The sequence below is a fragment of the Ixodes scapularis genome, unplaced genomic scaffold, assembly GCF_016920785.2.
Source record: "Ixodes scapularis isolate PalLabHiFi unplaced genomic scaffold, ASM1692078v2 PGA_scaffold2__306_contigs__length_199485367, whole genome shotgun sequence".
NCBI lineage: Eukaryota > Metazoa > Arthropoda > Arachnida > Ixodida > Ixodidae > Ixodes > Ixodes scapularis.
The window spans coordinates 172,210,324-172,332,946 of record NW_024609857.1 but is presented as its reverse complement, the minus strand read 5'-3'; the positions used below and the strand labels follow the sequence as shown (position 1 = coordinate 172,332,946).

The following is a 122,623-nucleotide window of genomic DNA, read 5'->3' as shown; positions in this document are numbered from 1 at the left end:
AAATTGAGCACGTGGTGGCAAGTTAATGTGGCTATCCTTTCTCTCAGTGTTAACTTTTTCGGAAATGCTTACTTTTTAGAGCCTGCGCCACCTCGAACTTTGGATACTCCTAAAGGGTGACTCGCTGGGTTGACAATCTTTGAACATCTATGCCTGTTAAAAACACCGATAAAACATACATTCTTCAGCCGAGTGACAGCTTAAGATGTTACTCCAAATTTTACATCCCAGACAGAAGTTTAAGGCACCGTCAGCTGAATTTCGTTACAGAAGGGCGGTGTATAGTACCCGTCCAGATTATGTAGCTGAGATAAATTCGAATCCTAAAGCACATTGCTGTTTAGCACTGAACTTTTTTATATTCACCGAACTTTCTGTATCTGCCTGTGAATGAGATTCATTAAAAAATGCAAGTAAAGAAATGGGCCGTGGACTCAACTGCGCATAACTCTAGTATGTATTACCAGGTGCGGCTGCAAGATTCCGGAAAAAGTTCGTTTCGGCCTGCATCATTTTTGTGGTGAGCAGCCCTGATTTCAACTGCCTCGCCTCATCGACCTAGTGCCAAGCACAGTGCAGCGGCGCTTGGCACTGGGTCCACGTGACATGTGAAATTATTTTCAGCAAGGAATGAATTTTCTTAACTAAGCAGGGTTGACCATATACCATTGAAAAAGCTGTGGCAGCTTGCAGTGGTATAGTTTCAAAGCATCATCGCTCAATGAAGGGTGATGAGAATGAAAGAATGGCCAAAGGTAGGCTGGTAGACCCCAGTCAGACTTTTACCTCACTGTCATTTCACTGCAAAACTACAGCACTTACCGCCAAGTACAACGGTTGGAGTTTGGTCCAGAGTGCCCTGCACGTGGCCCGAACGGCTAACATTGCTGTGGATATCCCGACACGGAAGGACAGGGCAATGCCCTGAATGAGGTCAGCAGAGGGCAAGTACTATCGGGGAAAAATGAAATGCGAACAGAGGAGCACGTGGCTCGCGGTACAGGCTGCGCCGCCTGGAAGTGAACCGAGGGGCGAGGGTGCGTGGCCTACTTTGATGTGTTCTCGCCCCTCGATTAGCGCTCCCCCAGCTTCGGCAGTGCGTCTCTCGGTGCGCTGAAAGCTGTCACCGCTATCTTTGCCTGCTCGGCGAGTGCGGCGAGCTTCTTTTGCACCGCCCGCGCTGAGCCAGCAAAGATAGCGGTGATAGCTTTCAGCGCACTAACAGGCGCACTGCTGAAGCTTGGGGAGCGCAGAGGGAGGGGCGTGAACACGTCGGAGTAGGCCACGCACCCTCGCTCCTAGGCTCATTTCCAGGCGGCGCAGCCTGTACCGCGAGCCACGCGCTCCTCTGTTCGCATTTCATTTTTCTCCGATAGTACCTGTGATGGGAGTGCACACCAATTGTGAGGTTACAGCAAATGTGGTGGGAGTCTCATTGAGAGCTGTGATTACATACAGCACTACAATAAGCAGTCAAAGGAAAACTAAGTAATGTACTATAGGCAGAGAGCTTTCAATCTGCTGGGTATTTAGGGATGCACACAAACTGTTCAGTATGTCACCTGGCTGTGCTGTGGGATAACAAACCAGTCTGCAGGTGGCAAACAAGCCGGTATTCACCCTCTTTTGTTTAGAAACTCACTGGCTCCATCTGTCGGATAGCCCTTTTAAACTTCCGGTTGACATTGTTTAATGCACATTTCCTTCACCTAATAGCAAGAAAATGTTCCCGTGACGTAAGAGATGGTCCTTTTGCTCTAAGACAACTTGATGATTTAGTCTGGCGATCGATGCAAAATAGACAATTTGCTTTGTACCGTAAGTGTTCTTGGGCTACTCCTACACTAGTGCCGCCCTCCCCCCCCCCCCCCCATTGACCCCCCTCCCCATGCTAACTCGTGCGAGAAGGAATGAAAAAAACAGAAAATGCACGGCTACCATATTTGATCTATTTTTTAGAATCCCCCACTTCCGAGTTGATGTCTGCAAAAGATGCACATAAATCTTTTGGCAAGAAGACGTTCGTGTGCCCAATCTCAGGCGTGCACATTCGAAATTTCTTTCAAAGCGTAGAAAATCTGTTGCTTCTTACCCCGAAACCTGTATATGCAACCAAAGATAATTGCATGATTGATCACGCTGTCTGGAATATTATATTACCTCAGTGGTCATAACAAGACGCTCCGCAGGACAGATAGGCTCCCTACAGAGGTGCTGCCGCCTTAGGTCTTCATCCACAAGGCTCAAGATGAGGTCGAACTGGTGTGGGGTCATCCTGTAGTATTTCTTGAAATACTCAAAATCCCCTTCCCGCATTTGTTGCATCTGGAAGAGGAAAGGAAACAATTCGCATTACCGATTAATCGATCGTTAATCTTTAAGACGTCTTATACAAAACACAAAAGGCGTTTTATCTAAATCAGGGAGAGCTAGTTTAGCTGGGCAATGACAACCAGGTAATGCTAATACAAAAATGGTTTAACTAAACTGACGTATTTTCTTTGCGCAGACGTCACCCAAAGAGCGCACTCGTTTCCACCGGCGCTACAACGAGATACCCAGATGCGAGTCAGATATACCTTCCATGTTTGTTTTTTTCTCGATAAGATAATCGCTTATCTGTGTATTTATAGGTCTATTCTGCGAAGATATAGGCTGTTATCAGATCCTTTTTGCGGTCCGAGCGCCGTTTCACGACACTCGTAATAAACAAACGGAACACCTCTTGCCGTCGTGAAAAACTCACTTTCGGAGTGACGACGCCTCCAAGCTGGTCGCACCCACCACTTGCGCGTTTCGCGTTGTTTCCGTAGAAGCAGAATCTTCTTGCGGAGAAGTTTCGTCCGGCGGTTGAGGTGCAGCATTGCCTTTCGACAAAATAGCTGGCCTTGACAGGACAAAACAACAGCGGAACGCCTCCCGCTTCAACGAGGCGTTGGTTAAACCTCGTGATTGAGACCCCAGTTGTTGTTGTTGTTTACGGGTTTTATGGCGCAAGAGCTCCGACGGCCATACTACAGGTAAGCTAAAAAACATTGGTAAAAGTACACTCACTAGACTTGAACTTGGCTAGAGTTTATGTAAGATACCTGTAGTTTTGAGGAAAGCTAAAAGACGTTCAAGTGATATGAGAGGCTCCTCCCCTAGAATTAAGACAGGGTGAAATGGGATGTTGTACTTGAAAAACTCAGAGAAATAGGTCTTGTATTGTTGTAAAAGGCCACGGCAAAGAAAAGAACATGCAGAACAGATAAAGCTTCCCCACAGTGCTCGCATATCGGCGGTTCCTCACCTATAAGCAGGTATTGATGGGTTAGGAACGAGTGGCCGATTCTCAGCCGGCACAGGAGGACTTCGTGGAAACGATTTTTATTATACGAGGTTTCCCATGCACCAAGTTCTGGCTTGATGACATGAAGCTTATTGTTATCGGCTAATTTCCACTCAGATTGCTACAGTTGCAAGAGTGAAAATTTTACGGACGCTTTAAGGTCTTGGTAAGGTTTGCAGACGTTCGATGGTAAAAGGTTCTGTGAAGAGGCAGCTAGTCTATCTGCAGCCTCGTTGCCTGCGATGCCCACATGGCTCGGGATCCAGCAAAACTCAATGTCCTTCCAACCAGCGAGTCCCTGTTGAGCTCTGGCCCGTACAAGTCGAGTCAACTTATTCGTAGTTGGTGTGACAGAACATACTGCAGTAAGAACACTTTGAGAGTCTCCAAATATAATGGCTTTCATCACTTCGCTCCTGATTATATAGTTAAGTGCTGCCAGAACATCATATAGTTCGGCAGTAAAACTTCTGGCGACATTGTGAAGTCGAGTAACATGGGTAAACGAATTAGAATAAACAGCTGAGCCGACATACATTAAGGACTTGACACCGTCAGTATAAAACTGGCGGTAATGTCTGTATTTTTCTTGCAGTGCTAAGAATTCCTGTTGTAGAATGAGTGGAGAAACATTATGTTGATTTAATTTTGTAAAATACCAATTGCAAGCTATTTGTTTCATATCCCATGGGGCAGTATGATGTGCACTTTCTAGGAAATGGACACACTCACGTGGCAGGTTAAGGAAGAGACGGAGGCTCTCAAAATGAAGGCTCAAGGGTCGAATAACAGTTGGTTTATGCTCGAAAGTACGATAAAACTTACTCTTGAATACTATTGTGGGCTGGATGGCTGGGTTCTGATAACACCTTTTAGGCATAAACCAGACTTAGATACTGCTCCTTTTTTGAAGTGGCATTTCATTGGAGTCAGCATACAAGCTTAAAATAGGAGATGTTCTCAAAGCACCCGTCGCAAGACGTAACCCGAGGTGATGCACAGGGTCAATCATTTTTAAGGCAGATGGCCGAGCAGACGCGAACACAACAGACCCATAATCAAGGCGCGATCGTACAAAAGAGAAGTACAAACGAAGTAGACACCTCCTATCAGAACCCCAAGACTTGTGTGAGAGGACTTTAAGAATGTTTAATGTCCGCATACATTTCTGCTTTAGCAATTTGAGATGGGAGACAAAACGAAGCTTACTGTCATATATCAATCCCAGAAACTTATGCTCCGTTCTAACTTCGATGGCATTTCCATTTAACATGAGAGAGGGCTCTAACCAGAGACCCCGCCGCAAAGAAAATGGAACACAAATATTTTTTTCTGGGGAGAACTTAAAACCATTCTCGTTAGCCCATATAGTCATTTTATTTACGGCTAGTTGTAGCTGCCTTTCACTGCTAGACATATTACATGATGCTACAAAAATATGAATGTCATCTACGTATAATGAATATGATACTGAGGAAGGTATGACACGACAAAGAGAGTTAATTTTCATGGCGAAGAGGGTGACACTCAGTACTCCACCCTGAGGAACACCATTTTCCCGGAGAAAGCTGTTGGATACTGTCGCGCCTAACCGTACACGAAAGAAACGTCCACTAAGATAGTTTTTTATACAATGAAGTAATCTGCCGCGTACTCCATACATCAACAAGTCACGCAGGATGCCATGCCTGCAAGTGGTATCGTAAGCCTTTTCCAAATAAAAAAAGACAGATATGCAATGCTGCCTATTCACAACCGCCTCTCGTACAACAGTCTCTAGCCGGACTAAATGGTCTATGGTGGAACGTCCTGATCGACACCGACACCCACATTGATTTACATTCAAAATATTTGTTGCTCCAGGAAATAAACCAAACGCTTATTATCATCCTTTCAAACGTTTTCCCCAAGTAACTAGTCAGTGCAATTGGTCTGTAACTTGTAGGAAGTGAAGGATCCTTTCCAGGCAGCAGAAGAGGCAGCAGGTGTGTTGGGCAGGGCACTGCCCGACTCCACCCGTTCCCGCCCCTTTGTCGATGTAGGAGCGACAGAAGAGACATGCCGCTCCTTGGAAGAGGATGCTCTCTCCGACGAGTGCGGACGAGAGCGTCGACTTCATTCCCTGGAAGGGGACCGCGGAGTGCGGACGGGTACGACAGCTGCAGTTGCCGGCCCATCCTGAGAAGGGGGGGCAGCCTGTGCACACTCTCCGCCAGAACGGAGAGGCTGCTGCCCTGAATGTGCAGGCCAGTTAGCACTCAGGCTGGAGTGGTCGGGAGACCGACCTGCTGAAAGTGCATGCCCAGGGAGCTGAATCTTCAGCTTGGGCGTGGGGGACTGCAGTGGCTTCCCATTGTCTGGGAAAGACGTCTGGGCTGCCACTGCCACTTTCAGTGGTGCAGGCCCCCGCTGCACCACCTCTGCAAAGCCGCCTTTTTGCAAGAACGCAAAGCGACGGCGTGCCTCTGGATAAGAGAGATTTACCTTCACTTTCAAAGTAAGAATAGCTTTTTCATCTTTCCACGGTTTACAAGAGCAGGAATACGCGGGATGGGGACTGTTGCAGTTGACACAGTTGGCGTCGTTAGAGCATGTATCTGCTTGATGGTTAGCCTTACCGCACTTCGCACAAGTGGCTTTGCCTCGGCAGTTCTGGGATCCATGACCAAATCTCTGACAGTTAAAACACCTGCGAGGATTTGGCACATAGGGCCGCACTCTACAGTGAATGTACCCAGCCTTCACAGCCTCTGGCAATCTAGTGGATTCAAAGGTAAGAACTATGTGCTTCGTTTTCCGTTCTTGGCCGTCGCTGCGCAAGGAGATACGCCTTGCCGCTACAACGCCTTGGTCGGAAAGTTCCTAAACTATTTCACTGTCTGAGGAGCCAAGGAGGTCATCCTTAGAAATAACCCCCTGGATGGTATTTAGGGTGCGGTGAGGTGTAACTGTGATTTTCTGGTCAGTTAGGAACTTAAAGCATCAAGGGCAGCACTCTGCTAGCTTGATTCGATTTCAACAAGCATGTCGCCAGAGGGCAATTTGTTGGCCTTGAATTTCTTTCCGACAGTAGATTCAAGTACCTTGGCTACAATGAAGGGAGAAAACTTTGATAGTGATTTTTCAGTCTCAGAGTGCAGCACCAAGAACTTTGGGAACCTAGCAGGAGTAGATGGCGTGTTGACTGTGGTTGGAACTTCGGTGCGGCCCATTTTCGGGGGCCGATCGAGGAAGGTTTTTGCACGAGAACCCATGACATGGGGAGGAACATTCAGTGCCCGGGTGCACCGCCCACCACGGAGCCCAACAAAGGGGTAGGTAATGTGCCATAGCAAGAAAGGTTTGGCTGACACAATTACACTACCAGTGCTGCCCGGGCACTAAACCCTAGTGTGGTTGCAGGGACAGGACCTGTTACCGCTCAAGGTTGGCCCTTGCCGCCTAAGAAGGTGAAAAAGGAAGGAAGAGAGTGTAGAAGAAAAGAGAAAGAGGTGAGAGGAGAAGTGAAAGACGGAAGAAGAGGGTAGAAGAGGCGACTGGCTGAATCATCCTGGTCGGGCCAAGCCAGGACACTCGTCTACGAGAAGCAGGGGTCGAAGCGGTGTATTGCCTTGCCCGGGGGGGCCCCGAAGGGTCCAAACAAACCCCGGGCTCAGCTCAACCACCAGGGTCCCCTTTTCCCCGGACACGGGTTAAGCTACGCACAGCCAGACGTGGGTGGGCGAACCCACATGGCTCGGGGTTCGTAGTGACGCCACTCACCAAGCACCTACTCTAAAGTAGGTGCCCCCTGCGTGCGGGTGTGGTGGTCCACGTGGCTGGGGTCCGTGGTGACGCTACTCACCAAGCACCTAAGGTGCAGGCGCCCCCTGCGGGGCGCGGGGTCCGTGGAGACGCCACTCTCCAAACACCTGCTTTGACAGGTGCCCCCTGCGGGGAGACCCCAGTTGCCAACACTTCAGAGCAAATTCCTCCAATTATCCAGCTTCGTTAAAATCGAGCAAGCAAATTAACCTTGGGCCATCTATAAAACAAAAAAAAAACGTTTTTTTTATAGATTTAAAAATAAAAGTATTCTAGTATTGACAATCTAGGAGAGGTGGTATAAATATTGAAAACAGTCGGACAACACTGAAGCGCTCATGCATGGTGGCGAAGTTAGTGCACAGTGATTATGGTGATGCCGGAACTGGGCGGAGCCGGACGGATCGTCGTGTCGCATGCAAGGTCGGAAGCGTGTGTCTCAAAATTTCGCGTGCGGCAATCCTTATTGGCGTTCGGACTCTCGGCTCGGACGTCGGATCGGACAGTTTTGACGCGCATGTGTCTCGCTCTTGACACCCAATCTTTCTATTTCTAAAGCCTCCAGAATTTCTCGTGTCAGCTGGTCCCGGTGGCGTTTAACAACCTCACACTGTTGAAACTGAGGCCGGCTTCTGCAGTCACGGCAATGTACGCCAAGGTGACCAGAAATCGTCGATGAGACGTGGTATGCATGTTCGCTTAGCCTGTCATTGAGACACCGACCTGTCTGGCGAACATAACGCCTGCCGCAAGACAGAGGGAGGCACAACTCCCTCAGCGCAGGTGACGTAACGTTTGCGATGCTTCGTAGTGCAGGGGCTCGCCTCCCTATCAGAGGGATTAACGGCTCTGCACAATCTTGAAAGCTTGTCACGAGCGGTGAACAACACGTCCACATTACATCTGCCTGCAATACATGCGAGGTTATGGGCCACACCGTGCATATACCGAACAGCGGCGAACTTTCTCCTTTCCCGTACTTCCTCATCCGTCTACATCATGATCAACATCCACCACGTTGCCGTCGCACTCACTTTTTTTTTTATTATTTGTATCACAATAGCATTTTGAATAATTACAACATTAAATGTTGCGCTTGAAGCGAATTAATCGAAATTAACATTTTTTTAGATATCGAAAAGTGGTACACGAAGTACAGTCCTTCACCAAGTCGTAAACTTCGAAAACCGAACACCTTCTTTCTTTCTGTCGTGTTTCTCTGCAGCGCATAAGGTAAGTGGAACAGAGTTGCATGAACACCAAGCGGAAAAAAATATTGCCGAGAACTTAACTGGAACAACATTTGAGTAAGTGGAACAGAATTAACTAAAACAGCGGATTCGTGATTCATATGCACGTATTCCACTTAAAAAGAAAAATACAGAGAGAGCGTTCCAGTTAAAACCGCCCGATCCGCTAAAAATTTGCCTCGGCGCACTCGAAATGAGGTGGAACACCGGCTTTAAGTGGAACGTGAGTGGAACGCGATTAAGAGTGTAGTCCTGCCAGGAATAGGGGGCCCACGGCACACCTATTCAAATATTTTTAAGTCTTACTCATCTTCGTCGTTGCTAGGCAAGTCGGAATCCTCTTGCTCAGATTCGTCAGCGCCACTCGACGCAATTCCGCCAGTTTCCCTTCTACTCGTGCCACCTGATGCCAGCGCGTCTTGGCTGCTGCGTGGGTCGTCAAAAAGCGCCTCATCTCCGTTCGGGTCGTCGGATTCAAGCTGTCGTCAGAAGTGACTTGGTCATCGCTGGTGACTCCCGACCTGAGTTCATCTACGTTAGAGTCTGAGCTCTAGTTGGACTCGTCGAGGTTGTAGCGCCGGCACGAACCATCTCCGTCCCCTGGCGTTTGGGAAAGGTTGAGCATTTTGAGCTCTGCTGCTCTCTTGGCCCTCGCCGCTTGGTTTGATCCTCTTTGCTTAGGTGTCACATAAGCCTGACCAGAGCTTCCTATGCAAGCGTAAAATGCTTGTCAGCTCGTAGTTCTCGCAATGCAAAGGTGGCCACGCGTGCTTCCCGCGTGGAGGCGCCAGCCAGGCGTAGATATTGTTAAACATATAAAATAGCGCAAAAAAAGACAACGACAAAAATTATACAGGACAAGAAGTAGTGTACGTTCTTTGCATACTTCTTTTGCTTGTCCTTTTTACGCTATTTTATGTGTTTAACTAAGATGAACCAACTAGCCCAACAACGTACACTACTAAACGTCCATATTATGTTGTGCGGTGAAGCCTATCACCCGCCCCGTAGGGAGCAAGAGATTCGCCGGACGTGCTCGGCGGCCAAATATCGGCGTGCTCGGCGGCGACTTGGTGAGAATCTCATGAGCCGCTGTGACTACTCCGAACCTTGGTGAGGAGCAGTATGTGGGTCACAACGGAGTCTTACCCTGTGCCCTGCACATACGGAACAGAAATTCGTCCCGTAAGTAGGGAAAGCGCTGTGGTATTATTTTCGGCCGGCATGGTTTGCGGGCTCGAAAATCATAAAAGAGCGAAAGGTTAGGCAACGCAGTGAAACGGTGGTTCAGAGTTCGGCTTTCGATATTGCGCAGTCGCGCTGGTCAAAGGCGCTTCATATAACAATATTGCATTGAGTCTAAATATCCAGCATGTTGAATTATGTAAATAATCACAGTTTTATGTGGGCAGTGATAACCACGGTTCGAGTTGTGTCTAAAGAAGGGACCGCAGTTTGGGAACTGCTGACAGAAGTTCTACAACTGAATTTTGTACCCCCTTGGTTTAAATATTCATGCGATTCAACGCGTTAAAACAACCCCAACAGCACAATTCATTACTGCAATGTTGTGCTGTTACTGGTGGAACGTGATCGAGCCATCTTGCAGTATAGAATGTTTTGTGCTACTATAGGGAACGTCTACATGCAGTGTTGGATATCCGACCAATTTTAGGGAAACACCGATTTGTAGCAGAAGCTGGAATTATTGGCGGGAGTAATGTATCCAATAAACTCATTGGAAACACACAGAATCTTTATACATGTATCATAATTTTAAGAAAGACCAACTCAGACACAAAATCACGAAATGCCAAGGCTTAGAGGACAAATGAAGTGTATGAAGATGTGAACAGATTTCAGCTTGACTAGAGGTAGAAAAAAAAAGTATACTTTAATGTACCTTTGGGTGCTCTATGCCTCACCTTCACAAAACTTCCGAGGTAGAGGCTTTCGTGCCAACATCCTAAATCAATCGTTCCTGTCTGTGTGACAGAAGGAATAGTTAATAAAGAGAGGTCTGAAGAACTTTGTGCAGACAAGATGGATCAGTTCATGGCGATGAGCCTTGTTAGTTTGGGAGAGCAGCAAGGAGAGTCATGCACTGCTGGCAGTGCGAACTTTATAAGAGTTTCGAGGGGCCGCCAAATCCTGAGGTTTATACAACACATCCGCTGCAAACATCCTGAGGACATTGAGAAAGTGGGCGAGTTCATCTGAGGGGTACAAAAGACCTCCCCGGTCCAGGTGGCTTGTGATTCCTTGCAAGGCACTGTTTGTCTTCGGCTGTGTAAGATGAATGCAGAAGAAGCATGAGAAGTGTTCGTGTACAACACGGGCAATCTAGTTCTCAGCGTGCGCTGTCGCCGACAGCTCGAGGCTTGGCAAGTATTGTACAGTGAGATCTGACATCGTGTCTAAGATTTCCTCTGCATTCTGTGGAAGTTGGAATGTCTTGGCGGCTAACACTGTTGATGATATGCACCGAAATGCCGAAGTCATACCCGATGAGGGCGAGGCAGCATGTGACATATTGCTTTGCTGGGAAGCAGTGCGAAATATCACAGCTTCCAGCCTCCAGTTTCATGAAAAAAAGGACAGCAGCGGACTTGCCAGGATAGGCTGATTGGTCTATTGAGTCAATAGTCCCAGGTCCACCTGGCCCACAAAGACATCCTGCTGCTTAATGTACTGCAAGCTCTGTTTAATCTGTATTTCATCACTAATGAGAGAGCATATCCCTGATTGAGTGTTTGCCAGGTTGTGCCCTTCTGCTTGAAGCCGAGTCTTCACCAAGTCGCCGAAGTCAGTTTGTCCTGAGGCACCTCTGATGCAGCTTTGCAAAGTATGCCTGGTAGGGAGTTTGAAGAGCTCTTCAGAGCTTATGTGCTCATAGACCTTTGTAGAAATATGTCTTAGCAACATGAAGTGACTCGTGATATTGTCACGGGTGGTGACCAAAAGAAACAATAAATACACAGAAAGAAATAGACGTTTAATGTGGCGAACTTGTGCCAAAAATAAAAGGAAATAGAAAAATAACAACAGAGCGTCGCGGGCGTCGAAGGCGGCGAAGCAGCAAGGTCGAACGCTGAGGCGAAACTGACTCGACAAGGTCGCGGGCGGCCTCTTATCTAGAGTGCGTCGCTATCTCGAAGATTCGGCGAAAGTGGCTCGAGCGTCGCGTGATCGGGCGAGAATGAACACGCACTTTCTAGAAAACAAAAGCAGGAATAAATGAGAGAAGTTACATGCGGTACATGAATAAACGAGAACTTTCTGGAGGTCCGTGACTGAGCGTTGCTTTCTCAGCTCTGGGCGCGGCATTATCCCCCCCTTTAAAAGTGCATCGTCCCGATGCAGCACAAAAACGGAAAACAAAAAAAACAAAAGGACAGCAGAATTGCTAGCCGGAGTTCACAGTCCACAGTTCACTCGTCGACGAGAGTGGAGAGTCCTATCGTTCGTAATACGGCTTCAGCCGGACGACGTGCACTACCTCGGGTCGCGGCTGACGTCTTGCAGATGGGCGGGTTCCGTCGGGAAGGACTTCGTAGTTTAAGTCCCCGAGACGGCGAAGCACCTTGTAGGGTCCAAAGTAGCGCTTGAGAAGCTTCTCGCTGAGACCGCGGCGCCGTATTGGTGTCCACACCCATACCCGGTCTCCGGTTTGATAGTGGGCGTCACGCCGGCGAAGATTGTATCGGCCGGCGTCGACATGTTGCTGGTCTTGAATTCGTAGTCTTGCCAGTTGGCGGACCTCTTCTGCCCGTTGAGCAACCACCTGGGCGTCATCGCTTCCGTCGTCGACTGGATCGTGCGGCAACATAGAGTCTAGCATAGTCGTCACCTTCCGGCCATACACCAGCTGGAAGGGCGTCACTCTTGTGGTCTCTTGTACGGCCGTATTGTAGGCAAATGTGACGTATGGCAATACCTCGTCCCATGTCTTGTGCTCCACGTCGACGTACATGGAGATCATGTCGGCGATGGTCTTGTTGAGCCGCTCCGTCAACCCGTTTGTCTGCGGATGGTATGCAGTTGTCCGACGGTGGTCCGTCTGGCTTAGACGAAGGATCTCCTGGGTTAACTGCGCCATGAACGATGACCCTCGGTCTGTGATCAGGACTTCGGGGGCGCCATGCCGGAGGACAATGGACTCGATGAAGAACTTCGCGACTTCGACAGCAGTCCCCGAAGGAAGGGCTTTCGCCTCGGCGTAACGCGTAAGATAATCTGTGGCGACGATTATCCAGCGGTTTCCCAGGGTCGACGGTGGAAAAGGGCCCAGCAAATCCATTCCAATTTGCTGGAACGGTTTGGTTGGAGGGGGAATCGGCTGAAGGCGACCTGCTGGCTTTGACGGCGGTTTCTTGCGTCGCTGGCACTCATGGCACGATCGCGTGTAGAGATGGACGGTTTTCGGCAGCTTGGGCCAGTAGTATTTTTCACGTATTCGGGCTAGTGTTCGGCTGTAGCCGAGGTGTCCTGAAGTTGGGTCGTCGTGGCAGGCTTGAAGAATCTCTTCTCGAAGGCTGGTGGGGACTACCAGAAGCCACGACGAATTACTGGTTCCAAAATTTTTCTTATAAAGCACACCTCTTCGAATAGCGAAGGTCGGCAGGACTCGTGAAAAGACACGAGAAACGGTACTTCCTCGTCCTTCTAGATGCTCAATCAGGGCGCGGAGCTCCGGATCGTCTCGTTGAAGTCCTGCCATGTCGTTGGTGTCCACGGCACCTAGGAAACACTCGTCATCATCCACGTCGGTACAGTCTGGCGTTTCGACGGGGGCTCTGGACAAGCAGTCGGCGTCGCTATGTTTCCGTCCTGACTTGTAGACTACGGTTATGTCAAATTCTTGCAGTCGAAGACTCCATCGAGCCAGGCGTCCTGAAGGGTCTTTGAGGTTTGCAAGCCAACAGAGTGAGTGGTGGTCTGTGACCACCCGGAACGGGTTCCCGTATATGTACGGACGAAACTTTGTGATCGCCCATACAACCGCGAGACATTCTTTTTCCGTCGTGGAGTAATTTTTCTCCGCTTTTGACAGTGTTCGACTTGCGTAGGCAATAACTCGCTCCGTGCCTTCCTGTAGCTGTACCAATACCGCACCAAGGCCGGAGTTACTTGCGTCCGTGTAAATTTCGGTTTCGGCGTGCTGGTCGAAATGTCCGAGGATCGGAGGTGTCTGAAGTCTTTGTTTCAGTTCGTCGAACGCCCGTTCTTGTTCTTCTGCCCAGTGAAACTTCACGGCGTCTTTCGTAAGATGTGTGAGGGGCGCCGAAATTTTTGCGAAATCTTGAACGAAGCGCCTGTAGTACGCGCACAGCCCCAGGAATCTGCGGATGGCCTTCTTGTCCGATGGTCGAGGGAATTCGGCTACGGCGGATGTCTTCGCGGGGTCAGGGCGTACTCCTTCGCTACTAACGACATGACCAAGGAACTTAAGTTCGGCGTAGGCGAAGCGGCACTTCGTTGGCTTGAGTGTGAGCCCTGCGGTCTTGATGGCTTGGAGCACGGCCCTAAGCCGTTTCAAGTGCTCGTCGAAGTCGTGCGAAAAAACGACGACGTCATCCAGGTAAACGAGGCAGCTCTGCCACTTCAGTCCCGTTAGTACAGTATCCATGACCCGCTGGAAAGTCGCCGGCGCCGTACAGAGTCCGAAGGGCATCACCTTGAACTCGTAAAGTCCATCGGGCGTGACAAAGGCAGTCTTCTCGCGGTCCCGTTCATCGACCTCAATCTGCCAGTAGCCACTCTTCAAGTCCATCGACGAAAAGTACCGGGTGTGGCGTAAACGGTCGAGGGTGTCATCTATGCGGGGAAGCGGATAGACATCTTTCTTTGTAACAGCGTTCAGCCGCCTGTAGTCCACGCAGAACCTAAGGGTTCCGTCTTTCTTCTTCACCAGCACGACTGGAGAGGCCCACGGACTGCTTGAAGGCTGAATAATATCGTCGTCGAGCATTTCTTGAACTTGTTTCTGGATGGTTTCCCTCTCCTTCACCGAAACTCGGTACGGCGACTGATGAATAGGGGGCACGTCATCGTCAGTAACAATTCGATGCTTCGCAACCGCTGTTTGGCGTAGCCTTGACGATGTGGCGAAGCACTCACTGAACTCAGCGAGAACGTCAGTCAGCTGTCGTCGTTGTGGGCCTGGGAGGGATGGGTCGATGTCGAGCTTTGACGGCGTGGTTCCCTTGTGGTGCGTCGGAGAGGCGTCTTCTGAGATCACGGCGATGGCGGCCGAGTCCTGAATTTCCTCGACGTAGCCCACAGCTGTACCCTTTGTAAGGTGCTGCGACTCTTGCCGGAAGTTGGTGACAAGGGCTACGGTACGCCCGTCCTGGAGCTCGGTTACGCCTCTTGCAATACCAATCCCTCGTCCAAGGAGAAGTTGGACGCTTCCTTCCAACAGTGCTATCCCGCAGGTGGCTTCGTCGGTCCCGACGGGGACAAAGACACTGGACAGCGGCGGCAGGTTTACGTGGCTGGTAAGGACTCGCACTGCAGCTAACGTCGCTTTGGGATCTTCCGCCGAGGGAACAGGTTTCCGAAGCGTCAGCTTGTTCTCCCCAAGGTCGATGATGGCGCCGTATTCACACAAAAAGTCCATTCCGAGAATGACGTCTCTCGAACAGTCTTGCAGAACGACGAACTTGACAGGGCAGGTTTCACCATGGATCTCAACGCGAGCAGTGCACCTGCCGACAGGCGTGATGAGGTGTCCGCCGGCGGTTCGTATCTGTGGTCCATCCCACGACGTCGTAACTTTCCGAAGGCGACGAGAGAGTCTCCCACTCAAAACGGAGTAATCCGCTCCGGTGTCGACGAGTGCTGTCGCGTCGTGGCCGTCGATGATAACGTTGAGGTTGTTCGACACTGTTACAGAAACGTCGTTTCGGGGCGTTGCGGCGTTAGAGTGGGAGAGCTCCGACGATCTTGGAGGATCTTGGCATCGTTCGTCTTCGGCAACACCACCTCCCGGCATTGCCGCGCCTAGTTTTCCCGACGGGACGCAATGGGTGACAGGCTGTCTCGGCGAGACCGGCGGAAGGGCGATGGCGAGCGTCGGGGATATGGCAAACGGAATACTCGGCGGGGAGACGACTCAGGAGTTGAAGAGCGGCGGAGGTAGTCCTCGATGTCCCGAGGTCGCTCTCCAAGACGTGGTCGAGGGTCGTTGGGCGCGAACCCTCGTAGGCCGAGCTGGCGGTAGGGGCATCGACGGTAGATATGGTCGGCTTCCCCGCAGTGGTAGCACAACGGGCGTCGATCAGCCGTCCTCCACACGTCGGTCTTCCTTGGCGCAACTGGTTCTGGACGAACGTGTGCCCGATCTTCCTGGCGTCGGGAATGCTGCGGCTCTGGAAGCACACGTCCGGGAGGCGCCATGTACGGACGCGGTGCTGATGGTGCTCGGCGGAGCATTTCGGCGTAGCTTACGGCTGGCTCCTGCTGTGCTGCTGCGGTGACGGCAACCTCGGGATGGAAAGCTCGGTGAACTTCCTCTCGGACGACGTCGGCGAGTGAGAGTGAGGCTGGGCGATCTGCAGCAGGTAGAATCTTCCGGAGCTCTTCCCGGACGATATCCCGGACGATATCCCGAAGGCTGTCGACACCGGTGGTGCTCAGGTCCGGAAGTGTAGCTGCGACGGTTGGAGAAGTAGGCGCGCCGGCGAGTCGGTGGTAGTGGCTTGCTCGGGCCGTCAGTGCGCGCTCGATGTTCGTGGCTTCACACACAAATGCATCGACGGTCGTCGGGGGATTGCGAACCAGGCCTCCAAAAATTTCTGCCTTGACGCCTCGCATGAGGATTCGAAGTTTCTTTTCCTCAGCGGCCTCCGGGTCTGCTCGGGCACTTAGACGCAGAACATCCTCTACAAAGCTGGTCAGGCTTTCATTGGGGCCCTGCACCCTTGTTTGAAGCAGGTCCTCTGCTCGCTGGCGACGATGGTGGTTAATGAATGTTCGTTTGAGTTCGGCGAGGCAGGACTCCCATGTGGGGAAGGAGGCTTCGTGGTTTTCAAACCAGTGCCTCGCAGTGCCTTCAAGCGAGAAGTAAAGGTTGTGGAGGCACTGCTCAGTCGTCCATCCGTTGTGGCGGGCTACACGTTCGTAGTGTCGCAGCCAGTCTTCGATGTCTTCGTGGATCTCCCCGTGGAAAGGCGTCGGAGTCCGGGGTGCGACGGGCAGGACGACGACGCTGGCGGTGGACGGGTTCTGCGACGACTGGCTGTCCATCGTTGGTCTCGTTGGCTGCTTAGTCTTGGGCGGCAGAGGTCCGAATTCCGGGTGTAGGCCTTGGGTGCGACGACTGAACCGGATCTCGGAAGTGCTTTCGTTGGTTCTTCGTGGGCTAGGCGTCGGACTTGGACTGCGGGCCCTCGGAGGGGTACGCGGCAGGGGCATGCGGTACCCAGCACCTCCACCAAAATGTCACGGGTGGTGACCAAAAGAAACAATAAATACACAGAAAGAAATAGACGTTTAATGTGGCGAACTTGTGCCAAAAATAAAAGGAAATAGAAAAATAACAACAGAGCGTCGCGGGCGTCGAAGGCGGCGAAGCAGCAAGGTCGAACGCTGAGGCGAAACTGACTCGACAAGGTCGCGGGCGGCCTCTTATCTAGAGTGCGTCGCTATCTCGAAGATTCGGCGAAAGTGGCTCGAGCGTCGCGTGATCGGGCGAGAATGAACACGCACTTTCTAGAAAACAAAAGCAGGAATAAATGAGAGAAGTTACATGCGGTACATGAATAAACGAGAACTTTCTGGAGGTCCGTGACTGAGCGTTGCTTTCTCAGCTCTGGGCGCGGCAATATTTTCTGCTCATCTTGGGCTTTTCTTATAGTACTTTATTTGGTCGAATAGAAACATACCCGACATGTTCTTTGACTTTGCATCTTCACAGATGTTAAGACAATTTGTGACATCATATTCTTTTATCAGGTTTTGCAAGCCTTCCAAGTCGTTTTTGTAATACACAACAGCGTTCTTGAATGTCTCCACTTTCTTTCGCATGTCCGTGATTCGCCGGGTCCATTTACGTTTCCCGACGGCTATCTCTACTGACATCTTTCGAACGCCCGCCTGTTTTTGCTTGATGTGTGAACAGCACTGGCTGTTGGCATGGCTGCTGTCTGACAGTTTTGATGCCGGCCTGTTTTGAGGCTTCAAAGTGCTCGCTGAAAATGTCCAGATGATTTGGACTTGATAAGCACCTTCATTGCACTCGGAGGAGGTCAGTGAAGTGTCCAGTATAGAGCTTGATGTCGCATCAGTCACTTGCGGAATGCCAGTGTCCAGGCATTTCCTCTTCTTGGGGAATATTGATGAGTCTAGAGTGCTGCACCTCCTTCTGATAGCATTCTTCATATTAGTGATACCTAAAGGCTGCAAACTCCAAAAGATGTTTTGGATAGCGCCCTTCTTCAGCTTCCGCAATTTTCCCTCACCATAGTCGGATAGCACGAACTGCTGACTCATTAAGTTATAGCAAACAGCTGGAAAGACCTCAGACATGTCGTCGAATATTTCGGCGACATTGTCGTGACTGGCCAGAACCACCAAGACCACCTTGGAAACCCGGGCCCGGTGGAAAATCATCTGAAGCAAGCCGGGCTGAAGCTGAAGCTAAAGGGATGCGAGTTCTTGGTTACCCAGGTTGAAAACTTGGGTCATGTCATTATCTATAAAGGGTTCGAACCGAACCACTAGAAGACTAAAGCGGTACTGTAAGCACCAAGACCTTCGGATGTTAAGACGTTGCAGAGCTACCGGGGACTAGTCAACTTGTGTTGTAGGTTCCTGTCAAACCTTTCGGGCGTGTTACTTTCACTGAATCAGCTCATTGCAGCAAAAAGGTGTTGCAGTTAGATTTCTGACCGGGAAAATTATTTTCTTAGAAGCGAGGAGTTGCTGGTGTCTGCTGCAGTATTGATTCCTACAGATCCAGCGAAAGCGCTGGCGCATTTCTGAAATGCTTCGCCGTACAGAGTTTATGCTGTTATGGCTCACCGAGAAGACTCGGCTGCTAAACGACCAATTGCGTTTGCTTCTCGAAGTCCTGTTCCCTGCACTACAGTCAGCTCGATGAAGAAGCGTTGGGCCTAATCTTCGGTGGGATCAAGTTTCGGAAGTACCTCTGGGGACGTGATTTCAAAGCTGCTGCAGATCACAAGCACTTGCAGGGACCCGTTGCAACGGAGTCTCTGTCTGAGACGTGTTTGACGCGTGTTTGACGGTGGGCACTCACACTTGAAACATGCAGCTGCAGATTGAAGTGCACTCTTAAAACAAAAAAGTCGTTATACATACTAACCATAGGTTAGTAACTGCTTATCACATATGTTACTAACCCCTTAATAACTGCAGTTAGTAACGGAAGGGTTAGTAACATTTACCAAAGACGCTATTAACGGGAACTGACCTCATCCGCGAAACCTAGTAGAAACTACTAGCTTAACGTATACAGTACTCTAAAAACTATGGCTCGCATTCTTTAGCAAGCCATCAGCAAGAAAAAAATAGCACAGCATAATTAGTTCTTGAACGTTTAATCAGCATGCATTCAACACTGAACACTTATTCAGCAGATATATACTAGACATCATTCAACATCCTTCAAAACCTTCTCGATGGCAGAAATTGCCCGCATCACCAATAGTGTCTGCGGTGCCCGTGGAAGTCCGCAGAAGTGCTCGAGGAGCGCCAACGTGTCCTTGTTCTGGTTTGGGTGCTTGATGTTGAAGATCCAATAAATCTCTATCGCGGTTGTGACATGAGCTGTAATGTCGACGACCTCCACATTCAGGCCTTCAAACACGGGAAATATATCTTTGGCCTTGTGTGCCTTTGAGCTCTCAAGACGAAGTCCAGGGTAGATGTCCTGTTACATTTGCATTTTTGAAAATCAGTCCAGTTCCAACGACCCAAAACGCGAAAAAGTGAAGAGGGTCTTTTGGAAATCTCGGCTGTTCCTTTAGTAATGACTGTAACATGCCAACTGCAAAGCAATCCGTTGCAAGAAAATTTCAATTACGACGAGCAACAGCATGGTCACAGCACTGTTAAAACAATACTAGGCAATCCAAGGAGGAGGTTTGTAACACATACACTTCCTGGCATCTTCCAGTTTTTCGAGGTCTGCTTCCAGCTCGTGCACCGTCTCCTTCGCGCAGCAGCGAGACTTCACCAGGTAGAGGCATCTCTCCCCGTACTTGTTAATTAATGCCAGCAACTTTGATGCCAAATCTACGCCTGTGATGGCAATGAACTCCTGGTGCAGCTAAAATTATGGGATTAGCATTTGTATGGAATTATTGGACAGGAAAACATGACTGTTATAGCAATACAATTTAAATAGAAACGGACTTTATAGCATTCGTGCAAAAAGTTAATTGAGAAAGTTATAAAATTTTGTGCGCATACATTCTATGTGGAAACATTACAAGTACTAGCCTCATGCTCTGCTCACCATTTCAGCTTTCGCTAAGGCTGGGTACTTTTTCAGTAAATCAGCTGTTCATGGCTGCGTCTCCATAATCTATTTTCTTCTCGAAGAGCGAGTCTTTTTCATAGAACCTCCGAGCTTCCTTAGATCAGGAGAACGTCGTTTCATCTCTCTCGTCATGAAGTCAAAATGTCCGTTTATGACGGATTCGTCGAACTCGACATCTGTGTCTAGCGGGACATTTGCAGTCTAACAAGAAAGAAACTCCACCAATAACATTGAGAAGCTCTCGTACTAGCTGGCACTGATTTGCGCACTGAACATCAGGTGACGACCTAGTTTTGATTCTAGGAAAATGTAATTAAAATATTCCTTAAGCAGTTCACAATCAAAATGAGGCCAGTGCATGCTGCAGTGTTGCCATCCCGCTACATAAATACTTGCTTTCTTATAATAAGCCTAATGTATACCTGCAATGTTAAGCCCTTATAAATTATACTTTCAAAACAAACGTCTTGGGGCCTTGTATCGAATAAGGCTGCGGCTGGTCCAAGCAGATACCAAATTTTCAAATGCTCTGAAATGCTGAGATTGTGACTCACCTTACGACACTGTCTTTTAGTAGCCGCACTGTCCTGAACGTTTTTTCGCTTGCCAAATTTCTCCCTTGCTGCTTGTACAGCAGGCACTCTGTCCAGAGTCTTTCTCACAGTTCCCAACTTATATTGAAAACACACTTTCCATGAGTCCTGTGAATAAATATTTTCTCCTTGTTACAATTGTGTGGTAACACAAAGTTTAGGACTATGGCTAAAGTGCACGCTGCACAGAAAGGAAATCTAGGGCAAAAACAGGCATATTTTCATGTGTTTCCTTACTGTACCTGCTGCGTAACTGTAACTGTGTTTGTGCTCATCCAGCCTGTGCCAATTGTATCCCTTAGCACGGGATACCACTGCAAGAGGGCCTTTGCAGCCGTCTCGTAAAGTCCTCCTGGATATCTGTGGGCATACCACAAACTCAGCATCTGTTAAACGAGAGACATGAGAATGCAGGCGCGCACTTACCGGTTGATTGTCAGCAAATGGCTTGTTACCCAGGAAACTATTCTAGATTTCGTACGACTGGGCACTTTTCCCAGTTCAGCATTGCCAATGCAGTGATGTGATTGCTGCGCCAAGGGGCTAACCCTGCTATAACCTGCTACATTTGGCCAAAATAAGGGCAATCTGTGCCAAAAAATTAATTTTGGTCGCCTTTCAAAACCGACATTGAACTAAGTACTGTAATTGAGAATGCGTGTGTTATGTGGCGCAAGCGGCCACCCAACACAAAGTACTCTGCATCAATTGTCCATCCGGTCTTGGATGGTTTTCCTGCCGTCTCGCGTTTCGCGCTCTCGTCGTCTCGTAAGTCTCGTCTCGCGTCTTTTTATATTTTCAATTATAGACGCTGGTGTCCGCGGACGGCCCGACGCTATAGCTTGCCGGGTACCAGCCATGCCGTCATGCTGTGAAACGAAACCATGTTTTTGCGCGGCGGGTGTTACTTAGTGAGCTGAAGCCCTCGCTCCTGAAAGCAATATGGCGCTTTCTAAAATGAAACTAAGTACCGCCGCATGTTCATAAACATTCCTGTATTTGTTAAAATCATACGTTACTACAAAAATTTTTCTTTAACTCAAAGACTGCTGTGTCGAAGTATTGATTACCGTAATGGAAAAAGACAAGCGCCGAAAGACCAGGACAAAGTAAGAAGACGACAACACAAGGCGCCTTGTGTTGTCGTCTTCTTACTTTGTCCTGGTCTTTCGGCGCTTGTCTTTTTCCATTATGAACCAACTGGCCCAACTCACCATTTTATTGATTACCCAAGTAGCACGGGGAGCTCGGCCGAAGGATGGCCATATCCCCATGGCCGAGCCATTTTTCATCGGCCATTGCCCGGCCAAAGAGGTCGGTGCCGACCTCGTTATGGCCCCTCGGCATAAGAAAGGCCCACCTGCCCGGGCTTTGGGAGGGCCGGGCCCCATGGCCGAGCACCCCTGGCTCAGGCATCGGCTGGGCACCAATGGCCGGGCACTGGCAGAAGACTAAGGGCCAAGGGCGGTATTGGGTCGGCCACCGAGCTGGCATGGTGGCATTGGCAGAACACCAGTGGCCGAGGGCGGATTTGGGTCGGCCACCAACCTGAAATCGTGGCACCGGCAGAACACCAGTGGCCGAGGGTGGATTTGGGTCGGCCACCGAGATGATATCGTGGCACCGGCAGAACACCAGTGGCCGAGGGCGGATTTGGGTCGGCCACCGAGATGATATCGATGGCACTGGCAAAACACCAGTGGCCGAGGGCGGATTTGGGTCGGCCACCGAGATGATATCGATGGCACTGGCAAAACACCAGTGGCCGAGGGCGGTTTTGGGTCGGCCACCGAGATGATATCGATGGCACTGGCAAAACACCAGTGGCCGAAGGCGGATTTGGGTCGGCCACCGAGATGATATCGTGGCACTGGCAAAACACCAGTGGCCGAGGGCGGATTTGGGTCGGCCACCTACCTGAAATCCTGGCACCAGCAGGACCCCAATGGCCGATGGCGGCTTTGGGTCGGCCACCGAGATGATATCGTGGCACCGGCAGGACGCCAGTGGCTGAGGGTGGCTTTGGGTCGGCCACCGACCTGGGATCCTGGCACCGGCAGAACACCAGTGGCCGAGGGCGGCTTTGGGTCGGCGACCGACCTGAGATCCTGGCACCAGCAGGACCCCAGTGGCCGATGGCGGCTTTGGGTCGGCCACCGAGATGATATCGTGGCACCGGCAGGACGCCAGTGGCCGAGGGTGGCTTTGGGTCGGCCACCGACCTGGGATCCTGGCACCGACAGAACACCAGTGGCCGAGGGCGGCTTTGAATCGGCCACCGACCTGGGATCCTGGCACCGGCAGAACACCAGTGGCCGAGGGCGGCTTTGGGTCGGCCACCAACCTGGGATCCTGGCACCGGCAGAACACCAGTGGGCAAGGGCGGCTTTGGGTTGGCCACCGACCTGGGATCCTGGCACCGGCAGAACACCAGTGGACGAGGGCAGCAACTGGGTCGGCCACCGACCTGGGATCCTGGCACCGGCAGAACACCAGTGACCGAGGCCGGCTTCAGGTCGGCCACCGAGATGATATAGTGGCACCAGCAGAACACCAGTGGCCGAGGCAGCTTTGGGTCAGCCACTGAGATGATATAGTGGCACTGGCAGAACACCAGTGGCCTATGGCAGCTTTGGGACAACCACCGACCTGCGATCGTGGCGCCTGCAGAACACCAGTGGCCAAGGGCGGCTTTGGGTCGGCCACCGAGATGATATCGTGGCACCGGCAGAACACCAGCGGCCGGGGCAGCTTTGGGTCGGCCACCGAGATGATATAGTGGCACCAGCAGAACACCATGTGGCCGGGGCAGCTTTGGGTCGGCCACCGAGATGATATAAGGGCACCGACAGAACACCAGTGGCCTAGGGCGGCTTTGGGACAACCACCGACCTGCGATCGTGGCACCTGTAGAACACCAGTGGTCGAGGGCGGCTTTGGGGCAACCACTTACCTGAGATCGTGGCACCTGCAGAACACCAGTGGCCGAGGCGGCTTTTGGTCGGCCACCTACCCGAGATCGTAGCACCGGCAGAACACCAGCGGCCGGGGCAGCTTTGGGTCGGCCACCGAGATGATATAGTGGCACTAGCAGAACACCAGTGGCCGAGGCAGCTTCGGGTCGGCCACCGAGATGATATGGTGGCACCAGCAGAACACCAGTGGCCGAGGGCAGCTTTGGGACAACCACCGACCTGCAATCGTGGCACCTGCAGAACACCAGTGGCCGAGGGAAGCTTTGGGACAACCACCTACCCGAGATCGTGGCACCTGCAGAACACCAGCGGCCGAGAGCGGCTTTGGGTCGGCCACTTACCCGAGATCGTGGCACGGGCAGAACGCCAGCGGCCGGGGCAGCTTTGGGTCGGCCACCGAGATGATATAGTGGCACCGGCAGAACACCAGTGGCCAAGGGCGGCACAAGGCCGATCGTTGAGCTGGTATTGTGCCATCGGCAGAGCAGCAGTGGTCGAGTGTGGCACCATGTCGGTCGTTGGGCTGGTATAGTGCCATTGGCAGGGCGCCATGCAGTGGCTGACGGGTGGCACTGGTTGGCTGCTGATCTGGCGTTGGCATTGGCGGATGTTTGGCGAAAGTGGTTGGACCAATGCCTGCCATTACCCTTACAAAAATATGTATGGACACTCCTAGGACGTTCTATAGAGCAGCATCCATAGGCAGAACATAAGGCATCTATAGGCAGACCACAACTGCTGTTGCCTTCGTGAAGTCGTCCTCTGCAGGGGGTATTCGCAACTTTCAGCGATGGTGGTACCGCGGTGAGAGAATCGTGCTTCTTAGCTCCTGAATGATTGGCCTCCTAATAAAAGGGCTTGCTTACACCTTCCTCTGATACTGCTCGTATATAGAAAAACCAGAATTACTTACGCGTCGCAGACCCAGCCTAGTACCGCTGTTCTACGACGAGCATCCAGATGACCACCATTTTGATAGGCACCAGTGTGCCCCCTATGGGTCGTGAAAGTTGGAAATATCTGCGGGGGCCGCAGAGACCCACATTAGCCTACCTCCCACTGAGAAATTAAAGGAATTATTCCGGTACATACTGAACACTTCCATCTCCACAATGAATATGCTGCCCTGAGTTTGGACAGGCCTCCAGATATCAATGTAAAAAATTGATCCCTGGCGCTCAATTAACAACTCTTTAACTCTGACACCTTGCTATACGTAAAGAAAACGTCTACCCGGCATTACTTTATTAACGTACCAATATATAGCTCACACCATAGAGAGGCAATAGGATGTCCATAGACTCACCAGGACCATAGCACAGAAACGGGAAGGAATGAAAAACGTTTTGTTTGGCGGAGATCCCTATAGCATTGTTGTGGCTGTTCTATGGTAAACCAGCGGTACATAAATGGTCCAAGAACTGTTTACAGGAATCCGTAGGATGAACAAAGGGGTAATAGAACGGCAAAAGTATAGACCAGGGGTGGCCAAACCGCGGCTCGCGAACCGCATGCGGCTCTTTGCTGGTCCAAAAACGGCTCGCGGATCCCTCGTATGGGGACCCCCCCTTCCCCCCGCCCCCCCCTTCCCGCATTTCCCCAGGAAAAAAAGAAGGGAATTCAGGCAGAATGAAGTACGGCTCGCGGTTTGGCAGCCTTGTACCTCCATACGTACTGCCGTACAGCCTTGTGCACTCATACGTACAGTCAGACTCTAAACAAAAATTCAACTTGGCCGCCTCCTCCTCCTCCTCCTCCTCCTCCTCCTCCTCTCCCCCCCCCCCCCGTGGCTCTTAGAAGTTTCGTGGTTTCGTTTGCGGCTCTTAGGCCTGGTCGGCCTGGCCACCTCTGGTATAGACATAGGACGTCCACACATATTTTCGTAAAGGTAGGGCCACTAAATAAGCTACATTTAGAAAATCGACAGTCCATGGTCCAATTGTCTCATGAGTGCCACCACCTCGTTGCCTAATGCAGAGCAGACGCAATTGTCTGTAGTTATGGTTCGAAAAGTCTGAAATCCCAAGTTTTACATAGTGTGGCAGAAAGCTTAGGTGATAACACTTTGCTGTCACAAACTGTTTAAACGTTTCCAGATGATAGGAAAATATATGTCCAGTGATTTCAGACAAGGCTTCAGATAAATGACAACAATGATGTTAAACACGTTGACTAAACCAGTGGTGGAACTGCTGCGCCATTTGGGCCAAACTGCGCCAGAACAAATAACCTGCTACATGCTGCTACAAAGGCTGTATTTGGGCACAATTTGCACCATGCCTGCGCCAAGAGGGGGCTGTCCTTGAAAAGGAAACAAAGTGTGGCACGTGACATTGGTTTAATTTTATGTTAAATGTGTTGTTTACTCGCCTTCTCAATGTAGGCCTTGGGTTGCCAAAGGCATGGTAGCGCTTTTAAGACGAGGACAAAAGAAAGACAAGACAGAGAGCGCTCGTGTCTGTCTTGTCTTTCTTTCGTCGTCTAAAAAGCGCTACCATGCCTTTGGCAATCCAAGACCAATACCAACTAGCCCAGCATTCAGCACTGATAAGTCTCAATGTAGGCATTGGACTTTCTCAGGCCGCAGTCTATAAATATAGCTAGAATAAATTTAATGGAGGTCATAGGTGGACAATCAGAATCCTGGGAACAACCTTTGCGCGTTCAGCTGAAATTTTCGTTTGAGCATGGTGTAACAGTAGTGAAAGGCATGGAGAAAGGCACAGCAACTACTCATTATTTGAGTAACAAAGTACCGTCTGCTTTGTTGCTTTTTTTCTGTTAAAGCACTGCGTGTGAAGAGCAGGGTGCCGCAAATATTCAGATTTCTAAATAGTAGTTTCAAACAATATCGTATTTGATATTCGTTTAAAAATCGACTGCAATGTTCGTACTTTTCGAAGTGTCCAACGCGGCAAGTTAGCCCCCTTGAGCGCGCCTCTCCTCAAACACCAGTGCACTGCGGACAAGCAATGCCCACAGAGCTATCACCGCGATCTCGCGACTCGCTTTGCCGCAGCGCAGCCGCGCGCTTAGGCGAAAAACACTTTCAAAGCGGTATGGTGCACGCACGCGCCTGGTGTATTGAAAAAACTAAAGAGGAAACATTGGGATTGTCAATATTTACATTGTAGTAAAATCTTCAAAATTTAACTGTGACTATTATGCAAGAGTATACGTTAGGCAGCGATGTTCCAACAACTTGTGTTCGTTATTTGTGCTCTTTTTCTTCTTCTGAATCAGAAATTGAAGAAAATATTTGCCATATAGCGAGAATATTTATAAATCCCCTCAATTAGGTATGGGTGGGCCCGTTTATAGGTTTAATTTTATGTAAAATCTGTCGTTTACTTACCGTCTCAATGTAGGGATTGGACTGAGGCCGTAGTCTATAAATATAGCTAGATTAAATTTAACGGAGCTCATAGGTTGGCATTTAGAATCATGGGAACAACCTTTGAGAGCTCAGCTGAATTTTCTTTTAAGCATTGTGTAACAACAGTGAAAGGCGTGGAAAAAGGTGAAGCAACTTTTCAATATTGGATAAAAAAAATATTTGCTCAAAACCACTATACACTTTGAATCTGCTTCAAGCCAAATTATTTGCACATGCCTAACTACTACACAGCAGAGAGCAGCGTGAGACATAATTAACAAAAAAGTGTCCGTTTGATGTCAAACTCATGACAATTACGTCACCGTGATACAAACCCCCTACAAAGCAGCCAAAAAACATCTTTTTTACGTCAAACACGAACCGAAGACTCCGTTGTTATTCCTAATAGGTAAATTGAGACATCTGCAAAATTACCTGCACATGAATGTTCAATAAATAAAAAAAAAAATGACCGCCTCTCCGCGTGGTGAATGATGTTGATTGGGGCGAAGCTCGGGTGGTGCTGATGATACTGATTTTGGTAATAGGTAGTGCTGATGGTGCCGTTTTCATTCATTTCAGTAGGAGAATGTGTAATTTTCTTCTTTTTTTTTAAGAAGACAGATGAGATGGCATCTCAGAACCCTCATCTCTTTTTTTTCTTCTTTTTCTTGATACTGATTTTGGTCATAGGTAGTGCTGATGGTGCCACTTTCATTCATGTAAGTAGGAGATTATGTGGTTTTCTTAAGACAGACGGGATGGCATCTCAGAACCCCCCTACTCTTTTTCTTCTTTTTCTGTTTTCATAATTTGTTTTTCCAATTTTTCAATTTTTTTTTGCCCTACAGGAGCACCAGAGCTCACGAGCACGAGCACCCGACGCCGAACGGCGGACGGACATACGGACATGGCTAGCCCCTAAAAAGCTTCGCCCCTAATATCTCTAGCGGCCAAACCCTCTGCGGGCATGACACTTTAAATAGTCTCCCAACACTCCAGCAACTGCAGTTATTTTCCACGGGCTAACTAACTCGCAAAGAGATTGTATAAAATTTTCTGACATGAAAGCTCCAAATTGTCTGCTCCAAGAGTGGGAACCTCTGCTCCAAAACCTATTGTTCCCTGCTACAAGAGCTGCTCGAAATTGCCACTTGTCAGTTCCACTACTTAACGGTCATTACTCTAAATCACAACTTATTTAGTAGTTTTCGTTGTTATGATCCTTTGTCTGAAAGGTTGCAGGTTGCCCACTGGTCTATTTGATTTTTAGCCATGCAGTTCTTATCTGTTTTCAACCATGTTGGTTATGCCAATGGCATCCTCCGTTGGCAGTGACTGCAGAAACACATCATGATCCAGAGCAGCAGCAAACTATGCTGCAAGTTTATTTGAAGTGAAAAAAAAAAAATGTGGGTGAGCAAACGATTCTTGTTGACAAATACACCATAAACAGGAAGCTTACCGTGTTTGCCCGATTCTAACGCGTCCCCAATTCTAACGTGCAGTTAGAGTTAGCCTCAAAATAATCAAAAAGAAAATTGCTGCCGATTCTACTGCGGAGGTAAAATAACTAAGATTGACCACATAGTTCACAGGTGAAATGTTATGAAACGTACGCCAACACAAAAATAAATGTTGTGCACTAGTCGTTGAAAGAGTCCCACGACGCTTCTTCGCTATCCACAAAGGTACTACTAGATTTCTAAAGCATTTTGAGTGCCGTGCTTCTTGCGCATGTACGAGTGCGGGGCCGTCGCTTCTGCCAGGGTCGTCCTTCAAACAACATTAGTGAGCTCGTTGGGTGGCTGGGATTGCGAGGCCACGCAGTGCTGCTCCGTCGTTACCTTGTTCTGCCAGCGTGATGGCCTTTCGTTTACATAAAACCTCAGTGAATTTTTTTCTTCCCCATTTTAAGATGACAGACACGAGTCTAGATGCGAGAGAATGTGCGTGACACATATACCGAAATGGTGAACGTAAACAAACGGTCACGATGGCAATGGGGCTAGCCACCTTATGCCGAGCATCGAGTTTTTCTTGAATTTCGCTTTTTGGTTTCGAATGTAAAGGCCCGTTCACACTCTTGCGACCTCTTAAACCTGGGTTCCTTAAAACTTTTTAAACCAGAAAACACACTGGCGCCATCTATTGGAAAGCAGTGTAAACTCGGCGGTCCGGCATATTTTTTTTATTTCTCGAGAATTATCCTTTCTTTCTTGGCTCGAAAAACTTTTGACAATGTTATGAACGAGCCTTTCTATAGGTATTACGCACATTTGACCTCGAAAATCCCGCAAAACCTTCGCTCTTGTGAAATGCAGTTCCAGGGTCACCCCATAGATGGCGCCACAATGTCAGTATGTTCCCTCATTCTAAAAACATTTAAGAAGTTGTAAGAGATCTCGTGTCTCTCAGTCGTACTCGGTCGCAAGAGTGTGAACGGGCCTTAATGCACATGTAGTTTTGGGCACAGATTTTGGCGAAAAAAAAAAGTGTTTGCTGGAATGGTGCAAACACGGTAAGCACGTATAGACAAAGAACAGATACTACATAACACTCAAAACGACACTATTCTATTTTTGTCCAAGACTGTGCCAGGGGCACTCGAACGAAAAGAGTAAACAAGGAGTAAACAAGGTGAAGGGAGAATGTGAAGAGCCAGTGGAAATAAGAATAGGGATAAAGAACAGAGGCAGGCCAAGGTCAATTAGGGTCAGAAGAAAGCTGCATGGCCTTGAATAACACAAGCAAGGGAGCAGACACATTATTCTCAAAACGTATGTCACGAAAGACCACAAATTTCATATCTGTCACTATTCTTGTGCCTCCCCAGGGTCCTGGTTGCTGGAAATCGAAAGGAGCAGTCTTTCTAAATTTGGGCATTTACCGAGAATGCGATGGTAAGGGACATGAAATTTTCATATCTCTCGTGACAATGGTTTCCGAAAATAATGTGTCTGCTTCTTCGCATGTATTGTCCAAGGTAAGGCAGCTTTCCTCCGACCCTAGCTGACCTACCGTGATATCCCAAGAGGTGCCCACCCCCGAAAGATAACCCACCCCTATATTTGGCACAATTCGGTATTTGTTTTTTCAAAAACTCCAAAAGACAGCCCATTTCTAGCCATCAAGATAACCCCCCCCCCCCCCCCCCCCCCCCCCCGCCAATGGTGACCTCGGCAGAGGTGTAACTTAGCCACGGCGGGAGATAAGCGAACACTGCTGACTGGGAAGGACAGTCCTCTCTTGTTCATCGCCACTCCCTTCGATTAAAAGTTTTGCAGGTCACGAAATCTAAAACTGTCATTTTGTCAACATTTTTGTATCGCACAGCGAGAGTAGCCCACTCCTTATTTTCACCCCATTTGCTTTTAATTTAAGGTGGGCTATCTCTGGGGATATTATGATAGTTCTGTCTAAGGGACCCCTCTGTTCTTTATCCTCTTTCCTTTCTCTGCTGATTCATCAGATTCTCTTAAATGGATGCTTGGGCAAGTTGGGTATTCATCATGTAGGAAATAGCGCCAAATTAAACTCACCCACACTGAAAATACTCGCACACCAGATAAAATATCCCTCGCGTCGCAGAAACTTACAACTCAGAATCTATTTTCGTCTTCTTCCTTTTTCTTTTACCCGCGTTGAAGTTGATTATTTCTCACTTTGTTGTCATCTGTACGAACCAAATGGCAATGTCTATCACACATATAACCCTCCAGTGTCAAGATATAACTCTCTTGTAGTAAGCATTATAGACGGACTACTAACACAAGTATCCCTGATTTTCGTGACGTTAGCTGCCTCAATGATCTCATGTGTTAATAGTTGTCTCCAATTACGGTGCTATTTTTGAAGTCCGCAGTGCACCCACAGCTACGACAGTGAATGCATAAAAGTGCGGAGTTTGCTATTCGGGTGTTGTTGTTATGTTCTTTTAATCTGTCATTTCCACATCTTCGAGTTTGTCCTATGTTACTGTCTGCCGCATGAGAGGGGAAAGGAATAGATCACTCCTTCTGAGGAAGGGGTGTATGGGGTTCTATGCTTTTTAGTGCAGCCTATGATAGTTTTTTGTAAGCTGTTAATTTTTTTTACATAAACCTGAGAGTTTGATGGGGGTGGAAAAGACTACATTGGATGTTTGTACAATTCCCAATCTTCTCAAGGTTATGAGAAATTTTATGAATGTAGGGGATGGCTATTGGTCTTTGGTTAGTGTATCTGTCGCATGACTTGCGGGAAGTGGTTTCACCTTTCTTAATCTGTTTGAGGAGAGTTTCGGTGACTGAAGTTAATAGATGTGAAGTATATCTCGCACCTAGTATCCAAGATACTTGTCCTGCAAAGCTTGTAAGGCCTGAATGTGGGCAGGACTTGAAAATAGATTTTTTTAAGCACTGATGGAATGCACCGAATTAAAATTGAGGAGCGGTTTTTTCCCTCTCGGCTCATACGACCAACAGGCATGACGGGGCTGAAGAGTCAATCTTAGGTCCAGAAATCTTAAGAAGATTACACACGAGCTTTCAGAGCAAGGAATCTTAAGATTTCTGGACCTAAGATTGACTCTTCAGCCCCGTCATGCCTGTTGGTCGTATGAGCCGAGAGGGAAAAAAACGCTCCTCAATTTTAATTTGGTGCATTCCATCAGTGCTTAAAAAAATCTATTTTCAAGTCCTGCTCACATTCAGGCCTTACAAGCTTTGCAGGACAAGTATCTTGGATACTAGGTGCGGGATATACTTCACATCTATTAACTTCAGTCACCGAAACTCTCCTCAAACAGATTAAGAAAGGTGAAACCACTTCCCGCAAGTCATGCGACAGATACACTAACCAAAGACCAATAGTCATCCCCTACATTCATAAAATTTCTCATAACCTTGAGAAGATTGGGAATTGTACAAACATCCAATGTAGTCTTTTCCACCCCCATCAAACTATCAGGTTTATGTAAAAAAAATTAACAGCTTACAAAAAACTATCATAGGCTGCACTAAAAAGCATAGAACCCCATACATCCCTTCCTCAGAAGGAGTGATCTATTCCTTTCCCCTCTCATGCGGCAGACAGTAACATAGGACAAACTCGAAGATGTGGAAATGACAGATTAAAAGAACATAACAACAACACCCGAATAGCAAACTCCGCACTTTTATGCATTCACTGTCGTAGCTGTGGGTGCACTGCGGACTTCAAAAATAGCACCGTAATTGGAGACAACTATTAACACATGAGATCATTGAGGCAGCTAACGTCACGAAAATCAGGGATACTTGTGTTAGTAGTCCGTCTATAATGCTTACTACAAGAGAGTTATATCTTGACACTCGAGGGTTATATGTGTGATAGACATTGCCATTTGGTTCGTACAGATGACAACAAAGTGAGATATAATCAACTTCAACGCGGGTAAAAGAAAAACGAAGAAGACGAAAATAGATTCTGAGTTGTAAGTTTCTGCGACGTGAGGGATATTTTATCTGGTGTGCGAGTATTTTCAGTGTGGGTGAGTTTAATTTGGTGCTATTTCCTACACCACTTCAGATTCGCCTTTTATCTGTTTCACTATTTTGAGCCAGTTGTACACAGTTGGACGAAAATAAAATATAGTCACTTTGAGAGTCTTCGTTGTCTGTTCCTTGCCTCTACGTGTTTGCTTTCTATTTAGGGTGTAATTTTTACTCTTGCGGCTCACCCGCAGCACGCCGCTTGCTGCGCCCGCCGTTTCGATCCGGTGCGGCGACCAGCCACGACTTCATGGTGGTTTCAACAGAAGTCTTCGTAGCCATAGAACATGTTGACCTGACAGCATCTATAAAAAAAAAGAACATGTAACTATTTTTAACATATTTACTATTCAAAAAGCAATAAACATTATAGCCACACTATAAGGAATCTCCTCACTCCTAAGATTTTCAATCTAATGCTGCTCTAGTGCAGAAACCGTGTACAAGTTGCAATACTATCAGTTACATACAGAACAGAAAAGAGGCTGCAGAGACATGTTGGTCATTTAAAGTGCCCTTTTAAGTATGTCCCTTAAGCAAGGTCCAAACCGAGCCTCAAAACAGGAGAAAACGGGTCCCAGAGAAATCCGGAGACAGAGGAGTGACATCAATGTGACGTTTTGCAGCTCCCTCTTTGCGGTCTAGAGTTGAAAATAGCCATCTTTTCCCGGCCCCGGAGAGAACCGCAAAGCGCCACAGAGTCCTGTTGGTCAAGCAGGGGAAGGCGGACCACCCTCCTCGCAAACCTTGAGCGGGGTGGGATGGGGGCGGAGTGTGCTAATTGCTTTTTGGACACTCAACAAAACGTCAAAGGGAGGCTTACCCTAGTGAAAAATGTTATTTTTATAAGTTATTTATTGGTCCAATAAACACATATGATCCAATAAGATCATATAAGAACATATACAAACCGTATAAGAACACACAAGATGTTTCTTATAACTTTAGTTATAAGAACAGTATTTTCACAACTGAAGGAAAAAAAGTATTAAAGGGAAGCTACGGAGCTTCTTGGAAAAAATGAGTTAGAAGTGAATTCTAGTGTATTTTTACCCCGTGAACCCGAATACCCAAACCATTTGCTGCGTAAGTATTGTTAAATGCGAGAAAAACGCGAAAGACAGTCGCTGTCCGTGACGTCATCGACGGCTCTTTTGGCTGCCCAAGGCTAGGGAGGCGGGGCTTCAGTCCTATTTTGAAATTGCTCGTATGGCTCTCCGGCGGGTCGCATTGAAATACAATTTTGATATCTGTTAATCTAAAGGCCAAATGAACGCAATTCAAGCGTTTTTTCTCAAATGTAGAAGTGCCCCATCTTCCCTTTAAACAAAATTTATCAACACGCACACCCTGATATCTTGTGCTGCCCAAAAGAATAATCTGAAAATTGCGTTGCAAAAACTAAAGGGTAACCAAAAAAAAAAAGTTTTTATTAAACAACCCAATTGGGACAAGCATGTCACAAAAATAATTTCCCGCTACAAAAAAATTAATTTTTTTACAGCAATACTCATTGCGTGAGACCGATCTTAATTTGCGGCTATTTCGTCTGTTTTAAATCGCGTGCAACAAAGTTGTTAAAATATGTCACAGAGTGACGACACTTGGGGAAGTGACCATTTCCCGATCATCATCAAATGGTTCCCCACGGCATATAACCGCCTCCGGAAGCAAGTTCAGGTGACCGATTGGGATAAACTTCGATCATCTCTTAACATCACGGCGCCGAACCCAGAAACAGTTCAGAGAGCCATCAAAGAAGCCATGTTGGAGTGCACCACGACTACCACGGTGCACTGTGATCAACCAACACCTGATCCCCACCTCCTCAGCCTGTGGCAACAGCGACTTGAAGCGGTCACATTGGCCAGCCTTACACTCCGACGACCACCAACTTCAGAACATGTTGTCAGTCCGGCCTTCAGCTTGGTGAGGTCATTCCATAGCGTGAAAAGTCTGCCAGAGAGCCTCAGGGTGCCTCGGGTTACTCAACAGGGCACACAAGTCAAGCCAGCGTTGGCATGTAAGTCGTTTCTCGTGGCGGCGTGCCTTAGCTGCCACGTGGGAAGCCTCTTCCCACGTGGCAGCTAAGGCACGCTGCCACGAGAAACGACTTACACGCCAACGCTGGCTTGACTGGTGTGCCTCGTTGAGTAACCACGTGGGAAGCCTCTTCCCACGTGGCAGCTAAGGCACGCCGCCTCGAGAAAAGACTTACACGCCAACGCTGGCTTGACTGGTGTGCCTTGTTGAGTAACCCGAAGCACCCTGAGGCTCTCTGGCGGACTTTTCACGCTATGGAACGACCTCACCAAGCTGAAGGCCGGACTGGCAACATTCAGTTGCGTCTGGGGCTCACCGACGACAAGTTTGCGGCGCGCGCGGCGGATACCTTTTTCCCTCGGCATGCCAGCCCGTCGGTCCCGCGCCCTGTCACGGCTATGCCAGACACTACTGGCATCACTATGCCCCTCACTCTGGCTGAGCTCCAAGACGCCATCCAGAGTCCTAGTCGCCGCTCCAAAACATGACGGTCTCCCGTACGAGGTGTACAAGGACCTCGAGGGAGAAGCAGTCACAGACCTGCTAGCTATGATCAATAAGATCTGGGAAGCCGGCGAGCTCCCCACATCATGGAAACACTCGATTGTAGTGCCAATTCCCAAACCGGGCAAGGCACCGACCGGCCTCACAGCTCTGCGGCCTATATCACTGACTCCCACCATCTGCAAAATCTATGAGTGGATGATGGCTAAACGTATCTCTTGGTGGCTGGAGGCCCACTGTCTCTATCATTCCAACCAAATTGGATTCCGGCAACATCTTGGAACGGAAGATGGGCTCGACCGCCTTGCAAAGGAAGTCCTACATCTGTCACCCTATGGCCACTTGGTTTGCACACTTGTAGCTACTGACATAACAAAGGAATATGACAATATCGCTCACGCCCCACTGTTGAAGGCAATGGTGGTTCTCGGCCTCCCACCTCGTGTCATAAATGCTGTCCACGCCTTCATTACCGACAGAACTTTGGCCGTACGCCTATCATATGGCGAGTCGCCAAATTTCCCATCAAACTGTGGCGTGCCCCAAGGCTCAGTACTTGCATCACTCCTATTTAACATTGCATTCCTTCCCCTGGCCTGGGCTTTCGCTGATATACAACACCTTCATTTTTTATTATACGCTGATGATGTCACAATGTGGTCAGTTCCCCCATCCCTAGAGGTGCAACAAAATGCCTTACAGGCCGGGCTGAATAAACTAGACTGCCATACAAAGACCTTTGGCCTAACGGTGTTTCCCGAGAAATCGCAATTCCTTCATGTGTGCAACAACGCTGCCCGGAAGAAACTGCCATTGACTCCCATACCCCTCAGAATAGGGTCGACACAGCTTGCGATGGTTACACAAACCAAGATCTTGGGACTCCTCATCCACCAGTCCGGCTCAGCCAAGCAGTGGCTTCAAGCGGCACGCAAGACGGCGGCGTCTACAACACACCTCACCCGTCGCATCTTTAAAAGATGAGACGAAGTGGGTACTGAGGTAGCCGAACGCCTAGTTAAGTCCGTCTCTCTACGTCGCTTGATATACCAAGCTCAGTTCCAGCGTCTCACTGCATATCAGTGGAAGACTATCGAAATCGTCATTAGAGATGCCATTCGCGGGATTACTGGTCTCCCTCGGCATACACCTACCTGGCACCTTTACGAGTATGCACAACTAAACTCTAATGAACATATATTAGCACTGAACGCAGAGAAGCTCGCAATTTGAAGCATACCACCACTCCTATGTACGAGGAACCTCCCCGCTGTTTTCCGTACGTTGGGGCTCCCCCGCCGCCATGGTACTACACTACGATTATTACCAACAAGCCTGCTACCGTCCGCACACGCCCGCTCGGACGAGTTGTGTTAGATCTCTACGCCGTCGGAGCAACGTACCGACATGGCATCGCTACCACAGTCCATTGACCATCTCAGCCTTCCATTGACACATTGGCGTTCTATGCCAAACCATAGCCTCCTTTATACTGAAAATGCCTGCCCAATGGTTTCTTCGTCGTCGTCGTGCTTACTTCACAGATTTGCTACTAGGGGTGCCAAAACCCCATACAGAAATGCAGACGACGCTTGTTCGCTGCCTGCGGCTACAGTTCACTGCAGCTAGCGTAAGCTACGTTATCCGTTAAGCTACATGATAATGTAAGTTTCCTATGTTAAGTTACGCTGTAACGTGACCTTGCGTGATCAAATAGGTCACTTGATCACGTAATTTTTTTTTGTGACACGAGTAACTGCTTTCGGTCGTCGTTCGGCCGGCAGATAGAGCACTTAGCGATTGCCGGCGTAGCTCAATAGCACGAGGCTGTCTGCGGCTCGTGGCACGCACACCGCGACGCCACACGTACACGCGCGGTCATTTCATTTCATTTATTGATCGTGGGCACATCAGCACCTTGTACTTAGTCCTGACACCTTGTGCTGCATTCTAACTCGCATGATACCTTACTGTTGTGTGCCTATGTGCAACTCGGACTCGCGAGTTGCACTTCCTATTGGTCATTAAGCAGGCTTTTATGGCTCCTTGTAATTCCCTCCTTGGGCACCAGGACAGGGGAGGACTATACTATCCATCAGAGAAGCTAGCGAGGGTGTTGTGTGCGCTGGAAGAACTTCGTAGAGATTTTACAGAAAAAACGAAATATGCTGAAAAAGCCGTTGCATGCAGCTGGTGATACTGCGGTGGATACACTTATACACCATGGCGCTCTAAAATACGCAAAGGTAGAGAAAGATGTCAATCATTATAAAGATTTCCTGCAACTAGGTATTAGGTATTTCAGGTCAATTTTTACAAACTACTCGGCATCCCTGACTGACGAGCATGACCCCAAGAAGATCTTCGCCAGCAAGCCACTATGTACGAAGTCGTTAAAACTCTAGAACTGCATACGTGAAAAACAGTGCGGACCACAAGAGACCGGTCAAAAACATCAAGGGGCTGTGCGCTTAAAAAACAAATTGAAAATGTATATCAAGATCCCTGGTCAGAGTGCTGCCGACAGGTGCGCAGGTTTTCGGTCAGCGGGGACGCGTTCGCGGTCCTGAGAAAAACCACTTGACTGCCGCATGTAGTCCACGGGCCGTGTGTTTTGCGGCTCTGCTCCAGTAGCAATAAAACACTAAGTGGTCGCTGTATCAACGTTTTGGAAGTCCGCCAGCCTGTCTGTCTCCTTTTTAATTGGCATTGACTATTTCTGTTGTCGATATGACAACCACCAGAGGTCTGGTAACATTTCAGCATAGAGACAAAACCAAGACGTGAAAGCTAAAAGGAAAGTATAAGACTTCTTTTATATATGAAATTTATACTGACGGTGCCCTGCGCCTGCTATGTAGCATGGGTTACGAATGTATTCAATTCACAAATGGCATCACAGTGGACTGGCAGCAGGAAGCGAAGAGTCGTGCGCATTTTTTGTATGGGGTTTTGGCGCCTCTAGTAGCAAATATGTGAAGCAGGTGCAACGACGACGAAGCATGGGGAAGCCAACCACTGGGCAGGCATTATCAGTATAAAGGAGGCTATGGCCAAACAGTTGAACAATCCCCTCATCGCGGAGTTATATGGTATTCGGGACGCCATACAGGCACTAACGCGGATGCCCAATGTCACTCGGGTGCGTGTTCACACGGATTGTGCCTCTGACATCCGACACCTCAACTCAACGCGATCTCTGCTACATATCTGCCATGACATTCATGCCTTGCATTGTACATCTGGTAAAGAAGTACGGGATTTCTCGACCACTGGCCATCTGCACTGTACTCACCAGGACGAAACACACCAGGTCGCTCGAGCCCTGATTGAACGTCCCCCCTCCCCTTAATCCCGCCCCATACTGGAAGAGCCGGAGGCCTCACTCGTCGTGGGCAAGGCCCGCATAAGGGTCGCTACGCGTGCGCTCCTTCCCGCGTCCCCACATCCCCTCCCGGCAGGCCTGCCCCGGCGGGAGGAGGTCCTCCTCGCAAAGATCCGGACGCAAAGATCCGGACCCCAGCAGTCTTGGCCTCCTGGGGCTGAGGCCCCAATGATTCCAGCCTGGCGTGCCCCTACTGCTCTGCCAGGCCGTCCGCAGTTGGCCTCCGACACATTCTCTGGAATTGCCCAAATCTTCAGCACCGCCTCCTTCCCCTGACTCAGGCACGAGACCTCAACCTGGCCTCCCCTGAGGACTACTACAAATAGACCAGAGTGAATGCGCAAGCCGGAGCCCTTTTGGGCTTTATACGGGATGCACAAATAGCGCACCTAATCTAAACTATCAAGCTATGCTTGTTGCACGAATAAATACAAAAAAAACTGTTGTGATATGTTTTCATTTCCTTTTGAGCAGCATTTTTTTATGTTTAAAGAATAACCCATGTGATGAGAGTTATTATTAGGGGCGAAGCTCCTTAGGGTCTAGCCTTGTCCGTGCAGCGTCCGTGCTCACATTGATCTTGCTGGTGTTCGTGTTTGTGATCGTGCTCATGAGCTCACATGCTTCTGTAAAGCAAAAAAAAAAAAAAAGACGAAAAAAAAATGTTTGCACAGTCTACACGATTCGAACCTGTGCAGGGAGACCCCAGTGGATTTCTAGTCCATCGCCTTAACCACTCGGCCACGACTGCAGGACGAGTGGGGGCTTTGAGATGTGGTAGTAACTCAAGAGCTGGGGTTTCTGTCATGAATAAAACGTTGCATGTAGCCGCTCAACGTCTATACAGGAGAGGGCGCTCTGGTCAATTGCTCAAATGCGTATATAACCACATTCCATACCACACATTCTCTTTCTGAGGTGGATGAAAACGAACGAAAGGCTTGGCATGCTGCGGCTCATTGCCTACACAGACCACCAGAGCTTCGTCCCAATCAACATCATTCACCACATGGAGATGCGGTCATTTTTTTATTCTTTACAAAAGGTTTGCAAGACGGGCGCTGTCGTTTGGGTTCATACCATGACAAAAAAAAAAAAGCTGAGTCATTTTTTCTATGGTTGACGCCGTCTCTGCTCCCACCTGTCTCGCCTACCTCGACTAGTCGTTTTGCCAAAGTGATCAGTGTTTGCTGTTGACCCAGGTGCTTGAGCGAGACTTCCGGAAGTGAAGTCGTGTGTTTTTAGCAGCTGTCGCAGATGTTAGTGATAGGAAGTGATGCGAGGTTTTGGCTTTCATAGCAGTTTGGTATTTTCGTTTTCCTGGGGTGTTCTCTTTGCTTTCTTAGTGTGCTTTTCTTTATTTTTGCTTGCACGTGAAAATCTCGATTTTTTGGAGATGTGCTGTGTAAAGTTCTGCCAGATTAGTGATCGCAACAACGATCAGCAGGTGTCGTCCAAGCACGCCGAAGGCTTGGGAGGCTCAGGCAATGCGCCATCTTCATTGCTGCGAGCCGTCCTCCGCGGTGTATCTTCATATGGCAGAAGACCCAGTTGCTAGCAGCGGCCAAGAAGCTGACGCATTCATTCAGGGTCCAGTTTGTGCGCAGTTTACACAGAAGACAGAAGCTCCAAAAGGCTGTGGTACGCACACACGATGCACCGAAGGTCGAGACGCTGCGTACGTCGTTCAACTCTACAGCCAAGTCTATCCAAGAGCGAATACAAAAGCGAGGGGCGGGGCATACTTCTCCTCCGCCCCGGGTGAAAGAGCGGGTTTCAAATGTGGAGAGTTTGACTTCAACTAAATTGCTTCCCGTGGCGTAAATATTGCTAAAAAATTAATTTTTCTTTGCGGAAAGTTTGTTTTGTGTCATGCTTCTCGAAATTCAGCTGTCCAAAAAAAAAAAAACTTTTTTGTCTTTGCAGTTACCCTTTAAGCTAAAATATTTCCACTCACAGTGAAAAGTATGTTTTGTTTGATTGCAACGGTCCATATTTTATTAAAGGTGTCTAAGTCAAAAACATAAAAATCGACTGCAGCAGACCCCAATGCATCAAAGGGAAATAGGCAGCAGTAAATCTTTTTTTGGCTTATTGTTTCCAGTCTATACTTACTCTTATACTAACATGCTCCTACACAAAATTGGGACATTATGTTGCTTTTCTCGACCGTTTGGAGTTGCAGGCTTTTTGCATTGTGTGGCCGTCTTCACAAAAAAAAAATGGCTTCCAACAACCCTTTTGCATGACACAGTATGATTTGCAAATAATTATGATAGGTAATTTCCCAACTTTTGACAAGCAATTTTTGCTTGCGATATTTTGCCATCAGGGAAATGGCATACCATCAAGATTCACACGCTTACCAGCAGCCTCCGCGCTTCCCTCCACCCCGTAGTTCGGAAGTGCCATATTTTGCGTAATGAATGTTACAACAATGTGAAATGCAACAGATTTTGAAGAATCTGGTATTTCTTGTGGGTTATTGCAGAGAAGGCGTCGTGGTAATCGAGCTTTCAGTTGCACGTCAAAAGATCCCCAGGCGGTCCAAAGTAATCCCCAGTCCTCCGGTGGGGCGCGCCAGATGCCCGTCGTTGGTTTGGCACGTAAAACCCCCAAATTTGATTTTATATTTCTTGCGGGACGCGGGACACGAGCCCTCAATGCGGCACAGTCCCGGGAGTCACGGGACAGGTGGTCACCCTACTCGAGGCGGTTCAATAAACATACTTGGAACCTTTTTTTAAGGTAGCAACAATACGATCAGGGGTGTGACATCTGCGTCAATTGTGCCATTTTGATACAAACCCAGTTTTCTGCGCCTAGTTGTGCCAAAAACGCGAAATTGGTCGAAATTGTGCCACACTGCGCCAAAAGTAATTTAAAAACTAAAACAAATTTAGTGGCGGCGCTAGATTTAGCGGGAAACGAGAGCTTGGTTGGCAGCACTCAATCTCGTCGTAGTAAAGTACACGGCACGTGTACAGGGTGGCGCAAGCAACCGCCGGATTCAAAGATTTCAGCTGTAGTACCCTTCTATACCTATGATACGTGCTATTTTCTCCCCTCTTCCTACTACTTTACGCTGTCATTTGTGACTGCATGCTACCGGTGCGCTGTCACGCTGTCTTGCTGTCTGGCCGCGAGAGGTACGCTGCACAGGCTATCAAGATGAGCTAACAAAAATATTCCTTTCGTTTTGAGAGTAAACCTTTTCCTAAAAGTGTCATTGAGCACCTCCATTGTGTAATTGTTCGTTCGAGTCCGTAATCTTCTCGTCAAAATGAATGGCGCCGTTGCTGCGAGTACTTTCGGTTATCACTAGGGTGACCAGACGTCCCGTTTTGCCTGGGACAGTCCCGTTTTTGAGGCCCGCTTCTGCCGTCCCGTTTTTTTGTCCCAATAAAGAACCATGTCCCGTTTACGCAGGAGCGCATAGTTTCGAAATTGGCACCAAGCGAATTGAAGCAAAATGAAACTATGCTTATTCGTTACAAGCATATTTTACAAAAATTAGTGGCGGGGGTGATTTAAAATATTCACGCACAGAGTAATATATAAAACTGTTCTTGCCCACAAACCATATTTCTCTCGCGAAGATGCATGTGTAGAAATATGTTTTTCAGTTACTGGATATAGCACTCATGTGCGGTTGAACTTCTCATATAAGTGCGCTGACTTTTACAACGGAGTCTTGCAGGATAAAGTCATGCTTAGGAAACTTCAGCCGATGGCAAAATACGCCCACACCAACTAAGGACCCGAAGCAGGACCTTCCAAATGAGTGCATGCAACGGAACTTTGAATGTGACTGTTCCCTAAGCCGGACTTAGTGCAGTATGGTACCGTTTTGAAATAAGAGCAGTTATTCTATTAAGGGGAGACGCGGGTCCTAAAATAGTAAAAAAACGCAAAATTTCACGTTTTTCAAAATTCACATATTTCGATTAATTGTAGTCTAAGGTACCTGCCTGCAAAGTTTCACTGTCGAATTCAATGTCTAAGCATGCGAAAAATTATGTTTACGATGTCCCCGCATAGCCCTAACACAGCGAGTTCAATGAAAACAAGTGGAACTTCGTGCCCCGCGCGTTTCGCGATCGCTCGTCGGGTCGCAGCCATCTTGGTCTTGTTGCAAAGCCGCTTATTTTCCCCACGTCCCCATGCCATTCGGTATCGCAACAACATCGGGGAACGTCCGCATTCCGCGGGTTTCGAAGGCCCCAATTGCGATCGCTCATTGGCCGGCTAGCAAGGTGCCAGTACGTCAGAGCACGCGCGGCGCCTAGCGCCCCTGCTATTGGCCTAAACGCGCCCCTCCGCTCTTTTTCTCCTTTCCTCCTTTCCGTTCCCGCGCTGGCGAGAGGTGCGTCGTCTGCTCCTGGGCCCGTCTCCTTAGGCTTGTCTGCTTTGTTTCCTCCGTGGTCGAGCGCAGGTTTTGGTTCCCGTTTGCGTGCTTGCGTTGAACATTGTTGGTTCGTTTTCCTACAAAGTTGCGCGTGTTTTGTTTTGTTTCGCTTCGAGTTCTCGAGATGCCGGACGACGCTCGGTTGAAATTGAGCACGCGGCAAGCGTTCGGAAGGAAGAGGAAGCGACCGTGGGACAAGAAGCCGAAGCTGTCTGCTGCAAGTGCGCCACCGCGATCGGCACCGCCGGATGCCTTGGATCTTCCGGAAACATCAGCCGGAGACATCGCGGCTCCATCCAGCAGCGGCAGTTTGTCGAGCTTTGCGAGCGCGGATCGTGTCGACACCGCATATTACTCCACGGCAGAGCAGGCGCAACGAGTCGCACGATCGGACGAATGCAAGCGTGGGCGATCGGAAAAGTCGGCGACCCAGCGCAAATTCGACCTTCTCGGCGTCACCACAGGAGGCCAGACGCGCGACGCTGGGACACAGTTCATTGTAGTGGACGTGAAAGCTTTCAACGACCTCTTCGCGCAGGCGAAGTGCGGAAGCTGCGGTGCGGGAACCCTGACACTTAGCAAGGCCACGGACAAGGAGTATGGCTTGGCAGTCAAGCTTCTGCTCGTCTGTGCCACATGCGAGTTCGAGAAGAAGCAGTTTTCTTCACCAAGAGTTGCCGGAACGGCGAATATCACTCCTTTCGAAGTGAACATGAGGGCAACAAAGGGAATTCAGTCAATTGGGAAAGGAGTCACTGCCCTCGCAGACTTCTGTGCGTCCATGAACTGGTCCCACCACGGCCTGCATCACAAGACCTTCCAGGGACACCTGAAGACCCATGTGCAAGCCTGCGAAAAGTCAGCAAGCGCAAGTGAAGCTGCCAGCACAGAAGTTGTCAAGAGACTGTATGCAGACTTCTTGAACCCTGTCGGCAACATCGACGTGATCTTTGACGGATCTTGGATGACGAGAGGACGCAGCTCCCACATTGGTGTGGGCTGCATTGTCGAGCTGTGTTCCGGCCTAGTTCTTGACCATGTGGTGTACTCCAACTTTTGCCTAGGGTGTGCCCTGGGACCGGAGCCGGAGGAAGAGAGGTACGGCGACTGGTATGCAGCCCACGAGTGCCAGAGGAACATAGATTGCAATTCAGGTCGGATGGAAGTGGAGGCTGCATTGACCATGTTTCAAAGATCCCTGGCCAAGCACGGACTGAAGTACACCATAGTTCTCTCGGATGGAGATAGCCAAACCTTTCATGCGTTGACCGAGGCAAAAGTCTACGGCTTCGTCGAGGTCGAGAAAAAGGACTGCGTCAATCATGTGCACAAGCGGATGGGGGCTGCGTTGCGCAACCTTCTTGAGAAAAAGAAGGCCCAGGGTGAAGCACTCGGCGGAAAGGGCAGACTGACGCAGGACCGAATCAAGAAGATTCAAAACTACTACAGCTATGCCCTTAGGAGCAACAGTAACAATGTGCCAGGGATGAAGAGGGCAGTGGAAGCCACCCTCTTGCACATGACGTCTACGGACAGTGCCCCAGACCACAGGAAGTGCCCCGACGGAGCTGAATCGTGGTGCAAATTCAACAGAGCCCTGGCAAATGGCGAGTGTCCACCTGCGCACAAGAACCCTCTTCCAGATTGTGTGCGGGCCGCCCTCGAGCCAGTGTTTGCAAGGCTCAGTGATGAAAACCTGCTGGCACGGTGCAGCGAAGGCAAGACAAAAAATGCCAGCGAGAGCCTGCATTCGGTCATCTGGACGCAAACCTCGAAGAACGCCAATGCCTCCCTGGACAGCGTCAAGAGGGCTGCTGCCGAAGCTGTTGCCGTCTACAATCAGGGCAGGCGGGCAATGAGCGAGTCCGTTGCTGCGAGCCTGGGCTATGCTGCCGGTGACTGCCTTGTACGCCGCAGCATGGAGAAGGACAATCTGCATTTGCGTAAGGCCAACGCTACCCACCAGAGCAGCAGCAATGCAAAGCAGAGGTTCTCCAGGCAACACCAAACCGGAACAGCTGGGGACTACAGTCCTGGACAGCTGTGAGGGGGCTCCCCTTTCAAGTGCTACACGAACAAAGGCCCTTTTCAGGGCCAAACAAAATCTGCTTTCGGAACGTGCAACCCTCGGTGCCTCCTCCCGTTGTCCCTTATAGAGTCTACTCATTCTTTTATAACTTTATTTTACATTGCAGACATTATTTATCAGTTTTATATTATTTTTTAAAGGTTCTTGTGAACGGATTGCAGAATTTTTCATCTGAATTTGTTCAGATAGAACAATGCTCCATATTGCTGAACATTATTGCATGGGATCCCTTACTCAATTTTATGCAATGAGTGGCAAAACTGCAACTGCAATTTTTTCAGCCTCGCATTTTTCGTCTACATGCCTAGCCTTACGGTTGTTTTCATGACATTATTCTTCAAGGATTTCTATAAACTTTATACCGTTGAATTCAGAAAGAAGTGAACTGCAGGGTGATGGTATTTTTGTATGACAGTATAGGCCCAAAATTTTATTATTAGTGATAGTGTGACCTCGTTAGGCTTTGTAAATAGTGTACTTGACCTAATTAGAGTATTTTTATACAATGATCTATCTTTACAAAAATATAAATAGCATCATCTTGCACGGCAGGTCTTTAGCTACAAATCCATATCACTTATGCAAAAAAATTCGTATTAGAAAGTTCCTTAATGAGTCGTAAAAAATGACCTAATTAGGCTTCATTATTTTCTTCGTAACTCAAAAAGTAACTGAGATATTGCAGAACTAACTGAATATTTAAAAAGAGGAAGCCAAAACACATATACACACTGATTTTCATTATAATCCATTAATAAACAAAAAAGTCGATTTTAGAACCAGTGTCTTGCCTTAAACCTTTTCTCCCAATCTCAATCTTTAGTAGCCCCCCCCCCCCCCCTTCCCCTGGTTGGGATGTCCCGTTTTCTACCTTGTGGAATATGGTCACCCTAGTTATCACACACATGCTTCCAGTGCGTGAGCAATCGAATGAACCGGTCACACCCGTATTTGGCGTGCATGTGCTGCTCATAATTTTCCTATCATTTCACTATTTACCTTGTGAGTCGTGACTCACTTTTGTGGGGAGTTTTTTTTTCTCTACCTGCACGGTGCTTTCTACGAGCATCCGATCGATGTCTGGTTGTAGTAAACCGTGCTTCCCTGTTCATGCTCTCGAATCACCGCTTTAAAAGGTTCTGCACTACAATTGCGCTTTGGCACCAGCTCGTATAAGCTTGAGGTACCTGGTGCCCACCTAACTTTGCAGCAAGCCTGTGTTTCTTGTCCTCATCTGTGAGCATTAGACTCGCGTGGGTTTTTTTTTTTTTTTTTGGTACGTAATGGCACTGACAACTTATTGGAACCAGGGTGGGAAAAAATACCGATATAACATTTTTCGGCTCCAAAAATTGCTCCAAAACTTGTTTCACCTTTCTCTCCCCTATACAATCACACACTGCCTGAAAGCGATGTTTGCATAGAACAGAAAAATAGACAAGATGCATTCACATGATGGAATCAAGGGAAATAGCTACAAAACCTTCCTATCAGCTACAAGTTGCTAAATTAGCTCTTGCTATAAAATCTGGCTTCAAACCTTGCTCCTTTAGCATATTCTGGCTAGTACCTAGTGAATAACTCGCTGGTGGTATCTTGGCGCTCAAAAGTGTGGCTCCAAGTGAACCCAGTCTGCCTCAAATTAATGCATGTATAACTTAGAGAACCGAAAGCCCGGATCAGCTGCGTGCACTCTCTTGTGCTTGCTTAGGTTCTCTGGCATAATGCTGGCATGCTGCGACTTGGCGACGCCAAGAAGCCAATATACGAAGATGCCATACTCCATCAACCATGCAAGGTCGTTGTCCCACCTCTTGGGTGATGGTGCGGTGTGATCTGTGCGCTCGTCAAACAAATCAACCACCTCCCTTCTATCACCTGACCCTACTCCCTGCACCTGGGTATAGACGGGAACGAGACTGCAGGACCAAAGATAAATATATGACTGGTTCAACTAGCACATAGCTAACACCGCACTGTCCGCTGATGGGGAGAATGGAGGGGTGTTGCAAAGACGCGAGGAACGCGCGAGCCTCCATGAGCAACAAAAAAAACAAAAATAACCTCAGTATTTCGTAGCTTTATTTTCTTTTTGTGCTAGTTTGCGAGGAAGAGAGTAATAGAGGGAAGGGGGCAAAGTGCATGGCGTATTGCGTCCGTCTCCTTCCTTTCCCCCCTTGCGTAGTGAGGGGCAGAGCCGTATATAGGAAGAGTTAGGCCAGTCTATGACCTTGCTGCAGCAACGCCCCCCTACCAATGAGCCAATCAGCCCGCGGTGCAGAGCGAGAGGCGTATGTGCATGAACTCACGGCTGCTCCCAGCTGAGCAGGAAGAGCTGCCGTTTCCATTCGTTCGCCCAGCAGAATGCATGGGACCGACATCCACTATCGGTTCTTTCTTTTTATTTGGCAGGCTCTGGCAATGAAATGATATAATATAATTCCTCGGTGGCTTAAAAAGCTAATGAACTAAGTTGTCTACGTTTGAACACAAACTTTTATTGGGGCAAAAAAAAAAAGATATGCTTGTAGCAGACAACGCGTACCTTCAACAGTGCTCAGCGCCTACAGTGTGTTGCACCAAAATGGCGGTGGTTTCCTCTTAGCTCCCTTCTTCCTCTCTCACTCCTTCGCCGCTCTCCTCCCTTTCCTTCGCTTTTCTCCTCTCCAGCACCTTCATCGCCCCACCCACTGGCCAGACTCTCCCAATATACGGCTCTGGCGAGGGGGATGCGTGAGCGGCGCCTAAAGATGCGTGCGAGCGGCAGCCACCGCGGTCAGGCCGCCGGAAAACTTTCTGAAACAAGAAGCGGTGCGGCTCTACGGCGACGCTGGCTCGGTGGCTCGACAGCTGCATGCCATCGGTAAAGTCGCAAAATTTGGTCACGAATGTCTGTCACTTTCTTTGATCACAAATATAGGTCGACCCTTAATTTTTGACAACATATCCGCGAGAAAAAAAAAGGTAGACTTCAGGTATTTATTCGAATATAAGTCAACCTTTTTTTTTTGGAAATGTAGCCAAAAACTAAGGGTCGACCTCGAATCGTGATTAAAGAATTTCAACCCACATTTGCGACCAAATTTTGTGACCCTACTGGGGGCATTAAGCTATCGAGTCACCGAGCCGCCGTCGCTGTAGAGCTGCACCACTTCTTGTTTCAAAAAGCTTTTGGTGCACGAAAACAACTGAAACAGCAGCAGCTGACGGCCCGCCCGCGGGGCTCTCGCGCACGTCTCTTGGGCATTGGGTTTCGCCATGGTACCTGTAGCATTCCCCTTGCTTGGCAAGGGGGCAGGGGAGGGGGGGAATGCGATGCGCCATGCTCTTTGCCCTCCAACCCTCACAAACGTGCACAAAAAAAAAAAGACACACCAAAAAACGGAGGTTACTTTTGTTTGTTGTTTGCGGCGGCTCGCGTGTTGCTCATGGCGGCTCGCGGCGTTGCCAGCGTTACTTGTGTCTTTGTATTTGGTCTTTCGTCACTTTGCCAGTCTCCACCTTCTTTCATTTCTTCTTGTCGGCATTTTACAACAGTGTCAGTGAGGTATCGTTGCGAATTTGCAAGGATGTCTGCCAGGGTGACGAAGCTTCGGACGACGATGACACGTCCAAAAGTTCTGATGATGATCAAGTTTTTGGCATCGCCCTGTGATTAAGCTGAGAGCTGTAATTAAAGGTTTGTTTGTTTCTTTTGTCCAAACTTTCCCCTGTTCCTAAAAAACAAAAAAGAAAAAAAAATCGTTCAGCCTTTTTACTCTCGTGAAGAAGAAAGACCAGCGGAGCTGTACTCGATACACTCTGTGCTTCTTCTTTGTCGTCGTCTGTTTTTCGCGCTGTTTCCTACGATGAATTCCCACCAACGCGCCCAACTATCCATTCTTCTATTATAGCTGCAAAGGTTGGCGCCATCTACGAGCGACGGTGGCAACCATACTGGTTGTGTGCTTGCCGCCGTCGCTGTCCAGAGGCGTTTTTGTTGACAAGTGTTTTGTACCGGAAACATTCCTTGGGAACTTTGCCCTTACCAGCTCCGCTGTAAAAAACAAAGTCAACCTATATTAAAATTTTTTCCTTTTTTTTTTGGGGGGGGGGGGGGTTCAATATTGGGGGTCGTCCTACTTTTGAGTAAATAGAGTATATTTAAATAAATAGGGCAGCTAAGAAATTCATAGCTTACAAACATCCTAAGTGGAGAAATCAGTGTTCATGAACAGATTCTTAACTGAGAGGAAGCAAACAGAAAAGGTGAACTTCCTATGTCCCGATCACCGCGGGAGCGGATTCTCGCTATGGCGACAGTGTTTTTGGCAACACAAATCTCCAACCGAAGCTCGGCATGCTTTGAAACACACAGATCTTTTGCATCTAAACAAAAGTGGCAGTCTTTCCGTCAACGCTTGTTTCGGCACCGTGTCCATGCAAAGACATGTTGAAGCTAGCATGACCTAAGGGCACCAGAATGTCCAACTTTACTGGAGCTGGACTGAGGCAGGGGACACACGAGCAATGAAAATGGGCGCTGCGCAGCAGCAGCCATTGTAACCTGTGCTAACATCCCTACGTCATATTCTCGCGGTGTCATGTCACTCGGATCTGGTCGATGCAGATAAATTTGCGCGGTGCGCCTGTGGTGCGCCTTGCAGCAAGTGGTGAGTGGTGCGCAGTGTCCACTTTCACTGCTTAAGTATGCCCTGCTCAACAGCGGCGGTCGCCTCCTACAAACTCAATTGCGACGAAGCCAACAGAATTACCATTGTTGCTGAAGGAGATAGCCCACACAGCTCATTTGAAAAGTGACACACATGAAAACAAGTCGCAGCAGCATTATTTGTTGTCTTGAGGATGCAGGTGAAGGCCAACATGCAGGAAGATAAGTTTGAACTACAAGAGTGGCAGCAAAAGCCACCGTGAATACCTGATCAGAATTGGAGTGGACATGCACGCGTTTTGATTCAAGTGCTGGAACAATGCTGTTGAGCTGTGCCTTGGTAACGGCATTAGGACCAATCTTTTACCACCTATGACATGAACACCTTGTCACTAGACAACTGGAACTCGATGCTGACATACCAGTTGGCAGAGCAAGGTTAGATAGGCATCGCGTAGCTCTCAAGGGACTAGCGCAATACGTGTTGACATTTCTAGCACTGTCATGTCGGAATAAAATTAGCCTACTAAAAGAAACAGTGTATGTATCACATGGTGTGAAGGTAATTCGCGACTCCAGCAAAACGGACACCAGTAAGTGGGAAAATCGGGAACCAGCCGGACCAGGTCCCTTCCCGCCGTTCCACATCTCTGGTGTCTTTCGCGGACACGTTACGGTGGCTAGAAGGGGGAGGTGTCAGAATCGCCTAGCCCGCGCCGTGCAAGGAGGCGCGCTAGTATTTTATGACGATGAGAGGTGGCGCGGGCATCGACAATGAGGCGCCCGCGCGAGCCAGAGAAGGCACTGTGGCATTTTGACGAGAGATTCATAGTTCGCAACTACACGCACGTCATTAGCGGCGAGACGGTGGAAATTCCCCGTGGTCGCCCTTGCCTGACAGCCATTGCGATCCCAACTTTGTTTCCGAACATCCCCGCGTGCCTGTCGAAGAAACTGCTGTCAAAGAGGAAGTCGGTGACGTCCAACGGCGACATGCCACGAAAGCAAAAGAGGGACGACGTCATTCGTGAAGACAAGCGCATCGTTGCAGCCAACATCACACCAGTAACGCAGCCCAGCACCAAAGAAAAGTTGGAGAGCATGAAAGAAGAAGATTTTCCAAGCAAATACCGGGCTAAGCACGCGATCCCAAAAGCACCGAACGTCGTAGCGTTTTCAGTGTGCGCACCAAATGGTGAAACTCTCTGCTTTCAGAAGCTGCTTTTGTGCTGTACTAGCGAGACAAGTATCCACTGCACCGCATACGTACAGGGATCAGTGGTGACAACTGTGGATGTCGACAGCGCTGATGCTGTGAAGGACCTGCTTTCGCAGATAAATACCCTTGTTCCTTGTGAGGGGTTCGAGATGGTGACGGGCACTGACATGATGCAAACAAAAACAGCACAAGATATATGCTGGCAAGCTTCACAGTGTGAAATGTGGTGGAGTTTCGCAAAATGAAAAGCGATGCCTGCAATGCAAATATCTATGCAGGTTCCTGTTGAACCAGGCTTCTTACAAGAGCACAAGAGCAAAACTGACCCGTGTTGAGGCATCACGAAAGGTAATTAGAAAAAAATGCGCAACTTCGACGTCAGAAGCACAACATTGCAAACCTGAAGAAAGACATTGAAAAGATGAAGACAAAGAATGAGTCCACCAGTACCGCTAGTTTGGAGCGGAAGATAGAAGGACTGTCCGAAAAGCAGCAGCTGCGAAAAGCAGCAGCTGCAAAAAGCAGCAGCTGCAAAGCTTCAACGAGGAAGGGGACCAACGGTATGAAGTTTGATCAAGAATGGATACTTGAGTGCATTGTCATGCACATGAAGAGCCCTCGACTGTACGAGCATATTCGAACACACAAGCTCATGGTAGTCCCAAGCCCTCCGTGCCTACAGACATACGTCAAAACCTACAAAAGCAGCTTTGGCTTCATTGAGAAGGTGTCTGCAGCAATAGCCAAGAAGTCAAAGGACATCAATCCATACCGGCGACACGGAGGGCTTCTTTCTTGTTGATGAAACGAAGCTTTCAGAAAGCCTGATGTTCAACAAAAAAGGACTCATCGATAGATTTGTTGACCTCGGCAGCTACAGCTCCGCGGGTCAGGAAGGTGTCACTTGCGACAAGGGCTTGTGGTACTGTTTCAGCCGTTCACAGGAAAATGGCAGCAGATCCTCGGCGTCTTTGGCGCACGAGGTAATGTGAAGGCAGATGTGCTGTCCAGAATCGTTGCGGATGCTGTGATTTCTGCGGAGAGGTCTGGACTTTTTGTTGATTTCATCACATGCGATGCCGCCTCCTGGAACAGGAGTATGTGGAAAATGTTTGGTGTCGCCGGGAAGCTCACGAAGACAGTCTGTAAAGTTCAACATCCAGTGGACCCGAGCCGGTATCTACACTTCATTTCAGACTTCCCGCACCTTGTAAAATGTGTGCGAAACTCTATATCTTCAACAGGGCTTCAGACTCCAGATGGACGAGTGAGCGGCGAATTCGTAAAAGAAGCATGGAAGTGCGACAGTGCAACTACTGTGCCTCTCAAAGCAATGCCGCACGCAACAATGGCTGTTTTTCAGCCGAATGGATTCGAGAAGATGCGAGTGAATCTTGCATTTAGATTCTTCAGTGATGAGGTACTGAGGGGCCTTTATGTATATAGACATGAAGTGGAGAGCCGTTATGGGCCTGGGAGCCCAGTGGCCACTTCATTGTTTGTCGCTATGCTGAGGGACCTCATCACTTCCATGACTTCAAAGGCACCGCCGAACTGGTTTGAGACCAGAGATGGAACAAGTCAAGCACATCAAGAGGTTTCAACAATACCTTGACAACTGGGAAGCCACTGTTGGAAAGCTGGGGTTTTTGAGCCAAGCTACAGCTGAAGGCTTTCGGGTGACTCTTGCAAGCACACTCTCGCTCCTGACATACGTGACAAAGACTTTGGGATTCAAGTATTTGATGACCGCACGTCTCAGTCAGGACTCTATCGAGAACCTGTTTGGCATCTTGAGACAGATGTCAGGCTGCAACGACCACCCCACGCCGACGCAATTCTTGATTTCAGTGAACTGCCTGAGCTTTTACAGCTTAGCACGGTCACCCACAAGCGGCAACATTTTACAAGGACTCTTAAACAGCCTTCTTGATCCTCGCAGCAACTCTGACCCGGCAAAACTGCAAAACAAGCTGGCCGATCTCTTGGATGCGGACTACTTGAACGAGGCTCATGAGATGATAAAAGCATGTAGTGCATTGCCAGAGCACGGTGACACGGTTGCATTAAAAAGCGACTCTCGGATAACCTACTATGTTAGTGGCTATGCTGCCCGCAAAATGTTGAAGAAAACCAAGTGCGAAGAGTGTTCGAGGTTGCTTCTTCAGCCCAAGGATTCGCCCTCGCTCCCAGGGGAGTCGTGCCTGACAAAGTACATGGACAGGGGAGGCCTTCTTTACCCGTCCCAGGCACTCAAGGACCTAGTTGAAATAATGGAAGATGGAATCACATACTGTATCACCTTCAATAAGTTGAGGGCGAACAGCGTAAGGTATCTCCCATCTCCTGCCTCTCCAAAAACAGACTGAACTTGGTTGGCTGCGCAGAGCACACTGTCGAAGTGACAAATCAAGTTATTCGTTTCTTTGTGCTTACTAGAATGCATTTCCTTGTTGCAGCTCAGAATGCGTCCAGACAAGGCAAGAGGGACAAGATGAGGTACCTCAAGCTGAGGCATACAATGTGATCTCCGTTTCTGGTTACCGTACAAACTACTTTCTGTACTTTTTTTTTTTAATATTGGTTGTTTTTTAAATAAGTGAGGATACAGGTTTGATTATTCAAATGAAGGTGTTCTTTCTATTTGCTAAAAAATGTCAGATATGGGCCCTTGTGGCCCATATTTTCGAGCATCGTGCAGAGAGACATATTCGTGACCAATTAATTTCGCGGATTCTGTGAACAACATAAGCAATTCGAGTGGGTTCAGGAAATCATCAAAGTGTCTTAATTGTCCTGGTGCCTCTGTCGCTCGTTATTTTAGTCACTGTTGATGTAACCAATGTTAATGCCTAAGCCAGCCTTTATAGTTAGGTAATTTGTGCGACAAGCGCTGCATCACACAGCATCCCTAAATAAGCTCAAGGACTACTTACGAAGCACGACGGTACGCAGGTTTTGGAGATCTCCAAAGGCTTCTTTCTTTCCCCCGGACCCACACCAGCTCAACCTGAGGGCAAGGTCGTGCTTCACAAGGGCACAGAGGATCCGGCGTGTGGTGTCCTTTTCGTCGTTGCCCCCAATAAGGGCTAGGTGCTGGACCTGTACGAAACACAACCACCATGAGACCCAAATTCAGACAGATCTAATGAAAGGAAAAAGCCATGTCAAGGTATAATCTCGTACATCGCCCAGGAGCTGGCAATTTATGATAGGTGACTGTACCAAATAGATAGTCAAAAATCCCAAAAAATAGGTTTCTTAGCCAACCTGTCAGATTTATTACCCAAACCATCCCCTTGGCTGTCTACTCTTTTCAAGGGTGGATAGAGGAACAAAAACGAAAAATTCACAGGAAAAAAAAAAACAATAGGTAGAGCACAAAAACAAGTCATACACAGAGGTAGTTCGACATTGTACCACGAGTCAAATAAACGTCGGACATGTTACATCATAGGAAAACCTTTTTCAACAGTATGTCTCAGCACATTTAGAGTGTCCACAGGCACTCCAACAGAACATTTTCAGAATTTTCGTTTTCCTTGCACACCACAAAAACGGGATATTCAGGGTGTCTAGTAAATTATTCTTTTGAAATTCCCCGACTTTTCCAGGCTTTCCCTGACAATTTCAGGTGAAATTCCCTGACCACTCTAGAGGTGGTTAAATATATAAGACCATTACAACACAAGGCATTGAGCACTGTGAGGATCATTTTGCACAGGCTTAATCCAACTTGAATATACCGAAATATTTGGGTTCGTCCAGTCCGGGTTAAACAAGCACTTTCTTGCTGCTGACATCGTCAGTGAAGAGGCCACTTCCGGAAACACGATGAAAACACGACGCTCAGCTACACACGTCAATAACCAAATGGCAACATGGCCGCCAGACGCACTTTCGGATACTTTCGGCTGAAGGCTTGGATTGGAGTCTGCGGCTTTCCCATTTGTTACCATATCTACTACAAGGAGGCTCTAACTGGATCTAGCCTAGTGTCGCGCCCTCAATCCAATCCATTGCTTCGACTGGATTTGTCGGTTCTGTTTGCATTGGGCAGCACACTGTACATCGGGGGAGCAGAGCTCACGCCTCACTCTAAGCAGAATTTATTGCCTATATTTCTGCCCCCAAGTCCTCAAGTCTTTGCTCAGGGCACTCGATGGCCTTTCCGGCTCATTTTGCCTGACTGGGCTCGCTTTTTGACAATTTCCCCGACAATGCCCCGATTTTTCTCGAAAATTAAAATTTCCCTGACAATTCCTGGTTTTCCCGGTCACTAGACACCCTGCATATTATGCTAAAGAGGCTTCAGGAGACTACACGATTTCTCATGATTTCTGTCTGGTATGATTGACCACTAAAATAAATGTGTATATAGTAAACATCAAAGCACATTGATTATACCGGTAAAGTTGGCAATAAAGGTTTTCCAATCCAATCCAATGCATGGCCTGCTGTCTAATGTTCATAACTCCCACCCTTCTTTTGGCAACTTTTACAGCGGAGCTGTTAAGGGCTAGGTTCCTTAGGATCGTGTCCGGTATGTCGACACAAACCTGCCTAGACAGCTACCGCCATATATAAGCGATGGCGGCAAGCACACAACCAGTGTGGTTTCCGCCGTCACTCGTAGATGGCGCCAACCTGTCGAGCTATAATAGAAGAATGGATAGTTGGGCACGTTGGTGGGAATTCATCGTAGGAAACAGCGCGAAAAACAGACGACGAGAAAGAAGAAGCACAGAGTGTATCGAGTACAGCTCCGCTGGTCTTTCTTCTTCACGAGACTGGAAAGGCTGAACGATTTTTTATCTTGGAATGGTACAGCTTCAAATATACTGCCTTCTCAAACGTAGTGTATGGCTTTATATATGTAATCTTATTTTTATGAAACATTATAAACCAGGGGTGGCCGTTGTGGACACGCGTGAAGAGCCATAAAAAAATAACCATTTCAAGAGTCGCAGCAAAAAGGTAAACAGGAGGCATTATACTTGTTTAATTCCTTTCACCTCACTTATAGCCACAGCGAATTCCAGTCATAAAGCAGCTGTTCATCACATTTCTTTGTTACGTGTCCCCATTTGTGAAACAAGCACCTTGAGGTTGGGCTGCGAAAACACAAACTGCCCTTTCTTTTATGTCTTTTCCCTTGTGGTCTTGGGGAGGGGGCGAATTGAGATACCAGGGAGCTGCGAGCCATACCTGCACGCGTAAAGAGCCACAGGCAGCTCACCAGCTGAAATGTGGCCACCGCTGCTCTGTGCTGCCATCCCAAAAGTCAAAAACCCGCAAAATAAATTGCGTAAAACTGCTAGATTTCAGGTGCAGGGCAAAAATGACCTTTTAACTGAATTTATTGCTACAGAAGAACCCTGATCACGCAACCCCGGCTCCTGCGACGTCACGCATTGTACGACGACTTGGTGCAGACCCGGCCGCACCAAGTCTTGAAGTTTAAAATCCTGAACTGGTATCGAAGTTTAGAATCTTAAACTAGTACTTAAATTTAAAATCCCATAGCCTCCATTTCCTTTTTTTTTCTGAATTCATGTGCATAGTTTACCGGGCCCACTCCATTTGGCAGACTTGGAAAACAAAATCATAAATTCATGCACAAATCAGTTCGAAGCATGTCTCAAGGTTTTGCCATAGGGTGTGTTCAGATATGGACGGTCATGGTGGTGTCATGCCTATTTTTTGTTTTCAGTCATATTTTTATATGAGGTAGCTAAACTTGTCCAAATAATGGGACAGACCTTACTTTTGCAAGATACTTCCTTGTATTCTTGAGAAGAATCGCATTCGAGAGAAGGTTGAAAAAGCGATTTTCCCAACTGCGCAATGACGCAACTTTGAAGGCGGGAGGACTAAAGCGTGCAGCTTTGTACACAGTCAACAGTTTTTACGTTTACTGCAGGCATACTTTACTACCAGAATTAGTTCCAGTTAACTTATATGACCATATATTTCAAGGGATACAAAATGCCAAACTTGGCTTCTCGAGCAAATCTTACATAATGAGGCATTTTTCGGCGAATTTTTAAGTTGCTTTAAATTTATATTCTAAAGCTGAAACCTTTTGCATCGAGTGTTTAATGCTTTGTGAACTTTTAACAAATTAATTAGCGTTCTACAGTTGGAAGCGTTTTCTGCACTGTGCTCAGAAATTTCGTCAAAATGGAAAAAGTCAAAATTTTGCAATTTTTGTGTGGCAATTAAAAAAAATAACCATTCTCGATTTTTTTTTAAATTTACCCGATAGGCCGTTGATGACCAGGAAATACAAATCTGCAAAGACATGTTGCATTATATTGTTTGAAAACATCAAAATAAATGCGTAACTAGGTCGTGGTCGCGTCAGTTTCTGCTGGGGCGTTTCTGTCTTAAAGGCCCATGAAACTAATTTTGGGCTGTAATAAATCAATTTATATTGGGATGCTACTAATAGCACATCGCTCAGTGGGCCAAAAGAAAAAAGGTAGAAGGTAAAAAGCCTGAGTTTCGGTACGAAAATTTGAAAGAGACAGCCAAATATGCGCTCAGCGCTATTCAGGTCGCTCCAAGATCTCTTGAGACGGCTCATCCGCAATCAGAAAAGTCATGATCTATGAGTGGGTCAAGGGTTGCAAGAGAGTTATTGATCTGGGGAATTCATTTATGAAATCCCAAGAGGGTCATAGAGTGCAAAAACCTGCAGATGTTTATTTGCAATTAGAACGCTCTTGGTGTGAATCAGCCAGCGCTGCCACCTATTGCTGTAAGCCGTCGCACGCGCACAGGTTCGTGGTTCACTATAAACGGAAAATAAAGAAAGAACTGACGATCAGTCGACCGGCCTACACCGTGGCGAGGTCTTTATAAACAGAAAATAAAGAAAGAACTGACAATCAGTCGACCGGCCAACACCATGGCTCTTGCCAATAAAGAAGACGAAACGCAAGTTTTAAAATAAAGGTAGTTTAAATAAAACAATGATTTAAATAGAAACAGGAATAATATAATGGGGTTCACAAGTAACGAAACGTGGCAACAAGTAGCCTCAGCACTTCACCCTGCCTGTGCACGGGCGGCAAAATGCAAAAATACCTAGCGAATACACAGAAGAAAAACAATTACTAGAGAACTAAAAGCTGAAATCCTAAAATCCTGAATTACTACCAACCAGGGCTGGGCAGTAAAACGATACAAATGTATCACTATAGTATCTCGGAGACACTTTCAGGTATCTGTATCTCTGTATCGTGATACATTTAAAAAATGTATTTGTATTTCCGTCACCTCGACAAGAGAGGTCTTGTGTATTGACCTTCGCACACCATACCTTCACCAAGAAACGTTTGCGCGTTGCAAGCAGCCGACTATTATTGCCCACCTTGCTAGTCTTCTAAACCGTTTGTGACGTGTGCCTCCCATAAGAGTGCAATGTCGTACAGTATTGAAAACTGCTTTCACAAAGATGTTGCCGACATTGTGCTCACGACGATTGCCCAAACGGCGGCAGCCGCCACAGCCTGCAGCTGCAGCAGCTGCCATTTTCGAACAGTGCTCGTTTTGGCTTTAGCCAACTTCTCGCGCATTGCGAATCCTCTTTGAAGGAGCACTAAAACTCTTTGCGTATGAATGCAATTTCCAAAAAATGATGTATGATAAAATAGTGCACGCAAAGTGCAAAACGGGGTTAGCGTTAGGCGCATGTGCAGTGGCAGTGGCAACGTTATTCTTTGCATGCACTACTCAAACTTGCTTCTGAAGAGTGCAGCCTGCAAAAAAAAAATCACTGATCGATTTTCTAAAAACCACGTGAAGTGAAAACACATCTGTACTGGCGCCTTTATCGCGCTACAGTTTCATTGCATTTGCATTTATTTAAAAGCTTTGCTCTCTTTTCGCCCAGCAAGTTATTAGCATAGAAGTAACGAAAGGAGTTACACATATTTTTATCATGCGAGGCCAAGCCCCAAAGTCGTAATCATTTTTTTAATTATATGACTCGCATATCATATGACGCTTTTGCGCGGTCCCCTGAAAGTCGCATATTCAAAGTTCCACTGTATAAAGTTATGAGATTTGACCTCTAATAACCGGAACTTCCCAAGAATATTGCCCTCAGTTAATGATCAGATAAATAAACTTATCTTGCAATCTGTACATTTCCCATGGTGAAATGCACTACCGTAAAATACTGCGGAAGTGCCCACTATTAACATTTCCCAAACTTGGGAAATCTGCAAATTCTATGTTAAGCGCCTGATTTGAGTGGACAAGCATGCATGTTTAGATTAACTCCGTTCTCAGTGAAAGTAAGGTGGGTGCTCCCTTGGTATTTTCTGGTACTTGATCTGCCTCCAAGTTGAGGAGGTATCCACTGTTTGCTTTTTTGAAGTGTATTCTAAGAGAAACAATATTGTATACATTGGAACCCTCGTTATATAACTTTCAGGGGGCTGCGCAAAAACGTTATACAACCCAAGAGTCATATAATAAAATATAAGCATGACAATTCTGGGCCTCGACTACACATGACAAAAATGTGTCCAACTTCTATATTTACTTGTAAGCTAATAACCTGCCAGGTGAAAAGGAAAACAAAGCCCTGAAATAAATAAAAAGTACATGAAAATGTGGTGCATGCAGTAGAGGTGCTGATGAAATTTCATTTCCACTTAACCTCATTTTCAGGAAAGTGATCAGTAATTTCCTGTTAATACTGCAGATTGGGTGAGTTGATAAGGCATAATTGCAAACCAGCACACAGGCAGACAATTACTCAGAAATCCAAACACACAGAAAACACACTGACACAGCACTGTGTGAGTGCATTATTTTGTGTGTTTGGATTTTTGAGCAACTGCCTAGCTGTGCGCTGGTTCGCAATTAAATATAATTTCCTTTAGGAGGCATCGCTCTCTAGAAGTGAGCAACGCTGTCTTGGTCGTAAACAAACTGCTGAAGGCCATCGAACATGATGCTTCTGCACATGTCAAATCATGCATCCTGGTGCCTGTGACGGTGTCAACTTTGTCCAAACTATTGGCTATGCGTCGTTCCCTTTTTGATGACTTCATTGAGCGACACTGCATCATGGATGGCGATATTATCGTTGGCATTTGACGTGGTCTACAAGCCACGACGAGTTCATGCAGGTGTGGCACACCGTTATTCAAGAGAATGGAATTGCCCAGCAACCGGAAATCATAAGTAGAGTTCCAGCCTGTCGCGCATGCGCATATCAGTCAAACCTGAATCGAACCTTTGTCAAACTTTTCGCAAGAGGCTAGAAAAAGTTGAATCTGGTCAAACTCAAAACTCAACCAATTACACTGATACCCGACAACTTTTTTGCTTTCTAAAAGCACGGCACAGCCCATCACCTACAAGCATGAGTGCACGGATCGATTTGTTACCACAGGAAAATATGTTTGCAGGGTCTATTTTTTTTTAATTTATGCAAGTTGTAAAAATTAGGTGCTTGTGGAAATTAAGTCATTTACAGTAAATAGCTTTTAGTCATTGCAAAGCCACCCAGCAGTTTGCTTGTTCCATCTTGGTTGCCTGCCTTTTATGTCGCAGATTGGTTTAAATAGAGCAAAAGCCATATCACACTATTATTCAGAAAGATATCACCATAAAGGTCTTAGTCATGTCTCATTACAGTGGGCTCTTCCATTGGCGCAATAAATTTTTCGCAATGAGCTGATGACAGCCGCTAACATCAGCTCGTAAAAAAATTCACAATAATAAAAAAAAACATTACTTCACTGCTTTCCTGAAACATCCGTTATTGTGGTTCATTACTTCTGAATAAAAATTAAATTGTAGTTGTAATTGAAGCACATTTTAGCCACTGCAATTCCAAAATACAAATTACAATGGGCACAACAATTTTTTTTTTCCCGCACTGAGGCTTTTTTTATGAATTCACGAACAGATAGAAACATGCACAAAATCTGGCTCATTGCCCTTCTGTCAAACCATGGGGTTTCATCACAAACACACATGCTGTCATTCACAGGACAAATATGCACCTGATAAAGTTAAGTTGCCAGGATGGCGGGGAACCATGAAATTGGTGCAAATATGATTTACGCATTGAATATGGCAACTATACACCGAAATTGTCATAAAATCTCACCAGAACATCCAGCTTGTCTTGCGAGGCAGCGTAAGCGTTAACCTCCTTGAGGCCGTCGTACGTGCTTGCAGGGAGCGTGGGGGCGTCTGGAGGCAGCGCAACTGCTACCTTCGTGGCTGAGGTAGCCACGACAATCTTCCTTAGCTCGGTAAGCTGCGTGATGATGTTGGCCTGGTTCTCCAGGACCAACACTTGGAAAGTTGGAAAAAGAACATATAGACCCACATGCGGCCCTGAAGTCACGCAGCTGCAATGGCGCTGTTGACAGCACTGCGCATGCGCAGACTTTTCACCTCACGCAAATTTGGTTTCTGTGCACGCGCAGTACCCACACCTGGTGTGGGGGAACACACGTGCTTGTTTGTAAACAGCGTGTCGGTCTATATTTACCACTTTACTATTTAACACCCATTCTTTTACAGTGCATGAAAATCAAAGTTTAATTTCACTGTAATCCCAATTTTGGAAAATTGAAAATAAAAATAAATGCCATTTGGGCATAAATGTCTGCTAAATTCAAAAGAACGTGCCTGTATCAAATGATATTTATTCGGCTGGGTTTGGCATTCGCGTCTTTGCCACTGTTAACACCGCAACTCTCTCATGACAAAAGTTACACAGAAGTGTTGCTGGAACAGGCATTGATACTCTAAAATCACTAGAGACCCAGATGTAGTCATTTCCCATCCATTTCACCCTGTGGCTGCATGAAGTGCAGTACTGATAGTGACAGCTCCCTTCCCCCCCCCCCCCCCATCCCAGACACATCCACACTGTCCCATAAAATCTACTGGTTCATACTTTTTACTTCTATAAAAACCAAAACCTTCCCCCCCGACTAAGGAGCACAAAGAGTATGGCTCAAACTGCAAACGGGAACAGTGGCTTTTGTCGTGACCCAGAGGTATAATAACCAGTTGTCCTCAACAAACCTAGACAAGATAAACAATAAAACGTCTTTTGTCAACTATCAGAGATTCGAAAAAAAACAGGAATGACCTCTTCCTGGGAACAGTGACCTTGTGTTGTGACAAAACTCAGTTACAGAATACAGATTAAAACGTTAAAAGGCGTGAACTGAAACAGGACGAAAAAAGACACGTACGACAAGGACAAGCGCCAAGTTTCAACCGATTTAATATAACACCAAACGTCGGCAAACTGTCGATCCCCATCAGATATATACACCGCCATGCAACAAGATAAAGGTTCCTATCACTCATCGCATGCAGCCACCAAGAAAGACAACTTCTTTTTTCAGCAGATAAAGGAAAGGCATGCTTACGCATTTGTTTTTTTCTTTTCCTTTCCTTTTTTACACTGGGACATCAAAAATGTGAGTTTATCGGATAAATCTAATTTTATAAAATTTTATTGGCAAATGTTTGTTTGAGTTTTTCGGTTTTATCCGAAATCACGGCATGCTAATTATGTCCCACTAGCCATATAACTCGCCTGTACAAACCGAATTAGTGTACATTGCACAGCTAAACAGGTCTGTTTGAAGTAAAATCAAACACATTGTCTATTGCTTCCTTGGTGCGCCGGAAGTGTGATGAAAATAAGTTGTAATAGCAGAGGGCATACATGCATCTGAACTTTTTTTTTACATGTGTTCACATAGTCCAAGATTTCCTAACATATGTGAAAATACAGCCAATTTTTAATGCTCACTGTGGAATATTTACATAAATGCTCATGAAAGATGTGTACCAGCGTGTAAACGTTTTTCACGTAGGTTTATTATTATCGAATGGGGATATTTACGTATACAGGCTGATGAAAGACGTGGACCAGCATGTAAATGTCGTTTACGTAGGGTGATTACTATCCAATGTACTTTGTCTTAAGGCCATCATCAGGGTATGCATTAAAGGTGTGCATTAAACATGGTGCTAGAAAATTGTGACGCCGGGCACTGATATAATACTATACCCGTGCCATGCCAAGTATCATAAATTGTGTCCAGCACTCCAGAGATTTCGCTGTGATAATGATCCTGAATGTGGATTTTACAGGAAAGACGTTCCTCAAAAAGAAAACACACAAAACAGCTGGTGCCATGTTTTGCAGCAGCCTAAATGTCAAGGGTGAGAGGCCCTACTACAGATATTATACTTCCTCAAATAAATTCTCCCTGGCAAGGGCAGCAGCTGTGGTACAACTGAACTAAATTTAATAATTTATTTTTGCTCGAAATAAAGAACAAGATTACTTAATCGAGGGTTTGGAGTTAGAAATGGCACTGACCTCAATATTTTCAAGGTACACCTGTAAACAATATGTAAGGCTCATAACATATGCAGCTAACATTAGAACATATGCAATAAAAGATGTTGTCCTATCACATCCCCAGCAAAAATTACAATAATAAACCAGTAAACTGATAGACCAGTAGATTCCTATTTTAAAAAGTAGGTGGGTCCTATAGTACCGATAGAGGCCCATTGGTGTATTGGTCAAATAGAGGACTACTGGTGTATTGGTTTATTAGAGGCCTATTTGTGTGTTTGGTTCAGTAGAGGCATGTTGGTGTATTGGTCCAATATCGGCCTACTGATGTATTTGCCCTTACTGGGACATTCTAATGGGCTACATCAATGGGCCTCTACTAGCACATTCTAATGGTGCCTGGAACATGTTCCCGAGTGCTATGCTCATCGTCACTTTATTTTAGTTCCCTCTATCTTTGCCTGACAACGTCATAGAAGTGTCATGCTGTTCCATGCCACGATCCTGGTGGTGGTAGAGCAGCAGAAGGCGGGTGCGGTAGGCCCCTGTTGTGCTGTAGCTCGTCTCCAGCTTGATAGTCCATGGAAGATTCAGCAGCCAGGAGTTGGGACGCTACAAGAGCGACACTTGTGTTTCCTATTATTCGCTGGAACACATAGGGCCAACCATTAGGATTGCGACATAACACAGCATCCAGCTCCTGCGACATAATTTGTCACCATTTTGGGGCTACCTTAAATGCATAAGCAGCATAGGATGGCCAAAGACAGCAGTCACAAATGCATTCAAGGCACTCTACTATAGGTTGTTTGCGCATGACGTCAATCCGCCATTTTGTTGTTAGTTTGGTTTTTGAAACAAATTTACTACATTGAAGGATTACATCGTAACCGGTTGAAATGATGTCAGCGGTGCTCTACGCATTTGAGAAGGCATGTAAATCCTTGAAATGCTCGAGTTTGGCACATTCCACACAGATCGCAACAACAAAATGGTGGACGAAATCACGTCAGTGAAAACACCCTATACACTGTTCATTATGACTACTTTGCATAAACATTTTCAGATATATCCAGTGAAAACGATACAGTGCACAACTGTACAGAACATGCATAAACATACCACAACCGGGCAATAAAAATGGTGTTTTCGTCATTAAACTCAAAAGTGGTAAGCAAATGTAGTGTTTAAGATGACTGAAAACATTTGCAATAAGTTAGCTATTTCGTAAATTCTCATAGTAACAAAAAAAATAAACATAAAAAGATAATGCATTGCTTTGTTTGCTTGTCGTAATGACAATTGGTATGAAGTCTAAAGAGAACAGCCGTACACTTGTTGCAATGAAAATGACTCAAATATGAAACTGGTAGACGAAGGTAACATTTTTTGTGAGAATGAATATTGCACTAAACATGTTTCTAGAGCAAATGTACAGCCTACTTCACTCGCTTCTATTACAGTTTATCTAGCGTGCCAAATTCTCTCCTGATGGTGCGACACACAGACTCCCACACCAACATTACCACCAGCCAGTGTTCTTCTGCAATGCGCAAGTGGTACATTACTGACGGCGCACATTGCACAGACGTCAGTAAGAATCGGTGCATACAGCTCACCTCCAAGGACAAGACAGGCTTGACAAAAAAAAAATGCATGTTTATCTGAGCAGGCCTGGCAATCGAGTGCTACCCTTTCACACGCTCTGAGCCAGCTAATGTCTTTCTCCTTTACTTGTCCACATGTCACACAACTCGTCAATTTGATGAGATGAAATCAACTCTGGTCATTTTTTGCAATACAGAGGGTGGCCACAATTTTAATTGATTCACCAGATGAACCATTGTATGTTGTTTTAAGTTTCAAAAACAAGCTCCATGGGCAACAAAAAACACCCGATTGCCTGGTATTCCACTATGATAGGTGACATCAGCCACCTCAGCCATTTTAAGGTGGAAACCCCAGGCTTCGGCGAATCCAGCCACACAAACGACGTCAAACCTGTCAGTGCCAAAGCCACTGCATTACAGTGCCCAGTAAGGTGTATTCACCCTCCTCCCACAGCACCCTAGAGAAGTATTTGGTTGCACTATTTTTAGGCATAAAAGAGATTAGAAAATATGAAGATACAATTTAAGCTTACCGTGAAATTCTGAGGAAGTGTCCCCCCCAACTTCACTGCCAATTTCACATTTCCTCGCTGTTCCGGGAAAGCGCCCCCCTCCCCGCACCACACCCGTATCACGTACCAGCCTGATTGTGCCCAGGCAACACTGGCCTGCGAAATTCAGTCCAAGAATCCAATCCAATCCTACTTTGCAGCCCTATCTGCCCGGTCGCCACGCACCACTGTCGCTTTGTTTTGGGGTTGTCAGGTCGGCTATGCATTCTTTCACAGCGGCAAAGAAAATTGAGGTCGTCCAATGGCATTGTGAAAACGGGAAAAACATACACCTGACGTCTCGACACATCAGGCTCTACCGGATACGGGAATGGGACAAGAATTTTGAAAATTTGCTACAGCCAAACTACAAGAAAGTCAAACTTCGACGAAAGCTAAGTAACGGCACGCCGGTGTTCAGTGAAAACGTGGATGATGCACTCATACCTGGAGCGCGAAAGAAGTACAGAATGAGCCATTGGCAACCGGCTTCTTTCTGAAGAGGTTGTCAAAATAGCCAACGGCACATAGTCTGCGGAATGCTGCAAACTTTTTCTTGTGACAGACTCTGAGGAGTCTTTTGGTGGTTTTGAAAGTGATTAACATAGCAGTGACAAATCTTTGGCCTAATAAAGTCTATGTTCTCAGAGATAAATAAAATACTAAATCCGTGTACACTGCGCTTTTTTTTTTTTTTTCTTTTTCTGGTAGAAAAATTTTGTCGTTGCCATCTTGAATTTTGGTGCTCTTTCGGGATAGAGCTCCCCCCCCCCCAGCCTAATTGCTAGTCGGGAGTGATTTTCGCAGGGGGTTCTACGCATGTGCATTCTTGACTTGCATATACAGTCACTGTTTACAGCTAAAAATGCGTTGCGGTTTGCCACAGCTGCTTCCACTGATTCTTCTTTTCGGCTGTAATGCAAAAAGCGGATATGGTGTGATAATCCTACGTGCCGCTACTGCATGGCAGGGTTGTTGCACCCTTTGTTTCGATATCAGCTCTCCTCACTTTGATACTTCATTTATGCCTAACAGCATTGGTATCGCCTGACTGAGACTTCTATTCAAGAAATACGATATCGATAGAGCGAGGTCACTACTGGCATTTTAAAAGAAAAGGACCAACGGTAAGAAAGGACAGAAAAAAAGAGAGGTATCGTTTCGAACAACCACTGGCTACTTGGAATCAAAAATATGCCAAAAAAAGTACGGTGACATATTGATGGATGCAGCATGTCACTCGGCACAGGCAAGTCATTTTGCGGTTCGTGCGGATGCTGATGAAGTTAAAAAGGAAATTATTTTATTTTCTAAACTAGAAGGATAGTTGTGTCGTGTCTACTCATTGCTAATGTTTCACCTGACAGGCACAGATTGACGACTCCTTTCTCTCCGCTTTCGGCCCCTGAGCGAAGAAAAAGCAGCCGTTGATTCCTTGCCCACCAGGCTTTAAAGATGACCAACGAAACCATAATCCCCAAGGTAGGAAAATGCCCCTCGCGCCCTCCTCTTGTCACCCTCTCCCAAAAATTATGTGACGGCAGGGGCTTCTTTTGTGTCGACTTTTTCTGTGGGGATAATCCTCAAAAAGCGCGAAATGAGCAGCTAGCCGCGAGCGCCACAACGACCTTGAGACGTCCAGGTGTCTTCCCTCGTCGACGCGGGCACGCTCAATCCGCGAGATTGAGGAAGCCAGCACGACCGAACGCTTCCTCTCATGAGCTGCAGGTCCGAGGCCGCTCGGTCGGTGGAGATCGAGGGGTCGTGGCGGTATGCTGGGTTCGTACCAGCAGCCGCTCGCTGGCATCGCGCGGCTGATGGAACCGTTCCCGTGTCTGCACAAGGATTGGCTTGCGCAATAAAAGGTTCAGGTCATCGATAATACATTTATTTCCCAAACTTATAAATCAAGTGGCTTTCGCTAATCTCTTTATTACTGTTTGAAACACATCTCCTCTCATAGGTTGTTCATCCCATTTTGGACTCTCTCGCGTATTTATTCGTCCTTACCTCTGCCTGATGACTGTTTTATAACTTGATAAAGACCTTTAAATATTTGCACGGGCTTGCGCGATGAACGCTGTCCCGGATTTAATATTGGAAAGATTGGCGTCAGGAGGGGCTAAACAAGCAAACCGAAATTCTTGCTTCTAATGAAGACGGCACGATCATAAGATAGGTCTTTGCTTCACTTGCCTCCACAATGCCCCATCGTTTGCTCTATTGCAACTTCTCAGTAACATAGCTGTATACCACATTTTACTCATGGTTACTATACATGTGGCCCTACAGGCTTTCCCGTTATGGGCGAGTCGACTTTTTAACGACCAGCGACTCTCCTAAGTGAGAATAAATATTATCACCTTCCCACAACATCCACCCCTTTCTCTCTCTCGCCCCCCCCCCCCCCTTCCCGAGTTTTGGAGATATCAGGCCACTCCAGGAAGCAGCCTGCAGACTGCGTTTTTTGGCTACTCATTCTCAACACATTCAAACGTGGAAGTAAACACATCGCATGATTGACGCCCAGTTTATTTGCAACCTAAATAATGTGGCTCCACTGTTGGGACCCAATCAATTTCATCATCAATCATTATTTGTTACGATTTCATGGTGAAAGTGTGTTCGTCGTGATTCCACAAAAGTGATGGATTCAAAGGGAGAAATAGCTCCTCGTATTTATTTTGCAGAAATACTCGCTCCTGTGACGCTCTAGTGCGTAAGGTCAAAGCACCCGAGGCACTGCGTAATACTTTACAACTGTCGTTGACAATGAAATATTTGTGGGAAGTGCGTAAGATTGTTTACACCACAAAAGCATACCTAAACACAACAAAATATTGCAATTGCAAAAAAAAATATCAGCCTGCAAAAACCGTTGCTTTCCTCTCTCTTTCTCTTTTTTTGTTCCTTCGCGCCACTACGAAAACATAGTGGCTGAGCAACGAAATTCTATCAAAACCTCGCTTCTTGGATAAAGGACACCAGGCTATATGGTAGTGATTTTGCCAGAGAGTTTGTAGAAATAGTAGGCGACCATTGAACCTAGGCTTCTGCACAGATCATGCCCGGGATATTTCAATTTTCCTTCCACGCGATTAGAAGGCAAGACGCTGGGAGGATTCATGTGCACTAACATGCTGCTTCTAAGAGAAAGTACCAGATTTATAGTGCATGTCAAATTAGATGTAAATAATTTAATCACTTTGCACAAACATTCCCGGCCTGGAGGATTTCCTATCTTATGATCGTGCCGTCTTCATTAGAAGCAAGAATTTCGGTTTGCTTGTTTAGCCCCTCCTGACGCCAATCTTTCCAATATTAAATCCGGGACAGCGTTCATCGCGCAAGCCCGTGCAAATATTTAAAGGTCTTTATCAAGTTATAAAACAGTCATCAGGCAGAGGTAAGGACGAATAAATACGCGAGAGTCCAAAATGGGATGAACAACCTATGAGAGGAGATGTGTTTCAAACAGTAATAAAGAGATTAGCGAAAGCCACTTGATTTATAAGTTTGGGAAATAAATGTATTATCGACGACCTGAACCTTTTATTGCGCAAGCCAATCCTTGTGCAGACACGGGAACGGTTCCATCAGCCGCGCGATGCCAGCGAGCGGCTGCTGGTACGAACCCAGCATACCGCCACGACCCCTCGATCTCCACCGACCGAGCGGCCTCGGACCTGCAGCTCTTGAGAGAAAGCGTTCGGTCGTGCTGGCTTCCTCAATCTCGCGGATTGAGCGTGCCTGCGTCGACGAGGGAAGACACCTGCAGGGGTGAGACAGGTGAAACAGGTTATGGAGCAATTTTTGGAGTAGAAAAATCTGGATTTTGGAGCAGCTTTGGAGACAAAATTCTTGTTTTGAAGCAGCAGTTTATGCATTTTGGAGCAACTTCGAAGCACAAAAGTCTACAGTTTGGAGCAGATTAGGAGCAGAAAATGTTAGAGCAGATTTCATCTATTGAAATCATAAAAAATAATATAAATCACATAAATCAGATTTTTCTTTTTTAATCATTATTTTTGTCCACCCTGGTTTTAATAAGTTATCAGAGCCGATACGTACCAAGATAAAATATATTTAAAAAAATTTAAAAAAAAAACGGAAAAGGCAAACGCTAGTTTCGTGCGCATAGATGTGGACAGGAAACACAGGCTTTCTGCAAAGTTAGGTGGGTACCAGGTACCTCATAAGCCTGAGGTACCTGGTACCCACCTAACTTTGCAGAAAGCCTGTGTTTCCTGTCCTCATCTATGCGCACGAAACTAGCGTTTGCCTTTTCCGTTTTTTTTTTTTCACTTTTTTTAATTGTAGTGCAGAACCTTTTAAAGCGGTGATTCAAAAGCATGAACAGGGAAGCACGGTTTACTACAACTAGACATCTATGCACGCTCGTAGAAAGCACCGTGCAGGTAGAAAAAAAAAACTCCCCACAAAAGTGAGTCACAAGGTAAATAGTGAAATGATAGGAAAATTATGAGCAGCACATGCACGCCAAATACGGGTGTGACCGGTTCATTCGATTGCTCACGCACTGGAAGCAAGTGTGCGATAACCGAAAGTACTCACGGCGACGGCGCCATCCATTTTGACGAGATAACGGATGCAAATGAACAATTACACAATGGAGGCGCTCAATAGCACTTTTAAGAAAAGGTTTACTCTCAAAACGAAAGGAAAATTTTTGTTAGCTCATCTTGATAGCCTGTGCAACGTACCTCTCGCGGCCAAACAGCAAGACCGCGTGACAGTGCACCGGTAGCATGCAGTCACAAATGACAGCGTAAAGTAGTAGGAAGAGGGGAGAAAATAGCACGTATCATAGGTATAGAAGGGTACTACAGCTGAAATCTTTGAATCCGGCGGTTGCTTGCGCCACCCTGTACCCGTGCCGTGTACTTTACTACGACGAGATTGAGTGTTGCCAACCAAGCTCTCGTTTCCCGCTAAATCTAGTGCCGCCCCTAAATTTTTTTTCGTTTTTGAGTTACTTTTGGCACAGTGTGGCGCAATTTCGACCAATTTCGCGTTTTTGGCACAACTAGGCGCAGAAAACTGGGTTTGTATCAGATTAGCGCAATTGGGGCAGATGTCACACCCCTGCACCTGGACGTCTCAAGGTCGTTGTGGCGCTCGCAGCTAGCCGCTCATTGCACACTTTTTGAGGATTATCCATACAGAAAAAGCAGACACAAAGGAAGCCCCTGCCGTCACATGATTTTTGGGAGAGAATGAAAAGAGGAGGGTGCGAGGGGCATTCTCCTACCTTGCGGAATATGGTTTCGTTGGTCGGTCTTTAAGCATCAATCAGAAACTGCTTCTTAGCCTACGTGATTTTGTGGCAACCACATGAACCAAGAAAGCACGGAGGAAGTTCAACTTCTGCGAACAAACCAGAAATCTTGATGGTAGGCACTGCACATAAAAGAAAGCCCTCTTAACTATTCGCTTAATGCAGGCACATAAAAATCACGTCCCTCAAGACATAGGCTAGTACTGTATCCAAACCGGTATATTCAGCTTTAAAAACTTTTTCGTGCTGGTTTAGCGACAGGCAAGTGAACCAGGTCAACTGCAGATAAATCAATGCACTATTACAACTTTCACTCGGATAGGTGTCACATAAGCAGACTTGCCAAGCTACAATGATGTAAATACTACAGGGGATGCCAAAAAACACTACTATTGTGTGAAGGAATACGAAAACTGATTTATACTTCAAAAACTTGATTTAGTTAAGAAAAATGCCTCAACTAGGGCACAAACACATCATACATTGCACGAAATGTCTTATTCTTTAGAAGTAGAAGGTTGGGTCAACACTGAGGAAGTTTCAGCATATGCTTCTCTTAGGAAGTTGTTGTCGAACACTTGTTCATGGCACTTTCCAGACTGGCTGCATCTCACAACTAACAACTGTTCAAGAGTCTTTTTCGACATAGAGGAGCGGAACTGCGTGTGTGCCTCCTTCACTTTGCTGAAAACTCTTTCTCCTGTGCCTGGTTTAACGAAGACGTTAAAGAGCAAAGTTCTTGCTCTTTAACGTCTCCACAACCGCTGTAAACGGCACGTTGTGTTCAATCAAAAATGTCGTAAATGGCATTCTGCTCGGGTAGTGTCGTAATCCGTTGATCGACTAAAGTACCCTCCAAGCTTCTCGTTGGTTTCATCTACATTTGCAGAGCCCTTGTGTTTTTTTGTATTCAGATGACAGAATGTCCCGGCGACCAGCGTGCGAAATGTTGACATCGCAGCGACAGACTACAAAATGTGAACATTTCGCCCTTGCGCGACGTCTTCAGAAATGGAAAGTCGGATAAATAGCTGGGAATAAACACTTGCAAGTATTTTTTTCCCGCCATCTTGTAGCAAAGATGGTTTCAAGGGATCATGAGTAAAAGTTCCAGTAACACAACGTACAACGTTCGCCACAACAGAGGAGATTTCTAGTTTTGGATTCAGATGGATGGATGGATGTTAGACGCTCAGCTCAGTAGCGGCTATACCACCCCTTACATCACTGGAGCGGTAGCTTGCGCCCCCTGGCATACAAGTCATTATCCAGTGTTGCCAACCCCAACTTGTAAACAAGTGAGATGCAGCTTAAACAAAATTATCTTTTTCTTTACAGGGGGGTGCGGAAAATTATACAAATATTGTTGTTAATACGATAACCTCAAGAAAGCGCTGGAAAGCAGACACTTTACGATAAAATCGTAAAACTTGGCAGGTATGCATAAGCATAACAGAACAAATGACATGCAGCTTAAATTTTCTTTACGGTCAAGGTGGTTCGAAAAAGGCATGAATTGAACCGCAGCAACTAAACAGAGTTGGCGACACATTAGAAATGAGTAAACACAATACAACTATCCTCCTAATTTAGAAAAACAACTGCATCTCAATGTTGTGAAAATGTTGATTGGGGCGAAGCTCTGGTGGTGCTTGTCTGCGTAGACGCTGAGCCGCAGGATGCCGAGCCTTTCATTCGTTTTCATCCATGTCACGCTGCGGTCAAATGCTCATATGCGCATATAACCACATTCCATACCACCCATTCTCTTTCTGACATGGATGAAAATGAACGAAAGGCTCGGCATGCTGCGGCTCAGCGTCTACGCAGACAAGCACCACCAGAGCTTCGCCCCAATCAACATCATTCACCACGTAAAGATGCGCTTTTTTTGTTTTTTTTTCCTTACACAACCTTAGGAACACGTGCTCACGTGCTCGTGAGCACATGAACTCACGAGCGAAGCACGAGCACCCGACGCCAAACATGGTTAGCCCCTAAGGAGCTTCGCCCCTAACAAAAAAAAAATAAAAGCCGCTTACAGCTCCCTGTAATGCTGAATTAGAGTGCAGCTCTTGAGGAGGAGGGGAGGGTACTAAGGGTGACATTTTCTTTTTTTTCTTTTTTTTTTTGGGGGGGGGGGGGTTACGTGACCAGGGGGAGGGGTCACGTGACCCCCGCCCCCGCCCCATCTTGAGGTCACGTGACCCCCAAGGTCACGTGATCCCCCTCCCCGAGGTCATGTGGGGGTCACGCGGCCTTCCAGAGAAATTTTTCCTGTAGATTTAGCGGGAAAACTTTTCCGCTAGATTTAGCGAGGAGATTTTTCTGCTAGATTTAGCGGGGAAATATTTCAGCTAGATTTAGCGAGGAAATTTTTCCGCTAGATTTAGCGGAGAAATTTTTCCGCTAGATTTAGCGGGAAAACTTTTCCGCTAGATTTAGCGAGGAGATTTTTCCGCTAGATTTAGCGGGGAAATTTTTCAGCTAGATTTAGCGAGGAAATTTTTCCGCTAGATTTAGCGGGGAAATTTTTCCGCTGGATTTAACAGGGAAATTTTTCCGCTAGATTTAGTGGGGAAATTTTTCCGCTAGATTTAGCGGGAAAATTTTCCCAAAATGCAACGCGCGGTTATGGCGACGGGGACGCCGCTCAAGCCAGAAACGGGCGCCTAAGAGCTGCGCTCTAAAAGAATCATCATCAACAATTAGAATTTCCTGCTTACCCTCATCAGCATCCGCATCAACTGCAGGATGACTTGCCTGTGCCGAGTGACCTGCTCCATACATCAATATGTCACCATACTCTTACAAAAACTAAAATTTCTTGGCTAGATTCCCGATTGCTACTAATTAGTGGTCGTCCGAAACAATACCCCTAGTTTTTTGCCCTTCCTTACTGTCGGTTCATTCCTTTCAATATGCCAGTAGGGATCTCACTTGGTCGACATTGCGTTTCCTGAGGGAATAACTTTCTTTTAGGCGATATGAGGCCGTTAGGCATCAAGTTTCAAAGTGAGGAGAGCCGACACTGGTACAAAGGGTGAAAGAAGCCAGCTATGCAGTGACAGCGTTTATGATTATCACACCATATCCACTGTTGTGTGCGTTACAGCCAAAAAGAAGGACAAGTGCAAGCGACCGCGGCAAACCGCGGTACCTCTTTAGCTGTAGACAGTGACAATATATGTGAGGCAATTGCGAGTCAAAAATGTGCATGTGTAGAAAGAAGCCTATGCGAAAATCACATTCTGAACCAACAAATGCCTTCCATGATCGCAAAGTTTCTCAACTCTCGTGTAAGGTGGCGTGTAGTGCGGTGAAGAGGCGCTAAGAAACAATGGAAGGTTGCAGCAAAGGCAACTCATCTTCAACATTTTTTTTTCTTGCTTTAGAAAAAAGATTATTTTGAATAAACTTTCAGAAATTAAAGACAAACTCTTCTTCCAATGTCGGTATCTTTCACATTTGTACTCTGACAACGTCATAATAAAATAAATGCATGTTTAGGCAAAAAAAAAGAAAGACTTTTTCACAACTTTAGAATATTTTTTTTTCCCATGAGGTATTTCGTTATGCGGCTTCAAACATTTTTTTTTTATTTGTAAAATGTCTACAGGGCTTTTAATAGCAAAAAAAAACTTATAATTACCAGGTGCAGAGCGATAATTAAACAAAAAAGATTAAGAAAATTGCAAAAAAAAGGTTTTTGATGAGGTTTCTAAAACTATTTTAACAATTAAAGTTGCATAAACATCACAACATAGCAAGGTAAAAGCCATTCGAATTTCATAAAATAAAATCCGAGGCATTTTGAAAAAAATTAGACTTTCACTCCTTTATTGAATGCCTAGTTGTATGCCCATTTAAGAAATAAAAACACGCTCACGCCGTAAAAAAAATGTTTTCGGCAAAAATATTTTAGGGAACATATAAATAAGGAAACAACATAAAAGGTCTTTTCTGTTCTTCCTTTAATTATATTTTACCCCTACCAGCACGCTCTTCATTCCAAGTATTTTAGGAAAAGGTTACGGACTTTGGGGTAAAGAGCCATGAATTTTCTTTTTAAAATGGGAAATGGTCAAGCGTAACGTCTGGGATGTTTGGCGTGGAATGAGCCCCATGCCAACAGTGTCCTAAGCGGCAAGATTGAAGAAAGAAAAGATTGGGCGGTAAGTAAGAAAAAAAGGAGGGAATAAGTCAGAAGGAAGTGACCTAGAAGACAGGAAAGTGGGCAGACAAATGACTTCAGACCTAGGTGGGCTGTAGTTGTGGAGAGAGATGTACTATTCGAGGTGAGAATTGCAGAGAGAAAATGTCTATTTCCAACGGAATGACTAGTGGCATAAGGTGTGCAGATAATTAAGGCTTTTAACATGTGTAGTTTTCCTGGAAACATAGAAGCCCCGTTTCTTAGCTTGTTAGACCCTGTAATCGCATGTCTCTGTCAACAACCACAACACACCTCTTTGTGGTCTAGGGTTAAATCTCAGCACTCAGTTTCCCATCTTCTAGGTCATTTTTCTCCTTCTCACTTTTGGTCAGCTACCTCATTTTTCTCTCCCTCTTTACTGAGCCCACCGCTGCAACCGTCGTGGTTCTTGAGGACCTTCAATAAATGCTCATGCTGCCAGCTCATCAATGTCTCTATTTCCCTTTCTCCTTAAAGCATGTGTATGGTATCATCATGATAAATGAACATGGCAGCTTTGCTGACCTAAAATTATGGCTTGTTAATTGTAAAGACGCATAAATGTAGGTTTGGTAAAACTGAAAGTAAATACCCATCATATCTGTAGCCAGGCATTCCGAGCGAGGTGGTCACGGGCAATGTCCATCAGCCTCTGTGATAGGCAACGTCCAATTACTTTCTGACAAGCAAGTACTTCCTCCTTTGAAAGTTCTTTTCCCTCAGGTGTGTGCCATTTTTGTTCCAGGTAGAAGTTGAGAAACCTAAAAAAATTTAAAGCAGTCCTATAACGTGAGCAAATAAATGCTGTCATATTTGACTGTCACTATCTTAGATCACTTTGTCATTGCAGTAGGTTCCTAAAACTAGATACAATTTGTTTTATAACTAAAAGCACTGGGCAAACCATTGCAAATCCTTTTGATTTCAGGGTTGTTTGTGCAATTAATAGTGGATTTGGACAACATAAACAAAAATATTGAGAACACAATAAATTCCTATGATTGGTCAAACCTGACAACCCCAGAAATAGTTGAAAGCTAGATAATAAGGCTTCAACTGGTATGGGCTGTGATGGAGATCCAAGACTAAGGAAAAGGAGAAACAGCTCCCCCATGTGTCTAGTTTTCCACTGCCTAGAGCTGCAACATGAAATTAAATGCCTCCATATTAAATCAGAGAAATTTAATAATGTTGCTATCAGCTCTAAATCTCTGGGATCCATTGGAAAATTTTATTCATTTTGATCAAAAATTCATCTTTTTTTTTTTGTTATCTTACGTTTATTTTGAAAGAGGGAAGGGGAACAAAAGCTTTGCTGCGTGGTCATTTTGAGTGCTAAGAGCTATTTGTTCTGTGCACAATGAATCTCAAAATGCACAAAATTTCTAAAATTTCAAGTATGACTATCTATTGCAAGTGACAGCCAGCACATGTACACTCCAACAACTGAACAATGACTATGAGATGCTGGCAATGGCAGCAGCTTGCACAGTTCATTTGTCGTTATTTGCATTTGTGAGGCTAGCTACGTATCATAGCTATCAAAGGCTACATACAGGCCTTTGATAGCTATGAGAGCACAGAGCATAATTCTCCCAGCTGTCCGAATTTAAAGGCACTTATGGTAGCTGCATTATTCACAATGAGAGAAATCAACAATTTACGAACATCAGAAGCAACAAATGGCAATAAAAATTTTGTGTTACAAGCGATTTAAAGGGAAAGCATATGTACTAAAGGACTGAACACTCATTGAGGAAATAATGAGATATCTGGAATTTCCAGTTTGCTACAATGGAAAGGTGCTTTACAATGCAATATGTGTGCACTGCTGATGCCAGGCTATTACTCCTCAACCCCATTCTACAATGGGTTCTAAAGCCCTCTACCGGCTTAAAAAATATATAAATAAGCCAACAGACAGTGTTGAAATAAACTTTCCACAAAGGTGTCTTTAGGTGGTGCATTTCTCATACTAAAATTTCATGAGAGCCACTTTTAGAGCAAGCCAACCGCCCCTCCCCTAATACAATAGGTTAAAAAAAAAAAATTTAGATTTTTTTAAACGCAAAAGTCAACTATGCATCGCTGTATGCTCAGTTTCGGCCCAAATGTAGCTCTAGAGGTCCCAACCGGATGCCAAAATTACAGAACCAACCGATATCTTGTTCAAAATACGTTTTCAGTAACTTGCGCCATTCAGCTCCATCTATTCAACGGCTCCAGCAGCCAGCATTTGTCTATCGAAACTTTCAAAAAATCACTCACAACTTTCGAGATAACGGTTGGTTCTGGAACGTTGGCCTCAGGTTTGGACCTCTAGGGCCACATTTGGACGGAAACTAAGCACTCGACAATGCATAGTTTATTTTTGCAAAAAAAAAAAAAAAATATATATATATAATAAAAATTTCGAAGGGTGACACGCTCTATTCTAAAATATTAATGCGGGGAGGGGTCGGATACTCGGTCTCGACCCGGCTCTTTTGAGCTTTTGAGGCACCAGAGAAAGCCGTCGCTGGACGAATTGGAAATGAGTACTGAGTCAGCGCTCCGCATCGTGCCAAGTTTGAGCCGTCCGTTGATGCAATCGTCATGTCCAATCTGTGACCATTGTTGGCCTTCGCTGATGAGGACATCTCTATCAGCATTACGGCTTTGTCGCCGTAATGCTGAAGACGACAAGGTTTGCCGAGAAAACATTCTGATGGCCAAAGGAAGCAAATCGTGCTCACCGTAGTTGCAACCGGACAGGGTCACTGGCTTGCCCCAGCGTGGGCTTTTCTTGAACACACTGATCGTGAAGAAACCTTGAAACTTTGGTAAACTCGGAGAAATTGGAGCATTTTCACATCCTCAAGCATTTTCCAGCCCCACCCGAGACACTTTGAGAAAAGATCGATGGATGGACAGATGCTAACCTGGCGAACCTGACAGAGCCGTGTAACCTGGCTAACCTGGACTGCAGCTGGACCATACGGCTCTGTGGACCTGGACTGTACTGTTATACCCTTGATAATGGGCGGTAGCTTGCGCCACCTTTCCTAGGTACCTTGTTTTGATAACCACTGCTCATGGAAATAGCGAGCGCTCGCAGATTTGGGACTACTTCCATAAATCCGTGCAAGCAACACTCTGGGAACTAGTTGGCCAGGGCATAGGTCAGGGTAGAGCACTATATAGCTCCTTCGGAGCAGAGTAGCGCTAGAGCACTATATAGCTCCTTCGGAGCAGAGTAGCGCAATCTAGAACGCCGCCTCTCGGCGACTAGCGGCGAACGCCCGGAGGTTCCAACTGTGGTCAGAAATGCAAGGAGAACGTGAGAAAATCGTTGTTTCTTCAGTATTGTGGGGTCGTACGGAATGGCAATTGTTTTTGACATAATAATGGAACATTTTAGAATAATTTGCGCTAAGTTTTGTGCCCCGCAAGGACGTGACTTTTTTTAAAAAATTGCCTGAGCGGCATCATGCAGCAGACGACACGGCGACGTCACACCATTCACGTGACCCGCTCCGGCCAACCCGAAAAGCCCATCTCCGCTGCGAGCAAAAATCGTCTGCTTCAAACGCCATTGCCTTGGAAATTGCCTTCTCAAAATTTGCACATGCATCCGATATTATTAAAACTTTTATAAATGGTTTAGTGCTTTACTAACTTCACGGCAGACTAGTTTTGAAAAGTGTGAACTCGCCGTTCATCTTTTAATCAGCCGTGTTGTGTCGATCTCCATAGGGCAGGCCGCCTCCTGGAACCCCGAGTACCACGTGACTCGCGCCGAGCCGCTCTGTCGGCCATGTTGTCGGCAAAACACGGAGTTCAAAGGATTGCGCTACTCTGCTCCGTAGGAGCTATATAGTGCTCTAAGTAGCGCTATCTAGAACGCCGCCTCTCGGCGACTAGCGGCGAACGCCCGGAGGTTCCAACTGCGGTCACAAATGCATGGAGAACGCGAGAAAATCGTTGTTTCTCCAGTATTGTGCGAATGTACGGAATCGCAATGATTTTTGACATAATAATGGAACATTTTAGAATAATTTGCGCTAAGTTTTGTGCCCCGCAAGGACCTGACTTTTTTTAAAAAAATTGCCTGAGCGGCATTATGCAGCAGACGACACGGCGACGTCACACCATTCACGTGACCCGCTCCGGCCAAACCGAAAAGCCCATCTCCGCTGCGAGGAAAAATCGTCTGCTTCAAACGCCATTGCCTTGGAAATTGCCTTCTCAAAATTTGCACACGCATCCGATATTGTTAAAACTTTGATAAAATGTTTAGTGCTTTACCAACTTCACGACAGACTAGTTTTGAAAAGTGTGAACTCGCCGTTCATTGTTTAATCAGCCGTGTTGTGTCGATCTCCATGTATTCTCCCATAGGGCGGGCCGTCTCCTGGAACCCTGAGTACCACGTGACTCGCGCCGAGCCGCTCTGTCGGCCATGTTGTCGGCAAAACACGGGGTTCAAAGGATTGCGTTACTCTGCTTCGTAGGAGCTATATAGTGCTCTAGGTCAGGGAGGAGAGCGGCATGATTTCGGTTTCGATCGACACATCGAGAAGGAATCATACAAAGAGCATGGATTATCAACAGCCGTTATCTCACGTTTCCTGGTCCCGAGCGCATCGTTTTGGGTCTCTAAACTAAACTAAATGGCCAGACCTCGAAGCTTCAGCACAAGCGCGAACCATACGTAAAGCTTGTCTTATTGACACATGTTTATTTTTGCACTCGACCCTTCACCCGCGACTCCGACAAATCGTGAAAATTGAAGCGGACGCTTCTATTTTTACGGTCTGTCGGAGTCGTGAAAATGTTTGCAGGAGTCGTGAAAATTTTTACGATCACGACTGCTCTCCTCTTCAGATTGACGTCACAGGCCACCTGCGTCTGGCTCACCTCGCCAACGCCCTCGCGTACCGCCGTCGCCTCGGCTCGAAGGCCAAGGAGGTCCGGCTTTGGGTGGATTTGGGACATTCCTGCGTCGAAGGGTGCGTTTCGCCCGCCTCGGATCTGCTTTCTTTGTCGAGATTCACTTTCGTCGTGATGGCGTCCGATGCGGTTCCGTATTGTGAGCGGAGGCTGGGTTATGGAGAGTATCTTGAATGTTGCAGACGGGATAGGAGGAGGTTCCCGGAACCTCACAAGGATTTGTGTCGGGAGGATGCGGTGCTTTTTAGGCAGCTGCAGGTGATGTGTGTGTATACCCCGGTGTTGGGGAGACATGTGGACCCAGGGAATTTTGAGAGTGACTTGTGCAGGGTAAGTAAGGACAGTCGGGCAACGCTGCAGCATATTGTGTGGGACTGTGAACAACGGGGGCATGAGGCATCGGGGACCCAGGATTGGCCGGAGGACTTCAAGGATGGTGTGATGTGTGTGGACTTGGAGGGACAAAGGGGTTTCGTCCAGCGAACCCGGCGCTTGCTTCACCGGCAGACTGTGCGTAGGTGTGTTGGTGAAGGGGTGACGGAGGGGTAGGGGTTTTCGCAGGACCAATAAAGAGGTTTTCCACCACCACCTTGAGCAATTGACCGACAGCCAACAGAGCGTGTGAGTGGCTCTCCGGACCCACGTGATAAGCAGAGCAAGGCCGCCGTGGAGGAAGCGAGGGGGAGATTTGACGGAGGGAAGCTTCCCCCCGGGAAGAATTGACGGAGGGAAATTTCCCTCCGACGGCCGGAAGCGGATCGCGGCAGAGCGCGGCACGATTTGCCGGAGTCGTGGGTTTTGTAGTGTCCTGTTTGGACACCCCTTTAGCGTTTCGAGGTATGGTGGACGAGCCACTGATGGGAATCTCGACGCTGCGAAGCGCAGGGATTTTGCTTGTGCACGAGTCAACACGCTGCAACAACCAATAAGTTCGCTTAAACCGAGCTCGCAACTTTACATTGGTGTTGCTGGTGAGCAAGTGTGTATTGTCCATTGACGAAATTATTTTTAGCAACAGTCGGGCACTTGCGTGAAGAATGTCGCACAGTTCGGCGGACAACACGTATCGAAACCAAAACTGAGTGGCCAACTAGTTCCCACAGTGCACTGCGTGGTATTTCGCCGCGATGGGGCGCGTCGGTTTTGGAAGAAGTCCACCCTAAAGCCCCTCGATGTGTTTGCGCTCGTCTTGCAAGTAGCGTCAAATGCGCGAGTGCACGAGGCCCATGTCTCGAGCGGCCCTTGGAAGCAAATGGCGGCGCAGCACTGAAATGAGCGAGCCTTGGAAGCGAATGGCGGCGGAGCACCCGCTCATGGCACGTGTCTCGAGCGCTTGCACAACAATGGTTGGCGGTACTTGTAAAAAACGCTTTTATCAAGGGGCTTTAGTCCGCCCCCGTGTGAACTGGGAACGGGAAAGGCATTTGAAGTCCGACTGGGAATCGCTCCAACCAGTTACTTTCCTAACTGGTCCCAGTTCACTCCATTCCCAACTGGGAGTCAAACAGTTGACTCCCAACTGGGAATGGTTCAAACCAGTTGACCCCTCAGCTGGTCCCAGTTGGACTCCTATTGGTCCCAGTTGACTCCCAACTGGGAATGGTTCAAACCAGTTGACCCCTCAGCTGGTCCCAGTTGGACTCCTATTGGTCCCAGTTGGTACCAGTTAGTCCCAGTTGAAACCAGTTGAGGTGCCAACTGGTCCCAGTTAGAAATTTTCGCCTGGGCGCTAGCTTAAAAATTCCAAGCGCATTTAGCGGTTGCTAATGACTATACGATTTGTTATGTGCTTGCCTTCTTCGTGACTGAGTGTGCCGAGATAATTTCAGAACCACCGTTCAGACACAGATCTTGGGTGTCGGTAAAAGCTCATACAAAAAGGATTCGCGGAGAGTAGGGCAGGCTTAAAAGAAGCTTATCGAGATAAGCTCACCGGAGATAAGCTCAACGGAGATAAGCTCACCGGAGATAAGCTAACCGGAGAAAAGCTCACCGCTAAACCGGCAGATGCGGAGAAAGGCTGACCATTTTTTTTTTAAACTTGGTGGATTTTGCGTCAAACGTGGCAATTTAACACAATTCGCGTTCATCACTTCATTAAAAATAAATCAACTTTTTTTTTGCAATATTCTTGAAGTTCATTGTGCATATTTACTAATTCCTCAGATATTAGTAATCTCTCATTCTGTATATTAATGAAGCCGCAAGTATAAAATCAGAACATCGTACACCGGTAAAAGAAACAACAATTTATCGACAGCTGACAGTGCGCCGTCGGTAGCTCTGTCAGATAAAGAGGTTCAATTTTTGCGAGCTAATATGACTAGCGGTGTGTGAACCGTTTCAGCTCCAAATATTGTGTAGTGCCTAATGTATAAGTAGGTCTTCGCTAATGTAATCAGTGGCAGCTACGCTGTTCTCTTTCTGTTAATTTGACTAACAAACCTTTAGTTTCGAGAACAGCTTCGTCCGGTCGTGTTTGTTGTCTTCACTCCGTCGTCGTCGTTTGAGCTGTTTTCATCATGTAAAACGCTTACCAACTCGCCCTACTCGCTACCTTACAGAAGACAACTTCTTATGTAGGTCACGAGTAACAACGGTGACAGTGTGCAGCTCTGAAGGTCATGGGTGGTTCGCTGCAAGAAGGGCACTATCACACAAAGGCAACGTGTGGAAACACCAGCACGAACGGCTAGAAAAGAAAATGTTCATGTCCGTGGAAGAAGAACCCTCGATATCCTACTGACCGTTTTATCCTGTTTTCAAAGGTTAACAAAAGCTTCAAAGATAATTTCAGGCACAGCGTTGTTGCGTGCGCACTTTCGAATTTTGGGCATTTACAGTTTTGAGTTTTAGGCTTTAGGCAGACGTACATTATTAAGTTATCAAGCTTTTTCCTGTTCTTCAAGTTTATAAAGTTTTCAGTTAGGCTTTAGTTGCCAAGAAAGTAAGCCACAAAAAACACTCGCCCGCAATTATTAATTTGGGAGCAGGATACCCAAAAAGTTTAACAAATAGTATAGAAAATGACATTTTCTTTTTTACAAAACTGACGAATTTTAATGACAATAAATTGATATATGTTACGCATAATCACACAGCCTCCATATCGGTGAGCTTTTCTCTGCATCCTCCGGTTTTGCGGTGAGCTTTTTTCTGGTATTCGAGGCTTGTTAGCTAGGGTAGCTAGCCGATCTCGGCGTTTGCGAAAACGTAATCTCCAATCGGCATAAAAGTTTAGTGGGAGATATATGACGACACGAGGACGACTTCATACCAGCTTCTGTGCAGTCATGCGCCGACGCTGGGCTCAACTGTGAGTATCCTGTGAGGATGGGCTTGTTTGCTCAATGAGGTAACACGAGGCGGATGTTTGGCAAACAAAATCTCAAAGATACAATCGGGGGATGAAGGGACTAAGTGACGTCTTACTATGTCTGCATACGCAGGCACAATGTCCGGCATGTCGGGAACCAAAAAAAAAAAAAAAAGCGCCTCAGTCTTCCTTCTATATCGCTCGAGAATGCTTACGAGTATTGTACATTCGTGGGAAGTCGGACAATTGAGAACGGAAGCAGCGCATTCGGTCATGCGTCGTGATGGCGTAATTGAAGCTCCTCAGTCGAAACCGAACCTGAGTGGCCAACTAGCTCCCAGGGTGCACTGTGCGGCAATTCGCCGCTACGGGGCACTTCGAGTTTTGGAAGGCCCCTGATCAGCGATGATGAGCTGTTGTGTGGTATTCTGTAAACCGCCTAACGACGGAAAAAAGACGTACCTTCGCTCCATTGCCACTGGACGCTGGATCAAGTTCGTTTCTGGACCGCGAGTGCCGCAAGTTACAGATACAGTCGTCAGAGTAAAGTAAAAAGTTGCTCAGAGGCACATACGGCTTCACGCACATTGCAATTGCAAAACACATCCACACGGCGTCGATTCTTGATCGGTATCCAAGCGTACGTGCGAAGGCACAGAGACGCACCACTTCAGCATGCCAAGGAAGCTTTCATCACGCCGCGAAACCAGCTCAACTTTCTTTCGACAGGTTGTGCATTTTTTCTGTGGCACTGCGCTTCCGTAAAAATTTCCACGTGTTCTCAACGGCAAGTCTCACCACTTACACAGGGTTTTAAAAAAATTCTTTGGCAAATGACAACGAACGAGTAGAAAACGTGTGTTCAGCATGCTGACTCCAGCCTCCGCAACGCTTGCGAGAACGCGATTTCGCCGCATGCAAGATGGCCGTCCCGTAGCCGCACTCGCACTGCATGGACCAAGCGGGGTAGCTTCTCTTTGCCTTCCGATGGCTCACCAGCCCGACGACCCGGCGTACTACTAGCCGTGTACAGCACGAAACACGTCCTGCTGAATGAGCACAGCCAACACCACCTAGAATAATCAAAACCTCCGCATTGCCTCCTCTCCGTTCATGAAAAGTCATCACAGTCAGCCTTCGACACGTGGATTGAACACAAGCCCCAGCCGAACTCCGACGCAGCCCTCGTGCCCAATCTCAGGCCTCTATCAATCTGACTGGGATGATGGTGCGATCACATTGCGGAGGGGCTTATCTAAGTGGTGTTGGCACAGCTCGTATTTACTAGCTTATATATATAAGTAGGCTTCGGTGTTTTCGGATAAATCAAAATAACACCCGCCAGTCAAAATATTGTCAATTCGAATTTATCCGATAAACTCGGAATTTGAATGTGCAATGCTACCCCCCTTCCCCTCCAAAAAAAGAAACACGAAAAAAACTTTATTTCGCATTAGGTTCGATCAGCGCAAAGGGTGAATGGTCCAGGAAAAATGCCGCCACAGTTATCTTGCAAATCTCGGACCACACTGTCAAAAGAAGTTTAACAGCTGATTATCTCGTCAAGGTTCATAAAGCCACTGATTTAGATGAAGGAGAGGTTGTGTTTTTGTAACGGTGAAAGCTACGGATCATAGAGATTGCATAAAATGGGCAAGAGGCGCAGTTCAAACTTCTATATATTACCAACTGAACACGAAGTCGTCTATTAAATGGCTAAAGTAGTCTATTAGACGTCTAAAGACATCTTCGCAAGACGAGCAAGATGTCTAAAGATGTCTCGGCAAGAGGTGATATAGCCTAAGACGTCTTGAGTCATCTTGTAGCCGTTCTGTAGACCTCATGACGCTTCCTCTCTTTTGGGCTACAAGATGTCTTGCAAGGCGTCTCCTAGACATCTTAGAGACAGCTACAAGACGCCCAAGATGCGAGTCATCTCTTTGAAATGTCTTTTAGACGTCTACGTCAAGATTTCTTGAGACGTCTTGTAAAGATGTCTTATAGACGTCTACGTCAAGGTACCTTGAGACGTCTTGTAAAGATGTCTTTAGACGTCTTGCGTAGCCCAATACGTCTCTAGCAATTTGTCGAGCCATTTCAAGCCGGCTATGAGACATCTTGTGCTCAGTGGATTATATCCTTCACCACTCCACCTCGCGTGGCAGTATCAATGTTTATCAAAGTAACACTTCTGTGCAACTTTTGTTCTGGAACAAATTAGTGTTGCCAATCGCAATGGCACCAGTGCCAAATCCAGCTGAAGAAATATTAATTTATATACGCGCGTTTTATGTTTTATTCAGATATTTATCTTTTTTTTTTATTAGGTATGTTCACACCGGCAATGTGCAGCACTCGCGCGATAACTTTCATCACAAAAGCGACCATTGCGGAAAGCAAAACCAAAAAAACGAAGTTTTTTCAGGCAGTTGCTAGCTGACCCAATGCAGAAGGAAGATGTAGACAGATTCCTTCTCATTGATATTTTCATTTGCATCAACCCTTTTCCACGAAGAACATCGCTTTTGCACGATGACAGCCATGTAATCAACCACTGCCGCTCAAATCATTGACCATGCATTAGCACCCGTTACAGATTCATAGATAAATTGAGCGTATGGTTTCTCATGAACTGTTCCCGAAGCACTAGCTCCTCTAGCAGACGACAACGTTGTGGCGGTGGACGTCCATCTGAAGCTGGAAGGTTTCCTAGCAAACAACACTTCGAAAGCAGATGACAGCCAGTTCCTCCGGCTCTCGCATTTCGCACAGTGACACAAACGCTCCGGTCGAGTGGTGTCACGTGCGTCGCTCCAACGCTCCTATTGGGTTGCATTGACCATAGCCTTCACAGTTTGCCAAATTAAGGCTCGTTCACACACTTGTAACCAAGAACGACTGAGAGAGAGAAGACCGTTTTTTAAGCCTCTTGCGACGTCTTAGGACTGGGTGCGCTGCTGCAGAGCTGGTCCTAAGCACCGGTTTCCCTAGGAATTAAAATTAGGGGGGTGTCTAGGTTTTTAGGGGGGGTAGGGAGAGGGGGGGGGGAGTGCACCCACGTAGGGGAGGTTTAGGGAAATCACTGGTCCTAAGACGTCTTAAGATGCTTAAAAACCGGTGTTGTCTCTCTCAGTCGTACTCGGTAACAAGTGTGTGAATGGGCCTTTATCGTGAAAGCTGGTGTCAGTGGCGTAGCCAGGGAGGGAGCTTCGGAGGCCCCAAGTCATAAATTCCAAATACCTCAACCCCGCCCGCCCCCGCCCCCGCAAAAAAATTCCTGGGTCCGCCACTGGCCTGTATGAACGCGCCTACAGAGAGACGGGAGGCACTTTTTGGGGGCTGGGCAATCTTTACAATGTGACTATCATCATCATAACACTGTTCTAGAAAACTGGGAGTTCGCAAGCGACCTAGATATATTCTGTTGGATTTTTTGCTAGGCTATAATGACAAATATCATTTTTCAGTTACTGTGTCATAATAAAGTTAATATGAAGATTATTCCTTTCATCTTTGAATGTAAGATCTGCATGTGAGCTGGGAGCTGACATGTCTGCGAAGCTACATTTTATAAATCAGGCATGCGATTACAAGTCACCTGCAAAAGACTCCTCTAGACTTCTGATACGGTCCGTGATCTTCTTGAGTTGTTCTTTTTGACCTAGGAGATGTAACAAACAGTTAGCTCACTGAGTGGGCATTGACTGCTATTAGTCACAGACAGAATATAAAGGGAAGAAAGGCTCAGCTTCAGTGCTTCCGACTACAGCGAAGGCAAACTTTCTACCTTCGATAACACTTCGGCATGTCGAGCGCCTTGAGCGTGTATGTGCAGCCAAAGCACACCATAAAGCATGCAAGCGCGTGCTGGAAGGTGGACGTGCGAAGTAGATATCCCGCCTCTCTCACTTATGACGTACTTCTAGCTCAAAGCCTCGCCGGACACCACAATGTTGAACTTTCGCCCTATATACTTCCTTGCGCAAAGGCAGTGTTTTCCGGCTCGCTTGAGTCTTTTTCTGTCATAATCGACTGTGTCCGCTGAAATACTAGGCAAACGTGTGGAACTTTAATTTTTATACATACCGGTCTTTATTTGATGTGCAGTTGAGGCAATGCTCGAGAAATAACACTGATCGGCTGCGAAGATGATTTTGGTCACCGCAAGAGCGATATCTAACTTGACCCAAACAGAGCGGGCTAAAACATCATTCGCAGACAGTTAACGCAAACAAATAATGCGGTTTGTCTGTATTGAATCGTTGCTCGCAGACGAAAATGAATCAAGAAAACACTGCAAATCGTGTGATAAAAACTAAAAAAGAAAAAGTTTTTATTTATTACAAATTGACTGCCGTGGAAAAGTGAAAGCAGACGCGAGCCAAAATTTTGACTGTCAGCTATTTTGATGCTATTTCACGTTGAAAGCGATTGACACCCCTTGCTCCCTTTGGTAATCTCAAGTCGTTTCACCGTAAATAGCAGACAATCATTATTTCAGTCTGTGCCAGATATCACTTTACCGTGGTACTCAGCTAGTAGCAGACAATACACTTTTTTCTCAGTTTGTTAGCAGACAACTTACGGTGTTTTCTTGTTCCATTTTCATCTGCAAATGGTGTTTTATAGCAGACGAACCGTTTGCGAACAGTCTTACGTCGCTCCGCTGTTGTGGCGACTACGAAAATTACATCCCGCTCTCGCTGTCGCAGAGACCTAAATTGGACTCCGGTAGATGACGCCGGGACGACTTTGAAAGGGATAGAAGCATAGTAAGCAAAGGGTTTATGGGACCCTAATATGTCCCTGGTCGAACTTATTGACTTCTATCGTCTACGGAGTCACAGACTATGCATCTTTGTTTCACAGATACCAAAAAACTATGCCAATAACTAATTGTCTGCACGCAAACGAATGGGGACAGTGACTGATCCTGTTCCTCAAGATGACGTACGAAACGCGGCTTTTGAATACGGAGAAATTAAGTGCATGCATCCGTATGTTGGTAACCTTAAGAGCTGGAAGATAGGTGCTCGTTTCTAAGTCTGAGAGCAAAAACTGCAGAAGGAACAAATGATAGCGTGGGCCACATCGCTTGGCACCAGTGAGCACAGGTCAATCTTTGCCGCCGTGCGCCGGTGTACTTATGGAAGTGACCGGCACATAGGAGCAGTTAGCCAGGATGGCTAGGTTAGACAATTTTTACAGCGAAGCTGTTTATGACTAGGGTTCCGTGGATTTTTTATGTGTGTCAACAAAACCTCGCAGTGCCCTCTCTTTGTCGCAGTACCGAGTGCTTGCATGCCTAGTTTCTTTCCGCTCTCCTGGGGGGGCGGTCCTGTTGTGCGTTTGTGCCTGTGCAAATCAAACTTTAAATCAAGACCAATGGTGATCAAGATCTCAGCACCAGGCTCGTACTGCTTGTACCAGATGCGTTTTCCGCCCTGCGACAACGAACATTGCGGGGCAGAGAACGCATTGCAAAGACACAGGTACTGTGCTGCAAAATTGGACAACTTTTATGGAGCATACGCTAAATTCAAAAGGGACTTTCTGGACAGACAGTTTCAATGTAGTAGTTGTAGGGTGTGTGATTAGTTCTGGTTGGACAACGACTTGACCAACATCGGCAATGTGCAGGATCCTTCAAAGCGGACTCGTGCGCTGCAAGTGTTGTCGGAGACCATTTTCACTTGATCGATGACCACTGATCAAGACAATAAATGTGTTCGTACCTTTGTTCAAAATTCTTTGTTATGTCTGTAACGTGTGCTAAACAGCTTTGCTGGTTATCCACCTTCACAGAGTGGAATGGCTCAAGATTTTTCATGCACTTTTTAAAAGGTCACACAAGTGACGTAATGGAGCCTGATTGGTGGAGTCAATCGCCTCCAACAATCAGACGCCATTACGTCATTTTCGTGACCTTTTAAAACGTATACATGAAAATGCCCAACCTAGCCATCCCGGTGAGCACTGAAGCATAGGGTCAGCACTTGATATGCCCTTTCCTGATTTTCAAAACGTTTAAAAAGTAGCGGGTAAGAGCCCAATGCAACACGGGCACATATGCACTAAAGAAGCCATGAAACCATTTTTTTTTTGCTTTTGCTAAATACTACTTAGGAGGGCCGTACCCAGAAAAAAATTTCGGGGGGGGTTTTCGTGGACAACGGCGGCCATTTTGAAAGTGTCTATTGGCTTATTTTCGCCTACGAATCATGTGCATCGGTGGCATATAATGGAGAGTTGCAGCAAACTGGAGAACCGGTCCCGGTTTGGTATCCGGTAGCCGACCGGCGCCACTGCGCGTGCGCAGAGGTGGAGATTAAAATCGGCTGGCTGCAAGTGCACCGACCAGGGCCGTACTCAGAAAAAAAATTCGGGGGGGGGGGGGGGTCAGAACCCCTAACCCCCCCCCCCCCCTGGTTACGGCCCTGCTACTTAGATTCACTCCCAAACGTTAATAACTGAATAAACTTGCCTAAGTTTTTTTGGTGTTTTTCTAGGCAAAGGCAGTTGCCAAAGAAATCCAATAAGTATGAGCATCACTCATCCCCTCGATTCGGAGCCAGAAGAAGCGACCAAGTGGCCCGATGCCCACCCTATGTTGCCAACGTTATTCATACCCGCTGGGGTTGGAAGAGTAGAAAACACGTGCTGAGTTCCAGGCCTTGTTAGAGTTTGGCTGTGGTTTGGCTAATCTCACCGCCACAGTGGTCAGACACAAGCCACTACCCAAGTGTCCGTCGAGGCATTGATTGTTATGAGCCAAAGTCGAGTGATCACGCAGTTTTTGTGTCCAATCTATAAGCCGTGCTGAACTGTCATCAGGCATCTAAACGGTATTAGCGCACACGTAGAGAGAAGAGAAGTGCACTATCCTGTCTCTTCTCTCTTCCAGTGATGAAAGTGGCATTTGACCTTTTTTTAGCTTGCAAAACATTGGTTTGAAGCAGTCACTCATTCTTCTGGAGCAGATACCAACGTCAGTGCGCACATCGCTTAAAAATAATATAAAGTGATTGCATCACTCAGTGGGTTAATATCTGATGATGATTGAGGGTTCCTCTTTGATAGCGAAGCATATTACGTATTACTTTTTGTAATAAGTATAGGTAAGGTGCCAAATGTACACAAGCTTTCGTTTTAGAAATAGGTATACTAGACAGAGAGGGTTCCTTTCACAATGGGTACTCAAACCATTCCTAAAAATTAATCATAGCGCAAAGCTTAGGTTGGTATAAATCTTTTCTCCTCGCACTTTTACAGCCAGTTGTTATATATCCTACATATAACAGTTCAGAAAAATGCCTGCAGAAACCAGGTAGTTGATCAACACAAATGCGTCCCCCCAAGTTTTTGTGAACCTACTAAGCTCAAGATTATAATTTTATGGGCTGCCAAAACAGCCACCCACAAATACTGCCACACACGTGGGCGAGTGAGCACGTGCGTGGCCGAGTGGTTACCACGCTTGACTTTCGTGCGGAAGCCCAGTGTTCGATTCCTGGGAACGACGAGTCTTTTATTTATTCTTTCAACTTAGATTTTGGGTAAATTCGAGAACCTTGTTGCTTGTTCGAGGTCCGAATCTTCTATACGCCGAACCTTTTACTCCGATTGTTCCAGATGCCCTTGCGTGTACGTAAGGAGCTCCGTGCGACGAGCCGCAGTCAGTCTCACTCCAGCGCTCGATCCTGCTGTATCACCAACATCGACGCCCGCGACGCTAACTTACTTCTATATTGTTTTGGGCGCAAGCTCGCCCCATTAAATATTTAGTGGTTATTCTTCGCCTCATAAGTCGCCATTCGTGACAATATCACGAAAGCCTAAACTTGTGCAAGTGACACTGCTCCTTAGCAGCTTTGGAACCAGAGAGAGGTCAAAGTTTGCTGTTCTTTCCATCGACAACAGCACAGGAACGACCTTAACTACGATTTGCTCAAATACAAACTGGCTTTCTTTTTTTTTTTTTTCTCAGCGCAGATTTTTAAGTTTGAAAATCAACCTACCACCAAAACAAAGAAAAAAGAAGTAGACCTGGGATAGTACTGAGCATAGTTACTGAACCTATCGCGCTAACCCACGCACTCACCCATGTCAGCCGCTGCACCTAACACTCTGGTGCAAAGCGGTGAAGCTCGACACACGCATGCCGGTCAAAGGCGGCAGAGAGACATGCGGCAGACATGATAATTAAGTGATCTCATCAAGAGTGCAAGACCCTGGTTCTGTCTTATCACAGTATCCACCATCTCACTATTTTGTAAAATTTTCTCGAGACTTTTAGCTCCTGACATCGCCGAAATAGTCTGGAAATTTAGACGATGTCGGCGATCAATCCAACAACGCATCAACCAACCAGCACGGTAGACGAGCAATTTCAGCACTTTGTTTCACCTTAATTTAAAGCGCAGTCGCAGCTGCGAGCCAATGGGACCAACCAACGTCAAAGAGCGATTTCATGGCATTCGTCCACTTTCCTGTGCGTTGTCTTTCATTGACTAAACGAATCAAGTGCAGCGAATGTTCCGCGACTAGCGCCTTTAAGTTGTATATGTTTGAGCTTTCGACTGAACCCTGACCTCAAATAAAACAAACTATACATTGAGTAGAGACGTTGTGATTGAAATACATATTTGTACCATTTTTGTTTCTTCTGCCTGCTTTAAATATTAGAGTCGACTAATAATATCTTCCTTTATTCTCTTTTCCGCTTTGCCCATCTTGGCGCAGGTGTGGCGTAATTTTTAGAAAAAATGGCGCTTTGTTGCAAGACGTAGCAGACATTCGTTGACGGCGCAATTGGGCACAGTACTTCCCTCACTGCTCTTCTCTCTACGTGTAAGCTAATACCGTTTAGATGTTTAGTTACCAACTAGCCCAATTATCTGCTCTTTGACAGTTTATGTCGTCAGACGGGTCGTTTCAATCTAACAATTACGTCATCAAGCTTTGCGAAGGCAAGACCTAAAGGAATAGTCCCCTTTTATCCTGGCATTTTCACCAAGGACAATAAGGTAACAAAAAAACCACCCTCTTTTCGTCCCCTTTCTTATTGTCCTTGAGCAGTTTCGGCCCTCTGAACGTGATACTGGGCGCATGCTCAGTACCTTAAAGTGCATTAGGCACAACCTTTTAAAATAACATATATTACAAAAGGCAACTGATAATCAGAATTACAAATATATTCCTTCAATTTCAAACCTCAAAATTTGTTTTAATGCGAGTAGCTGCCAGATAACTTGATACAGAGCAGGTGGTGGCATGATTATTGAAAGGTGCCTGGCCTGCAGAGTCGGACATCATTACCAAGCTTATAGCGGTATACATATGTTTTGCATGGTTAAGTTCATGGCTGGAATCCTTGAAACATCCAGTCCAAAAGCAATGAAATGAAAATGGAATGCTACAGAGCTGTTAGTGCAATGTAAAATTTATTTCACCTGTCCTCTCCCATCTCCCTGTTTTGAACTTGATCTCCCCTACTCATTATGCCAAAAACAAACATCACATTGAAAAGCTGCAAATCTGTCTACGAGTGGCAGCTTTCCGCATCATGAAAATTCACAGGTTGCCTCCACTTTCTCACCTCCTTCAGCTGTACGTGGTGGACGCAGGGTGTGGTAGGTAGGTAGCTCCTCGGGGGCGTTTCGGGGTACTGCCAAGTAACATGATAGTTAGGCTATTTAAACCTTAATTGTAATTCATGAGGCCACCACAGATAGCCAGAGGAATAAATCCGGAGGCTCTTGCATGAATACTAACTGTGTGAAGGTGTTACAGAAAGAAAATTTTGAATGCATTTTTGAATGCAATTTGAATGCAGCTCTTGGACGTTTGACCCATCCCCATTTGCTGCATGAGCACCACCTCCAAATGCATGACAGTCAGGAATGGTACATACCCTATAGGCAATATATAATTTTAAAGGATACATAAATATTCATCAGAATATCAAAATAAAATGCAACTTGTCTCACCCATGTGTGATGAGCCTGCAGCTTGGCTGAAGTACGTCGCCGGGTCGTACCCTTCAGTTTGGTGAACTGTTAGAAAGGGGACAATGTACGTTCCTGACAGTTTTACAGGGAAGCTGTTATATGCTAGGGTCTCAGAAAAAATGTGTCCTGACATATCGACAGAAAACTCCCCATCGGTCGTGGCAAGTATGATTAAATAGAAACAAAGAGGGGGCAACCAGAGTGAGTTAGCCTTCCTAAAAAAAATTGGGTTGCGAGTATGTTTATACAGCCTAGAACTTGGTCTGCCTCAACGGGCGACGAGTCTTCCAGCTGTAGATGAGAAATTTAGCCAGTGCAGTAGAAGCGCCAGCCTGGAGTCTTCAACGTGCATAACGCGGTAGTGAAACACGATCGCACGTCGGTACGATGCTCATCCAAAACTAAACGGGCAGGGGCGGGGATTGAACCCAGGATCCCTGGGTTCCGCAGTGCGAGCTTTCGCTCCACGTGCTCCGAGCAGGTGTGCGCTAGCCCACTCGGCCACCGATCCCCCTCAGCCTTCCCTGGTATTATTAGATAGTGAAGTTCTGATCCCTTGTTATCATCTCTAGGCATCGTCCTAGAAGTCGTCCTTGAGGTCGTCCTAGGGGCGTCGTCCTCTAGGCGCTGTCCTCAAGGTCGTCATAAAAGTCGTCCTTGAGGTCGTCCTCTAGGCGTCGTCCTCGAAGTCGTCTAGGCATCGTCCTCGAGGTTGTCTCAGAAGCTGTCCCTGAGGTTGTTCTCTAGGCGTTACCCTCGAGGTAATCCTTGGAGTCGTCCTCTAGGCATCGTCCTAGAAGTCGTCCTTGAGGTCATCCTAGAAGTCGTACTTGAGGTCGTCCTCTAGGAATCGTTCTAGACGTCGTAAAGGTAACAGCTTCACTGGTCCTCCATTTTCACTTGAGGTGAAAGAGCTCTAAAATAGTTTTAATAATAAAACTACAACTGACCTTGTACCGGGATTGGTGGCGGCACAGGGAGTGGTGGAATTAATGGAGCTGAAAATAACATATGAAAAACAAAAAAGTTCACATAAACCTTCGACTGCACGCAGTTCTGTAGGTTAATGCAGTCTACAATGTGTAGTAACCTTTTTGTTTCACTGCTTTGAGGGTGTGATTTGACCAGTGCGTGCATGGCCTGCATGTGACGAAGGAGACTTTTAGAAAACCGTTACCGCATCCCGCGCTACGGACTACCACGGCCTTTGAAGCATGCTTTTAAAAGAGACCCTGACACTCCTCAAAATTAATTTTTTTTGCCAGGCGATTCATTGCGGTGTGAGAAGACTACCCAATCAATATTTTGCTACAGTGTCGCATATATTTTTAACAAAGTAAAAACAAAACAAAACTGCTCGAAACCGAAACTGACTGGGGAGGAAGAACATAGAGGAGGAGAGATTTGGCGGAAGCCACGCGGCTGTGCAACTTTTTTTTCTCCCATCAAGGTTTTTGCAGCTTTTTGGAAGTCACAAAAAATGAATATCATATTTCTTTACTATTTCTAATACTGTGTGCATGCCTTCAATGACCCACGACTTTGATTATATTTGGTGGTTGTGTCTAAACCATAAAAAACGACTCGTGACCACTGAAAAAAGAGCGAGCGCCTCACAACGGCCGGTTCTAGATCGTCAGTTTCCGGGCGATAAGAAAACGAATTTCGAGCCGCGAATTGTTTTCTGGGTGGTTGGGCTCTCATATGTCATGTACAAATTAAAACCTCGACGAGCATAAATATCCTGTCAGTGTCCCTTTAAGCGTGTGTCCGAATGATATTGTGAGTGCAAGACGCGCTTAAAAGCATGCTTCAAAGGCTCCAGTAGTGAGGTACGCAGAACATGGTAACGGTTTGCTAAAAGTCCCCATTAACGCACCCTTGTAGTGACCATTTCTACATTTTCTTGCAAAAATCAAATGTGGGGGCACTAAATGTATGCTGCAGATGGTATACACTCTCCAAGAAGACCACCACGATGGAAGCTGGTGTGACGTCCATGCTATGCCCTGTTTGATTGCTAAACCCAACGGTACTACAGTTGGGAGCAGGTAAAGAACCCAGAACAAGCTCCTTCCACAAAGCGCCCTGCACTCTTTTCACTTTAGCTGAGCAAACACTGCAGGGGGAACGAGTCCCTCCTTGCCTCCTCTGCAGCGTTCGCTCTGCTAAAATGGAAAGAACGGAGGGCTTTACGGCAGAAGCTGTTTCGTGGTTCTTAACCTTTCACTTACTGTCAGTGCTGTGTAAAGTACATCTACAAAGTACCTGAAGTAAAGTACAAAGTAAATTGGAGGTTATGCACTTCAAGTAAAGTAGTGAGTAGACCGAGTGCAATGTGCGTGAAGTACTATAAATACAAAAAAGTTAAGTACAAGTACATTTTATTGCCCTCTTTTGTTGTGTCCTTTCATTTCCTTATACAGTGTCTTTTTAAATTGGTATGCGTTGTCCCAGGGGTGATCGCGGTGCATCTGTGTCTCTCGGAAATGGCGGCGAATATTGGATAACGTCGAGTGGCTACAGAGTAATTATTTATCGAAATGGCGACAAATTCAGATGCCCCTCCTTACTTCTGATTTTGGTGGCACTTGCACTGGCTTGCGCCCAAGGGGGTGAAATGGGCTAGGAGAGATCATGACGTCAACCCCGTAACTTCCTCAAGCAATCCTCTCGTGGAGCAGTGTCCTCTCTTAATTTTCTAACATCGTCGCTTGCGCTGACCGAGCGAGAAGTAGCGAGATCTCAATGCTGGGAAAGCCGCCCCCCCCCCCCCCCCCCCAGTACAAACGGAGCGATGCGTCGTTTCCTTGCGTATCTGGTGAGTAGAATATCCATCCCAAAATTTCTTCAGAGTTGACAAAGCATCATTTTGCGATACAAATTTAGCAAGACCAAATTCGGGAGTGTACTTTAAGGTCAAAAATTGTACTTTCCTCGGAAAACACAGGAAAAAATACCTCAAGTATAGTACAAGTATATACTAAGACAATGTACTTCAAGTAAAGTACAAGTTTTCTAAACCTACCTGAAGTAGTATCTTAACTCCAATGTAGTTAAAATACTTCCCAACACTGCTGACTATAGATCAACTCAGTTGCGCAACTCATATAGAAAGCGGTTGTCTCTAAACTCATAATGGTTTGGATGATAGGAGGCCAACCTTTGGGGGAGGGTGGCACTGCATGTGGAAACAGTGTCTGGGTTGTCCCACATAACTAAGTCGAAGTACAGTCGAATCTCGTTAATTCAAACTTGAAGGGGACCGAAACTTTGTTTGAATAAAGCAAAGTTTGAATTACCGGGAGTTTCCTCCCATAGAGACGCATAGGATGGAACCCACATGTTAGTTTGAATTATCCACAAGTTTGAATTAAGAGAGTTTGAATTAATGAGAGTCGACTGTACTGTTGTTGCGTGAACCTGACATTGTGAAGGTGTGCTTCATGAGAAAAATCTATACAATTTGGAGATAATATGGCTGCATGCAATATAAAAAGAAAATTAGGCAAAATTAAAAATTAAAATAGTGCCAAAGGGACATGAGACAAGTAGTAGTAGACAGCACCTGTCCTTTCTACCTCGTGTCCAGTGTCTTACTTGTGAGATTTTAATTTTGCATCATGATAAAATAACTAGGTCAGCAAAATACTCTATTAAAGTATAAAAGAAATCCAAGAAAGATATCCTACCCTCCCCATGATGGTAGCCTTCACTGTCGTCCGAGTCGGATTCGACCCTCTTGTGCGTTCTCCTTCGTGTCCGCGGCGGAGCGTCAGACTCAAGGTTCGACGTATGCTCTGCCTGTTCCAGCCTTGCGAGGGCCTGCTCTAGGGTATCTAAATGACGAGGAATTGCATGAATATCGGGGTCACATTAAATTACAGTTATGTGCTTACAGTATGAATGAATAATTTTGACTCTCAGTGCTTTCCAATCGGGGGTTATGGCCTCGTTTCTCCTAACCGCATTCACAATCTCCAGTTTGGTGGTGTAGGGGGGCCAATGGCACCACAGCAGGTTCTCCGACTTTTCGAGCCACCAATCGGGCACAGCATACGTGCTGCTGTCAGCTAGAAACTCAACGACATGGTACCTGTAAGTAAAGTGAAAGTGAAAGTTTATTGGGATTGTCACGGGCCAAGCCCGGTAGGGAGGTAGTGGCAAAAGGCATTTCTGCCTGACTGGGCCTCTACCCCCCACAGTTTACAGAAGTGCAAAAGGTGGCACGGTATACAGCATTGTTAGCATTCTTTTCTGCCTAAATATACATGCCTGTGTATGTAAAATACCATTTCATGCAACACATAAAACAAAAACATAAAATCTGTGTAAAAGTATTTAAAAACATGTATACTTTTTTTAGCAGAGTAAATTAAATAATAGCACCAAGTCTCGCTTTACTTTCAAGTTGTACACATGGATCACTTGAGAGCAATGGCACAGTTTAAAAAAAAATAAAAGATTAACAGTTCCAAAAAAAAAATTTGGTGTAAAATCAGATTTTTCTTTTTATATATAGCAGGCAAACAAAAGGTATTATGTAGAATGCGATTATTTCCCTCAAACTGTTTCCATCATACGCTCCCCATTAACTACTTTTAAATCACTCACTGTGCACTCAGGGCATTGAATTTGGACACTGCAAATGCTAGTAATCTCAGTGGGAAATTTTCAAGACAAGGAAAAACTGCTTTTTGCATGGGCTTTGTTCATTCTATTCTATACACATTTAGTTTGAGTAATATGTGAAAAGCAGATCATATGCAGAAATTTAATCTAGAACCATACACAAAGTGCCATTGAAACATAGCCGCTGGTTATATCTCGAAATGCGCGCTTAGCACATCAAAAACCTCTATTAAGCTTTTATAATGTAGGCCTACATTAACCATGCATTAGAGTTGCTCCTCTCTGCCAAAGGGTTTTAGACTTGGCAGTTTTTAAAAAAAATCTATTTTGAAATTGTGTCCAGAAAAATAAAAATGCATGCTCTTTGAGGATTAAGGAAAGGAAGGCTCAGGCACCAGGTGTTTTTTCCTTTCTCATCCAGAGCCATACATGTATGTATACATACCATTCGTGTGTGTGTGTGTAGGGGGCTTTTATAGAGCGACACCCGGCACGGCTGTTCACCAACACTGCCGTAAGACCGCATATGCGCAGTAGCTACGTGGGCAGAAGCAACCAGGCTCTCTGTTTTCGCCATTGCGTTGTGTGGAGTGTGCTCGTTGTTGACGTTGTAGAGGCGCTTCTAGATTTATTTGTGTGTCATACATCCTGTCAACATGTCGTATATTATGCCCGACTATTTGAGCTCGCTACCCGACCTTGAACGGTAGTGGTGTCAAGACAAACTGTGTGGATGGCATTGCCTTCCAATGATCCATACGCCGTAAACAAGACCTGCTGGACTTCCCACGTGAAGTTACTGGCACCGACATCAATGGCTCACGTCTGTTATATATTGATTGTTATCGATTGAATCAGACCCAGACCCATGGATTCAGACGGGCCGCAACATGTGTGTGTCCCACACAGCTAGGCCTGACTTTTTATTCACGAGGGCAAACCGCCACTAAGAGGGCGCCACTAACATGTCGATATATATATATATAACATGCCGCCACACAAGTAACAAATGCACAAAAATAAAATGTCCGACTGGGTTTAGTACAAGAACCTTGATGGAATCTTCACAGGTCTTCCTGAGCGAGTCTGGCGGGGTTGAGCTTGTGGTGGCGAGTCTGTTGCATTGGACTGACGAAGGGAGGTGCTGGCAGTGGGCGAGGAGTCTAGAGGATAGTAGTCCTCAGCCGTCAGTAGGGGTTTCCTCGGGTCAGCTTTCCGGTTGGGCTTGGGCTCTCTGGAGTCGATTCTCACACGAAGGTGATGGCGGTTACGTGCGTAGCTCTGGCCATCTGGCGATGTCACCTGGTATCTTCGTGGAGCTGGACCCACCTGTGTCACAACTGCTTTTCTCCAACTTTTTCCATGCCAAAACCAAAATGGCTGGTTCTTCTGAAAAGGAGGCATCTCTTTCGCATGCTGATCCGCATGTTTATGCTGTGCACGCTGCCTTGCTTGAGGCTGCTTGGAGAATGACTTGTGTGGATAGTGTGGCAGCAAGCTGCTTGGACAGGCTGGTAATAAAGTCCTTATTCTTCTTCCCATCAACATTTCTGCCGGAGATGGAAGACCGTTACTTGGCGTTGCTCTGTAGGTCATCAACACTAGTGCCAAGTCCTTTCCTTCGGAGAGAGCCTTAGTCATTGTGGCCTTGATGGTTTGTATTGTCCGTTCTGCTTGTCCATTGGACCTCGGAAAGAGTGGTGACGATGGGTTGTGGACGATATCCCACTCCTTGTTGAAGCTTCTATACTCCACAGAATCAAATGGGGGGCCTTGGTCACTGACAACTTCACTTGGTATGCCGTGGCACGCATACAACTCCTTGAGCACTGATATAAGAGCAGATGCCGTTGTAGTCGACATTTTCTTGACTTCCACAAACTTCGAGTAATAATCTACCACAAGCAAATAAGTGGTGCCACCGTGGTAGAAGAAATTCATGGCTACTTTCTCCCATGGGCGTATTGGCAAGTCTCGGTCAAGAAGTGGTTCTCTTTGATTTGCTCCTTGGTGGCGTTGACAAACTTCACAGCTGCTGATCAGCTCCTCGATGTCCTGGTTTATCCTAGGCCAGAAGACGCTTTGGGAAGCCAGGTTTTTGCATGCGACAATGCCGCGATGGGTCATGTGAAGTCTAGAGATCACATCCTTCTTGCATGCTTCTGGCACTACTAGTCGTTCGCCATAGCAGATGAAGCCATCGGTTATGTAGAGCTCACTTCTTCTTGAGTAGAAGGGTCTGACTGACGGGTGGACCTTTGAGATTTTATTTGGCCAACCGTGCTCGATGTAGGTCGTTACACGCTTCAAGACCTCATCTGCTGCCGTGCTAGCTTGGATTTCAGCCAGCTTTGCTGTGGATGCGTGAACCAATGTGCAGACCAGGACACCATGTTCCTCGTCATCTGTCTTGATGGTCTGCGCTGGATTAGGTGCACGAGACAGTGTGTCAGCAACTGTCAAGTGTTTTCCAGGCACATGGACTAGCTTCACCGTGAAACGCTGGATACGAAGGAGCAAGCGTTGGAGTCTGGGGGAGATTTTGTAGAATTCCTTTTGGTGCAAGCCGATGAGGGGCTTGTGATCAGTCTCCACCACGACGCTTCGACCACAGATGTAGTAGTAGAACTGCTCACACGCAAACACTACGGCCAACAGTTCCTTTTCTATTTGCGCGTAGCGCTGCTGTGCCGGCGTTAGTGCTGCTGATGCGTATGCCACTGGATGTCCGTCCTGCAGAAGGATGCTGCCAATTCCATATGAGCTGGCTTCGGTTGATATCACAATTGGTCGCGCAGCATTAAAGTAATGCAACACTGGAGCAGTGGTCAGGTTGTCTTTGATCTCAATGAATGCATTGGACATCTTGCGAGTCCAGTGCCATGCCACGTCGGACTTCAGGAGCTCACGCAGAGGTTGCGTCTCTGTTGAGAAGTTTGGAATAAACTTCATAAGGTATGTTGCCATTCCGAGAAATCGCAGGAGCTCTGCCTTGTCATTTGGTGGTTGTAAGGCCTGGATTGCCTTTACCTTTTCAGGGTCAGGAGCAATGCCTTCTTGGGTAAGCTGGTGACCAAGGTAGGTTACTGTAGACAGACCCAGCTTGAGCTTGTCCTTGTTTAGCTTCAGATTGTTGTTGCGTGCTATTTCAAGCACCTTTCGCAGATGGGTTGCATGGTCACTCTGTGTTCTAGAGGCTACCAAGATGTCGTCAAAGTACGGCATCACAATGGTTTGGCGCTCGAAGATTCTGTCAATGGCTTGCTGAAAGAGCTCTGGAGCTGTGCTGAGTCCAAACGGAACTCTGAGGAACCTGTACCGACCCCAAGGTGTTGCAAATGTGCACAGGTACGAGCTCTCTTCATCAAGAGCCAGCTGCCAAAATTCACTTTTGGCATCAAGCACTGAAAACACAGTGCACCCAGATAGCCGCGCAGAGAGTTCTTCTGGAACTGGAATGCGGTAGTGCTGCTGCTTAACTGCTGCATTTAGGTTTCTTGGATCCAGACAGATCCGCACATTTCCATCTTTCTTTGTGATGATGACAATGGGATGAACCCAGTCAGTTGGTTCTGTCACGGCCTTGATAATGCCATTGTCCTGCATTCTTGTGAGCTCGGCCTTCACAGTTTCTTCGAGTGCACTTGGCACCCGGCGAGGGGCAGTCACCGTAGGCTTTACATCCGGTTTCAGGCGAATGCTGTATTCTCCTGGGAGTTTGCCGAGTTGCGAAATCCCACTTCTGACACCATGTTATATATTGATTGTTATCGATTGAATCAGACCCAGACCCATGGATTCAGACGGGCCGCCAACATGTGTGTGTCCCACACAGCTAGGCCTGACTTTTTATTCACGAGGGCAAACTGCCACTAAGAGGGCGCCACTAACATGTCGATATATATATATAACAACGTCGACGTTTATTCAGTTTTTTCGCCACGCCACTTCACAGCCCACATGGTGTAGGCGTACAGGTCTCGAGGCACACAATTACTTTGAGCCCCTTTCCGCGCTGCCGGTGGGATCAGCAAACTGTGGGTCTGCAGAAGTGCATTTACTAATTGATTAAATACACACAGCGTCTTTAAGTCAAGGTATGATATTTTTCTTACCCTCATGACCACAAGGCACGACAAAAGGTAACGCTTTTTCTGTTCTGTCGCCGGTCACCTTCCACTTACTATAGCTGTGCTGTAGGTGTTACCGAAAGAAAGTAATGAAATATGTTACTCGTTACTTGCAAATAAAAGGAATGCATTACATCCATTGATGTGAAGTAACACACACGTCACTTATGCATTTTTTATTTATAACTTAACAATAACGGTGCCTTCTTTTGTGCCAGCATTTTTTGACATTGGGACAAAGGGCAGGGCATTGTTTTTTTGTTTTTTTTTAAGTGGGACTTTTTGAATAGGGAAAAGACAAGCAAAACGTTGAAGGTAGGTGAAATGTAGTGCAACAATTAATGACTTGGCGCCTATACTTCATATCAGTTTAAGCCCAGACGCAGCCGATGCTACGAGCTAACGGGACAAATCAAGCAACGTCAAAAGAGGAAGTCACTGAACCTTTCTTGTTTATGATTCATTCATCGATGATAGAACAGATACAGAAACATGACAAACACCATGATGGTGCGCTTTTGATGCTATTCAATTAATCCCATCAGCTCGTAGCATCGGGCTGAACATAAAACGAAGCATGAAAGCAAGCGTGAAAAAGAATTACTTTTTCCAGGTCTTGGGGAGATTATATAATGATTAACATAACTATGTTACGCATTATTCTTTACTCTCCCAAAAAGTAAGGAGTATAAATGACTATGTTACAGAAAAAAATAATGCATTGCCGCCAACACTGGTAGCGAGCCACCGACGAGCGCTTGGTCGGTGCTTTGTGCGCGAACACCGTTGGAACAAAATCTGGGTGGTCTCAATGAGACAACGGTTTCCCTGCATATAAGCAAGCCTCGAGACGGAGATTGAAATGGAACCACACTTGCATTCAAGAAAGTGCTTGCCACACAAACGGTCGTCCTCGTCCCAAGACCATTCTTTTCGATCCGCGGATATTACCACCTTCTACACCTTTCAGAGTCAGCCGAGAACTTGTGGAAGCTCACTCCGAGGAATTTTCTGTACCTTTCGATGCAATCAACAGCTACACAGCTTTGCCGCATGTTGAAATGCTACGACATCCATGCAAAACGCGCGCCCTTCTGCCACCCAGCTCCGGCGCGATCACAGCACCTCTGCAGCTCCGCGATGTCAAGCCCGACACGTGGGCTTGATGTCACGGAGCTGCGGCGGGCCAGTGCTGTTACCTTAGCAAGAAAGTCGCCAAATTTAGTGCGTTTTCAGTCGTCCTAACGACTTTTCTGTCTTTTTGGAGTCTTGGTAACTTTACTAAGGACTTTTATTTTTTTTTTTTACAGTTAGGTAAATTGTTGTTACTAAAGCTACATAGAGCCTCTCCAGTGGCTTTCAGATGACTGCTCCGGACGTCACTCATTTTTTTTTCCTCCTGTTGAGGGTGAGGGTGATGAGAGGTAGCGGTCATGCAAAGACATTCTCAAACCGCGATAGAACCACTCCCCTTTTCAGGGATTATGTAGCAGGTGTTTGAAAAATCCTTTTTGAACGTCGCAAAAAAAAAACTGCAGGTTTTTTTATTGACGCGAGCAGCTTTGTTTGACAAGTTATGGAACAAACCTGCTCACGACGGTTGAACTCCAGGACAACTTCAGTGCGGTTATCGAAGATAACCCCCCCCCCGAGGATGAGGGTTTATAAAAAAACTGGTAGCTACATGAATTCAATGCAGTCTTTTGCTGTTTTGCTCCTGGTTCAGGATCTTCTCGCTAACGCCTTGGCGAGCTTGTTGGGAATGGGACGGCCGGCGGTTAGTTTCCGCAAATAACACAAGCGTTGAGGTTTGCCAACTTGCTGGACCTAGCGTTATTATGCCTCCCAAGTACAATCACCACTAGAAAAAGTTGGCAGTCTTCACCCGAGTTTAAAGGCTGGTTACGTTCTGTGGAAAACAAAAGCACAAAACCATCCTGTGCCTATTGTGGGAGCGAATTTTATGCGAAGCTTTCCGATATAAAAAAGCATGCCACCACCACCAAGCACTAGAAATCATCCAAACCGTACTACAGTTCTTAAGGGAAGAGGCTGCAGTTGAAATCATCCAAACCGTACTACAGTTCTTAAGGGAAGAGGCTGCAGTTTCCAGCCGCAACCGAGCCTTCTTGCGGCAAAAGTGAGGCCGGTTTCTGCCTGTTCATATGCGAGCATTAGCGATCCTCGCGACTGACCACCTGACAAAACACTGCAAAAAACAGTTCATGGACGGCAAAAGCACAGCAGGCTTGTGCATGCAGCGAAACAAGTGCACGGAGATCATTGTGAACCTGTTCTCTCCGCACTTTGTAGAGCTCTTGGTGGCCGACATTGGGGACTCGAAATACAGCCCGATCAGCGATGAGGCTACAGATGTTTTCACTACCAAGTTGCTGGGTGTAGTGGTGCGGTACTTTAGTGCTGCACAGAAGAGCATTGTGAGAATATTCATGGCGTTAAACAAACTGGACGATGGCACGGCTGTGGCTATCATCAGGCGTTGAAAAGCCTCCTCGTGCGCATGAGACTTGACATGAAGCGTCTCCTCAACATTGGAGTTGACAACGCTTTGGTGAACACGGACGTAAACGGTGTTTTCAAGACAATGAGGCGCGAGTGGCAACTCCTGAGCTTGATAATGGCAAGACATATGTGCCATTCGTTGCAATTGGCACTTTCCCACGCTGTTCAGGGAACGCTTCTGAGGAACGCAGACTTCTTGGTGCAAGAGGTTCAGCGCGCCAACAAGGCCTACGAGAGGAACGACGCAGATCCTGCGAGGCTTCTTGAAGACCTCACGCTCCCGATAAAGACGGTATGTAGCAAAGTGCTCATTCCAACGGCGAACATCGATAGCCCATTGATGGTCACCTAGATCCCAAGCCGTACTTGGGATACGAGTTCGAGAAACTAGTGAGCACGCTGCCAGCTGTTCCTGAAGTCAACTTGGTACGCCAGCACTGCGTTGTATTCACAGTTAAGCTAACAGCTTTGGCTGGACCTACCATCGAACTACAAGATATTGCAGGCCATGGCATGGCTGTCTGTGGGAGCGTGCCTGCAAGTGCTCAAAGAACCTATTATGGAGGTGGCAGAAGTTTTTGGTGTACAACCAAACAAGATAGATCTCGTGGACACCCAGTGGAAGATGCTAACCGTGGTGAGTGGGCGAGCACCACTGACACCATTGCGTTTTGGTCTGAGCTCCTTGCATACTGCGATGCAGCTGGCTCGAACCAGTTTCACGAACTCGCGCACCTAGCAATCATTGTGCTCTCCTTGCAACACTCAAACGCAGAGGTGTAAGAGTCTTCAGCCAACTGAGCGTTGTGAAAACAAAGCAGAGGAATTCTCTCAGCACTGGCAGTACAAATGCCGTCTTGAGCGTTCGTAGTGGACTTTGCCGTCTTGGGAAGTGCTGCTATACTTATGACCCTCCCGACACAGTGACAAGTTGGAACCAAGCAAGCGTACTCCTTAGCTTTTGCATCTGGAAACGGTGCATGTGCACAAAGCAATGGCGAGTCTGCAGACGAGGAAACATCGTGATATAGAACTGTTGCTCAATTTCTTGCGTATAATACAGTTCAGCGACTTGAGTGAAATGTAGTTTCCAATAAAATTATTTCATATTCTATTGTTGACTAGCATTATTGTGTTAATATATTATATAAACATTAGGTATCATCTGTGAATGCAGCAGGCTGTTGCTGAAAGCAAAGTAACAAAGTAAAGCCAGTAAATCTCCCTCGGTAAGGCACCATGGGAAAGATTCACGCACGCCAAACGTTTCACTGCCTCGCGAACGTTTCGGAAATATTTTCATATTCCGATTGATCAGTTCATTCACCACTGGAGAAAGTAATTTAAAATATTGTTTCCAATAACAAAGCCCTTTGCGTGTCTTATGCAGTTGAAGAGCTAAAAATTAAGCAATTCCGGAAAAAAAACTCGTCATGATCATCACTCGACTTTCAGCTAAAACTGGTCAGACGGGGCAACTTTTCCAGCAATTTTGAGGTTGCTGGCGAGTTGTTCCCTAGCTTTTCCTAGATCGACGAGAACGAGTGAGCAACTCAGTTGAAGCGGCTGCAGCCAATCAGAGACGCAATATTTTCACGTGACACCCCTGTAGTGATGATGACAGCGATGACAGCTAAAGACTTAGTTCTGGTTTGGAATGGATCGTTGTCGGAAATAAACAGTTTCAGAAAATTGAGTTAGTATTCTCAACGCCGGTCAGAGATATAAGAACGCATTTTTAGCGCGTAGCTGGGCGTCTAAACAGTGAAAGAAGAATCAAAGTTAATTATGATGATGATGATTGCAAGTCGGCCTCGCGCATAGAGATCATGCCTCGCGACTTCGCTCAAAATAAAGTTAACAGCACTGGCGGCGGCGCTGCGATCGCGCCGGGTGTAACGCCCCTCAATATTTTGAAAAAACAGAGGGACTTTAGCCGCTTTACCGGTGTGGGCAGAAGGCCGCATGTGGCATGTTTTGCATGGGTGTCATAGCATTTCAGCATGCCGCAAAGTTCTGCAGCTGTTAATTGCACTGAAAGATACAGAAAAAGTAGCGGAGTGAGTTTCCACAAGTTCCCGGCGGACTCTGAAAGGCGCAGAAAATGGATAATATCTGTGGATCGAAAAGAATGGTCGGCTCGCGAGGACGACCGTTTGTCACTTTCTTGAAGGCAAGCAAGCACTTTCTTGAAGGCAAGTGTGGCTCCATTTCAATCTCCGTCTCGAGGCTTGCTTATATGCATGCAGGGAAGCCGTCGTCTCATTGAGACCACCCAGATTTTGTTCCAACGGTGTTCGCGCACGAAGCACGGGCCAGGCGCTCGTCGGCGGCAGGAAGTACAAAGCGTTACCTTTTGTCGCGCCTTGTGGTTATGATGGTAAGAAAAATATCATACCTTGACTCGAAGGACGCTGTGTGCATTTAATCAATTATAAAATACACTTCAGCAGACCCGCAGTCTGCTGATCCCGTTGGGTCAAAATATTAAAGAGACGACGACGTGGGCCGTCGATGTCGGTGGCAGCAACTTCATCTTGGAAGTCCAGCAGCCCTTGTTTACGGCGTACAGATCGTCGAAAGCAACGCCGTCCACGCACAGTTTGTCTCGATAGCGCTGCCGTTCAGGCTCGGGTAGCGAACTCAAATAGTCGGGCATAACATACGCTCTTCAATCCCAGTGCAACTGCATAGTCCACCAGGATCTGGTGTCGTTAGCGACCTCAGTTCTCGCCACTCCATTGACACGTTCGGCTGTCTCCTCCGGCTGGCCGCCATAGCTGGCACGTAACGTTCACCCAACCTCCTTGGTTCACCCCCGGAAACATCCTTGATCCCCGGCCTGGTCGCTTCTGCCCAGTGTTGCCAACTACTTTTTAGACAGGGCGCTAAGCTGAGGTCAAAAAAGCGAAGTGATGTTTTTTACTGTTTTCTTTAAAGGAATTAAGCACTCAAGAAATGTTCCTCTCATGTCAGGTGGGAAATTTATTTAGCTATCGGCCCTGCTGAAGTACTTCTTAGCAGCATATCACAACGATCGTGTTAGAAAGTAGAAATTTCTATATGAAATTAAAGGGCGCCAGAGAAGTGACCTCCCGTACGCTTGGCAAAGTCGAATGCTGGGAACCACCTCAGGAAGCCGCGTAGACACGTTCATTGAAACAGATCTGGAATCAACAACGCTGAACTCGGGTGATCTCCATGAAGATGGCTTCTTTTCGGCACACATAATGGGAGCCCTAGGCACTCAATCAAGCTATATACTTATCGCATACTTTTTCACCGGTGTATTTATATTAAATACAAACGTGCGATTGTCACATAGACGACAAGGAAGAGAACGTCTCAAGAGACGTTCTCCTCTTCCTTGTCGTCCTTCGACTATCGCACGTTTGTATTTTATATAAATATACCAGTCAAAAATTGTGGATCATATTCAGTCTACTTCTGAACACAACGGGTATATTTCAAATTTGGTTGAAATATCCCTTTAAAAAGCGAATTATTATCATTTTTTTTCAACACGAAATTAAACTATGCATTACCGAACAATCGTTTATTTTATGCCCAAATGCAGTCCTAGCTGTCCGAACTAGATGCTTAAGTTTCAGGACTAACCCTTATTATCTGAAAGTTTCAATGGGAAAATGGTGGCCAGTTTTATGTGACTGGCGCCATTCAACTGCATGTATTGCAAGAGGTTCATCGGCCGTTATTTTCTGACTAAAAATTTAAAAAATCGGTTAGTGATAGCAGCAGCATTTGAACCTTTTGTAGCAGGTTCTGTAGCATTCAAAATACTGGTATCGAGCAGTTGCTAACGATTTTAGAGCACAAAAATGGAAAAAAAGTGATTGCATATTTAAATGAGTTTGTCTGTGATAATGATTGCCAGTTCCTCTGATAATGGAGCGTATTATCACATTGTGTGCTAAAAATAAATAAAATGCAAAAAAAAAAAAAAAGCTTTTTTTTTTTTATAATAAGGTTTTGGTCAGAGCGGGGTCCATTTGAAACAGGTACTAAGAGGGTTGAAAAATAATTTCAATCACAGCACAGCCGTTCAGTTGCGATAAAGCCTCCCCTTCTATTCCCATTCTACACTCGGTAGTTTAATTGGCTTGTAAATATAATTTCTGCAAAATGCCAGCAAAAACCAGCATATCCGCTACACCAATAAAAACGCGTCCCCCAAGTTTTATAAACCTGCCAGACCCAAAACTCTCAATATCAAAAACCACAAAAACTACCACTGACAAACATTATGAAAGCCTACACTTGTGCTTTAAATGGGACACTGCTCTTCAGTGGCGCTGGAACTAGTTAAATCAAAGTTCGCTGCTCGTTCATTCGACAGCTGCGCAAGAAACACCTTATTTACTAAAAAGAAAGACCAGTTTTTCTTTTTTCTTCCGCCTGTTTCCTTTTTCTTTCATTATTATTAGACATTAATCTGCAGTGAAGACAGAGAAGGTCGATCTGTAATAATCCTGAGAATGAATTTCGCGCCTATTGCGCTAGCCCCTCCAACAGGTCAGTCGCTGCTCCTAGCACTCCGGTGCAAAGCGGCGAAGCCCGACGCATGCACGGTCATGTGTGGCGAGATGTAGTGAAGGTTGACGGGAGCGGTGCAAGTGGCACGGTACTCTCCAGTCACGGCACGAAGGCATGTGGCAGACATGATAAGCAAGTGATTTCACCAGGAGCACAAGATCCTGGTTCCGTCTTATCACAGTATACGACCATCCTCCTATTTAGCAAAGTTTCCTCGAGACCTCGCAGACATCGTCTGGTAATGTAGACGATGTCGACGATCAACTGGTCAGCGCATCAACCCGCCAGAGCGATTGATGAACATTCCCAACACTTCGTTGTACTTTTCTAACTAGGGCCGACCAATATTAAATTTTCCACCCATAATGGAGAGGTCCCGGGTTCGATACCCGGACCAGGCGGATTTTTTCGGTCGCGCACCAGTCACCTAGCTGCGTATAGAGATTTGTGTTCGTCCCTCTTGTTCCCCTTCTCCAGGCATTATTTTCGTCAATATTAAATTCTTTTCATATTTTGCTTTAGGCCCACCCTGGAGCAGTTATGGTGCAACTTTGAGCGAAAATGACGCTTTTTCACAAGATGTAGCAGACTTTCGTTCATGGCACAAATGGCGCAGCATTTTCATGACTGCGGTTTTAACTTAGAGAACGGACAGTTCAGAAACTTTGGTATTTGGTTCGGATTGCTAGGGCTACATTTGGCCGGATAATGGACGTTCGGTGATGCTAATTTTTTGTGGTACAAAAAGGAAAACAAAAAGATTTGTAATATTTTTTTAGAGTCCCTGTGGAGTCAGTTCTAGAAAGTCATACTCATACACAATACTCACATTTTTCCGGACATTTGGAGACAGGCACAGGAATATCCTGTGATACAAAAATTTTAACGGCATTAATCACCGCAGGCTGAATAAATACATCGCGGTTGGGAGCGCCATTCGTTTAGATTACCGTCAGACGAAGCAGTTTTGCATTTTATGCCTAGCTATTTCGTTTTCAGGCACTGCAAGACACTGCAAAACCGAAATCGAAAATTTGACGACGAAATAAAAAAATCTCGAGCGCCACTTAACGAATTCCCACGTTTAATAGTCACAAATTCAAGCAGACGCGACGCCGATCACTGAGGAACTCTTCTTTCGTGGTCGCTGTTCAAAATCTGCATTTCAATTAGTTTCAGATTCTCTCACGTATTTTACAAAGTTGCGCACGATGTCACAGCGTGTAAAGCGGGGGAAAACATTTCTGGGGCTAGATGGACCTACAACGGGCTCTAAAGAAAATCTAATTTCTTTTCACACTGCACAGTCACCACGAGGGCGAGACTAGGTGATGGCATTGTTTTGTGAAAGCATCAGTGATAACACGTCTGAATCACAATCTCAAATTAAAAAAAAAAATCAAATTTTTGTGTTTTGTTTTTTAGTAGAGGGTTTGATCGAAAAATTAAACCCGGCTTCGCAGAGCGTCGAACCTCCGTGAGAATATATGTGACGCAAGCGGTGACGAGAAAATGCGAAAGGTTAAAAAAACGTTACTTAAATAATAATAAAAAGCCCATGGTTGTCTAATTTCGTCAAAAGAAATAACATTGTGAGCAACTGTGGCATTTATTTCTGTGAAACAAATTTGTCAGCAAGAAATATAATCTTGTCTTGTATCTTGTGACTTCATTTTCCTTATATGAAAACCAGATGCGCTCACAATATTTGTTTTGATGAAGTTTCACTAAAGCAGACATTGGCCCTTAAAGAAATAATTTTTTTTTTTAGCTTTTTGATTTAGGTAATTTTACGTTCTTAACCTCTCGCATTTACTAATCACCGCTAGCGTCGCATATATTCTCACGGTCGTTCAACGCTCTGCAAAGCTGGGTTTAATTTTCTCGAACGAACCCTGTGCATTGAGCCACTGAAAGAAAATTGTATGTACTTAAAGAATCTCTTCCCTTGTATGATCCAGATAACGTAATTTTCTCAAAATGCGCATTTTATCATCACCGCTAGTGTCAGCTTTTCACCTAGTGTCAACGCTCTGCAGCCGGGTTTTATTTTCCCGATCGAACCCGGTATACACCGCGAGTCAAAGGGATTGATGGCTGTTTGAAGGGATCGCATAAATCAGTTTCTTAACGTATCGCTCTGTGATTTACCTCAGAGGTACATGAAGCGTGTGGAGCTTGGTTATAAAGATTTGACTAAACGAACATAACTAAGCAAAAAGTTGAAAATCACTATGGCTTCAGATTGCAGACGAGAAGCGTCCGATTGGCACAACAGCCGACAGACAGCGACATGCAAGATTGCACACGGTTAGCAGACCACAGAAAAATATTAATCAACATAGCAGGGACAAACACACGGACGAGAAGCCTCAAACACAGCTAAAAGATTTATTCAGTCCTTTTTCATATACTCTCGCCCCAGCCACCTGATAGGTGCATCCAGTATAAGCGACAAAGAAATAATAAAAATTTTCAACTTGTAAATTAAAAAAAAAAAGATAGCGGGGACGCAGAACGAGAATGTGCGACGGTCACGCTTATATCCCGAATGTGTTGTATTGGAATGCCGACGGCAAAGCAATGTTTTTGCCCATACCGGAAGTGACGAAAATTAAGATGTCGGCGGCCTTTTGAAAAGAGTCTAACACAGCCACAAGGTCACCAACCATACAACTTGCCCTATGCAAACATACCCCAAAAGCCGGGGGACATCATAATTAAAATAAGAGCACCAACTTGACACAACAGAAGAAACAATTTTATTAGACGTTTTGCCTTCCATGCGGGATGCATCTTCAGTAGTTACAAAGCAAATGCAAGGCTCAATAAATAGCGTCGACTCGAGGTTGAACCTTGCATTTGCTTTGTAACTACTGAAGATGCATCCCGCATGGGAGGCGAAACATCTAACGAAATTGTTTTTTCTGTTGTGTCAAGTTGGCGCTCTTATTTTATTTAGAACTTGCATTTTGTGAGGACAGAATATACCAAGACACAAAAAGGTACAACCAGAACCAAACAAAGGGATGCCACCTCAACCAACAAAAACCTTCCCGACTGGAGCACTTAAAAAAGGTTATCTTTTGTGCAACTCCTGATCCTACACCCAAACCTAAATACAAAGACCAACACCCATATACAGCGATGGAAGCAAGTTTCAGCCTTTTGTAGCAGGTCTAGGAGCAGCGAAGATGCCCCTTTGTAGCAGCTTTGGGGCAGTAGAAGGTCTGCTTTGGAGCAGCCTAGGAGCAATAAAATTCGTGTTTTGTAGCAGTATGAGCTGATCACCCAGGTCAAACTTTGGGCTCTAAGCTCCAATGTGTTTTTCTAAATACAAATATATATATATATCACAATAGAAAAGCATCTTCATGTGATGCTCCAGAACCATTTCCAAACATACCCTTTCCTTAGATATATTCCAGCCCATAGCATAAAAAGCGAACAGCATAATTACAATTTATCTGCATGGCATCTGCTGACAACTGTCCTGGTAACGGGCTGCTTCCTCTTATGAATTTACAATAGAAGGCAGTCAACGAAACAGGTGCAACTTAACCCTCATGAAAACAAAACGTTGCGCATACTGAAATCACACATTTCATAAGTTGAAAACAAAACCATTTCAAGATGCAATAGCGTGGCACCCGAAATAAAGCCCAAAACTTGCTGACTAGTTTTCATTATTAGAAAATACAAACGTTCGAGGTCTCTATTTAGCGACATAAAAATATTCCAATACTCAACCGAGTACAAATCTACCCTATCTGATAAAAGGACAAATGCAAAATATGGGAAAAATATATGATACCATCCCTGCTCACACACACGTTTAATTACCCCTTACTGGAACAGCCATGACTGACTTGAATAAAATAAAAAAAAAAGCTTGTTTAGGAGTTTGATAAAAAAAAAAAACCTAGCAAGTAAGATCATCAAATGGAAGGTTTTTCTCATAAGTCAATTGCTTGGATGCTTTCTAGCACAACGGTTTAGAGCTTGCGTCACTCACCGGGACATTCCCACTGTTTTCCTTGCCCTCCCGCCGGCTTGGTGTTTGTGTGCCAATGCGAGTATTTGCCACAACGTCATTTACAAGAATGTTCACAGAGGAGGCAACCGATTATCCCTGTTACTGTTACGTTTACAGCACGAAGCAGAAGCGCGGAAGCGGTCTCAGCAACATGCGGAAAGAACTGAAAAAAAAAGTATGTCAAATGTCTGTTGAATTTTGCAAAGTAGTTATCACTTTCCCCAGAGATTAGATGACAGGTCAACACATGCCAGCAGGCTCTTAGGTACGCTTATATATCATAGTCCTGAAAAAACTGCCATCCCAAATGAAGATAAATGGAAATAAATGAAGATAAGTGAAAAAAAAGGGGGGGGGGGGGCTACAAGTTACGTGAAACAAACTGACTTCAAAGTTTCGTATTTTTTTTCCCTCACCCCAGTTGGTTTCAAGCATCATGACTAACAACCATCAGCTGACCTGTACACTCACTGTCTTCTTATTAATGATACCACGAATAGCAGACAACAGTCACGGCGAACTCGTGTGTGCGACAAGTATGCGGGAATTCGCTATGAACTCCCCTGACACGGGTATGGCAGAACGCAGACTCAGCTCATTCGCACTTCACAGTGCGATATACACGCAATAAAGTCACTGGATCTGGGAAAGTAGCGCCATTGCCTTCCCATCTGCCAGCCAGACACGAACATACAGACGACAAAAGGCGCCGAAAAACAAGGACGAGAGGAGACGTAAACAAATCACTTATATAGCATTGAAAAAAAAAAAAAAAAAAACCTTCGTCACGACTAGGCAGAGTGTAGACCCGTTTTTAGAAAATCAAATTCTATTGTCGATGAGGTTATTGACGTGTCACTTGTGCACATCTTGCCCTTAGCTTTGATTTCAAAAGCCTCCTGGAGCTCCCTGGACATCTTATCTGGGTATCTGGCCAGAAATGTGTCTGTAAATGATGTCATTTGTCCTGTCATTTAAAGACAACATTTATGGCCAGACACCCATATCAGATATCCAGGGAGCTCCAGGAGGCTTTTGAAATCAAGGCAAAGGGCAAGATGTGCACAAGTGACACGTCAATAACCTCATGGACAAAAGAATTTGATTTCCTAGAAACAGGTCTACACCGTGCCTCGTCGTGACAAAGGTTTTTTTTTTTTCAAGGCTATATAAGGGATTCGTTTTTTCATTAAATGTTAGTTCAAGTGTGCCAGCGTTTACGTCTTTCTCGTCCTTGTTTTTTTGGCGCCTATCTTCGATCATGAACCAACTGGCCCAAATTGCCATCTTAATCCTCTCAAGGTGATTGGCTCATTGTTGTTGGTTGCCATGGTGATAGCCACTTTGGTCCCTTTCAAAGCTTTGAAGCTTCGAAAGGGCCGTTAAAACCAGTTGCACCAAGATTGCCATGGAGCATCATCGACTGAAAGCGTTCCTCGGCCAATATGAGCCTCTTTGGCACTGTGTATACAATACCCTTATTACTCATGCTTATTTCCCCAGATCTCTTACAATTGTGTTGCTCTTCTTGAGTGTTTCAAGAGAGTAAAATTATTTTTCAATGCCCCAAAGCATCGAACCTGTGTGTGATGGCACTACGAACATGTACGGCGTCACACACAGGTTCGATGCTTTGGGGCATTGAAAAATAATTTTACTCTCTTGAAACACTCAAGAAGAGCAACACAATTGTAAGAGATCTGGAGAAATAAGCATGAGTGATAAGTTCACTGTATGCACGGTGCCAAAGATGCTCATGTTGACCGAGGAACGCTTTCAGTCAATGATGCTCCATAGCGATCTTGGTGCAACTGGTTTTAACGGCCCTTTTGAAGCTTCAAAGCTTTGCAAGGGTCCAAAGTGGCAATCACCATGGCAACCAACAACAATGAGTCAATCACCTTGAGGTTTTGTCGTCTGTATGCTGGTATCTGTGTCCGGTCAACAGGTGGGAAGGCAATGGCATTACTTTCCCAGATCTAGTGACCTTACACGCAAGGACCCGCCACAAACTCGGGTGTCACAGAAACCCATGTTGCACGCAGATTGCAAAAAACAACAAAAACACGGGTACGAGTTAGGAATTTTCAAGTCACGGGAACGAATACACCGCAAATTCACGTGTCAAGGTAACGGTAAACACAACGAGGGAACCTGCGGCAATCATGCTTGTCACATACATCGTGCAGTTGATGAGATGAAAGAGGGAGCGGGCGTTCCTACAGGACTTTTGTGAATACGCAATTTAATGCGTGCGGTACAGTGAATACATGCGGCCATGCTCAACGCCTGTTACAGGTTTGCTGATATTAATAGCTTAAACAGAAACAAGTGCCGACCAAAGGATAGGTCCACGCCTCGGTGGAGTCTTGCCAATGAAGGGGAGACCCACAGGTTTTCAACAAAACAAGTTTAATACAACTAAAAGTAAAAAACAAAGCACCACTAAAAAAAAAAGGATAACAACTGCCGAGTTGCGAAGACCAACAGGACTCATACACACTTCACCCGGCCTGCACGGGCGGCGAAGATAAAAAGGAACACACAATGAATTAGTAAAAAACTCAAGTATACAGCTTACTACACTGCATTAAACATCTCTTACGTAAGAGCTTCCCCGAACTTCAAAAAAAAAAAAAACTTAGGAGCTTAAATATTATCAAAAATAATACAGTCGGACACCTGTGAGAATAAAAATCAACTACGGAAATACCGCTACCTTAATTACTATATAAAAGTAAATTCGAGGGAACGGGAAATCTCGTCTCAGTGTCCGGGAGTGACGGTCTTGCGAGGCGCCGCTCGATGGGGGAAGGAATGGTCCGGTGGTACCACGGTGGGTTGAGCGGCTTGAAGTGGCCACACAATCACACACACACACACACACACACACACACACATTTCGTCGTCAAAGTCTTCCTTGGTCCAGACTTGGCCCACTACTGTTGTGCTCCACAGACTTGAGGCTAGGATTCTCCCTCTGTTGAGTTTCCCACTCGCACCACTCATCTTTTCTGCAAAAAGTCCCCCTCAACGGGCCCGCATTCTAGCACACAAACAAAAATCAAACCCCAGGACGCTGGCCTGCTAGTCCCCCCATCCTCCCCCAAAGACAACGTCGCTTCGTTTTTGGGGAAGCTGGGTCCCAGTCCCCACACACCGCGAATTTCGTGGAAGGATGCATCAGGCCAGGACAATGGATAGTGTAACACAGCCAGGTTTTGTGACACTGCCCCTCACTTAAGAAGGTTCACAGGTGAATGCTTAAAACTAAACTCTTCACAAAAACTCGGCAAACAAGCACACACACATGAAAAATCAAGAATACTTTACTAAGCAAACCAACCTGCGATATGTATGAGATATAGTCCTGCACACTCCAGCAAAGGGAAGTTTCCATATTTGGAGGATACAAACGAAGTATGGAGTAAACACAACTTACATATATCAGCTTAAGAAAGAAAAACAGTGCCTCATTAGTGAGGTGGACTTACAAGCGGCTTAGGAAATCAGCACCCACATTTTCGCTGCCCTTTATATGTTTGATTGTGAAAGGAAATTTCTGCAACAGGAGGCTCCCCCTCAGCACTCTACTGTTCAGATGCTTCGCGTGATTTATGTACTTCAGCAGCTGGTGGTCGGTTTGTATGAAGAATGTTCTACCGTAAAGGTACGGACTGAATTTCTGCACTCCCCAGACCAATGCCAAGCACTCCCTTTCGATGGTGCTGTATGTGGCCTCACGAGCAAGCAGCCTCCGGCTCGCGTAAGCCACAGGATGTAAGCTGCTATCATGCTGCTGCAGTAACTCAGCTCAGAGACTTGTGTCGGAAGCATCGGTCCCGAGGACAAACTCTTTCCCAAAATCTGGGAAATTCAGGATCGGCAGGTTAGCGATCCGTTCTTTCAGCTCATCGAACGCCAACTGATGAGCGGTCCTCCCCTCAACCCGATTCCTTTCCTTTTTCTTTGTAAGGTCCTTCAGTGGCCCACTGACCTTTGCATAAAGTCGGGAATAAAAAATTCCGGTAGTACCCCGTCAGTTCGATGAACGATCGCACGTGCCACTTGGTGGTCGGCACACTTGCCTTCTTGATTTTGTCGCGTCTTTTAAAGGAGGGAGAGCTGTCCCTGTCCAATGCAGTGACCCAGGAAGTCAACCTGTACCATCCCAAACTCTCACTTGGTTGGGCGAATGGTCAGTCCCACTGCTTGGATATGGCTGAACAGAGTCTGCAGTGCAGTGAGGTGTTGTTCTCAGCTGTCTGTGGTCACCAACACATTGTCCTAGTAACGAGCCATGTCTGGGATTCCATCCACCACCTTCCGCATCAGTTTAGCAAATATTGCCGGAGCGGTCTTGACTCCAAACGGCATGTACCGAAAATGGTACAGAAGTCGTTGAAAATGCGGTCTTGGGCTGAGAAGCATCGCTGAGTGGGATCTACCAGTAGCCCTTGACAAAATCCATCTTTGAGAAATTGCGCTTGTTTCCGACGGCGGCAAAAACTGTGTCGACTCATGGCACGGGTTCAAAGTCTGGGACCAAGGTGCCGTTTAGAAGTCTGAAGTCAATGCACAGCCGATTTGTCTCGTCTGGCTTCTTGGCGAGCAGAACGGGTGCGTTTTATGCAGACTGGATTTTTTTATTATCGCGAGCCTCATCATTTCCTGCCTCTTCCTCAACCTTCGTCTGGGTCGCGAATGGCAGTGGGTATTGTCGCACGTAGATATTGGTATTGTATTGTCAGTACAATACAATACCAATAGTCAATGGGTATTATCAGTAGTCTATTTCAGCTCCCACTGTATCCATGTGGTTTTCCCTGGAACGTCTGAAAAAATGACCTCGTGACTGCGCATTATGCGGTCGAGCTGCGATTTATGCTCAGAACTGATCCTCAATGAAACCCTCACGTCTCCGAGACCTTTCTCTGGAATGCTGGAAGAGGAATCGGCTGGTCATCTTCGGTTTCCGTCAGCGAGATAACCGTGCAGGCCTGTTGCTCGTCTTCCTTCTTAATTCTCTGCTCCTTGTTTTTCTTTAGTAGGTTAGCGTGGAATAACTTTAGGCCGGTCGCTGTCTAGACCTTGTAGTCGCATCCTTGTAGTCGAATAACTTTAGGCCGGTCGCTGTCTAGACCTTGTAGTCGACCGCTCCTGTTTGTTTCGTCATGAGGAAGGGCCCCTTCCACTGCAGAAGCTTCTTGTCCTTGGGGAGCAGTAGGAGAACCTTCTCTCCCGGATGCAAACTCTGCTTCTTGGTTTTCCAGTTGTAGTACCGAGCGCAACGAGCTCCCAGCCTCACGAGTTTCTCGTGGGCAATCTTGCACGTCGCCTCGAGGCGGTTTGAGGTCAAGCAAGTGCTCATACGTGGTCCGGAGCTCTGCGTAGAGCTCGGCATTGGTCCACAACTCCCTCAGATTGGCTAGCGGACCCTGGACATGGCGACCGTACAACACAAAAGGCAAAAAGCCGAGGCTCGTCTGCGGCGCTTCCCGGTAGGCGTACAGCAATGCGGCCAAGTATTGGTCCCAATCCTTGGGCCTTTTGGAGCACATTCGCTTGAGCACGAGTTTTAAGTGTTTTGTTGAACTTCTCCACCAGTCCATTTGCTGTGGGTTGGTAGGGGGAGGTGTGCAACTGCCTTATCGACGGAAGCCGGCTGATCTTTTTCATTAGCTCCGAGGTAAAATTTGAGCCCTGGTCGCTTAAAATTTATCGCGGCATTCTGACCCACGCGAACATCTCGACTAGGGCCTCTGCCACTGTCTCGATGCTGGACAAAGCCACAACGTCTGGGTAGCGAGTCGCATAGTTTGCCATTGGCAGTATGCACCGGTTCCCTCGGCCCGAAGCCAGGGCAATCTGTCCCAGGATGCCGATCACAACCCTCCAGAATAGGATATCTAATAAGAGGCTCCCACTCAGGAGGACGCGAGGGACCTTTCACTTCGGTGTCGTTCGCTGGCACACGTCACACGATAGCCCGAACCGCCATATGTCCGAGCCCAGTCCCGACCTAAACTCTTCGAGGATACGGCTCTTCGTTTTCGCCTGCCCCAGGTGTCCCGCCATAATGCTTTCATGGGCAACTTGGATCACAATTTTTCGGTGGGCCTGATGCATCACGAGCTGCCACGTCTCTCTCCCCAACAGTTCCCGGTATAGTCGATAAAGAAGCCCCCGCACCTCTCCTGTTGTATTAAGTGAGTGTGGTTGTCCTTCCCCTGGCCTTCTCCCCAACCTGCTTGAAGCAGGGGCACAGTGTGTCATCCTCATTTTGCTGCTTTGCAAGCTCCAGCATGTCAATGGCCAGCCCTTAGATTTGAGGCCCACGTGTAGCTTTTTCAATCCAGTTTGTTGTGTCTTTCTCTGGGTCCTGGTATCCACGGTGCACGCCGGAATTCAGGGATCATCCACTTCCCCATGGGTTTCGTGTCCCGGCTCATCTTGGCTCTCTGCGTCACGCTCCGCTGCATCCTCCCGCACTCGCTATGTCGGTATTGGATCGTCCCTCACCTCTAGCTCAATCGAAGGGCCGTCTGGCTCTCTAGCGCCGGGTAAATTCCCGAGTAGTACAGGGACAGGTCCGTGCGAAGGGCTTCAAGTTCTCCGTCGAATAAGGGCATTTTAACATGGACATGGGCCTCGGGAAGCATTTACACAGTCTCGTCGACGAGATACACCGGCTTCTTTGTTCCCGTGAGTCGGCCGTCGTCAAACAATCCTCTTCTGACAATGACCGTGCTACTCCCCGTGTTGCCCCAACGACTGGCATTCCCTCGACCAGAAACTTAAGGTGTGGTTCCATCACCGCGTTGATGACCAAAATCTTTGTACCATCCTTCAGCTCTACGAAACCATCTATGATGTTTTCATCCTTTCTGTTTTGTCGGGACATATAAGGAGTATTCACTGGGCGCCATATTTGTGGGTGCTGTCTAGAGCGCATGCTCAGAACGAGCCCACATTAATAGGCTGCTAAGACCGGCAATCTTGAGGGTGCGGAATGCACGTTACAAAAGAACTGTGGAAGCTCGCCATCAGCACGCGCTCAGCAGTCGCGCACACAGCTATGGCCGCCAGTGAATACTTCCTATAGATGCCTGATGGCCGAGGTTTTGTCTGGCCCTGGCAGACCTTAGTCTTACGTCCTTTCCTGCCACACCTTCGACATGTGGGCACCTGTCTGATGTTGTACGGATTGCGACATTGCGCAGCTTTTTGTTCTATCTTGTTACAGAAGTAGCACCTCATTGCAAGCTGCAGAGGCCTGCCTCCTTTGCTGCTTTTCTTCGCTGAGAATTTTGCTTCGTCTTTCCCAGCTTTCTTTAAGTTACCATGACCTTGCACGTCCAAAAATTGGTCCGCCGTCTCCAACAGACCATCCAGATGTGGCTGTTTCCTTTCCTTCAAGTAGATGGCCAGTGCTGGATGACAGCCCTTTAAGAATTGCTCTGTGATGACTAGCTCCTGGAGACCTTCAAAATCTGGTCACCGCGGTGGCGTCTTGAGTGGCCGTCTCTCCATCGACTCGCTTCCCATTCCGGAATTTATCGGCAGCATCTGCGGGCGGCAATCACCGGAGGGCTTAAACCGTGAGGCATGTGCTAAGGGATGTGGCCCATTGCCTTTCTGGCCACTTTTGGCTTAATGCGACTCCCTCGAACCTTCTTGTAGAAGTGCCGAGGCCGTCCTTCCTTATATCGAGCGCGAGTAAGAGCTTGTTAAACCCCAACTTCAAAACGCTCTGACCCTCACCGTCAGTTCTGGCTCCGGATGAGCGGTTCCTTTCCCTCTTGTTCTTGAGCTCTAGCCTCAGCCTAAGTATCTCGAGCTCCCTCTCGGCGGCTGCTTTCGCCACCTCTTGTTCCCACTTGGTAGCTTCCTTGGTAGCTTCTCGCTCTAGGGCTCTCTCCCCACTTTGTTTTGCAGTTTCTTCCTCTATCCACCTTTTTAGTTTGGTCCCAGGACCACGAGTTTTTCTATCTCCATTTTTAGCCTACCCACACTCACAGCCAAGCGAACTGCTGAACTACATTTCCTTCAGACCACACAGTTCCTACTCTCAACCCTTCACGTGCCACACCTCTCGGGCTGTACCCCTCCAAAGGCAAGTCTCCACCATGGTCAGCCAGGCCCTGTTGCGGACGCCAGTTCCGTCACAGGCTTTCCGATATTCTCAGCTTAAACACAGGAGTGCTGACCAGAGGATAGGTCCACGCCTCGGTGGAGTCTTGCCAATGAAGGGGAGACCCACAGCTTTGCAACAAAACGAGTTTAATACAACTACAACTAAGAGAAAAAAAAACAACAATACTACGAAAGAAAAAAAAAAAGAAAACGGTTAACAAATGCCACTTGCAAAAACAACAGTACTTGAACACGACGCACGAGGACACAGCGCACCCGTAACAAACACTAGGACAACGTTCACAGTCACACCAAAAGAAAGGGACACTTACACAGCGCTGCTTGAACACTTACTTGAACTTATTTCAATCGGCAAGTGCACAGGCGGCGAAGAAAAAAACTATGAATTAGTAAAAAAACTATGAATTGCTAAAAAAACTAAAGTGTACAGCTTAGTACATTATAAACATCTCTTATGTGACAGCTTCCCGAACATAAAAATAATAACTTGGGAGCCTAAATGTTATCAAAAATAATAAAATCAGACACCCGTGAGAATAAAAATCGATTACAGAAATACAGCTACCTTATTTACTATATAAAAGAAAATTTGAGTGGAGGGGAAATCTCATCTCACAGTGTCCGGGAGTGACGGTCTTGCGAGGCGCTGTCCGAAGGGGGAAGGAATGGTCCAGGTGGTACCACGGTGGGTTGGGCGGCTTGGAGTGGCCACACAATCACACACACACACTCTGTCGCCGAAGTCTTCCCCAGTGCAGACCTGGCCCACTACTGTTGCGCTCCACAGACTTGAGGCTATGATTCTCCCTCTGTTGAGTTTCCCCGCTCACACTGAAACCCCAGAACTGGCCCGCTCTTCCCTCCATCCTCCCCCAAAGACAACATTGCTTCATTTCAGCGGAAGCTGGGTCTCAGTCCCCATACCCCGCGAATTTCGTGGAAGGCCGCCCCAGGCCGGGACAATGTAACACAGCCAAAGTTAATAACGCCACTACAAAAAAAAAAAAAAAAGGAAGGTGAAAGGAAGAAAGAAAAAAAAAAAAGGTGAGAGGAAGAAAGAAAAAAAAAAAAGCTTGAGGTACATGTAAGCATCTTTCATGAGTTGTGAATGCGAATGCATGCAAGCCGCTCGTCCGTTTTCTTTTTTTGTCGTCTGTTTGTCCGCTCCTTTTGTCGTCTGCTGCGTACTAGCGCGCGCGCGCGCTTCGGATCTCGAAGGCCATGACGCAGCGGCCGACGGGAGCCCTGTCGACGCGCGCCAGCCAATGGAACGGAAGGCGCGCGGAAACTATCTGCCGTTTTCGCGCTTCCAACTGATGACGTCAGCTCGTTCCATGAGACCAGTTAATGCTTTCGCATTAAAAAAAAAAAACCGCGGAAGGGTACGAGTTAGAAATTGGGAGGTCACGGGAACGAATAACCCGCAGATTGTGCACGCTGCAGATTCGCGTGTCAGGGTGCGGTAAGCACGAGGGAACTCGCGGCGAGCACGCTTCTCATATCGCGCGGTTGATGCGATTAAAAAAACGGGATCGGGGGCCTACGGGACTTTACTGCGTACGTGATTTAATGCGTGCGGTACCTTGAAGACACGCGGCCGTGCTCAACGCCGCTGCCGAAAAAAAAAAGAAAAAAAGTAAACGACGAATTGATGCGAG

General features: G+C 46.5%; 3 protein-coding genes and 1 long non-coding RNA gene across 4 annotated transcripts; all 4 read right to left on the bottom strand.

The window, feature by feature from the left end:
- Nucleotides 1–19,003: 19,003 nt before the first annotated feature.
- LOC115314678 lies at nt 19,004–21,761 on the bottom strand. The gene is given in 8 exon segments (XM_040222666.1): nt 19,004–19,282; nt 19,326–19,411; nt 19,510–19,681; nt 19,871–20,095; nt 20,449–20,595; nt 20,748–20,847; nt 20,914–21,017; nt 21,702–21,761. Coding segments are annotated over 8 exon segments (1,173 nt in total).
- A 1,977-nt stretch (nt 21,762–23,738) lies between these two features.
- LOC120850221 lies at nt 23,739–60,986 on the bottom strand (the record flags this gene model as incomplete). The annotated part of the gene is made up of 5 exons (XM_040222664.3): nt 23,739–23,757; nt 23,879–24,050; nt 32,540–32,656; nt 53,587–53,752; nt 60,789–60,986. Coding segments are annotated over 5 exons (672 nt in total), but the record flags the coding sequence as incomplete, so codon positions are not given.
- A 2,454-nt stretch (nt 60,987–63,440) lies between these two features.
- LOC115320143 lies at nt 63,441–77,531 on the bottom strand. The gene is made up of 3 exons (XR_003918597.2): nt 77,411–77,531; nt 75,268–75,436; nt 63,441–63,666 (listed from the first exon to the last, which is right to left on the bottom strand). It is a non-coding gene; the product is annotated as an uncharacterized LOC115320143 (long non-coding RNA).
- Nucleotides 77,532–98,629: 21,098 nt separating this feature from the next.
- On the bottom strand, nt 98,630–100,790 carry LOC120850220 (uncharacterized protein K02A2.6-like). The gene is made up of 4 exons (XM_040222663.1): nt 100,596–100,790; nt 99,140–99,983; nt 98,895–98,954; nt 98,630–98,709 (listed from the first exon to the last, which is right to left on the bottom strand). The coding sequence occupies exons 1-4, from the start codon at nt 100,788–100,790 to the stop codon at nt 98,630–98,632; spliced, it is 1,179 nt and encodes a 392-aa protein (XP_040078597.1).
- Between the last annotated feature and the right edge of the window lie 21,833 nt (nt 100,791–122,623).

Coding starts and splice junctions, on each gene's coding strand:
- LOC120850220 (XM_040222663.1), bottom strand. CDS start 100,790: ATGCCGTACTTTGACGACATCTTGGTAGCCTCTAGAACACAGAGTGAC. Junction 99,984..100,595: donor TTGCTCCTGACCCTGAAAAG/GTAAAGGCAATC, acceptor AATCCAGCGCAG/ACCATCAAGACAGATGACGA. Junction 98,955..99,139: donor GACCTACAGAGCAACGCCAA/GTAACGGTCTTC, acceptor CCTCCTTTTCAG/AAGAACCAGCCATTTTGGTT.